This window comes from Pseudorca crassidens, chromosome 8 (genome assembly GCF_039906515.1).
Source record: "Pseudorca crassidens isolate mPseCra1 chromosome 8, mPseCra1.hap1, whole genome shotgun sequence".
Classification (NCBI taxonomy): domain Eukaryota; kingdom Metazoa; phylum Chordata; class Mammalia; order Artiodactyla; family Delphinidae; genus Pseudorca; species Pseudorca crassidens.
The window spans coordinates 93,762,832-93,869,041 of record NC_090303.1 but is presented as its reverse complement, the minus strand read 5'-3'; the positions used below and the strand labels follow the sequence as shown (position 1 = coordinate 93,869,041).

The following is a 106,210-nucleotide window of genomic DNA, read 5'->3' as shown; positions in this document are numbered from 1 at the left end:
ACCATGAGGTCGGTTATAACCGCTTTTTCCACCATACGGATGAAGACACTGAGAGTGAGAGGCCAAGCAACCTGCTCCAGAGCCGGATTTGGCCGTTTGTGCCAGAGCCTGTGCCCCTCAACAGGATGCTGAAGGAAGAGGAAGGTGTGGATGAGAGACGGTCTGCAGTGCCTCGTGGTTGCTCTAGGTGGAAACAGCAGCATTCAAGATCAAGAATCAATCATTTAGACATATATACACTACCAAACCTAGGGTGGATAGCTAGTAGGAAGCAGCCGCATGGCACGGGGAGATCAGCTCGGTGCTTTGTGACCACCTAGAGTGGTGGGATAGGGAGGGTGGGAGGGAGGGAGACGCAAGAGGGAAGAGATATGGGAACATAGGTATATGTATAACTGATTCACTTTGTTGTAAAGCAGAAACTAACACACCATTGTAAAGCAATTATACTCCAATAAAGATGTTTAAAAAAATAAAAAAAATCAACCATTTAAATGCTTATACTTAAAAAAAGAAAAAAACAAAAAAATCTGCTTACACCTTGCAAATTTGTATTCTAAACTTTTACCGTGTTTAGTTGAAATGGGTATGGTGTGAAGGAGTTGAGGGAAGTTTAAGGAGGTCTACAAAAGCTTCAAAGATCTTGCAGAATGAGCAAGACCCTCAGCAAAGAAGATGGAGCTTTTCTGTCTTTGTGACTTTGATACCTGAATAAGCCCCTCAGAGCTCAGGCCCCCAGTCTGCAGGAACTGCCTAGGCAGTATCTAATGTTCCCCAGGTTCTGCAATCCTTTATTTTCTCTTTCCCCTCTCTCCTGCACACCCCTTTTCTGAATTTGTAGGCTAAGCCTCTCTCTCCCCTTTTCACCCCTTGCCTAGGCTGTAGGTCCCTCCTTCCAGGAGCCTCGTGGGCGAAAGACAAGAATGACTTTCCCAGGGGTGTAGACACGGGCCTGAAGCCTTCCCCCAACACTCATCAATCACCACTGCCAGCTCCATCTCCCTTTCAGCAGGGCACTCCTCTGCTCAAAAACCTTCCAGGCTCCCCAGCTGCCCTCAGCATTTTCACGTGTACTTTGGCAGTCCTAAATCATGCCGATCTGTGCTCCTTGATCCTTTGTTCTACGCAAGTGGGGCAGCAGGCACCATAAAGTCACTTCTCCTCTGGGAAGCTTTTCCTGACCCCTGCCCGGTGTGGGAGTCTTGTGCCCCGCGCTCAGGGCCCCTGGGCTTTCACTGATAGTGCCAGGGTGTCGGCATCCCAGCCAGACTTGGAACTGCAAGGGGCAAGGGTGGTGGCTGACTCGTTGCCTAGGGTGTCCCAGCCCCCAGCCCTGCGCCTGAGCCCTAGTAGGTGCCCCATAAACGCGTTAAAAGACTGGAGTGAGTTGAGGGCCGGGAGTGTCGCCGCCACTCCGGTGCATCTATCTCAAGGTCTCAGTCTCCGGCTGAGCGCGTCGCGCGGATAAACCCCGGGCCCGGCGGAGACGGAGCCTGCCACTCGGTGGTCTCCAGCAAAAAAAGGGTTAAGCCGCCATCTCCCCACCCCCCAAAAAGGGCGAAGGGAAGAGTCCGGCAGAAGGTCCTGTTTACTGGAGCCGCTTGAGTCCGCGCGGCCCTGGGAGAGGCGTTGTCGTGGCAACGGGTCGGGCGCCCGCCAGCTGCGGATGAGCTCACTGAGCGGCGGCGGGCGGGGGCCGGCGGGGCGAGCGGCCCGGCTCAGAGCCGCCGCGCCACCGGGAGAGGAAGGGGCCGCCGGCCGAGCCCGCCTTCCACTCGCCCACAGCGGCGGCCGGGCGGCGGGGACGCGAGCGGAGGGGGCCGGGAGAGGCCCGGCCGACACGAGTGCGGGGGGCTGCGGGCCATGGCGCCCCGGGCCCTCGCCGCCCGTCGCCCCCGCCCGCCCGGGCGCCCCCGAGCTGCGCCTCGGAGCCCACGGAGCCTCGGCGCGCCAGGAGGTAGGGCCGGGCCGGGGGACCGAGGAGGGGACGCGCCGGGGGACCGAGGAGGGGACGCGCGGGGGTGTGGGTAAGAGAGGAGACGGCCGGAGCTGCCCCAACCCGGAGCTGGGAAGTGGCTCTTTGCAGACCAAAGACTGGGTTTCCCGTGTGCGGACGTGGGGACCGAGGCGCTTGAGCCCGACCTGTGGGACTGGAGCAAAGTGCTGTCCGGACATCCTTCCGGGAACTCAGGAGGCCGTGGTCCCGCGCCTGGGAAACCTGCAGAAACCGGGCAGAGCCTCCGCCTTGCGCCGTGCTTGTCGCAGGGGCGCGGGAGAGAGAGTGTGTGTGTGTGTGTTTACAGAAAGAAATTTGCAGTGTTGAGAAAACAGGGAGGTAAAGATGACTGCATGATCTTATTTCTCCCACTTTTCCCCTCAGGATGGAGTTGGGACTAGATGGAGCCCAGGGGTAGTCTCTTAACACAGGATATAATGATATTTAGGAGGGTCACAGGAAACTGGCTTCAGTCCACTGAGGAGAGCTGAACCTCAGCGGAGGAATCCTGTCCTTGAGGGTGTCGGGTGGGAAAGCCGGACATTACTTCCAGGGACAGAGATTGGGATAAGGGAAGTGCACTGACTTTGTTTTTAGCCAGCTGGTGCTGGGGAAGGAGCAGACGGAGTTCTAGCTGGTGTTGAGATGCGCTTCAGGGATGCAACTTCTTTAGTGTTCTGAATGACACAGTAATAACAGCCCCAGGGTTATAATAGGCACTCTGCAGTAATTTTGCTATTAAACTCTTACACCTGCAGTTGTTACTACATAAAAGAAAAGAACAAAATCCTTTCTGCTTGCACCATCAAGTATCAAACACACCAAAGGAGTGGAGTAGACCCCCTTTGGGATGGGCCGCCTAGGATGAGCAGAATTCTACAGGAAGTCAAGGGCAAACAGTAACTGTTCTTAGGAAGGGCAGTGAAAAGGCTGGCCTTCAGTCCTACTATTCCGGAAGAGGTGAACCCTGCCTGTGTCATGCATTCATTCACTTAACGGTTCTACAGATCAACTTGCTAGGCGTCAGGGACAGAGTGATGAATAAGATATCTCCCTTCCTTCCAGGCACTCACCATCCTTGCTGGGTAGTCAAACAAAAAATTAACTACAGTCTGCATCTGACCTGGCCATCCATGCGTGCTGTGTGCTAGGGGAAACCAGAGCAGGGCTGTCCAGCTCAGGGAAAACCCACAGAATAGGTAAGGTTAGGCTGAGCCCTGAAAACCTTTTCACCAAGAAAGTAAAGCAGAGAAGGTTGTTTCAGGCTTGAACAGTTGTGCAAAATCACCAAGTGGGAGGGAGGAGGACGGGCACGTGTGGGGAGAATTCATGGTTGCAGTTCCCAGAGAGAAGAAGGATCTCACTGAAGCAGGGGCCATGGGATTGGTCTGTATCTTAGAAAGCTCACTCTGCTTGCTGGGTGGAGGCTCAGAGGAGGATGAGACCAAGGCCTTGCAGCACCCAGGCTGTAGTTACTGACGCGCAGGATGACGGCAGTGGTGACGTGGGATGGAAAGAGCCAAGATATAGTGAGGTGGGACCTGGTAACAGACTTGGGCACAGGGTCAGATAACTTAGAACTAAATGCAGAAAAGCTCAGGAGAAAACAAAGCAAAGCAAAAGGAATGAATATTTTGAATGGCCTGAATTTAGCAGATTACAACACTTGGACAATGAATTTGGCTATAAGTTTTCTGGCAGCTTAGAGACAAACAAAAATACACTAGATTGCACAGTTTTGGATTTTGGACAAGAAAAAGCACAGAAATTCAGCACAAATGTTTTCCTGGAATTGAACTCAACTGGGAATTTGTCACGTGGAAGTTTGTGTAAAGACTAAAGAGTGACATAGAAAAAGAAACTTCATTGTCAGTGTTACAAAAGATGCGAAGATAAAATTCCACATGACTATCTTCCTATATCATCTTCCTGTTATGACTTGGGGACATACTGCATTTTTGTGGGGGGGCTGAGTGCCAGCTCAGGCCTGTGGGCAGTCGTGATGCAGGGCAGTGAGGGCTTGGGGAATCCTATATGGAGGAGCCCATGGGCTCTCAAGTGTAGGAAGAGGTGATACCTACTTTGATGAATGTAGAGAGCACAGCACCCCGGGTGCCCACCAGGAAGGGGGAAGCAGGCATATCCTAGTATAGCCCACAGACAGGTGGGCTGAGACTGGTCTGGAGAAGGGGTCTGGTAAGGCAGAGTGTTGGGAGGGTTGCCATCGGAAATCCTGACCAAAGAGAAACAGAGAGTGGGAAGAGCATTTCAGGATTCCATTCAGCTGGGTGGGTCCACTTCCCCTAGTGGTCCAGGTCTTTCTGCCCTCAGACGTGATGTTAAGGCTGCTTCTAGGGGTGGGGAAAGGGTGGGACTCAAGACACCAGAGATCCATTCTACTGAGGTCAGGGAGGGTGGGAAACTTCTTCACTGCAACATAAGGAATGTTGCAGAAGAACCGGGAGTGAGGGCTGGGAGGTAAGGTTCTACACTCAGTCGCACATCTCCTGACTAGGCCCTTCCCATTGGTTTCTGCAGAAGGGTGAATCTGCAGAATCTATGTCAATGCATTTTTTTTTAAAAAAAGGGTTTTTTTTTAAATAAATTTATTTATTTATGTATTTATTAATTTTTGGCTGCATTGGATCTTCGTTGCTGCTCGAGGGCTTTCTCTAGTTGTGTCGAGCGGGGGCCGCTCCTCGCTGCACTGCGCAGGCTTCTCACTGCGGCGTCCTCTCCCGTTGTGGAGCACGGGCTCCAGGTGCGCGGGCCTCAGCAGTCGTGGCGCGCGGGCTCAGCAGTTGTGGCTCGCGGGCTTGGTTGCTCCGCGGCATGTGGGATCTTCCCGGACCAGGGCTCGAACCCGTGTCCCCTGCATTGGCAGGCGGGTTCCTAACCACTGCACCACCAGGGAAGCCCTATGTCAATGCATTTCTGATGTGCCTTCCGAAGTTTAAACCACTTCTTGCCGGCTGTAGAAGTCTTAACACTGAATAGGTGTGATCATCTACTCCATCATGCCTCCACATCACAGTTCTTAGCATTTTAAACCCAGGGAGCACATTACACATTTAAATGCTGGGGTCAGGGGGCATTTTTTAAACAAGTGATGCCTGGGCTCTGCCCCAGACCAAGTAAATCAAAGTCTCTGAGAATGGGCCCTGGGCATCAGTATTTTTATAAGGTGCCAGGTGATTTTAAGGTACAGCCAAGATTGAGAGCAGCTGCTTTAACAATCACCTAGAGGGCTCGTTACAGCAGGGGGCAGAAACCTCAGACTCCAAAAGCAAGGACCCCATAGAATTTAAAATTTGGAAGCCTGGTACAATGAAATCGATTGGCTAGTCAGCCTTCAACATCAAGATCTAAAGCCATCTTGAGCAGATATAGATAAAGAGGCTAGTAACAAACACAGATAAGGAGGCTAGTAACAAGCACAGATAAGGAGGCTAGTAACAAACACATTTATGTGAAGTTTTGCGTGTATGTGTGTGAGGCACTTTTTTTGAACAGAAATTCTAAAAGCATAATTACAAGCCTTCTACAGTTAGATCTGTCTGGTCTAATACTATCATATGCAGTGCTGCACCATAGCCAAAACTGAAAAGCCTCAGAACCTTTCTCTTTCTGCCTAGGACCCACATAGGTCTATCTTTTTTGAGTGTTGAGCCTCTGAGTTCTTTCTACTTCCCTCCTGATATTCAAGTGTATGTGTTCTCTGACCTCTGTCTTCCAGATTGGAAAGAAGCTGGGAGAATTCATTTGCAATTTAACTTGCCTAAAGTCTCAGTCAAAAGGAGTGAATCTCTAAGAGTTGAATTTCAGTAACTCTGACAGGATAACAGGGGAACTATTTTGAGGCTCCATGGCTTTCCCAACAACCCTCAAATATACCTCACAGGCAGTTACTTCTTCAGCTGTGGGCAAAGTTGACTCATCCTCCCCCACTATCTCTGGAATCCAGCCCCCTTATTTTGCTTCCGGAGGGTCTGACAGTTACTCATGAGTGACAAAGACCCCTGCTTGTGCCTCGTGTCACTCACAGTCTCCTGTGTCCAGGCATGGTCCCTTCTTCCTTCACCAGAACCAGACAGCTGCCACAGGTACCCTGGGCTCTCTTTGAAACCCCCGCACTGGGCACCCAACAGAGGGACCCACAGGCACCACTGCCCGTTTAATGATGGGAGGCAAGTCAGTGGCTGGAACTGAATGAGTGATTCTCTACATTTGACAAAGGTAGAGAACCGAGTTCTCTACATTCGACATCCAAAAGACAGCAATATGTCGGGAAGCCAGAATCAGGCCATCTTTTCCCCTCGTGATAAAATCATTGTCTGATTTGGTCAAAATTTATCCAAACTCAGTTTGCCTAGAAGTTAAGCCCCTGCCAGCTGGAGCCCAGAATTGCTTTCTCTTTGGCTTCTCTTTAACACGTTCATCCTTGGCCTGTGGTCGGTTGAAAGAGGGATGAGCCCGAGACCCCCTTTTCCAACTGGCTACACTACTAAAAGCCAAGTTATGGTTTCTCCCGCCCCCAGCCTTAGGGAAAGAAGGGGTGAGTCACCCTCGCAGCAAGCTTAGGGAAGAGGTTAGCTTCCCTCTGTATTGGGGAACCAGGAGGTTCCATGCTTCCCTTCAGAAGGAAATGAGAGCAGGATTGAGCTGGAGAATGGGGACAGGACAGGAAGCTGTGACCGTGACCGTGACCGTGACTGTTCTTCCATGGTACCCAGGCCTTCCCAGGGCTGTGTGTCTTATCAGGAGGGCTGTCAGACCAGTTCAAGCAGAGTATCAAATGCATTTCCTTTTGTTTTCTTTAAAAGTGTGCTTTAAAATTTTAGGAATACTTTTATATACATACTTTTATATACACATATATATTTATATGTAAATATGAAAGTTATCCTTGTTATAAAACATTTGAACAATACATAGAAAGAACACAATGAAAAATGAAAGTTTTCCCCATACTGACTCCCTCCTCAGAGGCCATCACTGTTCAGTGTATGTACCAAATCCCCCTAGACTTCTTTTCTTTACACGTAATATGTTTGTTTGTTTGCTTGTTACAAAAATGGAAGCATGCTATCATGACTGAGCAGGATTTTGTGAGAATAATTCTACGTGGGACATACATAGTCCTCTTGTTTCTAACAGCTGCCTAGTCTTCCTTTGTATGGATCGATTTCATTTGTTTAACACAGTATTTATTGACGAGCAATTAGTTGTTTCTGACTTTAGCCACTGCTAAGACTCCCCAGCACTCGTTCCAACATTTCTGTAAGATGAATTCCCAGAAGTGGAATTGCTAGGTTAAAAGATTTCAAAACCAAATGCATATTGAATATATCTGTGCCCAGTGACGGAGGTTTTAAAAATGAGATTCTGATAGTCTTAAAAAAATTGTAAAATATTATTACTTCTCGCTCCCCTAACCCAAGTGTCCCCACCCTAGTTCCCCACTGAATTTACTATGAATTTCTATTTAAGATCATATGAAAATTAAAATTCATAGTGTGGTAATTTATAGAGACAGTCTATTATTTTGAGTTTTGTTAAATTTAAAAAGGCAACGTATTAAAACTAGAGCGTCTAAGAAATTTTTTATGGTTTATAGATTGTCGTCCAACAAACTGTCCCAATATTGTCTCTCGCTGTTGGTTTCGTGTACCCGAAATCTTGATCCCATGTAACCACAATTTCACATAATTGTGTAGGCTGAAACCTGGGATCGGTGGGCTGGGTTATACACAAGAGCCAACCCAGGGAAATAATCCAAGGTGTCTCCCTCTTTCTTCCTCACTTTTCAGAAGGGAAGATGTCATAGGGTTGGATTTGATTTAGCCGTAAGTTCTCTGCAAATCCACTGCGGATAATGGATGGGGTAACCATATATACAAAGGGCGACACTTGTAAAGTAAAAAGGGGGCCCTAAAGGTGACTGATACACAGCAGGCCTCTCCTGGGACTGTTCCTGCAAACTGCCACCCGGTGAAGGATTGGACATGCCCATCCATTCTCCCTGCTGGTCCAGGTGCATTGACCTAGGGACATGGCTCTGTGCCATCCCTCTGACCCCAGCCTTTCTTAGCCCCCCAGAGTAGAGGTCTGAGTGCAGGGAAGGAGGAGGAGGGCAGGTGGCTAACCCAGTGCTGTGTGTCAACTCATTCCCACTAAACGAGTCAGAGGAGACAGGCCCCACTTCCCTGCTCCCCGCAGCTCTCCTTGGAAAAAGTAACAACTGCCTTTCCCCAGCAAACTGGAACCATTAACGCAGGACGTTTCTATCATTTTATTTGTGCTTCTCACGCCTCTGGGAAATACAGGCGCCACCACCCTGGATGACCCAGCAGAGGTATTTGTATGGAATCACACCACAAATCAGGATTAAAACTGACCTTGCGTGGTCAGGAGAGAGGTTAGCTGGCTGGGGGAGAAGCCATAGAGCACCAATTTGGTCACTGGGCAGGAGCAATGGGACAGCATGAGACACAGAACTTGCATCCCCTACAGCTGGCGTGGGACCAGTTTCTCAGCCACAGACTTGGTCAGGGGGTGGCTGGGAAGATACAGTGGAGCTTCCCACCAAAGCAGCTTGCCGGTGCACTGGGCTTCTGCCAGGGCAACGTCTCTAGGTCACTGGGGGCTCAGAGGGATTTCTCCATTTGATACTCTGAGCTGGAGGTGAGAGTTGTTCAGATGTGAAATGAAGTGTGTGGTCATCCAACCCCAAGTATAACTCCCTGGCAGCCTGACATCCTTTACATCTGGTCCATTTCATTATCTGTGTTTGTGACAATCAACAAACATACACAAGCTCCCAGGACATCAAAAAGGGACCAGTGCTCTGTTTACCCACCAGCCAGACTGATGCATATAATGGGACAGAAAAACATCAGAGAGGAGAGGCTCCTTGATGCCTCCCAAAACGATAAGACTTGGAGATTCGGGCACTGCAGAGTCAAGAGAGGCTCCTGTTCAGGCTCTCCTTTCACCTGAAGGCAGGTCAGTCAAGACCCCTGGCCTAGGACAGGGGGGAGAGAGACAGGGAAAAGAGTCAGCAGCTGCTTCCAGGCACACACACAGCCCAGGTTCAGGCTGCCTGTTGACCGGAGGGCAAGAGAAGGAGAATGCTGTTTTCAGGACGGGGAGACAGAGCACCTTCAAGAGCTCCTGGGGCAGGTCCACAAGCTCCCCTTCACATCCCTGAGGTCTGGCCTCCATCCCTAACCATCTGTGGAGACTTTATCCCGTTACTCACGATGCAGTCATTGAATAGCTAGTTTGCTGTTCTCATTGTTTTTGAGCTTCCCAATCTATGCAAGTCTCCTGACCCGGGTCACAGTCGATATAAAACTGGTATGGTGACACATCTATGCCACTTGTTAAAATGCGGAAATGCTTCTCTACTGGTTGGTTAATAGTCACTCCCAGTGTCCCACGATCCTGGGAGCCCCTAGACCAGATCCAGCCATGAAAGGGTCAACAGTAAGGCCACTGCCATTGGCTGGTGTCCGAGCCCCACCTTTGTGAAGTGATTTGAAGAATCGCTCCTCCCCTGAGACACCACACCACCTGGGGTGTCCTAATTGTCTTTGGAAAAGGAGATCTTCACTGATTTCCTTTTCTTCTTCTCATTCAACAAGCATTCATACCATACCCACGGTAGACCAAGATCTGATCTAGACATTGCAGAGGAATAAAAAGAAGCCCAATGCAGGTGTTCTGTCATCAGACCTCCCTGTTCGGTTGGAAGGCCCAGATGAAGAAACATTAAAAAGAACTGAGTCAAGAGCTGGGTAACAGGGGCAAAGTGAGAGTCACCCCTACACCTCAATTCTTCACTCTCTTCTTTTGCTTCACTTTCTCCCTCAGAGAGCTCGTTCACGCTCACTGGTTCTTCGGCTGCGTCCCCAGTTTATACCTCCAGGGTTGTGCTTTCGCCAGACTCTTAGATCTCTACCTCTGACTGCCTGCTTTGCACATTTCCTCTTTTTTTTTAAAGGTCTATTTTAAAGATTATTTTTATTTATTAGTTTTTTAAAAATATTTATTTATTTATTTATTTAGGTTGCACTGGGTCTTAGTTGTGGCTCAAGGGCTCCTTAGTTGCGGCATGCAGGATCCTTAGTTGTGGCACGTATGTGGGATCTAGTTCCCCAACCAGGGATCGAACCCGGGCCCGCTGCATTAGGCGCGTGGAGGCTTACCCACTGGACCACCAGGGAAGTCCCTACACATTTCCTCTTGAATGTTTAAAAAGAACACGTATGTTCATCATGTCTCCTCTTTATGTTCCACAGAGAGCAAACCTTACCTCCTCTTTCTGATTCCAGACCGTCTCCAAGTCTCATCCGCCAGCCCCTTCCATCCTCCTCTCCTTGTTTCCCCATCACACGTCCCAGAGTGGCTGTCCCGCCATCAGTCTTGTCTGGGGCAGGGTGCACCGTCCCCTTTTCCTCATGCCCTTGCCTCGCCTAAACACTCTCCCAACTGTCGGAACCCAATCTAAAAAGGGCCACCAGATTCTACCTCTTCTCTGAAGCAGTCCATGACTCCTGACTTTCATTGCCCGCCTATAAATTCCTCCAGTTATATTTACTTCATAACATTTACCACTGTAGTTTGAATTTAGTCCCTAAGCCACTTTCACATTGTGGTTTTTGTTAAACGTGTTGTCAGGCATTCCCTGGACTGCTCTTGTCTTTTTGTCTTGAACAGTTGTAATCTTTTCTTGCCGGTGGTTGATCAGGTTTGCATCTTTTATCCCTAGCTCTAGGGCAGGGACCATTGCATGTATTTGTGAATTTCCCAGCAGCACCTCACACGGAGTACTGTGCTCAGCTCCTTGATGAATCTTACTAATTAATTTCAAATCCATCCATGCTGGCTCAGATTAGCTAAATAAAATCATAGGGGAAAGACCATTGCCCGTATCTCAAAGCTTAGCTAAATAAAACGGAGCACATTCCCAGGCATTGTGCAACTGCTAAGTATAAAACACCAAGCACAGATAGTAAACAAACAGAAACAGGGCCTCAGCTTATAAGAAGCCAAAAAACAGGGTGGGAGGGAAGGGGAGTCAGGGCGAGCAGGCCCTGCTGATTGGTGTGGGCCCCTCCTTCCTTTCACGTCTGGCATCAAGGCTGAGCACTGACTCTGCTGAAAAGGGAAGAGGGTCAGCTCCTCATCCGATTTCAAAACCAACTTTTACAGATTACATTGTAACAGTAATGATATGTTTGAGAGGGCTTACAGCTGTACCACACTTGCAAACCATTGAAGCTGGGTAAGCAGCCTTGCGGATGAGTTGAGCAGGTGGATGATGATGATGATAATAACAAAGTCCTGTATTTTTACTTGGATTATTTGGCAGAGTTAAGTTCGGGTCATAATAACAGAAGCCGTGTTGAGCACTTCTTACAGGACACGCACTGTGCCGGAAGTTTTACAGCTGCGATCTCCTATAAGCCTTTCAAAGCGAGCCTTTCTCTCTTCTGTCACCGTTTTACAGAGGCGAGAACTAAGGCTTAGCAAAGTAACTTGCCCAAGGTCCCACGGCTCGCAGGCTTCAGAGCTGGAATTTGCATCCGGGTCTGTCTGCTTCCAAACCCTTTGCTTTTAACGCCCACGGTGTGCCATCTCTCAAGCTCGTTCCCAGAGCTGGGAGCAGGGCAGGAACGGCCGCAGCCCCCTGCTCCCTCTCCAGGCTCGGGGAGCCACGGTGCTGGCCCCGGGAAAGGGGATGGGAGATGACGTCTCCCTCCAAGACTGCTGCCTTTTGTCCAAATGTGCTGGCCGGGAGCCAGGCTGGAAACTCTCTGCTCATGGAAAGAAAGAGAACAGAAGCCAGCAAAAGAGGGTGGGAAAGGGTCCGAGGGGGAGGAAGGGAAGAGGAGGGCCGGAAGGCGAGGGGAGCGGAGGTGGCGAGTGAGGACTTTGGGTCGGCACAGCTGGAGCCAGGGAGGGCTGCCGGGAAGCAAATACAGCACGGCGTTCAGGTGCATCCCCTGCAAGTGGCTACTTCTGGTGTGCTCTGAGCTTCCAGGTGTCCGGAGGCCAGGACACAGGACAGATGCCACAGGGGACCCTTCTTCCCCTCCTCAGTACTACCTATCAGTGAGGCCAGGTTAAAAGAACATGAGGAAACCCTGCAGAGGGAAAAATAAACCCCAAAATGGCAGCCCAAGGGCTGCCTCTGGAAGTGGAGGGCTGGCCAGGTGGTGCCCTGGTGCCACGGTGTGCCTGGAGAGGACGGAGGGGGTGAATAAAACCCAATTGTAAGAACTCCCCGAGTAACTAGTCTGTACCCGGGAGGGGAAGGCCCCTTGCCTTGCCCCCAAGGCACTCAACTTGGCATTAGGCACCTGGACTTGAATCTGACCACCTGGATTCATTCAGCATCCATGTGGCCTTGGGGCAAGTTCATCTCTCCAGGCCTTGCTTTCCACATCTGTAAAGGGGAGGCAATTGTAGGCTTGGTGTGAGGACTCAGTGACACGATCTGTGTAGAATCTGGCCTAGAAAATATTACGTGTTCGATAAATGTTAATCATTCATTCATTGTTGTCAAACATAACTATGTGAAATCTTGGGACTTCCCTGGTGGCGCAGTGGTTAAGAATCCGCCTGCCAATGCAGGGGACATGGGTTCAATCCCTGGTCTGGGAAGATCCCACATGCCGCGGAGCAACTAAGCCCGTGCGCCACAACTACTGAGCCCATGTGCCACAACTACTGAAGCCCACGCACCTAGAGCCCGTGCTTCACAACAAGAGAAGCCACTGCAATGAGAAGCCCATGCACCGCAATGAAGAGTAGCCCCCGCTCACCACAACTAGAGAAAAGCCTGCGCGCAGCAACGAAGACCCAACACAGCCAAAAATAAACAAATTTTAAAAATTAAAAAAAATATGTGAAATCTTAAATAAATAACATATAAATAACAATCGAAGCCAACCATGAAAGAGATACCACATGGTTATGCACATTTAGTAGGACTACCAAATGTAGATAACTTAAAAATATCCAGAGAAATTCAGAGGAGAGAGGAAGAACTTCAGTTTGGGGTGGCCAGGGCTAACCCCAGAATTCTCTCCGGGTTTCTGAAAAGGTGGGCTCCTAGCTGACAGAAAAGAAGAAAAGGGAAGAAAAGAAGAATATGTAATTAGTGGACCCAGGTTCTCCTGGGATAGCTTCTCTATAGAAACGTCAGTCTATACATTTCTGGGGAGGGGAAATGAGTGTAGAGGAGGTGAATGAGCCTTGGGTCGACAGATGGGGTGACAGGAACCTTGGGTCCTGCTCCTGCCTCTGCCACCCCCCCAGACAGGTGACCAAAGCTAGGTGAGCCACAAATTCCTGGACCACAATGTGGTCATTTCTAGCCCTCACTTCCTCCCTGCTACCTTTGTCTGTTTATATTTGGGAGCTTCTCCATGCCAGGGGCTTTTCTAGCTTCATTATGTACCTTTTTTTCCCCCTTTCCTCTTTGAATTTCCACAATAGACTGGGGACTCTAAGAAGCACTGTCGTTTACAGGCTGGGTTCCCAGTGACTGACGGGGGTCACGAGGGGAGAGCTGCCGAGGCCAGGAGGAGGATGTGGAAGGCTGGGTCAGCCAGCGCAGGCGTCATTCCCAACAGGGTCCTGGGAGAAGGGGCTCAGCATTTCCTGAAGGGAAATGACTCCCATAAATAGACAGAGGGATGGGAAAAGGATTCGTCCATCCCTTTCCTACTGTCAACTCAGCTCTTCTTCTGGTGTTCAGACAATGCAACCTCTTGTAAATGTTTTTTTATTCAAATGTGTCCCTGCTAGGGTATGTGGGAGAGATGTGAGATCTGCTTTCTCGTATATTGTAGGTCCAAATAAGAGCTGAAGAAGGCATACATTCCTTTCTTTGTTCATTTACCCACAGTAACCTCTCATTGTAAGAGGCCCAATGTAAGGCCAGAGTTTTTTCACTGAGGTTTTATTGGGAAGGAAGGAAAGAAACTGTACACCTTCTGATACCATGGCCTATTCAACTTCATCCAAGAGTTCAGCAGATCTTCCTGTACTAACGCTTATAATATGCTGTTCAGGTCCTTAGAAAGATTAGGTCTCATGACACGGCTTTACTAAGACTTCAGATGTTCCCAGCACCTCCAGTGTCATGATGAATCTCCCCAGAAAGGGAAAGGGACTTCTCAATAGGGTAATAGGAATGATTCGATCACAGGCAACCTTCTGTGCCACGCTGGAGGCGAACCTAATGGGGGTTTGGTTTCCTTAGTAGCTGCAGTTGGCTCAGCTTCAGCCATACGGGTGCAGATTCATGTTTAAAACTCACACGCACACTAGCTTTCTTTTTTCGTTTTGGGAAAGTAGTTGAACATAGATCGAACGTGACACTGTGTTAGTGGGGATTCTTTTGGTTGCTTAAGCAAACAAGGGTCTAAAGATATCTCGTGGAACCCGCGGGCAGGAATGCAGCCTGGCCTTAAGAGTGGATGGGATTGAGGGAGTGCAGAACCCTCCTTCCGCCGGCATCACTCTTCTCCCCCACAGCCCAGCTCCCTCTGCTCCTTCGTCCACAGGCTGGAAATGGCGGCCTCACAGCGCCATGTTTCCGTGTTCCAGCCACACTACCTGGAAGCAGAACCTGATTGGCCCGACTTGAGTTAGGCCTCCTCTAGAGCCAATCAGCTGTGGCTGGGGGTGGGATCATCATTCCAACATGGCTGCCCGGGTCTCTGAGGCCTCTGTGGAGGAGGGAAAGGGCAGTTTTCAGAAAAGGGACCGTTTTGTGAGGTAGGCAAGCCCTGGATAGTGTCTGTCAGATCTACTACCTGTTATGTTTCTGTAACCGTTATGTGTTCATATGTCTTAACCACTGCATTCATAAGAATTCCGGTTCCTCAGATTCACTCGCTACTTTGCTAGAGAGAGTGCTTGTGAAGGAGGTAATGGCGTACTAGAGCGAGGGCTTTGGGGCTACACACATCTCTTAAAATCCCAGGGATAGGACTTCCCTGGTGGCGCAGTGGTTGCGAGTCTGCCTGCCAGTGCAGGGGACACAGGTCCGTGCCCCGGTCCGGGAAGATCCCACATGCCGCGGAGCGGCTGGGCCCGTGAGCCATGGCCGCTGAGCCTGCGCGTCCGGAGCCTGTGCTCCGCAACGGGAGAGGCCACAGCAGTGAGAGGCCCGCGTACCGCAAAAAAAACCCAAAAAACGCAGGGATACTATTATAACTTACAAATATGTATCTGGTACATGCTGCTTCCTTCCCTCCTTCCTTCCTCCCTCCCTCCCTTCCTTCCTTCCCTCCTCCCTCTCTCCCTCCCTCCCTCCCTTCCTTCCTTCCCTCCCTCCTCCCTCTGCCTCCCTCCCTCCCTTCCTTCCTTCCCTCCTTCCTCCCTCCCTCCCTTCCTTCCTTCCCTCCTCCCTCCCTCCCTTCCTTCCCTCCTTCCTCCCTCTCTTCCTCCCTTCCTTCCTTCCTTCTTTCCTTCCCTCCCTCCCTCCCTTCTTCCCTCCTCCCTCCCTCCCTCCCTTCCTTTCCTCCTTCCTCCCTCCCTTCCTTCCCTCCTCCCTCCCTCCCTTCCCTCCTTCCTCCCTCCCTCCCTCCCTTCCCTTCCTTCCTTCCCTCCTCCCTCCCTCCCTCCCTTCCTTCCTTCCCTCCTTCCTCCCTCCCTCCCTCTTTTCCTTCTCTCCCTCCCTTCCTTCCTTCCCTCCTTCCTCCCTCCTTCCTCCCTCCTTCCCTCTCTTCCTTCCCTCCTCCCTCCCTCCCTCCCTCCCTTCCTTCCTTCCTCCCTCCCTCCCTCCCTTCCTTTCCTCCTTCCTCCCTCGCTTCCTCCCTTCCTTCCTCCCTTCCTTCCTCCCTTCCTTCCTTCCTTCCTTCCTTCCTTCCTTCCTTCCTTCTCTCCCTCCCTCCCTCCCTTCCTTCCCTCCCTTCCCTCCTTCCTCCCTCCCTCCCTCCCTTCTTTTCCTCCTTCCTCCCTCCCTTCCTTCCTTCCCTCCTCCCTCCCTCCCTCCCTCTCTTCCTTCCTTCCTTCCTCCCTCCCTCCCTCTCTCCCTTCTCTCCCTCCCATCCTTCCTTCCCTCCTTCCTCCCTCCCTCCCTCCCTTCCTTCCCTCCTCCCTCCCTCCCTCCCTTTTTTTGTAACAGTTTTATTGAGGTATAATTCACATACCAAAAAAATTCATCCATTTAAAGCATACAGTTTAATGGTTTTTAGTATATCCACAGAGTGTGCAACCGTCACCAATTTTAGAACATTTTCATCACATGGCAAAAGAAACCCACACCCCTTAGCCATCACCCCCAGTGCCCACTCCATCTCCTCCAGCACTAAGCAATCATCAATCTACTTTCTGTCCTGTAAATATCCCTGTTCCAGACATTTCATATAAATGGACTTATACAATTTGTGGCCTTTTGTGACTGGCTTCTATTCATTTAGCGTAATGTCTTCAAGGCTTAGTATGTTGTAGCATGTGTCATCATTCCTTTGATGGCTGAATATTATTTCATCATATGGGTATACCACATTTTGTTTATTCATCAGTCGATGGCATTTGGACTGTTTCCACTGTATGACCATCAAGAATAATGTGCTCTGAATGTTAGTATACAAGAACATATGTGGATATATGTCTTCATTTCTCTTGGGAGATGCGTTATTTCTAAGATTATGTTGGTAAAGTGCTTAGTACAGTGCCTAACAGGTCATAGGATGTAACAGTGTTCATTTCCTTACCCTGGCCTTTCCAAAGGTTATGAATGAAAGCTATTTCCTGCTTGCTGCCCTTGGAAGAAAGGGGGTCAGGCCTTCAGGTTACTGTCCCCAGGGGTACTGGCATCACTGAGTAGCAGATTCTTGCATCAGGCTTGTGAGAGGTGTCGATCGGGTGGTTCTGGTTGAAGGTACTAAGAGAACAGATAACAAGGTTTGGGGGCGAAATATAGAATTCGGAGTAGAAAGATACAAATCATAAGATTCTCTATTCTGCTACTTAAACACTGTGATCCTGGGCAAGTCTCTGAACCTTAATCTTCTCTTCAAAAATAAGCATAACAAGAATTACATCTGGAAACTGGCAGGAGGCAGGGGGCTTACGTACGTTATAATGTGTGTATGATGCGGAAATCAGGTGCTGTACAAATGTGTGATAAGATCTAGGGCTGCCATAGGGGAGAAAATCAGAATTTTGAAATTCCGTTCAAATTACAGCAGGTTCAGAAGGCATTTGGAGCTCTTTAGGGGATATGACAGATACTGGTCAGGGGCTACTGTCAATCCCTCAGGGCTGCAGCCCCTCTGTGGAGCTGGTTCTTGCCTGCAGCTGGCTTTCTGGCTCTGAGAAAGACCCAAGTCATTCTCAGTTCACCAGGGCTGCAGGCACATCAGATTCACAATGTGATCTTACTTGAACATCTTGGGGCTATTCAGTTATTCCAGCACCATTTGTTAAAAAGTCCATCTTTTCCCTAGTGATTTAAGACGCCACCTTGATCATATATAAAGTTCTATGAATACTTAGGCCTATGTCTAGACTTTCTGTTCTATCAGTCTATTTATCTATTGTGGCAGTACCACACTGTTTTAATTATAGAGGCTTTATAGTATGTTTGAATGTCTGGTAGGGGCAGTCACCTCTGCCCCTCAGCTTTTTTTATTTTTCTGTGTTTTCTTAGCTCTTCTTACACGTTTGGTAATCTGGTTTTAAAGTGTTCTGTGTCCTCCTGGGAGGTCCTGGTGGAGGGTCAGGAGTGGGTTGGGGCTGAGTTGTCTTTTGGACCTGGGTGTGCTTACTTACTTCACTAAACTGGTTTTGTAAGATTCTATTTTCTTTTAGATTCATGAGCACTGAAGGCTTCTAGTGGCTGGGTAGCACTCATTTTCCCTGAAGCTCCAAAAGAGCATTTTAGAATACTCTTTAATTGAGAGAGAATATTAAAACGTGGTGAATGTAGTTAGAGTATATGAGTTTTCTGTACTGTTCTTGCAACTGTTCTGTAAACTTGAAATTATTTTGAAATAAAATTTAAGGTCGCCATGCTTCTGGTAAGATCTTGGTAAAAGCTTTCAGCAGTCTACACAAGTTGTGTTCAGATTCTGTCTTAGTTCACATCTTGATTGACTCCTGCAAGGAAATCCAGCAAATCAGTTGGGTGTAATTCCTTACAGAATCAGTGCTGCTTTTCATTCAGGAGTTTGTCCTTTCTTAAGCATTTAGCCATTTTGAGATTATGCAAACATCTTTGCCTTTCACCCATACACCCCAAAGGAAATTCAGCCCACCCTTTGAGCCCAGATCCACAAAGGAATCTGCTGTCACCTGTTTTGCTTATCATATTGTGTTTTGTATTAAAGACATGTCTTTTGTATTAAAGACGTTTGTTTGCATCCCTCAGCTTTATTGAGATATAATTGACATATAACATTGTGTGAGTTTAAGGTGTACACGTGATGATTTGATATACATTTATATTGTGACATGATTACCATATACTGTTAGTGAACACATCCATCACCTCACACAGTTAACTTTTTTTTGTTTGTGTGGTGAAAACATTTAAGATCTACTCTCTTAGCAACTTCCAAGTATATAATACAGTACTGTCGTGCACATCTTATTTTCTGTATGAGAATGAAAACTCTCAGAGGGCAAGTAAATGATTTAGTTTACATTTCTCCCAGCTTCACTCAGTTCCCTGTGTGCAGTAGACACAATTATTAGTTGGAAGAATGAATTACATGACTATTTCCCTGTTAGCCATAGGTCCCCATATAATCTCTCTTTGAACCCATGGGAACATCTGTACTGGGAAGTGGTTACTGGAGACCAGGATCCAAGCCTTGTTAGTCACTAAGGGAAAGGAGGAAATGAGAATGTATCACTTACCCTTTCGTTCAGGAGATACTGTGGCAAAGCCCAACAAGTAGTGGAGTGACAGGCTCAGCCGACCCGATACCCTGCAGCTGTCGTTGTAGCTGCAGAGCGACCATGTGGCCTGTTGGGGGCGCCACAGGGCAGACCCTGACTCCCGCAGGTAACAGCTGAGTTTACATTTTCCCCTGTTATTTGTGATAGTAATAATAATGCATGCTTATTACAAAAAAATTGGAAATCTATTTTTTGTTGTTGTTGAAAATATAGATAAGTAGAACAGAAAAAAATCATTCCAAGATTCTTACTCGATGACAGCTACTGTTAATCCTTTGTTACATTTCCTTCCAGTCATTTTCTTATGTGTGAGATTTTGAGTAGGAATAGATTCCTTCCCCCTGCCCCCTTTAGAAACATGTTTTACTCATATAGTATGCAAGCTTTTGGATCCTGTTCCTTTTGGCTAACATCACAACGTGAGCATTTTTTCCATTTAGTAATAGTTGTTTTTTTTTTTTTTTTTCTGCTGTGCTGCACGCATGCAAACCAGGGATCGAACCTGTGCCCCCTGCAGTGGAAGCTCAGTCTTAACCCCTGGACCGCCAGGGAAGTCCCAATAGTCTCTTTTTTTTAGCTTGACTTTTTAATTTACTTTTTTAAAATAACAGCTTTATTGAAGTATAATTCACATATAATACAATTCACCCATTTAAAGTGTACAGTTTAATGGTTTTTAGTGTATTCACAGAGTTGTTCGACCATCACCACAATCAATTTTAGAAATTTTCATCACTCCAGAAAGAAACCGCATACTCATTAGCAGTCACTCCCCATTTTCCCCACCTACCCGCTTCCAACCTAGACAACCACTAATCTACTTTCTATCTCAATAGAATTGTAGTAGTCTTAAACGTAATTTAATTTGCTATATAATATTTCACTGAAAGCTGTATTATAGTTTATATTACCATTATATTGCTTGACATTTGAGTTTTTTGTAATTTTCAGTATTATAAATAATATAGCTATGAACATTTATGCATACATTTTTCCATATTTAGGATTATTCTTTAGGATAGACTCCCAAAGTAGAGAAATGTTTAATCACAGAACCATAAAAAGAGAGACCCACAAAAAAACCTTCAGTCTCCCTCCCAGCTCACTCAATTAGCAAGTGTTTATGAAATTCAGCATGGTGTAAAAGAATAAAACAATTGCTGATCTTGAAGAGCTGAACAACACTAAAAATAATCAGCTAGAGTCTAGTTCTCGTCTAGATTAGAAAATGTAATATGAAGCCACAGTGATACTGTATAAGGAGCACCAGGCTTGGGCTCAAAACATAGACTCATTCCTGGCTCTACCACTTGAGTTGTTATATGTACTTAGACAAGTGACTTAACTTCCCTTGGTTTGATTTCCTCATCAGAAGAATGGTAGGAGCATTGACATTGACTTCTGCAGAGGTTAGAAATAAGAAGTGGCTTCTGGCCTAGCCAAGAACAGAGAGAAGGAAGAGGTAGTTTAAATGTTTGAGAGTTGAAAGAAGTTAGAACCTGACTTCTCCAAGTTTGGTGACCTGTAATACCTAAAAGAAACAAAAGGAGGTGTACTTTTTTACTTAAAAGAAATATTTACCTGAATTCAGATTTTTAAACCATATTTTCGCAGTATTAGCATATTTCATAACTCCCATAACTCCTACTTTTATGATTTATGGCAAACTCATAGTAACTTTTTCCAGAGAGGTGACTCTAGTAGTTATTAAGCATTAACTTGGGAGGGCTGACACCACTAAAACTTTATACACACAGTAGTTTAGTGTTCATATGCAAGATGGCCACCTAATTGTACTTTCTTGCTTTTTATCCTCCACAAAATGGTGAACCGAAAGGCAACATATGGAAGTATTTCCACACTGCAAGTGAGTGAGGGGAAACACATGATTTGCAAATATTGTCAAGTGAAAAATGTGTTTCCATCCTACGAAGGTGGCCAAATACATCTCTCTATGTAGGATTGTTCTGCAGGTGTGAAAAATCCTTCCTGGGTTTACGAAAAGTGAGAATAATAAAAATCTTTCGCTATCTCTGGCCTCAGGAGCATCAAAAAGTGTGGTCCAGTCTACAGCCTCAGGCTGCTCAAGCCACAGATTCCCAGTGGCTTCACTTGTCAGACAACTGATAGGTGTAGGTCAAGAAAATACTGATCAGGTTGTTCAAAGAAACTGTTATTGTCAGTAACTGGGTATTCATACTCACAGAAAGTCTTAAAATGACTCAGATTATGCTCTCGGTCTGGAGGCCATTCCTTAGGGTGAAAATGAGTCTTGCTGTTGAAGCCTGCCTGTGTAGGGACGATCTATGAAACAGCATCTTGGAGCATTTACACCTGGGCTTGAGGGACAGGAGCAACTCACTGTGTGCTGATAACACCTCCATCGGATTTCAGAGATGCTCTGAAAAATAGGAGCAGAGAGACACACTGGAGTAAAAGACTGCCTTGCAAAGGAAGATGGCAAAGGAGAGTAGATCTGTTGCTGACTGACAATACCAGTGACAGGAAGATAAACTCTAGGGTTCAACTCTAAGCCTATGAATTCCCGGGGGAACTTATAAATGCAGACTCCTAGGCCCTCTTCTAGCAGTCTGATTCACTCAGTCTGGGGTGGGGCCAGCACTCCTCAATTTTAGCAGCTGTCCTTGCTGATTAAAAAAAAAAAAAATAACAGGGGACTTCCCTGGTGGCAAAGTGGTTAAGACTCCATGTTCCCAAGGCAGGGGACCTGGGTTTGATCCCTGGTCAGGGAACTAGATCCCACATGCATGCCGCAACTAAAAGTTCACATGCTACAACTAAGGAGCCCGCCTGCGCAACTAAGACCCGGCGCAAGCAGCTAAATAAATAAATATTAAAAAAATAACAGAATTATTGAGATATAATTCACATACCATAAAATTCACCCCTTTAAAATACACAGTTTTTAGTGTTTTTAGCATATTAACTATAAGTGTTTTTAGCATATTAACTATTTTGTGCAACTATCACCACTAATTTTAGAACATTTTCATCACTCTCCTCCCCTGGAAAATCTGTACCTATTAGCAGTCACTCCCCACTCCCCGTCACACAGCCCCTGGCAACAGTAATCTATCAATACTTTCCATCTCTATGGATTTATCTATTCTGCACGTTTCATGTAGATGGAATCATGCTATATTTCTTTTGTGTCTGGGCTTTTTCCCACTTAGTATTTTTTTACAGTTCATCATGTTGTAGCATGTAATAGTCCTTTTTTTTTAAATGGCTGAATAATATTCCATTTGTATGGCTAGACCACATTTTGTTTATCCAGTCATCTGTTGAGTATAAGAAAATGGTATATGTGTTCGCTCATTCAACAAACATCTTTTCTTTTTAAAAAATATTTATTTTTTAATTTAATTTTGGCGTGGGCTTTTCTCTAGTTGGTGGCGAGCAGGGGCTACTCTTCGTTGCGGTGCGTGGGCTTCTCATTGCAGTGGCTTCTCTTCTGGAGCACCGGCTCTAGGTGCTCGGGCTTCAGTAGTTGTGGCACGCAGGCTCAGTAGTTGTGGCTCGCAGGCTCTAGAGCGAAGACTCAGTAGTTGTGGCGCACGGGCTTAGTTGCTCTGCGGCATGTGGGATCTTCCCGGACCAGGGCTTGAACCCGTGTCCCCTGCATTGGAAGGCGGATTCTTTTTTTTTTTTTTTTTTTTTTTGTGGTGCACGGGCCTCTCACTGTTGTGGCCTCTCCCGTTGTGGAGCACAGGCTCCGGACGCACAGGCTCCGGACGCACAGGCTCCGGACGCACAGGCTCAGCGGCCATGGCTCACGGGCCCAGCCGCTCCGCGGCATGTGGGATCTTCCCGGACCGGGGCACGAACCTGTGTCCCCTGCATCGGCAGGCGGACTCTCAACCACTGCGCCACCAGGGAAGCCCCAGCAAACATTTCTTGAACACGCTTATTTGAAGGGGGAATCTTCTGGGCTTAAAGCAGAACTCTAGAAATAGAAAGACTTTGGTCGTTACCAGAAAAGCCATTAACTTGGCTCTGCCACAGGCTTTACCTGGCGTGTGTACTGAGGACCTGGAGTCTGGTCGTGGTGTGCAGGCACTGCTTAAACATTTGGTCCGAAAGTGCAGGCTGTGATTTTGCCAAATATGGCCCCCGGGTGTGGTTCTGAGGCAGCACGTAGCCTTTGGCTTCCGTTGTTACTCACTTGCTTCAGGATCCCCCATCTTCTTTCAAATGTGAAAATATTGCTGTTTTTGTGAAAATAGTCCACCCCAAAAGCTGTTATGTAAAGAACTAGAGTGGCCTGTTTTAATTTTAAAAATTATTTTTGTTTGTTTGAAGATAATGAAAATGAAGCATCAAGAGGCTCAGGAAAGAGCTTCACTAAGCAGTCAGACGCAGCAAGAGTTGTGTTATGTGATTGTGCACTGTTTTGTTTTGTTTTTGTCCTTCTCAACATATTTTCTGAAAACAAACACCTTCTGGGTATGCTTGCTAATAAGAAGAATGCTCAGGGAATTCCCTGGTGGCCTAGTGGTTAGGATTCTGGGCTTTCACTGCTGTGGCCCAGGTTCAATCCCTTGCAAACTGAGGTCCTGCAAGCTGTGCAGCCAAAAAAAAAAGCTCAGTTGAGAAAATAACTATTTTTGTTCTACTGTAATTGTTATAGTTTCTTCTCAATTTTGTTGCCTGCTCTTTAAAAGCTGATAAAACTAAGTTATTAGAATCACTAAAGCTGAAAAACTTGTAGGTTTTTTGTTTTTTTTTTAATTTATTTATTTTTAAAAATAAATAATTTATTTTATTATTTTTGACTGCGTTGAGTCTTCGTTGCTGCACGCAGGCTTTCTCTAGTTGCGGTGAGCAGGGGCTACTCTTCGTTGCAGTGCACGGGCTTCTCATTGCAGTGGCTTCTCGTTGTGGAGCACGGCCTCTAAGTGTGCAGGCTTCAGTAGTTGTGGCACATGGGCTCAGTAGTTGTGGCACATGGTCTCAGTAGTTGTGGCTTGCGGGCTCTAGAGTGCAGGCTCAGTAGTTGTGGCTCACGGGCTCTAGAGCGCAGGCTCAGTAGTTGTGGTGCATAGGCTAGTTGCTCTGTAGCACGTGGGATCTTCCCTGACCAGGGCTCAAACCTGTGTCCCCTGCATTGGCAGGTGGATTCTTAACCACTGCGCCACCAGAGAAGCCCTTGTAGTTTTATTTGCAACACAAATAAAAACCACTCAAAGTTTAATTTTATTAGTATGTAATCATTTATGAACTAAACTGTATTTTTCATTCAGTATTTCAAGTCTGACCATTTTATGAATCAAGTTATGTATCGTATACATTTACTTATATTTCAGAACTAACATACTAGCCTTAGAACACTAAAGGGCACTGGAAAATTATAGTTATGTATTCCTCACTCCACTTCCTCCCCTGCCCAAATTTCATTGAATATACTTATACTGTATTTTCAGTTGAGATATAATTCACATAAAATTCACCATTTAAAAATGCACAGTTGGGCTTCCCGGGTGGCACAGTGGTTAAGAATCCACCTGCCAAAGCAGGAGACACGGGTTCAAGCCCTGGTCCAGGAAGATCCCACATGACGCAGAACAACTAACCCCGTGTGCCACAACTACTGAAGCCCGAGCCCCTAGAGCCGGTGCTCCAGAACAAGAGAAGCCACTGCAATGAGAAGCCCGCACACCGCAACGAAGAGTAGCCCCCGCTCGCCGCAACTAGAGAAAAGCCCGCACGCAGCAACGAAGACCCAACGCAGCCCCCCCCCCAAAAAAAGTGCACAATTTAAGGACTTGTAATGTATTCACTGTGTTGTGCAGCTATCATCACTATCTAATTCCAGAACATTTCTGTCATCCCCAAAAGAAACCTTTACCTGTTAGTAATCATCCCAATTCCACTTCCCTCTATGGGTTTACCTATTCCGGACATTTCATATAAATACAATCATACAATATTCCTTTTGTATCTGGCTTTTTTCACGTAGTGTGTTTTCAAGGTTCAGCCATGCTGTAGCATGTAATGGTCCTTTGTTCCTTTTTAAGATTGAGCTGAATAACATTATACTATATGGCTAGACCACATTTTGTTTGTTTATCCATTCATCCATTGATCGACATTTCCAGATTTCATTTTTTATTTAAATCACTGTTTTTGTTTTATGATTTGGGGAAAATCAGTTCTTCCTGCTCCCACCCCCACCATGTCCTGTGGCTTAAACATGTCCAGGGTTTTTTTATAGCAGTCCCTAAACCAGTACTATCCAAACTTCTTCTTGTAAGTGACCTTGATTGCAAAATTTCTGTAGACCATGTATCACCTCCCTGTTCCCAACATAAAAACCCCACCAGAGCTAATAGGAAGAAGGTTATTACTGTTGGTGATATCAACAATCCATGGCATCCTATATCCTTTTTTTTAAATATCATAAATGGATAATTAATGCCCAGAACAAAATATGAACAATGCTTTATTATAAGTAGAAGCACTCTAAGAGGCCAAGCCTCAGACCATGAGTAGCTGTCTTACTGGGCTCCTGGTATTTAAGACTATGCTAGCTTCACCAGGTGGTGTTTCCTGCCTGCCTTTGCTGGTTCCTCAAATGGCAATGGAGGGAGGAGAGCAGGCAGGCATGGGCCAGATTCTAAAGGAGTTACCATCTCCCCGCTGGCACACAGGGCTGTTCCCCTCCCTCCTTCAGGCACCCTCAGGCTCTCCTGTAAGAACTGCTCCCGGGAAAAGATCTGATATGTCAACTGCCTCCTTCCTACTTGTGGAGAAACACTTTATATCTGTTTTAAAATCTTGACCCTTTTGGGGGGAAATACTTGTTTTTAAATTAATGATCTCACATTTAGTACCCCAGGCCCCTTTAAAAAAATAGTGTTTTCAGAAATCAGGCTGGAATTTCAAGCCTTAGTGGGTAAACTTGAAGGAGTCACAAAATAATATAGCATTTTGATCTAGTAGTGTCAGTCTGGAGCAATTAAATTTTCTGTGGGCTTTTAAGACTGGCCAGAAGTATCTCACTATAATCTGTCTCTTTCTCTCTCTTGAAAAAGTAAAAAGGTAATTCAGAGAAGTAATTAGGAGTAACATGTTGAGATGTTAGAAGGGAGTTCCTGACATTAAAAGCTGAAAAGACTCTCCCACCACTTCTTTTTTTTTTTTTTTTTTTTTAAATTAGATATCTTCCCGGACCGGGGCATGAACCCGTGTCCCCTGCATCGGCAGGCAGACTCCCAACCACTGCGCCACCAGGGAAGCCCCTCCCACCACTTCTTAACTTCACCTGATCCCTCCAATCAACTTGACATTGATTTCCAAAGAGAACCTTTGAGTCAAGAACAGATTTTACAGTATTCACTTTAGCAAGAAGAAAAACAAAACTTGATTATGGGCTAGACTGATAAACATAATCAGCTATAGATATCGGCATTTAAAAAATATCTTCTTCAATTTGTAAGACAGTTTAAAAAACTTACGGGAATGTTTGAATATTCAAAAAACATAAGAACTTTCATGGACCACACTTTGGGAAACAGCTCCATCTTGTATTCCCAGACCTATAAAGTGATAGAGAAGTTTATCTTGGTAATTTACGTCACAGAGTTCTCCCACCTAGCAAATTAGGCTAGGCTTGTCACCTAATTAATGACCTTTAAACATCAGAGACAAAAGGGAAGTGACAAAGTTTTGTGGGAGCCGCATTTTCCATTCTTCTGTGAATTTAGAAATGTTGGTGAGCTGATTGCTGAGTGTGCCTTGGGTTCTATGCCCCCTCAGTTCCAGCCCCTTAAGCCCACTTGAACTTGCTTCTCAGACTGTGGTATCAGCTGTTTCTCTAGAGACTGTGGTTTTCGGACTGGAAGTTATTACTGCCTGATGGGAATCAAGTTCACTTAAGTACCATGTTGTTTAAGTGCTTCTCGGGATCTTTAACCTCAGAGTTCATCCATGGTTCTCTGTGCATTAGACACAGTGCGCTTTGTGCTTTTTGAAAAAGCTATGGCTTCCTAGGAAGTATAAGGAAACCGTTCCCTTGAGGAGAGAGGGGGTTATGGGGCTGATCGTGACCCAAGCACAGTCCCGGTGCTCTCCCCAGGGGCAGACATCATGTCTTACTCATCCTTGAGTGCCCAGAGCATTCTGCACAGGGCCTGGCACCTATTCAGAGAGCCAGTGAAAGAGGATGCCAGCTCGAAAGAAGAGAGTGAGTGGGGAGAGTTGCTGCTTACGCGGAACAAGGCTGCATCTCTGTGGGCTTGGTCTGTGTGGAGGCAGAGTGCAGACGTGCAGAGAGCAGCGGGGAGTGGCTGCTACCCTTGAGTCCCATGGGGCCTCTGCCAGATGCAGGACAGAGGAGCAGTGTCTGTCAGCCCAGCCGCATAGAAGGCTCCAGAAGCTTTGCTGAGCTTAGGAGAGGGGCAGTGAGTTCCTTCCTGTCCCTGAAAGGCCTCTCAGGGCTCTTTTCCCTAACGGAGGGGAGAGACCTGGGGCCTGGCTTCTTTGAAGAACTGGGCTTGCTTTCAACACTGACATACCCCAAAATGCAGGGTGCCGCTCACTGGAAAGGGGGACAACCGGGTTCTGTGGGCAGGCCCAAGCTCCGTCCTTCTCCCACAGTTTCTCTAGAGGTTTTTTCAGCTCGCCGTTTCCTAACCTCCCTCTTCTTTAATTTGTTGCCCATGTTCACTCTTCTCTTTTTCTTTCTCCCTCTAGCCTCCCTCTCCTTGTCCCCAAGAGGTACATGCATGTCTTAAAGCCTAGCCCTTTGATTTCTTGGGGGGAGGGGTTGCCTAGGCCAAGAAACGATCATTAAAATACCTGCACATCCTAGTAGTTAGAAAACTACTAATCAGGTAAACCTTCCTGAGCGAGGGGATAGGAATCCTGGAAGCTTGAGGAGGAGGTGGGAGAGGGATTCCTGGGAGGTTCAGTGGAAAAGACGTGAATCTATGTACAGGGCTCCAAAGACAGTGTGGGTTTACACCCAGCATGGGGGCAGCAGAAGAGTAGAGTAGCTCTGGGTAGGTATTTCCACTTTAGCAGGTGGTTTATTTCTTGTTTCAAATAAAGTAATAGTTCTTCTCTTCTTTAGGGGCTGTTAGCTCATCACATGTTCTTACAGAGCCTTGAAAAAGTGTCAACTTGTGCTGGTATTTATGGTTTAGTTTCTAAGTTTATACGTTTTCTTAAAAATTTTGGTTACATTATCTAAAAGACACACACACACACACACACACACACACACACACACACACACACACACACACACGAGAAGTGCTGGCATGGGGTCTGAATCTGGGTGGACCTCAGGATTCTGTGCCTTTGACCCAACCCCTTCCTGGGTCAAGGATTCTGTATGGTGCATCTCTGTCACCCTCTACTCCTGGGTGGAATCCACCAGAGATAAATAGTTTGGGGTGTGGGCCCTAGAGTTGCTGCCATGGCTCACTGAGTGTGCATCCCTGTTCCCCCAGGCGACTTGGAGCTCCTCTCGGTGCTGACATGATGACAGTGTGCAGGCCAGCCAAGGGCAGCCACAGCCAGACTGAAAACCTGGGCCACAAATTGGCTGACAAGTAAGAACTTTTCTCCCCCAGGAACGCAGAAGTTGGCCCGGATTCGCAGTCTCCTTCCTTTTTCTACTGCCTTTCCCTCCTCACTAACCCTGCCTCCCTGAACTAAGGAGGCATTCTTTTCCAAGTCTTGGTGGTGAGCCTCCTGTAAATCATCTCCATGCACTGCGTTCAGTCAGCAACCCAAGACCAGAGTGGTCAAGGAAAGGTCTTCCTGGTGCCCAGTGTTCCACTTCAGGCCCTATCCCCATGTATGCCTTCCAGTCCAGGGTTTATTTTTCTAACTACTAGGATGTGCAGGTATTTTAATTATCGTTGAGCCCTAAAGCTTTGCAGCTGCATCTGTCCACATAGCCTGCTTTATATTAGCAGGGTTGTTTTCTCCCCAGATGGAGCCCTTTCCTCTGATACCCTGTCTCACATTCTGCAATGGAATTAGCAATTGCTGAGCTGTTCACAGATCACTGAGCTGTTCACAGCTATGCATCCCAGTCCAGAGCCCCTTCTGAGGCCACAGAATCCTGGAAACAGGAACTCGAGAACTTCTTGGGTACAGCAACCATGTGGAGAAGGCACTCTGCCCCTGGTTTCATCATCCTTGCCGCTCTTGCTTGAGCTTTGTAATTCCAGTGTGGTTTTCTAGCAAGCTAGCCTTTCTCCTCTTCAGCTTTTAGATGGGGCCTCAGTGATTGTGAAGCTGCTCCAGATGTCTGGGATCTTAGACAATAACTACAATCATTATAATAACACTAGTTACCATTTATTGCCATCAAGACTTATAATGTGTGCTGTGCTCTGGGCACATTACATATATTAACACAACCATTCATTCATTGACTACCTACTATGTACTGGTCACAGCAAACAAGATAAATTTGGCCTCTGCACCAATAAAATCCAGTGTTCTCATTTTAAAGTGAAAAAAAATGAAGCCAGGGTCCACACCCAGGTCCCTCTAACTCTAAAGCCATATATTTATCTACTGTCAATATTTTTTAACAGTACATAGGATATTTATGATTATATATTATATCATCAATTCTCACTAAGTGTGAACTAACCTGAATTGTGTTTTTATGTGTCCTGTTTCTTCATCTTGCCTCTAGCACAATGAGAGCAAGGACTTAAATTTCTGTCTTTTGAACTCTCAGTAAAATAACAAACTGGTTCTGACTAAAATTTGAATTCATGCTAATATCCTCAGTGGTGACAGGACCATTACAAAAGGGTTTCTTTTTTGTAAGCGCTCTGTTATGAATGCTAATTGATTATTTAAACAAGGAATTCTGCTTTGATAGCCACATTTAACATATGAAAATTTGTTTGCAATTTCACAAGCTTCTGGTTTATGCTGAGCAACCAAGAACGACGACATAATTTACATGTTAATGTCCCAGTCCTGGGAGAAGTCTTTACATAAACAACCGTTAGTCTCTGGAATAGAAAGCTAGCTAGTAACAGGATGCATGAAATTGCTAATTATTCATCCTTCATGTGAACCTTAACTGGAGTTTCCATATAGTCAGATCTACATATTCAGAAAACATGCACCATGAAGTCGGTCCATGCATGTTTGCTAATCTTGGCACATTTAAGGTCCCTGTGCTCCGTCATGACCTTTGCTGGTGGACGAATGCTTTGCATTTCAAAACACAGATACTCCCATTCTCATTAGAATAGCTTCAAATGTTCTGTTTTTCTTTCAAAATAATTTTTAACATCTTTGTGGCACTAACTCATCTCCTAAAGTCACGTATGGAGGCCTATATCCCCACACGTACGTGCTAGGCCAGAACTTTCTGCAATGATGGAAATGTTCTTCTGCATCCAATACAGTGACCGTTAGCCACACATGGCTACTGAGTACTTGACATATGGCTGCTGCAACTGAGGAAGAGGAGCTTTAATTTAATTTGATTTTAGTTCAAATAGCCACATGTAGCTAGTGGCTACTATATTGGACAGTGCAGTTCCAGGCTATGTGAGAAATCTGAATCTGCTTGTTTACTCACTTATTCACTCAACAAATATTTATTGACCACCTACTCTGCCGGATGTTGTTCTGGGTGCTAGGGATGTAGCAGTAGCCAAAACAGGCCACAGTTCAAAACAAAACAAAACAATCCCTGTCCTCACGGAGAGACCAGTCTAGTAGGGCTCACATTCTAGAGGAGGTTCCATTCAAATGCAGCCAATCATTGTGGCTTTACCCACTCAGATCAGGACAATTTATCAAACCCAGTATTAGGAAAAACTTCTCCTATTTTCATCAGGGGAAAAAGCAAATATGGGACTTCTCTAGTGGTCCAGTGGTTAAGGCTCCACGCTCCCAATGCAGGGTCCCAGGTTCGATCCCTGGTCCGGGAACTAGATCCCACATGCCGCAACTAAGAGCCCACATGCTGCAGTGAAGATCCCGCACGTGGCAACTAAGACCCGGTGCAGCCAAATAAATAAATACATACATAACTAAATAAATAAAATACTAAAAAAAGCTAATGACAACTACCATTTACTGTACACTCACACCATACTAGATGCTTTATGTGAGCTAGCTTATTAAATGTTTACAGCCACCCTGTTAGATATGTTTATTATTCCCATTTCACATATGAGGAAACTGAGGTTTAGAGAAGTTAAGCAACTTACCCAAGGTCAGATAGCTGGTCGGTGGTTGAATTAGGATTTAAACCCAAGTCTATTGGACTCCACAATCCAATAGCTCCTTTCATTTCACCGTGCTGTCTCCCCAAGAAAAACATAAAGTGATTTTTTTAATGGTGGTTTCAATGTGTGTGGCTTGCAACTAGTATGTAACATCTATATCTAAGTTCTAGCAAATCTGAATGACTAGTTAAGAACAATAACCAAGAATTCCTGCACTCAGTGTTTGTCTTTCTTGTTCAGGGTCAAGGTGGAAGGTCCAAAGGCTGGGGAAGACCCTCAAAGGCAGCCGTTTAGGTCCTCCATTCCTTTCCTAGAGACGGATCAGGACTCACCCTTCCGAAGAAGCCCGCTGGAGAGCCTCTATAACCTGATGCTAGAGCCAAGAGTGGACTGTTTTCAGCAGAACATGTTCAGCTCAAATATGATCATCAGCGACCCAGCTTCAGATCTCGGCACTAAAGGAGCCAGCAGGGCCGGCAAGAGGCAGCTAAGCAGTGTTCAGAACCCCTGCCCTCCCCCCCGAGGCAGGGCCTGGCACAAGTCCCTCAGCATAAAGGACAAGATATCAGAATGGGAAGGGAAAAAGGAGTTGCCCACTCCTGCCCCTGGCAGGAAAGCAGATGGGCAAGAGGATTACCTGACGTCATGTGTGATGGAGAGGAGAAGCAGCGATGGTTCGAGGACTCGGGTCACAGAGGCTCAGAACGGAACAAGGCTGGACGCAGAGAGTAGAGAGGATGAGAGGAATAAAGGGGTAGTGAAAGCTGGGGCACAGGATGCAGAGCAGAGGCAAGACCTGAGCCAGCCAGCCCGGGAGCTGGCTCCTAGCTTGGGAAGAGGCCGGGAGCCCAGGCTTGGCAAACAGCGCTTTCAGAATGATAGCCTGTCTGTGCTGAAGCAGGTGGAGAAACTTGAGCAGGCTCTGAAGGATGGGTCTGCAGGGTTGGATCCCCAGCTACCTGGCACCTGTTATTCCCCACACTGCCTGCCGGACAAGGCCGAGGAGGGGCCCACCCTTCCTGAGAACCGTGTGGGCGGGAGTGTCTCAGAATTCAGGGCCCACCGCTTGGACCTGGAAGGCAGGGAGCCTGCCCCTGAGGCCACAGAGGAAAGGAAGGGCTTGTGCGGGAGGCCCTGTGACCAGAGGCTGGAGAGTGTGTACAGGGGCTCGGAGGACTCCCCCACAAGACCCTTCATCAGCCCCCCGCCCAAACCCCGGAGAACTTTCAAACATGATGGCGAAGGGGACAAGGATGGGAACCCAGGCATCAGCTTCCGGAAAGATAAAAGGAACCTGCCTCCTCTGCCCTCTCTACCGGCCCCGCCTCTGCCCTCCTCTCCCCCGCCTTCCTCTGTGAACAGGAGACTGTGGAGCGGGAGACCGAAGGCCAGTGCTGACCACAGGTAGGTGACTGGTGGCTGTCAGCTGGAGCCCTTTAGGCCGCACTGCAACTGTCTGTTCTCAGCCTAATTATTTATTTTATTAAACTGTTGGATCTTGTAGTTAGTTGAGACTGTTCATAGCTTAAGATGGTTCACTGATTAAACCTGAAAACATGGTAACTGTTACAGGTGTTTTGTGTTAGTTCCTTGTCTTCAAAAAAGAGTATTGGCCTTGAAAAATCACCCTTTGAATGTGATGAGTGCTTGTAATTCAGACAGTAACCAAGAGTTAAATGAAAACTTGTATTGACACTGGCCATCTACTAATTGGTGCTAATTGATGTTCATTCTCCTACTACCATCCCCACCTGGTGCGTGGTGCCGGAAGTCTTTCCCGGCTCTTCCTTTCATGTTTTTTCTTGGTATGGGCTCTAGAAACACACTGCCTGACCTACCCTGGCCCTATCATGGTCTATCTAAGTGACTTTGAACAAGTTACATAACCTCTCGAGGCATCAGTTTTCTCATTTATGCGTATAGATGCACACACGGTAAATATTTTATAATATTAAAATAACACCTTAGGTAATAAAAACATGTGAATGCTTGAAGGTAAAATCTGTGCTTTGGAAACAATTTCTTTTCTGTTTTGAAACCTAATTTCTTGTCTATTTCTGTAATGTGCTAATTGGTTTGATACCTGCTAATCTGGAAACCAGCTACTGAGAAAAACTCCTCAGAGCAGTTGCCTGTACCTGCTGTCACCACTTCTTCCCCTCCTGTGTTTATCTTGACTCACTGCAGTTGGGCTTTTGCCACTTATGCTGGAACTGCTCTAGACCGAGTCACCTACCACCTCCATCTTGCTAAATACAGTTGCCAGTTCTCTGTTCTTTTTTTGATTGACCTCTCTTAGCATTTGAGAACCAACTTGACTCGCACCACCTTGAAATACTATGTTCACTAGGCTTCTAGGCCACCTGCTTTCCTGATAGCCCTACTTCACTGGCTGCTCCTCCTCAGCTCCATTTTCCTCTCCCTCTACATGTCGGAATAACACCCCCAAACCCATCTACACACCATCCCGGGATCATGTCACCTCTTCTCCCTTAAATGATCTCACCCAGTCCCATGGTTTTAAGTGTCAGTTACATGCTTATGATTCCCAGATATATATCTCCAGCCCTGACTCTCCCCCAGCCTCAGGTTTGTATAGTCCTCTCATGCTTGGGTCTCCATTTGGTTATCTAATAGCTTGGACTTAACACGTCTAAACCTAAATTCTCAATCCAGGCCACTACTAACGGTCTCTTCCCAAAATAGATGCTATCTTATTAGTGGTATCACCCTTTATTTTGCTTACGCCAAAAACCTAAGAGTCATTTGTGATTTCTCTCTTTTTCACATACCCCCAGTCTAATTCATCAGCAAGTCCTTCGGTTCTAGTTTTAAACATTTTCTTAAAGCTGACTACATCTCCTCCACTGCCACCACCTTAGTCATTTTGTATCCACCCCCAGTGTTCTTCTCCTCAGCAGCCAGAGGAGTCTTCTAGAAATACAGAGTTGATCATGTCAGTCCCCTACTCAACATGGTCTGTCAGGTAGGATTCTTTGGGTGCCAGAAATGCAATGTCTTATGTTCTCTTACAGGGGAAAAAAAGTTTGGGTGTTCTAGAATTTCTAGAAACACACACACGTATATATTATATCCTTTAAAAAATGAAATCATGCTCTATATCGACTGTTTTTTACTTAGGATCTCATTGAGATATTTCAGTGGTTCCACTTTCCTTTTTTTTTTCACCTTCCTTTTTTAACTGCCATCTTTACAGCACCTGGCTAAACCATATTTTATTTAGCCATTCCCCTAGTGATTTACACCTAGGTTGTTTCCAGTTTACAAATAACGCTGTGATGAACACAGCGTTGTTGTGTGACATTGGACAAGCTCCTAAATTTGTCTGAGCCTCATTTTACTGATTTGTAAAATGGAGATGTATAATTATCTCCATGTGACCACTTCATAGCTTTGTTGTGAAGATTGGATGAGTAAATATTTGTAAACATAAGTTAAAACAGAGCCTGGCATATAGTAAATGATCAATAAATGTTAGCTGTTATTTTTTTCTTGCTCTATTCTGTTTAATTAATCAGGGTACCTATTTCTTTTCTTTTTTTTTTTTTTTAGGATGTTGGGGGTAGGAGTTTAGTAATTTATTTATTTATTTTTGCTGTGTTGGGTCTTCGTTTCTGTGTGAGGGCTTTCTCTAGCTGTGGCAAGTGGGGACCACTCTTCATTGTGGTGTGTGGGCCTCTGACTATCGCGGCCTCTCTTGTTGCGGAGCACAGGCTCCAGACGCGCAGGCTCAGTAGTTGTGGCTCACGGGCCTGGTTGCTCCGCGGCATATGGGATCCTCCCAGACCAGGGCTCGAACCCGTGTCCCCTGCATTAACAGGCAGATTCTCAACCACTGCGCCACCAGGGAAGCCCAGGGTACCTATTTCTTTTCTAGGACCAAACTGTTTTAATTATTTTAACCTCATAATCTGTTTTATTTATTTATTTTAATTAATTAATTATTTTAATTAATTTTTGGCTGCATTGGGTCTTCATTGCTGCACGCAGGCTTTCTCTAGTTGCAGCGAGCAGGGGCTACTCTTTGTTGCAGTGCGCGGGCTTCTCATTGCAGTGGCTTCTCGTTGCAGAGCACGGGCTTTAGGCACACGGGCTTCAGTAGCTGTGGTGTGTGGGCTCTAGAGCGCAGGCTCAGTAGTTGTGGCACATGGGCTTAGTTGCTCTGCGGCATGGGAGATCTTCCCAGACCAGGGATCGAACCCGTGTCCCCTGCATTGGCAGGTGGCTTCTTAACCACTGTGCCACCAGGGAAGTCCCTGTTTGGGTATAGAATTCTTAATTGACAATATTTTTCTTTCAGCCTTTTGAATATGTGATCCCAATACCTTCTGGCCTCCATAGTTTCTATTAGAAATCAAATAATCTTATTGAAGATCCCTTGTATGTGAGGTGTTAGGGCCTTCAGTAGTTGTGGCACGTGGACTCAGTAGTTGTGGCTTGTGGGCTCTAAAGCGCAGGCTCAGTAGTTGTGGCACACGGGCTTAGTTGCTCCGTGGCATGTGGGGTCTTCCCAGACCAGAGCTCGAACCCGTGTCCCTGCATTGGCAGGCAGATTCTTAACCACTGTGCCACCAGGGAAGTCCCCTCATAATCTGTTTTAACATCTAGTAGAGCTTACAGAAATTTCTTATTGTTGCTAATAATTAGTGGATTCTTTTGGACATGCTACATACACTACCATGTAATACACACACAAATGATCATTTGGTCTCCTTTTTAATAATTATAAACCTCTTATTTATTTCCTAATTATTCTCCTTATTCAAAAAATGTCTTGAATATTCTGATGTCTTTTCCTAAATGGTCTATATTATCACTATCAAATTTCACACACACACGAAATATGTCAGCTTTTAATTGGGATTCTATACGTTTGCTAAGTTTATTCCTAAGTATTTTATTCTTTTGTTGCCATTGTTGCTTTTTTTTTTTTTTTTTTTTGCCGTACGCAGGCCTCTCACTGTTGTGGCCTCTCCCGTTGCGGAGCACAGGCTCCGGACGCGCAGGCCCAGGGGCCATGGCTCACGGGCCCAGCCGCTCCGCGGCATGTGGGATCTTCCCAGACCAGGGCATGAACCCATGTCCCCTGCATCGGCAGGCGGACTCTCAACCACTGCGCCACCAGGGAAGCCCTGTTGCCATTGTTAATGTAATCTTTTTTCTCATTATATGGTCTTTGTATTTAAGAAAATATTTATTTTTGTATATTATTCATTTAAAAGACTCCTTAAATTTCTTATTGTTTCTAATCGTTTGTCAATTGTTCCTCTTGGACTTTCTGCGTATATAATCATATTGTCTGCAAAGAATTATCATTTTATGTTTTTCATTTTGATTTACATCTCCAGATTCTTTCTCTTACTAAAGTGCACTGACTAATATTTTCATAACAGTGTGAAATAATAGTGCTGATATCACTGGGCAGCTTTATCTCACCCCTAACTTTAGTGGTAATGCTTCTGGTGTTACTCTCAAGAACTCTTGTTGGAGTTATGTTTTCATGCTATCAAGGTGGTGTTCATTGGTAATCCTTTTCTTACTAAGAGTTTAAAAAATTAGGATTGGGTTTTGTCAAATTACTTTTCAGAAACATTATATGATTGTGTGTTTCTTCTCCTTTGACCTATTAATAGTGAATTTATATCGTACTATTTGGGGGATGAACTCCCACTCTGTTCTGGTTCATTATTCTTTTAATGCACAACTGAATTCTATTTGCTATTATTCTATTTAAGATTTTTTTAAGATTTATTATATTTTATTTATTTAATTAATTTATTTTTGGCTATATCGGGTCTTAGTTGCGGCACATGAGGTCTTTTGTTGTGGCGCGCAGGCTTCTTTCTAGTTGTGGTGTGCAGATTTTCTCTCACTAGTTGTGGCGTGTGGGCTCCAGGGTGCGTGGGCTCTAGTTTGCGGCATGTGGGCTGTAGTTGAGGTGCACAAGCTCAGTAGTTGTGGCGTGCAGGCCTGGTTGCCCTGCGGCATGTGGGATCCCAGTTCCCTCACCAGGGATCAAACCTGCATCCCCTGCATTGGAAGGTGATTCTTTACCACTGGACCACCAGGGAAGCCCCCTATTTAAGATTTTTGTCCCAGCATTCTATAAATGGGACTGGTCTATACTTGGATTTTATTATACTAACTTTACTAGGCTTTGGTATCAGCATTATGTGATATCTATAGAAGAATTTACAGGCTTCCTTCTTTATGTGCTGAGAAGGTTTGAATCGACCTCCAATTCTAAATCCTTTCCCAAACTAGTGCCAACCTCAGGGCCCTAAGTGCCCTCGTGACTTTTCTGCTCCTGTCCCCAGTGCTTACCCAGAGTAGCCCTTCCGTGCCCTTTCCGGGCTATTCCTCCAAAGAGACCCACTCTCCCAGGGGCAGCTTCGTTCTGGGAAATTGGTATCTTTCAGCTGTGTCATCACTGGGCAGACAGATCAACCTGGTGAACAGTTATTCCCATTATCTCTTCTCTCTTAGCTACCATCTGCTCTTTTCAGTCTTCCAGCATTTTCTTTAAAACCAGCTAAAGTTAGTTTCAGTCCAAAGATGTAATTTTTCTTGGCCAGTTTGAATATGGTTGCATCAACTGTGTTTTAAGAATTTTGGCTTTGGATTTTTCGTTTTGTTTAAAATTGTACAATGGAGGTGATTAGGGCAAGATGTTCGCTTTCTACTCTTAAAAAACAAAGTATGCTCTTTATTGTGGTCCTATCGCTTAAGGAAAAAAAAAAGAAAAGACCCAACTCTGAATTTGGCAGGCTTCCTGTCCTCTCTGAGGCAGGAAAGCCAAGCCAAGGTTGAAGAAAGAAATGATTAAGGATTTTGAGGTTATGAGGGTTTAGAATTACACGGCCAGGCTGCGCGCTCCCGAGAACCTATTCAGCTTATTTTCATAGGCCGTTAGTCCACCTCAGCAAGAGCCAAACCAATGGATTCAGATTCTCGGTTTGAGAAAATGTCTTTTTCTTTTTCTTCTTTTTCTCTCTTTCTGTTTTTCCCTGCTCTTTTTTCTTTTTTCCTCTTTTTTCTTCTCTTCCTCCTTCCTTCTGTCTCTTCTCTCTTCTTTCTTCATTTCTCTAAAGCCCCAGGAAATTAACTGCAAGGACTTATGCCTTCAATCCTAAAATGGAAAATGAGAAACCCTCAAATGTCAGGAAATTCCAAAGATAAGCTTCCTACAGCAGCATTAACTTGGTTATGTATATTTTATGGCATACGTTTAAAAACTTTGGCAGGAATGCCTTAAGGCTGACATTTAACAAGAAAAGTGATTATTTTTTAAGTGTAAGCAGCGTCCTGAATTCACATGGGTCTGTGTGTCCAAAACGTTTTCATTCGAATTCAGATTGTTTTATTTTAGTTTAATATGATCACATGACAGAGCTTTTAGATCTTTATGAAACCAAATAACTATGTTGACCAAAATTTCAACTTTTCAACTGATTATTTTGGCATCACAGAGATTCAGCCTTTCCTTGGGGCTTTAGTGTAAGACTTTCAGAACTTTCTGAGGACAAGAAACCTCAGTCATTATATGGCTGCCAAATTATACGGTACTGTTATTGATTCCATAATTTCCATCTACTCTAGGACTGATAGGAATCCCCACAGAAGTCTGGCTGGGCAGCAGCCCTCAGCTATCATGGGTTTAGTCGTTAAAGTTAACGTACCAGCCACACTGTGGTCTGTCTCTGTCACTATCTGTCTCAGTCACCATGTCATCTATGAGGCAACTCTAACTACCATGTCTAAAAACTGAATGTTTAAAATTTTCAAAGGGGCAAATTGTTTGATTAATTTGAGATTTAGAGCAAAAGTAACTTTGAAAGCAGCTGAGAAGCTTGACTTTGTGAATTCATTTATTTCGATAGTAGTTTGCATTGGAAGACAAAGAGATGAGAGTAGAGAGGGTGGTTGTCATTCTACATTACAATAGTGATTGTCATGTCATTTCTCATGAGAAGGTGGAAATGGTTGGATTTTAGGTACAATGGTGGCTAAGGATAGTTTTTCTTCTGACATTTCTATTTTTGCATCCAGGATAGAGATAAGTGGAAACCCAACAGGCGTAGTCATAGCCCTCGACAGAGGAGATACCCAGTAGCAGAGTGAGAGCTAAGAGCTGACATAAACATTCATTTAGCCCCCTACTCTGATCACCTGGTGGTGAGACAGGCTGGGACCGGGGACTCTTTGCTGCAGTGCTCAATGCTTGCACCTGGACAAACATCTCCTTGAGCAGCAAAATACAAAGAAACTATAAGGGACTAAAAATAACTGTGTGCATGTGCAGTTGGGACAAATTCTGGACAAAAGATACAAAGAGGCCAAAAAAACCCAACTGCCACTTTTGAAGAGCGGGAGGGAGAAAAAGTAGGGTACTGCGCATGTCCGCTGCATACAACACCACCAAAGGGGTGGGAAACCCACCTAAACCATCCCTCTGGCCCGACCCCTGGACACACCCTTACCCTCACCCCATTTAAGGAACCAGCTCGCAACCCCTTGAGCAAATGAGCAAGCAAGGGAACCTGTTGTTTGTTCTCACTCCCCACTGCTGCAGCAGGGGCCCCAATAAAGTCTTGCCTGAATCTCTTTTCTGGCCTCTGATCAATTTCTATTGATTAAGGAGGCCAAGAACCCTGATCAGTAACAGTGGTATGAATGCCCTTCCCAAGGAGAAGAGCTGCCCCTGATCACCGGGGATGGAGGAAAGAAGAGAGTCTGTGGCAGCTGGAGGTGGATGAGGGACTCAGAGCAAGGCATCCCTGGTTTCTAGATCATCTGAATGGTGTTTTAGGTGGGTGCTGGGTCTCAGGCTGTCCAAGCAAATTTAAATACAGCTGAAAATAATTCTGGGGGAAATATGTTCAAACAGTTGACTAAACATTAGCTCTCAGAATACAGATAAAATATATCTTTACCCCAAAATAGGGATAAATTATAAGCAGTAAAGATGGCCATTAAAACCAGCTTTTAAAATATTCACTCACTTACTCAACCAACATTTTACTATACCTATGTAGTATTATGCTATTGCAATGAATAAGACAGACTCAGACCCTGCCCTCATGAAACTTACGTACTAGTAATAGTCAGAACTATACAACTGGTTATGTAACTAAGCACTCTCGGGGCAGTGAGGAAGCCTGTGGTGCTGTGGGAATGTTCAGCAGGGGTAGCTAGCCTGTCATGGAAACCTGGCCAGCTCAGAGAGGAAGTGACACTCATACAAGGCCTGAGGTTCCCAGGCAAGGGGGTGGGCTGGGAAATGGGTGTGTGTGTGTGTGTGTGTGTGTGTGTGTGTGTGTGTGTGTGTGTGTGTGTGTGTGTGTGTGCAGTTTGAGTGGACAAACAAGCAGAGGCCCTGGGGCAAGAAAGAATTTAGCACACTGGAGGACTGAAAGGCAGGGGGTGGGCCAGAGGGGCAGGAAGAGTGTAAGCTGAGGTCCAGAAACCCTCTGGAGTCAGCTCTGGAAGAGCCTTGGAGCCCAGGCGAGGGTGTTGGCCTGTTACCGAAGAGGAATGGGAAGCATCTGGAAGTGTCCAAGAAGGGGAGAGACACAATCCGATTTGCGTTCCTAAGAGGTTGCCCCACCCCACAGCTGCGGGGAGACTGGAAGGGGCACCAGTGGACAGGGTGGGTAGTTGGGGCGGGTGGGAGGGAGATCAAGGAGGTTTTGGGGTTACCCTGTGGTATAACTGCAGTGGGGGTTGAGAGAAGTGGGTGGATCCCAGGGATACTTTGCAGGTAGAACTCGTTAGTTGGTTAGATGTGGGCAGTGATGGAGAGGGAAGGTTGCACAGGACTTCCAGGGTTAAGGCGTAAACACGTGGATGGATGGTGATGGCCTTTGCCGAGATGGCAGCACTGGAGAGGGAGCTGGTCCTCGTGAGGGAGTGGGGAATGGTGGTATGAGTTCAACTTCGGATTTGTTCATTTTGAGCTTCTCTTGCATCATCTAAACGGAGATGTGGGATGAGCTCTTACGTTAGTACTTCGTTTACAAAATATGGAAAAGTCACAAATAACATTCAAAATGTGGGCATCCCTGGTGGCGCAGTGGTTGAGAGTCCGCCTGCCGATGCAGGGGACACGGGTTCGTGCCCCGGTCCGGGAAGATCCCACATGCCGCAGAGCGGCTGGGCCCGTGAGCCATGGCCGTTGAGCCTGCGCGTCCGGAGCCTGTGCTCTGCAACGGGAGAGGCCACAACAGTGAGAGGCCCGTGTGCTGCGAACAAAAACAAAAACAAAAACATTCAAAATGCTACTTGAAATTACACTGTTTTGCTGGGGGACACCACACAGCTTGCCGGATCTTAGTTCCCCAACCAGGGATCCAACCTGTGCCCCCTACGGTGGAAGCGCAGAGTCCCAGTCACTGGACCTCGAGGAAATACATTCCCAGGGACTTCCTACCGTGCATCACCAGCTGTGAGCTCAATTCCACCCTTTAAGAGGTGCTTATTAAACATGCAGCTGGATGTGGAACAAACGTGGAAATGTTTAAACGAGAGAGAAGCCAATTTGGATGTGGTTATCATTAGCCTTTCAAAATTTCCTTTCAAAGCTAATGTGTAAATAACGGTATTAAAACCTTTTTTTCAAGTAAATAATATTTTCATGGAAAAGACTTAGCTAAATGATTGGATGATTAGTTTAATCATATGTCTCCTCTTTGGGACCCTAATCACCGACTTGAACCTCAGAACCAAAGGACTGCAGTCCTTGGAGGCATTTATGCAGATTATAGAAATAGTGCTGAGGAGGAACCAACCACTTAATAAAGCTAATGCTTGCAAACATGTCACCAACACAGGACAATGAGAAATCAAACTTCGTGATTGGAATTTTGTTTTCCCACTGCCTCTAGAAGCTGGGCATGTAAGGATTTCTGGTTTCTTCTTGATCTTGGATGGACAGTAGCTTCATGTTGATTTAAAGTTTGTCTTTCAGGCTTCCTGTATAAGAATTAACCAGCTAAAACCCAACATTTTAATACAGAAATGGAACTACTATTTAAGAAATCCTGTGATGAATTCTTTTGCAAATTAAATAAGAGTTTTGCACTGTGAATAACCATCCTCTAATCAGCTTTTTTTTTTTTTATTAATGGAAGTTTGTAACATTTTAAAAGTGGGTTTTTCTAATACTGTTTAGATTGGTGGTACCTTTTATGTGTTGGTAATCAAATGCAAAATATGGCTGATATCTTGTTTCAGCATCTTGTTCTCAGAAATATGGAAGGATCGTAAAAAAAATTCAAACTATAGCTTGAAATCCCAGGGTATCTGACAGCAGCCATTTGGATTACAGGCTAATCCCATCCTAACAAACCCCAACAGATGATCCAGATTCTTGATTGTGCCACATATGCTCTAAATAAGTGAGCCATCCGCTGGGACTTGGAGAGCCTTTAGCATACAAACATCTTTATTGTTAGGGCATTTATTTTTTTTTTTTTAACATCTTTATTGGGGTATAATTGCTTTACAGTGGTGTGTTAGTTTCTGCTTTATAACAAAGTGAATCAGTTACACATATACATATTCACTTTGATTCACAAAGTGAATCAGTATACACATACACATATGTTCCCATATCTCTTCCCTCTTGCGTCTCCCAGGTCATTTATTATTAAAACATTTGAACTAATATTCAGATATTATTTTTTAATAATTTTATTATTTTAAAATTTGACCTATAAAAATATTGCTTCACTGGTACCTCAAATGATATTTTTAAAAATAAATAATGGAGCTTCCCCAGTGGCGCAGTGATTGAGAATCCGCCTGCCAATGCAGGGGACACGGGTTCGATCCCTGGCCCGGGAAGATCCCACATGCCACGGAGGAACTAAGCTCGTGTGCCACAACTACTGAGCCTGTGCTCTAGAGCCCGTGAGCCACAACTACTGAGCCTGCGTGCCACAACTACTGAAGCCCGCGTGCCTAGAGCCCGTGCTCCACAATGAGGGAAACCACTGCAATGAGAAGCCCGTGCACCACAACGAAGAGTAGCCGCTGCTCGCCGCAACTAGAGAAAGCCCGCATACAGCAACGAAGACCCAACACAGCCAAAAATAAATAAATAAAAATTTAAAAAATTAAAATAAATAATGATAGGGCTTCCCTGCTGGCGCAGTGGTTAAGAATCGCCTGCCAATGCAGGGGACACAGGTTCGAGCCCCGGCCCAGGAAGATCCCACATGCTGCGGAGCAACTAAGCCCATGCACCACAACTACTGAGCCTGTGCTCTAGAGCCCACGAGCCACAATTACTGAGCCCGCGAGCCACAACTACTGAAGCCTGCGCACCTAGAGCCCGTGCTCCGCAACAACAGAAGCCACTGCAATGAGAAGCCTGCGCACCGCAATGAAGAGTAGCCCCTGCTTGCCGCAACTAGAGAAAGCCCGCGCGCGGCAACAAAGTCCAACGCAGCCATAAATAAATAAATAAAATTTAAAAAATAAATAGTGATAGGGCTTTCCTCTTGGCACAGTGGTTAAGAATCCGCCTGCCAATGCAGCGGACACGCTTTCGATCCCTGGTCTGGGAAGATCCCACATGCGGTGGAGCAACTGAGCCTGTGCACCACAACTACTGAGACTGCTCTCTATAGCCCGCGAGGCACAACTACTGAAGCCCGCGTGCCTAGAGCCCGTGCTCCACAACAAGAGAAGCCACTACAATGAGAAGCCCATGTATTGCAGCGAAGAGTAGCCCCCACTCACCACAACTAGAGAAAGCATGCGCTCAGCAATGAAGACCCAACGCAGCCAAAAATAAATAAATAAATTTATGATAAATAAATAACGATAGAGCTCTCTCCGTGGCAAAGCAAGGCACAGCTGCAGCCCCTTTCTGCAATCAAAGAAAAGGCCCACCTTAGCCAACGTCATGCTGGAATCCCAGGCAGTCAAGGCTTTAACTGTAGGCAGTGGCCACCACCCTCTCCCTCTGCTGCTGGGAGTGGACTTCCTGCTATTGTGGCAGAAACTGCTCAGCTCCCAGTGAAGTGACTCCCCACCTGTCCTCTCTTTTCCCTGTGAGGGTTCATAGCATCTCTTCATCGTATAGTTTAGTTACATTATGGGAAATAGAGGGCTTGCCTGGGCAATGCTCAGTAATGTGTAATATGGTTTTATAGAGGAAATTAGTTTGGGAATTCCCTGGCGGTCCAGTGGTTAGGACTCCGTGCTCTCACTGCCGAGGGCCCCTGGTTCAGTCCCTGATTGGGGAACTAAGATCCCACAAGCCACACAGCCAAATAAAAAACAAAAAAATAGTTCAAGTTCCTAACAGTAAACTTTGGAAACTCGACCTGATTTAATCTGGGGACTGTGACTGCAGCTTTCCTCCTGCCTTGCCTTACTTGTGTGCTCTGCATAATGCCTGTCTTTTTTTTTTTTTTTTTAATTTATGTATTTTTGGCTGTGTTGGGTCTTCCTTGCTGAGCATGGGCTTTCTCTAGTTGCAGTGCGCGGGCTTCTCATTGCGGTGGCTTCTCTTGTTGCAGAGCACGGGCTCTAGGCACACGGGCTTCAGTAGTTGTGGCTCGCAAGCTCAGTAGTTGTGGCTCGTGGGTTCTAGAGCGCAGGCTCAGTAGTTGTGGAGCACGGGCTTAGTTGCTCCGCAGCGTGTGGGATCTTCCCCGCCCAAGGCTTGAACCTGTGTCCCCTGCATTGGCAGGCGGATTCTTAACCACTGTGCCACCAGGGAAGTCCAGTGCCTGTCTTTTTAAGAGCACCAATCTCTAACCAGATTTCCTGGGTTCTCCCAAAGTGACTTTGAGCAATTTACCTTATGTCTCTATACCTGTTTTCTCATGCATAATATGTGTATAATAATAGTAATCTTTCACAAGGTTGTTGTAAAGTTTGAATGTGCTGACCCAAGACAAGCACTTGGTCAGTACACAGTAAGTACTGAATGAATGATTCTGTGGTCTCTGAACAGTTTGCACTTTCCCTACCACGGAGCGTACATGCTGAGGACTAGCTAACGTAACTTGGTTTGCTCAGCAGGGGAAACCCAGGAGTTCTGGGCCACACCTCCAGCCCCAATCAGCTGCCTGGCTGTTGCCAGCCTGGGTTAATGGAAACTGGACTAGAAAATGTTCAGAGTGGGGTCACAGCACAACCCATTCCCATCTTAGAGAAAACGGCTCAGACCTGCTTTCCCCCAGGTCCCATCTGCGAGAGCTCTGAAACTCAGTCCTTCCTCTCCCCGCTGGACACCTCAAGGGGAGAAAGAAGGGGCTCATGGATTAGTATCCCTTTTTTTGGGCACAAACTTCTTTTCATAAGTCAGAACCCTGGGGCACTGGTGACGGTTTCAGCCTTGTGACCTGACTTAAGGCCATAGAGCTCCAGCCTAGAAGCCCATCTTTGTGCTCCTGTCCTAAGTGCCGCGTTCAAGTTCATAAAGGAATGAGGGTGGGGTGGAGATAAGGGGTGATGAATTCAGTTGTGCAGATATTAAAGTATAGAACCCAATGAATTCCCCGGTTGTCCAGTGGTTAGGACTCGGCACTTTCACTGCTGTGGGCCCAGGTTCAATCCCGGGTCGGGGAACTAAGATCCCGCAAGCTGTGCAGTGCAGCCAAAAAGAAAAAAGTATGAAGCCTGAAGAGGAGAAGCTTTGGGAAATACCTATAGCCCAGAAAGAGGAAGAGGTAGAGAGCTGCCAGTGCAAGCCCAGGAAGAGCGGTCTGACAAGGCAAGTAGAGTTAGGGCAGCTCTGCACCCGCCTCCTCAAACCATCAGGGGGGCCGGTTTGCAGGTGTTTCCAACCCTTTGCCAAAAGATACTTCTGTAAAATATAATAAAAAAAAGAATTACCAGAGGAATGTAATGAAAAAAGACGTCAGTATACAAACCTCAGTTTTTTTGTGTTTTTTTTTTAAGTTCATTCTGTCAAATTGTTTGAAAAGTTCCTAAACGCTTTCTCTCAATTTCTGTACTTATCTTGTCAAGGACCGGAAACAGTTGGCACCCCAGCTCTGGCCCACAGATTGCACTTTGAGCACTGCTACCTTATGCTGTAGAAACCAAGTGGTGTCACGTAGTGAAAGGACCGAGAAAGTTGTTAGGTTCTACCAGAAACTCACTAGTGACCTTTAGGAGGAATTTCAGGAAAGGGGTGCACACAGACAGGTTGAGAGGGTAAGGGAAAGAAAAACGAGTGAACTGTGGTAAACTAAGAGAGGAATTTCAGGAAAGGGATGCACACGGACAGGTTGAGAGGGTAAGGGAAAGGAAAACGAGTGAACTGTGGTAAACTAAGAGAATAATCTCTGCTCAGCCTCCCCTCCCTTTAGTTAAAAATGTTGGCAAGGGCTTCCTTGGTGGCGTAGTGGTTGGGAGTCCGCCTGCCGTTGCAGGGGGCACGGGTTCGTGCCCTGGTCCGGGAAGATCCCACATGCCGCGGAGCGGCTAGGCCCGTGAGCCATGGCCGCTGAGCCTGCGCGTCCGGAGCCTGTGCTCTGCAACGGGAGAGGCCACAACAGTGAGAGGCCCACGTACCGCAAAAAAAAAAAAAAAAATTTTTTTTTGGCAAGGAAGGTGAGAAATAGCAGAACCACAAAGGTCATTGCTCCAAATGAAAGCTTTTTAAGATAGAGGAAACCTGTGCATGTTAAAGAAGGAGAGAAAGAAGCTAGTGGAGAGGGAAAGATTTCAAATGCAAGAAATCCCCAAAGCTTGGAAAGCAGGCAGATGGCCTCTGCTTGGTTCTGCTGTCTCATTGCCTGGCACTCTCCACCCTGTTCCCTGCAGCCCAGCCATGGTGTCCGTCTGTCTGCCGTTTCCTGAAATGCACCAAGCTCTCTCTGTAGACTCAGGGCTTTCCCACATGCTTTTCCCTCTTTTTGGAATGCTCTTCCCCCGACTAAGTTCTTTTTATCCTTCAAGGCTCAGCTTCAATGAGTGACTTTCTCATAGAGGCCTCCCTTGATGCATCCCACAACCTACATTGAGCCTTCCTCGACATCCTCGCAACCTGTGCTTTTCCATCACTGAACTTAACCCAGCTTATAATTCTGTTTATCTGTGTGTGAGCTGGTTGAACATTGTCTTCCTCCCTAGAATGTAAGCTCTTTGAGGCACAGACTCTGGCTGTTTTAGTCCTCATTTTCCAAACCCTGAGCACAGTGCCTCCCACACAGTAAATGTTCATATAAAGCCCTGGCTGCATAAATAACTAATAGCACCACGACAGATAATAATAGCTAACATTTGTTGAGGGCTTATTAGGTGCCAAGGACTTTACAAACGTCCTCTGTTCTATGGACAGTCCTATGAGATAATTACTATTTTTACAAATCAGGACACTGAGTTTGAGCTCAGGTAGTTTATCCAAGTTGAAAAGACTTGTGAATGAGGGATTCGGGATCTGTGTCCAGATTTGTTTAATCCTAGAGCCACCAGAGGGGCACTTTCTCCCAGGGCTGGAAGTGTGGGTGAGGAAACGAGGACACTCTGCATTTCACAGCAGTTAGCTGCAATGTGCCATCTGGCATGCGCAGAACACTGTACTAGACACATGTGAACACAGTGAGAGAGAAGAGCGGTGATTGCTGAGCCAGAGGAGGGTTGTGAGCATCTGGGCCCTGTACCAGAAGGAGTGAGGGGCCAGGACCAAGTCAGCTCAGGGATGTGCCCTGTTTAACGTGGGTGGACTGCATGTTCACCTAAATTCCATTCACAGAAGGCCCAGGTGTGTTCAGCAGAAATTCCTGATAAATCTGCTTGGGGCCAGAAGAAGGCGAGCCTCTGGAGCCTGAGTGGGCAGGACTGTTCTGCTCCAACAGGGAGAAGTTGTGGGTTACTTTGGAGAAGGATAGAGAGAGAAGAAAAAGGGGGGAGGTGGAGTGAACCTGTGAGATGGGTGATGTTTTGTATGTTTCATAATATGACCCACCTCATGATCTCCCAAGTGTTCCATAGAGTTACAAAAGATCATAGAAACTCAAGGTGACTGGCCGTGTGTGTGTGTGTGTGTGTGTGTGTGTGTGTGTGTGTGTGTGAGCTGGAGAAGGGGCTAGATTTCACAGTAGAGTCAATACCAGCAGAACAGGGACAGCCTGTGTGGATGTAAGATGGGGGGGAGGGTGGCGGTGAGCCAGGCCCCAGACAGAGCCCCGGGCACATTTGCACAGATCTCAGGGTGGCGTGGGGTGCCTCAACTGGCCCTTGGGTTTCTGATAACCACTTGGGTGAGAGAAGGGGGAGGTGCTCAGGATTCTTGTCTGCTTTGAATTGGCCATTACTACTCCTTTGTGTTTATTAATGTGTGCTCTGTAAACACTAGAACATTTGAAAAATCCAGAAAAGTAAAAGTGAAGAGAAGACACCAGTCGTCCCTCAGTCCTGAGATAGCAGCTCTGTGTTTCACTTCTCTTCTTTTTATCTTCTATGTACATGTTTGCTTACAAAGTTGGGATTGTATTTTATATGTATACTTTACTATCTTTAGCTGGCATAATAGCATAAACATTCTCACAAGTAAAAACCACATCTCGTATTTGAGGATTTTCACACTTTCTTATAAAGAACAGAGTTGATTTCAGTATTGGAAATTTTTGCAAGAAAAAAAAACATTTTGGCATGTATTCTCTGAACCAGCCTAATTTGATTTGAGTTCTCGGTTTTTTTTCTTCCCACCTTGTACAACCCAGAAAGTCCTATGAGTTTGAAGACTTACTGCAGTCTTCCTCTGAGAACAGCAGGGTGGACTGGTACGCACAGACTAAGCTGGGGCTCACACGCACTTTATCGGAGGAGAACGTCTATGAGGACATTCTAGGTAAGAGGCCAAAATGTTTGAGTGAGTCTGTCTATGAGAAGGAAGAGGGAGGAAATGGGGCTGGCTGCTTGAAATACACACACACACACACACACACACACACACACAGTCACACTCAAAGACAAACATGTACTCAAATGAATGAGAGATCAGGTAGGTGGGTGGAAGAGTGACCCATGGTGAAATACATGAGAGAAAAATGGGCTGGAGTGGGGAGGAAGGGCTGGCGATGAACGGCCAAGGAGGCAGCGTGATACAGCGGGAAGCACATGAGACCTGGAGCCTCAATATCCATGACTGAATCTTGGCTCTGCTACTTGTAAGCTGTGTGACATTAAGCTGGTGACTTAACATCTCTGAACTTCAATTCTCTCATCTCTGTACTAGGGAGGGTGACAGCTACTTTACAGGGTTGTTTGAGGGCTGAAGAAAATGGTATGTAAAATACCTGGTTTATAAGAGACTCTCAGTGAATTGTAGGGATTACTGAATGAAAGAAAACCAAAGACCACCGTACTCTTTCCAAAACTGTAGGAATGTGGCAGTAACGGCATCACAATTCAGACTGAAATGAATGTCTTCTATTTAAAAAGTAACTTTGGCCTTGCTCTAAAGAATTCTGTGATTCCAAAATGGGGCTCAGATTCACAGAGCTTTTGTGCATTTAGGTTTGGTGAGTTAAATAATCTCCAGGGAGGATCACAGTTTCAGTAAGGTGTAGACCCAGACCGTGTCTGCATATGTTGAGGGCGGCAGTGGGCGAGAAATGAGCTGAGGAAGAAACCCTTCTGTGTCCCTATGCAAGGGGCAGAGCAGGCATATATACATGTACTTACATGCATGCAGTCATCAACACTAGAAGAAACTCCATGGTAGGAGGAAACATGAGACTTAAGGAAGGGCGTACACTAAGCCGAGCTATTTGAGTTGCTGTGTCCAAGCTGCCAGAGATGGGTTCCTGCCAAAGCAGTAGGCTTCCCAAATCCAAAGTGGGTATGAGATCTAGACGTCTCTTAGCAGTGTGTACCTGACAGAGAAGCTTTCAGTTACAAGGAACAGAAAACCCAGCTGAAACAACAAAGGGAGTTTGTTGGCTCATGTGACCAGAACTGGCTTTTTCTTCCTCATTTCTTATCTCTCATGTTAGCTCCATTCTCAGCAGGTTTCCCACGATCCCCATGATGGCTGCCGTTGGCTCCCCAGAATCTGTGCCTTGCAGCGAGAAAGGAAAGCCTGTGTCCTGCAAGTCCCAGCAAACATCCTGAGGTTCACTCTGATGAGACTGATTTAGGTCCCTTGTTCACCTTCAGAGCCCAGGAATGCCATGCAGCAATTGGCTTAGGCTTGGAATATGAGCCCTTCCCAGAGCTGGTCACTGAGGCAGGGATTCGGGATACTCAGATTGGCTTAAACCCTGAAACTGGGAGTGGAGTTAATCTCACATTTCTAAGAATGGGGAGTCAGGGAGTTATCCCAGTGAAAACCAAGGTCTGTTACCAAGAGGAAGGTTAAATGGATAGCAAGACAACAGACATCCCCACAAGGAGAGACCTGATAAGGTGTTGGGTCGTGATCTGATAAGGAGAACTTCCTTAGTGTTCCCAGTTTCTAATCTGTTGCCTTTGACTGCAGATCCACCAATGAAGGAAAATCCTTATGAGGACGTTGAGTTACATGGTCGATGCCTCGGGAAGAAGTGTGTCTTGAATTTTCCAGGTTCTCCCACCTCTTCCATCCCTGACACACCCACCAAGGTATGAGCCCCCAGAGGAGCAGTGGGGGAGAGGGGTCCCCAGCACCACGGCCTTGAGCAGGCTGGAGTTCTGGGTCACACTGGAATGCCAGGCCACCCTCACTGCCAGGCTCCTGGATTTACACATCGGCAGCCTGCCTCCTCTTCCTGCCTCTAGTTCTCTTGGAACCCCTCTGCTCAACAAGGCTTTCTAAAGTGTCATTTTAGCTTCTAGGTCAGAATTCTCCCCAGCTGAGTAAATAAGATAGTACATCCATGTTATACAGCTATAAAGAAGAATGTCCTGACATAAAACAAACTCATATATGTTTGTGAATGTACTAGAATATCTCTGTAAGGGTCCCTAAGAATGAGTAAGTGGGTACCTCTGTGGAGTTGTCTGAGTGTCTGAGTATCTGGAGGTCAGGAAAGAAGACTGACATTTTCACAGAATATCTTTTTGAACCTTTTGCAGTTTTGTACTATGTGCATACAGATAATATTACTATATTCACATACATGATAACATCAACACATTGCCTACAGAACTGAGTTCATATTCTTTTTTTTTTTTTTTTGCGTATGTAGTTTTATTTATAATGGTCCCAACTGGAAACAACCCCAATATCCTTCAGTGGGTGAACAGTTACGTATAGTATAGTACATTCATATGATGGAATACTGTTCATCAATAAAAAGGAATAAGCTATTGATGTATACAGCAACCTGGATAAATCTCCAGAGAATGATGGCAAGTGAAAAAAGCCACTCCCATAGAGTTACATGCTACATGATTCCGTTTATATAATATTTTTGAAAGGACAAAATTGTAGGAACAGAGAACAGATTAGTATGAATTCATATTCTTTAGCATAGCATTAAACTTCCTTCATAATTGATCCCTGGTTACCATTTCCCGCAGTTTCTATGTACAAAATCTTCTCTCCAGCCAAAGCCTACTAACTGCCCCTCTGATATTGTAGCCCCAGGATCAGCAAACTTTTTCTCTAAAGAACCAGAGATCTGGTTATATATGATGATATATGATCTCTGTTGTAACTACTCAGTGCTGCCATCGCGGTGCAGAGCAGCCGCAGACTATATGCAAACCAGTAAGTGAAGCTGTGTTTTATTTATGGACACTGAAGTTAGATTTTATATAATTTTCATGTGTCATGAAATATATATATATATTTTTTAGCCATTTAAAAGTGAAAATATTCTTGGTTCATGGCCTGTACAAAAACAGGTGGCGGGCCAGATGTGGCCCATAGGCCGTAACTTGCCCACCCCTGTGCTAGGTCATTTCTACCTCTGCCCTTGGCTCTTGCCTGGACCTCTCCCTTCCCATCCTTTAAGGCCCAGTTCAATCATGCCTCCTTCAGGAAGGTTCCAGGTCATCCCAGTCCCTGGGACTTGTTCCCCCTGTACTTGCCTGCAACACTCAGTGGGCTAAGCATTCATTTCACATCAAACTGTATATACTGTCTTATGATATCTCTTACTTTGATGGTTTGAATTCTGATTTAGGTCACGTAAAATATCTTTTAAACATCTCCCCAACTAGATTGTAAATTCTTCAAGGTCAGGAAGTATATATTTGTTTTCTTTGTGTCTTCCATAAGTAGTTGTTATACAATGGTTTAGTTGTTGAAGAAATTAAATCAAGGAAGACCAAATCCAGGCTGCAAGTGTCCGTTTAAATCCCATTGAAAGGATCTGTTTCCAGCCTAAGAAAAGAAGCCATCTTCCTCTCTGGGCTCCACTCGAGGTCAGGATTTGCTGGCGGGCGGGGTGTATACACATGAGACATGATAGTCACAAAGGGAATCTTCTTCAAGAGGGTGGAAGGTAGAACCTTTCATGAAGGGTGGATCTTACCCACCCAAGTCAATTGCTGCAATACTTGCCAAAACCAATTAACTGCTGCTTTCTCCTCCTATGGAAAAGAGTGTCATCATGAATAATCCATGACAACCAATAATTAGCAAATAGTTTCTACTTGCCTTTGAAATGTGTTGTTTATATTTTCATTGGAATGTGGATGTCTTCAACATTTAGGGAATCCTTCATTTCCCACAGTGGATAAGTCTGGCTTAGAAGAAGGCGGCTGTCTGTAGACTTTTCGATGATGTCCGTTCTGACCGGCATGAGGTGATACCTCATTGTAGTTTTGATTTGCATTTTTCTAATAATTAGTGATGTTGAGCATCTTTTCATGTGCCGCTTGGCCATCTGTAGGTCTTCTTTGGTGAAATGTCTACAAACAACAAATGCTGAAGAGGGTATGGAGAAAAGGGAACCCTCCTGTACACTGTTGGTGGGAATGTAAATTGTTAACAACCATTGTGGAAAACAGTACGGTGGTTCCTTAAAAAACTAAAAATAGAGCTATCATATGATCCAGCAACCCCACTCCTGGGAATATACCTGGAGAAAACCATTATTTGAAAAGATGCATGCACCCCACTATGCATGGCAGCACTGTTTACAATAGCCAGAACATGGAAGCAACCTAAATGTCCATCGACAGAAGAATGGATAAAGAAGATGTGGCACATATATACAATGGAATATTACTCAGCCATAAAAAAGAACAAAATAATGCCATTTGCAGCAACATGGATGCACCTAGAGATTGTCGTACTGAGGGAAATAAGTCAGAGAAAGACAAGTATCATATGATACCACTTTTATGTGGAATCTAAAAAAAATGGAACAAATGAACTTATTTACAAAACAAATAGAGTCACAGATGTAGAAAATAATTTTATGGTTACCAGGGGGAAAGGTGGGGGGGTAGGGATAAATTGGGAGGTTAGGATTGACATATACACACTAGTATATATAAAATAGATAACTAATAAGGACCTACTGTATATAGCACAGGGAATTATACTCAGTACTTTGTAATGACCTATACGGGAAAAGAATCTAAAAAAGAGTGGATATGTGTATATGTATAACTGATTCACTTTGCTGTACGGCAGAAACTTAACACAACAGTGTAAATCAACTATACTCCAATAAAAATTTAAAAAAAGAAAAAGAAGGCTATCATACCCAGTCTGCCCCCTTCGTGTCTTACTCAGTTCTACCCCACTTCATGCAGGGAGTGAACTGCATGGCCTCTTAGGAACAATGGAAAACATCTGTCCAAAGCAGCTCTGCCTGCAGAACTGGGTGCTCCTCCCTCTTACCAGAAAATAAAGGCTTAGCAGCCCTTTTCTTCCCCTTCCTGCCAGGCTAGAGAAAACCTAGGTCCCCTGTCCCCAAAACAGTAAAGCACAGTAGGTAATCATGTCAATGAGAACTTGAAGTCCAGAGGCAGCTATCCTGCAGAAAGAGAATCCAGTTGCCCAATGCACATGTCTGATTGCCACAGATACTTGCAGGCATTTTGGGCCTTTGCAAGTCATTAGCAAGACTCTGTGTCATGCTCAGTTCTCTGCCTTCCTACATCTGGGTGTCTGGTTTGTGTCCCCGTTCTGGGGGACAGCTGCAGACTTCTCCACCTCCTCTATTTAGCTCATCAATATTCATGGAGCATCTGCCACATCTGGGCTGCATCTGGGACTGAGAACTTACTGAAGCAGTCTTTCCGTGACAACCTCCTCTACCAGCCACAGAAGAGTCCTAAAACATATTTGAGGATTTTTATTTAATTAGATTGTGCCTAGTCCCAGTAGAGAAGTAAGGGTCAACTGGACAGATTTTCCTCAACAAGGAGAGACGTGCAGCTGGGGGCAGATGCTGACACTTACAAACACACAATGCAAGCTCCTGAGAAGGGGCCGTTTTCTTTTCTTGCTATGTGTCACCCACCATTCCCAAACGTAGAATAGCACAGTGAATATGGTAGGAACTGTTTTTTGTAATAAAGGAAATCTAGGCTAATATGAGATACTCTTTCTTATGTATTGACATCTAAGTGGGAAAAGTCACTAACTGGCATTCTCTGGTTGCCTGGGTAGCTTACCCACACCATCTGCCACCAACAAATCATCTGTTACTTAGCTGCGGCTACGTAGAGACCGTATCTGGTCAGGTGTGCAGGTTCTGGAGCCTGACTGCCTCCATTCAAAACTTACCTAGACCACTTGCTAGTTCTGTGACTTTGGGCAAATAATCTTATCTCTATACATCTGTATGTCATTGGTAAAAATACGGAATGATAATTGTACACTCCTCTTAGGGGGTCTTATGAAGATTAATCAAATTAATTATTGTAAACCACTTAGATTAGTGCCTGCAACATAACTACTATTTATGTGTGTTTGCTAAATAGATAGAATTATGCTTTTCAGGGACTTCCCTGGTGGTCCAGTGGCTAAGAGTCTGCACTCCGAATGCAGGGGGTACGGGTTCGATCCCTGGTCAGGGAACTAGATCCCACATACTGCAACTAAGAGCCCATATACTACAACTGAGACCTGGAGCGGCCAAATGAATAAGTAAATAAGTTTAAAAAATTTTTTTAATTTAAAGAAAAAGAATTATGCTTTTCAATATGTGTGTTTTTTTTTTAATTTGGTTGCGCCAGGTCTTAGTTGCAACACGTGGGCTCCTTAGTTGTGGCTCCTGGGCTCCTTAGTTGCAGCTTGCCAGCTCCTTAGTTGCGGCATGTGAACTCTTAGTTGCAGCATGCATGTGGGATCTAGTTTCCTGACCAGGGATCAAACCCAGGCCCCCTGCATTGGGAGTGTGGACTCTTATCCACTGCACCACTAGGGAAGTCCCTCAATATGTGTTCTTTATAAAATAACCTCATTTTCTAAAAGCAGAACATTCTCATTATAAAATTCTTTTTAAATACCAAAATGTGTAATCTTAAAAAAACTCATCTGTAATTGGGAATTTTTATTTTTTCTTTGTACTCACCTATATTTTTTTCTATAATAGATTGTTATTATGTGTGTGTGTGTGTGTTTTTAAAGTATTTTTATAAATTGCATGTAATCCCAACACCCAGAGAAAACCACTGTTAACACTTTGGTTTACTTCCTTCCAGACCATGTCACACTGTGTGTATGTGTGTGTGTGTGTGTGTGTGTGTACATGAAAAAAAGATTTGGGATGATGTTGTATATACATTTTTGCTGCTCTTTTACATTTATCATGAGTGTTTCCCCATGTCATTAACTTTATTTTTAAAAACAACTTGTATTGCCTGCATGGTATGCCATCATTTAATGTAATGCCATTACTTTACATTAGCGTAATGTCCCAATTGTTGGAACGTGTGTGTATGCTTTCCTGTGTATCTCTATGTATGTATAGTTAAGGGAGCTTCTATGTATTCATGTGAATATGTGTACCTGTGGGCATATGTGAACAAATGTGTACGTGTGTGTGAATGGCATCTGACTACTTCCTGGGGGAGGCCTCTGTAGAAGAGAGTAGGAGTCAGGTTGAGATAGGTAAAAGAGGAGATGGGATATTTTATATCAAGGACCCTTTCAGTCTCCTGCGGTCAGTCTCCTGAGGCAGTAGGACAGGGACATTCGAGGAGTGGAAGGAGTTAAGCCATTAGCCACCATTCACAGACAAGAAGGGTGAATGAACTCTGGCTGAGTCCAGGTCAGCTCCCTCTTCGAGGCACAAGGCACGTAGCTTCCTTGTCGCCCCCTCCTCCCAGTGTATGCTCCCTGGCTAGGGCCCATCATACTGTCTCCTGAAATAAGAGGTTTCAACAGAGGGTTCTTGTCTGCTTTTCCCTTTTGGACACTACAGATCTTTGGTTGAGTCCATTGCAAATCAAATATTTCTAAGGTTAGGGAGACTCTGCTGCAGCAGAGCTAGGCTCCTCCATAGAGATTACTCCATAGAGACACCATAGGATGGGTGTGTTATCATCAGGGCTTGTCGGTCTGAGGTGCTCTGATCAAAAGCTGGGATCTTCTCTGGACCATAGTCTGACACAATCATTCCTAGGGTCCTGTAGTGACTTTCCTTTTATACTATAGTTCAAGTTTGGCAAACTGCTGATGGTTGCCTGATTTTGTAAAGAAAGTTTTATTGGAACACAACCAAGCTCATTTGTTTACATATTGTCTATGGCTGTTTTTGCACTACAGTGGCAGCGTTGAGTAGTTGTGACAGAGACAGTATAGGCCACAAAGCCTAATATATTTACTGTCTGGCCTTTTAGAAAAAACTTGCTGATTCCTGCTGGCTTCATATCCTCACTTTCAAAGGCCTTCTACAGGCAATTCTGTCTTCATTGTTGACCATCTTTCCATCTGTTTCACTGCACTGGCTGTAAACCCCGAAGATACTCTTGGTTTTATTTGCTCTTGACTCTATTCCTGTTCTCAGATTGTGCTTGTTATACATGATAATGCTCTCCCCGACAGCCCACTAAGCCTTTTTATCAGTTAAGAAGCTAATGAGAAAAAAAAAAAAAAAAAAAAGAAGCTAATGAGGGCTTCCCTGGTGGCGCAGTGGTCGAGAATCCGCCTGCCAATGCAGGGGACACGGGTTTGGGCCCTGGTCCAGGAAGATCCCACATGCCACGGAGCAACTAAGCCCATGCACCACAACTACTGAGCCTGTGCTCTAGAGGCCATATGCCACAACTACTGAACCCACGTGCCACAACTACCGAAGCCTGTGCGCCTAGAGCCCGTGCTCCGCAACAAGAGAAGCCACCGCAATGAGAAGCCCGCGCACCACAACGAAGAGTAGCCCCCCCTCGCCGCAACTAGAGAAAGCTCGTGTGTAGCAGCGAAGATCCAATGCAGCCAAAAATAAATAAAATAAATAAATATTAAAAAAAAAAAAAGAAGAAGCTAATGAAATTCCACCCCCTCATGAAAACTCCCTGGACATTTGGTGGCTTCCTTTGGGTGCTCTGGGACACACCAGGCCCCCTCTCCAGCAGCATGACCCCTGGAAGATGCAACCCCTACACAGCCTCCACCAGGTCTCTTCACACCCTTTAGAAAGTCATGTGCCGTGGTTTCCTTCCTTTCCGTTTTCTTTATTCTCGGCCCTTTTCATAGGTCAAAACTTCTTTGAACAAACTCTATCACAATCTAAATCTCTAATAAAAACAGATACCTGCTTTTTGCCAACAATTTGGTATGAGATTCCAATGCAGTGAAAGAACTGGGGCCATTTCCTTGGATTTCATTGCAGATGGAGTTTGGTCTTGAAGAAGGCTTGTCATTATTCCTTCTTCTGTGCTGCTTTAATTATTAAGAAGCCCATAGAGAGCAAGTCAGGCCAGCCTCTTCTACTCAGGGCTTGTGATTGCTCCCTATAGACCCATGATGACACAGGAGGAGGCCACCTGGGAAGGCTGGGAGTCTTTATTCCTGGAAATCTTTAAAAAGGTTCTGGAGGGCTTCCCTGGTGGTGCAGTGGTTGAGAGTCCACCTGCCGATGCAGGGGACACGGGTTCGTGCCCCGGTCCGGGAGGATCCCACATGCCGCGGAGTGGCTGAGCCCGTGAGCCATGGCTGCTGAGGCTGCACGTCCGGAGCCTGTGCTCCGCAACGGGAGAGGCCACAACAGTGAGAGGCCCGCATACCGCAAAAAAAAAAAAAAAAAAAAGGTTCTGGAGTTATTGATACATACTGTTTGGAACTAAGTAAGAATGGAGAAACCAAAGGAACAAAATAAAACTATTCTATGAGAGTTTAAGATATGATAAATGTGGTCTTATAAATTGATAGAGAAAGAAAGGCTTATTTATTAAATGGAATAGGGATAAGTTAGCTTGAAGGAAAAAATCAGTTTAGACTAACATACAATAAAATAAATTACAAATGGACTAATGAATAAAATATATTCAAAATAAACTAAGAACATCCAAAAGAAAATGGAATTAAATATATATTAAACCTTTAAGAAGGTATTGTTTTTCTAGGGAAAGAAAGAAGAGAGTAAATTTATCACAAAGGAAAAGATGATCAGATTTTCATACATAGAAATGCTATGTGGGGAATTCTCTGGCAGTCTAGTGGGTAGGACTCCAACCTTTCAGTGCTGTGGGCCTGGGTTTGATCGCTGGTCGCAGAACTAAGATCCTGCAAGCAGTGAGGCCAAAAAAAAAAAAAAAAAAAACTATGTGAAAAATTCCACATAACCAAAATAAAAATACAAACAAATCACACGGGAAAAACACACTTGCAGCAAAACTGACAAATAGTTCATATCTGTTCTATATAGGGAGCTCATCCAAAATAATAATAAAAACACGAGGATCCCAAAGAATAAACAGGAAAAGAACATAAACAATATAATAAAAATGCAGTTAGAACATTAAAGTATGAAAAAATGTCAATGTCTTAAAGAAAAACTTACACTGAATGCCTGTTGTGTATCAGGTACTCTGCTAGATACCTTTATCTCATCTAATTCATTAGGTAATTTTTAAAAAGAGACGTTGCAGCTATAATTATGGTATCATAAAACATGCATCTGGAAGTACCTTTAGAGAACATGTGGTCGAAGTTGTTTAAAATCTTTATTAATTTTCCTTATTTTGCTGAGTAGTTATTACATTCATATCATTCAAAGTTTTAGTATGAAAAGTATCAATGAAAAGTCTTTATCTCACCCCTATCTCTCTCCCCAGAGCAACCACTGTTAGTTTTTTGTGTATCCTTCCAGAACTGTCCTATGCCTATACCAGCAGAATAGCTCCCCAACACACACACACCAGCATACTATACCAGCTATTCTACGCCTTACCTTTTATGCTTAACAATGTATAAATGAGAGAACCTTCCATACCAGTCCATTAAGTTTTTTTATACCTGCATTGTATTCTACTTTATGGATGTACCATAATTTGACCAGCTTCCATCGACGCCTGTAGGTTGTTTCCAGTATTTTGTGTTTACAAACCATGGCACAGTGTACGGTATACTTTGCATAATATGACTTTCCTTGTACAATATAACTTTGCATAAGTATGAGCATATCAGTAGGACAAATTCCTACAGGTGGAATTACTGGGTCAAAGCATATATGTATTTGTACTTTTGTTGACACTGCTAGATTGCCCTCCGTAGAGGTGTACCAATTTCCATTCCCACCAACAGTGTATGAAAGTGTGAAAGTGATTTTATTCCCTCACTTTCATCAATACAGTGAGTTATCAAATTTTTTAATCTTTGCTAATCTTTGAAAAATGTTTCTTCAGTACATGAAAAGATGCTCAACATCACTAATTCTTAGAGAAATGCAAATCAAAACTAGAATGAGGTATCACCTCACATCAGTCAGAATGTCCATCATCAAAAAACTACAAACAGACACTTCCCTGGTGGCGCAGTGGTTAGGAATCCGCCTGCCAATGCCGGGGACACGGGTTCGATCCCTGGTTCGGGAAGATCCCACATGCCGCGGATCAACTAAGCCCATGCACCACAACTACTGAGCCTGCGCCCTAGAGCTTGTGAGCCACAACTATTGAGCACACGCGCCGCAACTACTGAAGCCCACACGCCTAGAGCCCATGCTCCGCAACAAGAGAAGCCACCACAACGTGAAGCCCGCGCACTGCAACGAAGAGTAGCCCTCACTCTCCGCAACAAGAGAAAGCCCGTGCACAGCAACGATGACCCAATACAGCCATAAATAAATAAATTTTTTAAAATCTACAAACAGTAAATGCTGGAGAGGTATGGAGAAAAGGGAACCCTCCTACACTGTTTGTGGGAATGTAAACTGGTACAGCCACTATGGAGAACAGTATAGATGTTCCTTAAAAGACTAAAAATAGAGCTGTCTTATGATCCAGCTATCCTACTCCCGGGAATATACCCGGAGAAAACCATAATTTAAAAAGATACATGCACCCCCAATGTTCACTGCAGCACTCTTTATAATCGCCAAGACATGGAAGCAACTTAAATGCCCATCGACAGAGGGATGGATAAAGATGTGGGGGACTACCCTGGTGCCTCAGTGGTTAAGAATCCACCTACCAATGCAGGGACACGGGTTCGAGCCCTGGTCCAGGAAGATCCCACATGCCGCGGAGCAACTAAGCCCGTGCGCCACAACTACTGAGCCTGCGTGCCACAACTACTAAAGCCTGCGCGTCTAGAGCCCATGCTCTGCAACAAGAGAAGCCACCACAATGAGAAGACCGCGCACTGCAACGAAGACTCAACGCAGCCAAAAATAAATTAATTAATTAATTAATTTTTTTAAAAAAAGATGTGGTACATATATACAATGGAATTTTACTTAGCCATAAAGAAGAAGGAAATAATGCTATTTGCAGCAACATGGATGGACCTAGAGATTGTCATACTGAGTGAAGTAAATCAGACAGAGAAAGACAAATATAATATTGCTTATATGTGGAATCTAAAAAAAAAGGTACAAATGAACTTATTTACAAAACAGAAATAGAGTCACAGATGTAGAAAACAATCTTATGGTTACCAGGGGGGTTGGGGGTTAGGGATAAATTGGGAGATTGGGATTAACGTATACACACTAGTATATATAAAATAGATAACTAATAAGGACCTACTGTATAGCACAGGGGCCTCTACTCAATACTGTATAATGAGACCTATACGGGAAAATAATCTAAAAAAGAGTGGATATATGTATATGTATAACTGATTCACTTTGCTGCACAGCAGAAGCTAACACAACAGTATAAATCAACTATACTCCAATAAAAATTTTTAATGTGGGGCTTCCCTGGTGGCGCAGTGATTGAGAGTCCGCCTGCCGATGCAGGGGACGCGGGTTCGTGCCCCGGTCCGGGAAGATCCCACATGCCGCGGAGCGGCTGGGCCCGTGACCCATGGCCGCTGAGCCTGGGCGTCCGGAGCCTGTGCTCCGCAACGGGAGAGGCCGCAACAGTGAGAGGCCCGCGTACCACAAAAAAAAAAAAAAAAAAAAAATTTTTAATGTTTCTTCAGTGGAGTTTTAATGGTTTTTTTTCTGATTGAGTGAAGCTAAGAATCTTTTATATATATAAAAGTTGTTATATTTCCTTTCCTGTAAACTTTCAATTCTCATCTTTTGCCTGTTTTTCTTCTGAGTTGTTAGTCTTCTTCTCATTAATATATAGTATGTATTAGAAAAATGAGTTCTATAAGTCGCAAATTTTTTTAATTGGTTTTTTATTTGCCTTTTGACCTTAAAGCAGCTCATTTTTAGAAATAAGACACTGAGGCCCGGAGAAGTGAAATTCCTTGTATAGAAGGCACTCAGCTTACCAGTGGCAGGGACAAAGCTATGCTTAGGTCTTGTAACTCCCGGTACATTGTATCAGAAAGCTTCATTTGTAAAGTAAGGGATTGAGCCAGGTGAGTTCCCACTTGTCTAAAAAGAGACTGGATTAGACTTGCATCCTTTATCATCCTCATTTTCCATAATTGAATGATAAGTGTTTATTGAGCACTTAAGAATAGCATAGGCAGACTCAACATACCCTTGGGAACATAGACCAGCTTCCCTTCTTGATCTTCTTGGTCTCCATCACTGCCACCACCAGTTACCTCTCATTTAGTCCCTTTGTATTTATTTACTCTTCTTTTTTCCTCTCCCCTCACAGCAGTCCTTGTCCAAACCTGCTTTTTTCTGGCAAAATTCAGAAAGGAGGAACTTCAAACTGCTGGACACTAGGAAGCTGAGTCGGGATGGCACTGGGTCCCCTTCTAAAATCAGCCCTCCCTCCACCCCCAGCAGCCCTGATGACACTTTCTTTAACCTCGGAGACCCACAGAACGGCAGGAAGAAGAGAAAGATACCCAAGGTAAGGCTTGCAACAAGCTTCATGTTCAGATGTGCACTCCCCCTTCCCTGCAAAGGAAGGCTGCAGAGGAGTCTGGGCAGAGATCAAATCACTGAGCCCTTCTTCCTGCTTCACCACAGGCCGGGTAGACACAGTGAAGCCAGCAGGCTGAGATATCTGGCCCTTTGTCAGAGTAATTGTGGTGGTCCTGTAGCCTTCCTCTTAGCCATCCCTCTCCCTACCTTTATCACTCTTAGGATACCAACCTGTGCTTCCAGGACCCAGCCTCAAAGGGCCGCATCTCCCTCCTTCATGGCCTCAAAAAGCAGAGCTCCATCCCTTGTGCTCTGGCTCAGACTCCGTCACCTCCCACCGCAGAGGTGGCACCACATGGAGCCTGCGCTCCAAGGGAGCACTTGTCAAAAATACATCTTTTCTGGCTCTTTTCAGCCCCAAAGGCAAAACATGCCCAAGGGCTTGGATGTGCATCTCATGTGGCCGCTGTTGCTGTTACATTTCCTTTGCTCAGTCCAACCCCTGCAGTGCTTGTCATTCTTCATTGGCCACTTTGGTACCAACTTCCCTCAGGAACTTTTAGGGCAGGAATTCTTCATTTCAGAGTCCATGGATGGACTTTAGGGGATCATGAAACCCACAAAATCATGTAAAACTGTATGGATGAGCTTGGGGGGGATAAAAGGAAGAGGGGGTGGGTTGTCTGTAGGTTTCATCAGATTTCTCAAAGTGACCCGTTGACCTGAAAGTCCAGGGACATTTTCACAAGCCAGTCCCTCCTGACCCAGTTTGGTTAATCAGTGTTTTGAGCCATAATATCACCCCTGCCCCCGACATTCTTATTCAAGTGAAATTAAGTCACCTGGACAATCAAGAGGGCATTCTGGGGGCTTCCCTGGAGGTCCAGTAGCTAAGACTCTGCACTTCCACTACAGGGGGCACGGGTTCGATCCCTGCTCGAGGAACTAAGATTCCCCAAGCTGCACAGTGCAGCCAAAAAAAAGAGTGCATTCTGAAGGGTGAGGGCGGTTAGGCTCAGGCGGCAAGAGAAGACCTGTCACCTGCAGCCCAGAAGCGGGGTTGCAGGTGGAACAGGGGAGAAGATGTCTTGCTTTGTGTTGTTGATGGAGGGCAGGAGTCAGGCCTCGTTCCCCTTCCTGTTCTCCTGGTTGCCTCGTGCCACCTGGGGCACAGTGCAGGTTGCATCTTGATCATTAGATGCTGGCTGAATGAGCTCCCACTAGTACATGGATCCCAGTCTCCTTCGCCCCTGGTGGAATCGCTTTCTGTCTCCCTTTGGCTGTCTTTCAGTCACTGTCTTAACTCTCCTCTTCTTGTTCTGGCATGACTCACACATATCTGTAATGTCAAAAACCTGCAATAGTGAAATAATTACAAGTGGCTGTTAACATCTATACAGCCTCACTGTTATTTTAGCAAATTAAACAGGAACAGTCAAATAAATCAGCTGAATTTAAAAGAGTTTTGATACAACTCTAAGTCTGACTCTGTATCTCTTAGTAAGCATTTACCCTCTGTCTTCTACCCCTGCGCTTTTACCCATCACTTCCCCCTTTATAGTATTTTAATATTTAAAAAAGATTTTTTGAGATTGAGGGGAAGAGAATATGTGTGCATATTTTATATAAAAGTAGAGAGGTGGAGATAAAGGTAGAACTATTTCTGCCACTTCACATGAGTTTAACTTGCAAGCAGCAGTTTGTCCCTCTTACTTTATTGCCTGAAATTGAAGTGAGTTTCCCCACTTACGTAGTGCCCAAGCACTTACTCAAGTAGGGTTTGGCAGGTGTAATCAAATCTGGAGAAAAATCAGCAACAACAACAGCAACAAAATCTTATTAAAATTTTAGTCATAAAGGTGAAGTACACAATTCTTCAAAGGAATGTTTAAAAAGAAAACAAATGACTAATTACAGGGACTTCGCTGGTGGCGCAGTGGGTGAGACTCCGTGCTCCCAAGGCAGGGGGCCCAGGGTTGGTTCCCTGGTCAGGGAACTAGATCACACATTCATGCTGCAACTAAGAGTTTGCATGACACAACTAAGGAGCCCGCCTGCCGCAACTAAGACCCGGCACAACCAAATAAACAAATAAATATTTCTTTAAAAATGACTCATTACAGTCTATTAGAAGTCTCATGAATCCTCAGTTCTGTCACTTGCTACTTAATCTTAACCTAGGCTTGTCCTTTCCAAATGCTTTGAATCCTTTACTTGAAGTCAAAGTTTCTTTTTCAGGCACATTCATGACTTCCAGGTTTTGGAACCTTAAAGCGTTTGCTATCCAAAACCCTTGCTTTTGTGTTTTTATCTAGCAAGAAGGACTTAATGGTCTACTCACAACTCATCAGTTAATGGGTTGGTTGGTGTTCCTTCAGCTGCCTCTGCTGTAACGCGTAACACGAGTCCCTTCTGGAAGTATGGATGCTTCCCTTGATCTCTCCCGCCTCAGCCCTAAGAGGAATGAAGGTCCCAGTGGAGGAGGGGAGAGAGAAAGAGACAGTCCTTCCCTATATTCTCCTAGCAACCCTGTACCTTCATTAACGTGGCAGCTGAAACGGAGCAGTTAATTACACAGTGGTGTGATGTCCCCAGGTTTCATGAAACATCGTGCTGTCCTTTATAATGAGAAGTGAACTCCCCCGCGGCACTGTAGCAGGTTTATGTGGAATCCTTTGTTTCTTAGGCAGCCATCATAGGCAGAATTAGGTCCCAGATGACTCTCTGTCTGAAACAGACTGTCTTCCAAATGAGCTTATAGTTAAAAATGTTTGTTTTCAACTTTAAAAAAGTTTCTAAAAAGGCCAATACTTCTAGTACAGAACACTTTTGTGTTTTTTTTCAGAACACTTTTAAAACAACAAAACTTATCTCCTGTTAAAGTTCAATTATGTGAGAGCCTGTTTAAGTTTTTCTCCCTGGGGAAATTTTTTTTTAAATAAAAAGGAACAAAGATTTATTAACTGAAGTATATATTTGGCTTCCACTTACTCTATGACCTGATTTAAAATGAGAAAAACCTTCTCTGTCATATTATTTATACTACTTACATAGCACTCATGAATTGTCTTATAGTTACGAATGCACCTTCGTCCTTCCTGTTAGCTCGTAAACTCCCTGAGAATGTGTGCCATGTCCCATATGTCCTTTTATCCCTCACAGCTCCTAGCAAAATCCCTTGCACATAGGAGATGCTCAGTATTCATTCAACAAATTAATAATTAACAAATATTTATTGAGTACGTACTGTGTGCCAGGCCCTGCTCCATCCCATACAGGTACTGTGACAGCAGTAAATAAAAGTGACAAAAATTCCTGCCTGCATGGAGCTTACAGTCTAGTGTTCATTTTATTTAAACAAATGGAAGGATATTAACTATATTGTAAATGTCTTCTTTCTAGTTAATTTTTGGATTCTTTGGGGGGAGATTTTGAAAAGGTTTAAAAATTTCCTTCTCTCCAAAAACAATTTGACCTAGCAACTCATTTGTTTATTTACCTGTATTTTTTTTTTTGCGGTACGCGGGCTTCTCACTGTTGTGGCCTCTCCCGTTGCGGAGCACAGGCTCCGGACTCGCAGGCTCAGCGGCCATGGCTCACGGGCCCAGCCGCTCCGCGGCATGTGGGATCTTCCCGGACCGGGGCACGAACCTGTGTCCCCTGCATCGGCAGGCGGACTCTCAACCACTGCGCCACCAGGAAAGCCCTACCTGTATTTTTAAAATCGTGATAAAATATACATAACATAAAACTTACCGTTTTAACCATTTTTTAATGTATAGTTCAGCGGCATTAAGTACATTCACATTGTTCTGCAACAGTCACCATCATCTGTCTCCAGAACTTTTTCATCTCCCCAAACTGAAACGCTGCACCTATTAAACACTTACTCCCCATTCCCCCCCTCCCCCTAGCCCCTGGCCACCACCATGCTACTTTCTGTCTCTATAAATTTGACTACTCTGGGTACCTCGTATAAGTGGTGTCATACAATATTTGTCCTTTTGTGACTTATTTCACTTAGCATGAAATCCTCAAGGTTCATTCACGTTGAAGCATGTGTCAGAATCTCCTTCCTTTTTAAGGCTGAATAATACTCCCTTGTATGTACATGCTACATTGTGTTTATCCATTCATCCATCAGTTGACATTTGGGTTGTTTTCACTTCTTGGTCCTTGTGAATAATACTGTTGATACGGTGTCTTCTTGCATGGGAAATGGGGTTAGTGTTACATCCCACTAGTTAGAACATGCGGGAAAAGAAAAGAAGGCCAATTCAGGGGTGTGAGCTGTCAAGGAGGTGGCTGGTTCGTGAGAGCAAATATAAAGAGCTGCCACATGGCAGGGATTTGGGGGTGAAGACAGAGGCCTCAGTTGGGTCAGGTTCACGGTTAGGGAAGAGGAGTTCACACTGAGAGCTGGCAAGGCCAGGGCTGGGCTTCCCGTCAGGAGCCAGAGGGCACAGATGGCCGAGGCTACGGCAGGGCAGTGTCAGTGAGAGTCCACAGAGCTGGGGGGACGGAACCCAGGCTGGCCACAAGGAGGCCTTGAGAATAAGCCACCCTCCTCTCTGGTGGGCCAGTGCTTGTAGAGAGGAGCTGGTGAACTACTTTAGGGAGGGTATCGAGGAGTAGGGGGCAGAGGTGGGTATTGGCAACTGTCCCTGACGGGTACGCATCACCCAGTTTACCATAGCACACCCCCTCCTGTTCTTCCCAATGTATGAAAGAATATTCAACCTTTCAAGGCAGCAGCTTACAGACAGCTCCCCTTTAAAGTCACTGGTTTGTGTCAATTATGCATGGGTAGACTTCCCTTTCTCCCAACCAGATGGAACCCAGGAAGCTTACACTCTTTTTTTTTTTTCATTTATTTTTGGCTGCCTTGGGTCTTCATTGCTGCGCGCAGGCTTTCTCTAGTTGCAGTGAGCGGGGGCTCCCCTTCATTGCGGTGCGCGGGCTTCTCATTGTGGTGGCTTCTCTTGTTGTGGAGTATGGGCTCTAGGCGCACGGGCTTCAGTAGCTGTGGCTCGTGGACTCAGTAGTTGTGGCTCGTGGGCTCTAGAGCACAGGCTCAGCAGTTGTGGTACACGGGCTTAGTTGTTCTACGGCATGTGGGATCTTCACGGACCAGGGCTCGAACCCGTGTCCCCTGCATTGGCAGGCGGATTCTTAACCAATGTGCCACAAGGGAAGTCCAGGAAGCTTCTTCTCTTGAAAGTTGCAGGTGGTGCCGTAAAGCCTGAGGGGAAGTGAGCCAGAGCCTCAATCACCGGACAGTTCTGCTATAGTCAGTCTGGAGGATGTGCTGCTTACTAAGGTGTCTGCTGAGCAGCTCGGCTTCTGAGCGCCAGAGAGGTCATGAAAGGCCTCAGCAAGTCTGCGGCCAGTGTGTCCTCTGCAGGAAGGACGGTGTGCCCGGTACATGGCACTCCTCCCTGCAGTCCTGAGCTCGGACTCAAGAGCCACCGCAGTCCCTGGTCCCTTCCTGCTGCTCAGACACTCTTTGGCATGGTGCCTATGAAAGGGGCCCTGCCTGGGAACATTTTTTTTTCTGTCTCTTTCTTTCCTTGTTTTGTTTTGGGGGCAAAAGCTCCTTCCCAAACCACAGTTACGTTTCACTATCAGGGCCGGGGGGTGGGGGGGCTGGGGGGGGAGCCATCACACCATTTAGCCAATGAAATCGTCTCCCTCTGTGTCTCAGCTGGCTGCGTTAGCATATTCAGACGACACCCGCCCATACATCAGTGAGGCTGGCAGCGGCCTTCAGTGTTCTTGACAGTCATGCTTCTATCTGGCCCAGAGGAATGACCGAAAGACGCCGGCGGGCCAGTGGGAAATGTCTCCCCCCACCCCCTTTCCCTGGCCCACCACCCTCCTAAAAGAGAATGGGCAGCGAAGGAATCCCAGCTGCCACAGGGAGGAGACTGCTCACACTGGCTTTTCTTCTCCCCGTGTCTGGCAGCTGGTGTTGCGAATCAATGCCATTTACGAGGCCCGGAGAGGAAAGAAACGGGTGAAGAGGCTGTCCCAGTCCACGGAGAGCAACTCAGGAAAAGGTAGGGCCCTGCCACCATCCCTTCTCCCCCAAGAATCTGAAAACAGAATCTTCCTACAAGTGGCTTCCTGTTGTTTGGGGTTGACTCAGCAAGGAGGAGAACAAGTTGGGGGCTTTGGAAATGTCCCCCACCATCCTGTCTCCCTGTGTATCCATCAGGTCAGCCTAGGGCTGCATTCTCTGACCTCACCATGGGAGCAACCTTCTTTGCTTAATATACATTAAAGGGGCCAGTATCTTTTGCTGTATTTATATAGGTACCATCTGAACTAAAGCCAAATTAATTTGGAAACACATGTAGTTGGACAAAGACATAGTTTGTTCATTACATTTAAATAGACAAAAAGAAAACAGCCCCTCTGAACTAGAAGTCTTGGATTTGTGCTACCACATATAAAAAGTTTCCTGCATTAGAAAAACCCACACTTGCAACTTTCTTCCTTTTGTTGTTATGTTTTTTTGTCTAGTGACAGATGAGAACAGTGAGTCTGACAGTGACACCGAGGAGAAGCTGAAAGGTGAGAAGAGCAGTTGCGGTGCAGGGCGCGTGCAGGTGACTGGGAAGCTGCGAAGGTAGCCCTTCCTGTTCAGTGTGAGGGACGGGACACAGTGGCCTTGCATGAGCTTGTTGGGCAAGTCGTGAAAGTCTGAGCCTGGCCAGAGTGGGCCTGTTCGGTCCCTGAGCCTACAGCTCAGTTCTAGAGATCCAGGGTGGCTACCACTGCAGTGACACCCCTGTGCCTTTCCGTTATGTCATAGGTGTCATAGGTGTTTCTCACACCTGTGTAAGGTACAGTGTGCTGGCCTGGACTCCAGAGACCTGGGGCTCTTGCCCTACTCCTGGCTCTGTGATCTGGAAGAAATCACTTGAGATCCAGGGCCTCTAGTTCCTCATCTGTCAAATGAAGTCACTGAAATTATTGGTCCCTGTGGATCTAAATTTCGTGATCTCAATCTAGGCTTTAGTGAGTTTTCCACAGCTTTTCAGACCCTAGGGGGGAAGCCAAAGAAAGCCATAGTCCAGGGCTGCTCAGTGAGGTGATGGGGACCCATCTGCTCAGTGGCCCTGCCTCATTTGCCTCCAGCACCCACCTGCTCCCACCTCTGGAATGAAGCCAGTCACTTCCATTGCACAGAATGGTGGCAGGAGAGAAGGCAGATGGGGTTCCTGAGTTAGTCAGGTCTCTGCCAGTTGAGCCACATGGAATGTTTTCAAAGCTCCCAGCTCCAAAAGCGCTAGGGTCTGGATTTTGTCACATCCCCCAAACTGAAAGATGAAGGAAGTGAGTGAAGGGAAGAGTCCCCACCCCATCTGACAGAGGAACCCAAGGGTCACTCAAGCCGCTGCCCTAAGTCCAGACAGCAGATCCCACATTCCAGGCTCCTGCACCCCGATTAGCCTGGTGGCCCAGCGGGTGTTGCTCCAACTAAAACTCTGGCAAGAATCCCAAATAAGGAGCTTTGTACTAATTTGTTAAATGTGGGAACACTCTTTTAGGATTAGAAAAAGTTCTTTGAGCTAGGAATTACACAACGTGTTGCAGCTCTGTGCAATTCCACATTGGGGGTGAGTCATTTTCAGGCGTTCTCTCCCTCCCTCCCTCCCTCCCTCCCTCCCTCCCTCTCTCTCTCTCTCTCTCTCCCTCCCTCCCTCCTGCCCTCCCTCCCTCCCTCTCTCTCTCTCTCTCCCTCTCTCTCTCTCTCTCTCTCTCCCTCCCTCTCTCTCTCCCTCCCTCCCTCCCTCCCTCTCCCTCCCTCTCTCCCTTCCTCCCTCCCTCCCTCCCCCTCCCTCCCTTTCTCTCTCTCTCTCTCTCTCTCTCTCCCCCTCCCTCCCCCCCCTCTCTCCCTCCCCCTCCTCTACTCCCTCTCTAGCCCACAGCCAGCGCCTGGTCAATGTGAAGTCACGCCTGAAGCAGGCTCCAAGATACCCATCACTGGACCGGGAGCCCGTCGAGTACCAGGAGAGGCAGCTCTTCGAGTACTTTGTGGTCGTGTCTTTGCACAAGAAGCAGGCCGGCGCTGCCTATGTGCCCGAACTCACCCAGCAGTTCCCTCTGAAGGTACAGGGTGGGCCAGGCGTCTGCAGCCTGCCAGGGACTGCAGCATTCTTGACAAAATCTTATTGGTACTCACGGTTTCAGGGAGGTACAGGAGCCCAAGGAACATTCAGTGCTTAGAATTTCAAAAATGGGTCCTAATTAAGGTATATCAAGTGAAAAAAACCGCTGCTGGAGAATTTGCGAGTTCCGAGGAGGTGTGAGAGTCAATGCTCAAAGCAGGGACAGAAATACTTAGCCCCTTCCTGTGGTCACTGTGCTGACTGTACTATCCTCTTCATCCTCCCCATCTCCTTATCCAGCCAGGTCTCTTCCCAACCTGTCCTAGAAGCTTCTTTCCATCAGCCGCACAACTCTCCCTAAGGAGTGTCATGTTTGTGTCCATGCTACACACCCCTGCGTGCCCTGTGTGCCTCTGTATGTGTGTATGCACGAGAATCCTGTTCTGTTCTCACATGGGTCATGGCTATGTGGATGTGGCTTTACCATATATTAAATTATGGCTCCTAAAATGAAACGGCGCTCAATAAAGCCGAAAATGACACGGCCTAGAATATGTAAATTATTCTTAGCCTTTGACATCAGTAATAAAGAGCTTCCACCACATTCTAATTGAGTTCAGCCAGAATTTACTGAGACCCTTTTACTTTCAAGCTGTTTTCTGCTTGGCCCCAGGGCATTACAAAGATGAGCAAAATGTGTTTCCTGTCCTCAAGGAGCTTACACTCTGATAGGAGGGCATGAGATAAGCCTATAAAGACTCGCGAGGTACAATGTGACAGTCTCTGTACAGTTCATACAATGCAGGTGCGCAGACACAGGAACGGGAGGGCGCTCATGTCCTAGTCCCATCAGGGCCTCCCTTTGCTGCCACCACCCAAGCATAATCCCAGCATCTACCAAGACCTAGGTTCCAGCTGTCCCTCTCCTTTCTCAGGCCAGCCTGCCTTCTGTCCTGTGCACTGGGTTCCAGCACAGCAATCGAGCCCTCTGCTTGGAGTTTAGGATGGAAATATGTATAACTGAAAGAAACCACAGGCACCAGCCCTCCACACTGGCACTTATTCCACTTCCTCTGTCTGAGCTCCAGGGATGATGCTCTGAAAACCCCAGTGCTACGGGTGTGCCCATATTTAGTTGAGAACCACACTTGCACCAACACATGAAGGACTGTCCTATTATTTTATGTACTTCCTTTGGGGCATAGCACAATGTTATACATATAGCAATACTTAACCAGTGTTCCAGGAATAAAAGCGTTAATTTGTGAATGAATTAATGAATCAACCTAACTATTGAATGCTTGAGTTTCCAACATGGAATCTCCAGACTCTTAGACATCACATTAAAACGTTTTTTAAAGAGTGGAAAGTTGCATAGTCACTGTTGAAAGGGGACTAATCCAGAAATGTATAAAGAAAAAAGCCATCTCTAATCCCACAGAGATCATCACTGTTAGCATTTTATTGTGTTTTCTTCCAGTCTTTTCTCATAGTATAATTTTCTTACAAAACTGAGATCATACGTTGTGTAATTTCCGTGTCGTTTTATAAACCTGTCATTGTTTATAAACATATTTAATACAAATTCTAAAACATCATTTTTGAAATTACATAATGCTGCGTTATGTGGGTATACCCTAATCTTTTTTTTAAAAATAAATTTATTTATTTATTTATTTTTGGTTGCATTGGGTCTTCATTGCTGCGCGCGGGCTTTCTCTAGTTGTGGCAACCGGGGGCTACTCTTCATTGCGGTGCGCGGGCTTCTTGTTGCAGTGGCTTCTCGTTGCGGAGCACAGGCTCTAGGCGCGCGGGTTCAGTAGTTGTGGCTCACAGGCTCTAGAGCGCAGGTTCAGTAGTTGTGGCACACAGGCTTAGTTGCTCCGTGGCATGTGGGATCTTCCTGGACCAGGGTTCGAACCCGTGTTCCCTGCATTGGCAGGCGGATTCTTAACCACTGTGCCACCAGGGAATCCCCTACCCTAATCTATTTAACCACTCTCTTTCTGTTGGAAATGTGTCTTGCTGCCAGTATTTCTTTAGATATGTATTTTTAATGTTACGCTGATCATCCTTTATATGCATTTTTGCATGCCAGGCTACTTTATATCTCCTTCCCTTCACTTGCTCCCTCTGTCAGAAGGCCCCTTTTCTCCTTCTGCCTCCTCACTTTTAACTCTTTTTCATGAGTTTTATCCTCCACCCCTATAGCCACTTTAATCAAGGTTTACACTCCATATTTGCACACTAGAGATCATGCCTGCTGTATTTCCTTAAAATGCTTGATATCTTGCAGTTATCTTTATGACAACTCATGGAGGTCAGGCTGTTTTCCAGCCATCTGTGCTTGGTTGTATTTGTAAGAGAGATCTCTGCGGGCCACTTCCTATAAATGTGCTCCTGTGCATGTCAGAGCATGTGTGTGCACATACGGGTGGATAACTCATACATTGATGACAGTGTGTGTAAGCACATGTGTATAGACACATATTTTTGGGTATCGTGCATGTGGTCTGAGGGTGGGTTCATCCAAATGGTGACTGGGCCACGTTGAAAAGCGCTAGAACTCATTTCTCTACAAGGCCTGTGCTTCAGTTCTCTAATGCTGTTTCCACTGTGGAGAAATGTCATTGTTCCTTCCTTTTGTATTATTTATAGTTTGGGGTCCTTCACTCTGTGATGATTAATGACCCCTTCCAACAACTACACCCAGCTGGTATTTGCTTCTCTGCAAGACTGTCCAAGGGTAATCAAAAATTATTGCTTTGGCAACAGTCTGAGCTAGTGAATTATCAACTCAAAGACTGTTCCAGGACCATTTGGAAGCCTCTGAGTCATGGATAGAAGAGAGAAGAATTATACAGAAAAGAAAGAGTGACTATTTATTCTGAAGAAGAAAAACTAAAGGACAATTAATGACTGGCTTTCAGTCTACATATGGTGACTGTGTTTCACTCATTGATAGTTGTCTCCACCATTAATAGTAGTAGCAGCTTTACTTAAATTTGATCTAGCCTAAGGGGAATCATACTGGAAGTGGGTTTTCAGATTGAAAGCCATCAGCCCGGTGCTCTGTTCTTTTGGATGCTCTCCAGAAACCTCCTTTCTCTGACGTTTCATGGCCTTGGGAAGGCTTGTAGATCCTCTGTGAAGGAGTCAAAGGTACTGTTGGCCTGCAGATGTCAGAAACTCTCTGCCAGCCTGGTTTAAGGTGGAGGCCAATGGCAAACTATGAGAAACAAAATAAGAAATTATGGAAAATATTATAGTAAGAATTTAGGTTAGACATTACAATTTCGTAACTTTAGAAATTCATACTCCACTCACTTCAAATATCTGATATTTCAAATGACTGAAGATAATTTTAGCATAATTTATTTTTCTTTAACTGTTTATAAAGGAAATTTAACAAGTGTAAACCTATCATCAACAACACAGCAAAAGCCAACAATTCTTCCCAACACATTAGAAGTACCAATTTATAAGCTAACTGTGCTAATTATAAACTATTCCTTTTTGTATCCCAAACTTATACCTAGAGTGCCTTTGTTTTTCAATTGAGACAAAAAAAACACACATAACATAAAATTCACCATCCCAACATCTCCATGTGCACAGTACAGTATGGTTAACTGCATGTGCATTGCTGTCCAACAGGATGGGATGCTTTTTTTTAGCACAGGTAACCTGTTCAGACACAGAACAAGCAGACTCATGGCTTTAAATATCATCTCTAAATCAGACTTTATTGATTCATTCCATTTTGAAATGAGATGATGTTCATCCAGTCTGTGATGTGTCAGATAAATCAGAGAGAGAGAGAAAGATAGACAGGCTAGAGATTAAGATCATTTTGATTCTCTACTAGAGTCTAGCTGTGTGATCATGGACAAATCACTTAACTTCCCGGGGCTTATTTTCTTATCTCTAAAATAAGGTCGGGCTGGATGATGTCTAGTTTTCCTTTAGTTCTGACATTCAAAGACTTCCTGAAATGAGTTAAATTTCACCGTATAATGTAATTTAGCTGGATGTAGTCACTAAAAAGTGTTGTAAAACGTCTTTGCCTAGATCAAGGAGGGACGCATTTGCCTGGGCCCAGAGGTCAGAAGACTAGATTTGAGGTTCTGCCTTGCAGATTCATGAGTCTCCGGTTTGGAAGGGATTGCTGTGACAGCGTTTCCTTATTGATTAAAATACTTACATTCCAGAATGTTCTGCATAGAGAACATTTCTCTAAAGCACACTTATTTTCTTCTCATTTCCCCCATAAGATTATAGTTGGAACTGCCCTGGGGACAAAAACCCCAAGCAGACTGAGCTGCAAACCCTCCTCAAAGTGGAGATTAAGGTGGCAGTCATGACTTCAGGAAGGTGGGAGATGTGCTTTTGCCAAGCATCTGCCTCACTCTCCGGTGCTGGGGTTTATTCTCCAATCTTCTCTCGCCCTTCTCCCTGCAGTTGGAAAGGTCTTTCAAGTTCATGAGAGAAGCTGAGGACCAGCTGAAGGCTATCCCCCAATTCTGTTTCCCTGACGCCAAGGACTGGACTCCTGTCCAGCAGTTTACCAGGTATGTGCTGGCATCCCCCTCCCCTCCTGCAAAGACTAAAGCAAGAACTAGAGGGGGTCATAGATGGTAGACCCCATAAGTCGGTCCTACTGCTAAGTGATCCTGGTGGGCCCGAGTGTAGCAATTTCCTCCACAGGTGTTTTTAAAACTTGCCTGAAGACAAGAATCACCTTGCTAAGTGTGCAGATTCCCAGATCTCCCGCTCCACCTGGGAGTGTGTTTCATAAGCTGACGTGATGGGCAATAAGGTAATTCATAGCCTAGGAAAGCATTGCCCATCACTAATACTTGTCCAGTGCTCTGGAAATATTTCTTCAGTAGCCCATCCAGCTGTTACTCGGATTGTGATAAGTTTACATTTCTGCTTTAACCCATGTTGCTGGATACCAATATTTTTTTATCAGATGTTTCAGTAACTGACCAAACTCAGGAGGCTCCAAATCCTGAGTGTTTGAGGGATACTGAGTTCCTTGAAGTTGGCCCAGCAGTCTTTAGGGACGGTCCAGGCCTCGGAGAGCCGCGCAAGGGGCGGTTCCGAGAGGGGCACAGAAGTGTCCTACTCTTCCACTGCTCCCTCGCTGAGGCACATCCCTAGATCAGCAGATGCCACCTCACTCCCGGGCTCAGATAATGACTGCTGTGTGCATGCAATGGGATGGCCCAGGTGATAGGATTATATGAGGGCTCAGGGTGAAAAGAAAATTCCTCACTTCGTCTCAGGACGCAGCGACACTTTAGATCTCCCTGTCCCTGACACAGACTCCAAAGCAGTAGGTGACCGGAGCCCCAGCCCAGAGGTGGACAAGCCAGACAGCGAGCAGCCCTTTTGACAGCCTCCCCCAGAATGTCCCCTGGTTGCTCAACGCGATGTGACTTTGGTTTTGTTTTGCTTTGTAACGCGCTTTCGTTTTCCCAACCACAGTGAAACATTCTCGTTTGTCTTAACTGGAGAAGATGGGAGCAGGAGGTTCGGTTACTGCCGAAGACTGCTGGTCAGTACGTCCTGCTCTCGGTCAGCAAGAGCTCTGTGCAGAGCCGGCGCTGGCTTCCTGAGGTCTCACTCACCACGTGCCACACGAGAAGGGACAGGAGGTGTAGCAAGTTCACCGGGGCAGTTAAAAACAGGAAGGAATATTTGGGGGTCCACGTGAGTCTTACTGGTAGACGGGAACATTGTCTGTCTCCTTTGGAAAGAAAATACTCTCTCCGTTGTTTTCCCTGCCAAATAAATGACTTTCTCTCCTCAAACCAAATGTCCTTTCTAATAAAGTGTGCTAAACAGACTTTGAGAGCCTACAGAGAACATTCATAATAGTTGTTAGGGCAGAAGAAGGATGGCTTTGTTGTTTATGACGCAAATAATTTAAGTGCCTCCTTCAGAACATTAACCTATAAAAGTCAGAAACTTATTTCAATGAAATGATTTTGCCAAAACATTTAAGAACTGGTCTTTTTGAGGCCCATTTTGGGGACGATCTTCTGTAGTGGCAAATCATTTTCCACTGAGAGTATATTTTAGTCTTTTTATAAATAGGCTAATATAGTCAAGAATAACGCATGGCACATAGTGGCTGTTTAGTAATTAGTGAATAAAAAGTGTGGATAATAATCAAAAAAGTTAAGTGGGATAATAGATTTTGTTGATATAATTACTTTAGAGTTTAAGTGTTGAGATTGTTTTGAAAATTAAAAGTCAGTTTCCAAAAAGGATTTTCAGAAATGATTTCTCATTCGGACTTATTATAATAATGATAAAGAATAAATAATTTCCTTGAGAGGAATTACAGTGATACGGGTAAACAAGATTCCTTATTTTATGGTGCTATAGGCCATATTGAGCACCTGCTGTGTGCACAACACTCTTGATTTGGTCCCTTTGGGAGAATTAAAAAATATGTCTACGTAACTAGAAGTGCTTTCACCTATAAGACGGGGTATTGGTAACTGCTTACCTCACTGATTTTCAAAAGCTATGGTGTATGGAAACGATAGGCAGCATGTTAAAAACATTTGGGGTCTTTCCTCCCCTGAGATTGGTAACACTCATGATTTCCTTGTGTTTCACTCCAAAAAGCCTGGTGGCAAAGGAAAGCGTCTCCCTGAAGTTTACTGCATCGTGAGCCGCCTGGGATGCTTCAGCCTCTTTTCGAAGGTGAGGACTTGGGCCTCAGAGAAGGGAGGGAGAGAATGCAGGGCAGGGCCCAGGAGGACACAGGAGACACCCTAACTCGTGTGACTTTTATCCTCTTATTCCCCCACCTGTTTTCCTTCCCACTTCTTCCTTCTCCCTTCCTTGAGCCTCATCTATTCTCTAAACTTTAGGACAGGAAATGAGCTGATGAAGGTTGTGGCCCAGAAAGTGGGGGAGGGGAGAAGGTCAAAGTCATTGCAGTTGAGGATGGGAGGGGCAGAGGATCTCCCCAGAATATTCCATACGTTTTAATTTCCTTCTCTTAAGAATTATCTTTTGTCACGTTGTGCGTTGTGTATATGTGTCGTGTGTGTATATCTGTTGTGTGTGTGCAAGATTTGCTATCGCAAGACTGCTCTATCAAAATCTTAGTATAATTTGGTCCTTTTTGGAAAATGAGCCAGTATACCAAGACATAGGGATTGCCGTGGTGAATTGGCTTACCCACCCCAGTATTCCGGAATGGTGTGTAGGAGATAATTACTATGCTATATGATGCCAATCTCAAAAGTTAGGTATAATTCAACGTTTTTTCCTGTGTTAACCAGACCTGAATATATAATCCATAAATTTTTTTTTTTGGCCACACCACACAGCATGCAGATCTTAGTTCCCCAACCAGGGATCGATCCCATGCCCCTTGCAGTGGAAGCCTGGAGTCTTAACCACTGGACCGCCAGGGAAGTCCCTCCATAAATTTTTTTAAAATCCTTCTTGAGCACGTATTTCAGTCTGAGCTTTCTTTTAGAGAATTGAAGTCCTACATCTGTTCTCCACGGATGTAAGCAACACTCCCTAAAAGCATTCCGAAACAAAAGTCTCCCTCCCTCCTGCCCACCCTCCTCCTGAACTCAGAGGAAGCCTGAATTATACTGATGTAGCGTGACCTCTTGCCACGGTAGAACTTGTATGCAAGTCTGAGGTAGTTAACGTTATCAGTGTAATCTGAGTCATGGTCTTACCTCCACTCCACGTGAAGTGGTAATCATTGTACATTAAAGTCAGTCATTTACAAGCTGCAGCACAGATATGCATTGCTGCTCATGCCAGTCTTCAACATGGGCTTGTTTAAACATGGAAATAAGGCTGTAGGTCATAGCCCTTGTTGTTGCAAGAATGCTTATGAATCTAGGAGCAAACAGCTGATGTGAGGTAGCCCAGCACCCAGGGGCAGCTTTGGCGTTCACATAAGCTGCATTGCTATATCATGGGCAGGGGGTGCAGAGCAAGTAAACATCCTCACATACTCGTGTGATGCACAGTCCTGCCTTTTCATGTCAGTTTTGTGACAGCATATGTTTTAAGACTGTAGTATGAAGACTTGCCAAAGATCACACAGCAAATATTCAGCATAGAACCATAGACAGAGCTTTGGCTAAATGATTCCAAAATCTCAAGCTATTTCTAGGTGAGGGACAAGGATAACTAAAATGGCAAATTGTCCTTTAGTACAGAAAGAGGAATCATGGATAAGAACAGCTCTCAGAATCTCTGAAGAAAGGCAGAAGTATTGCTACAATAATGCTATGTAACAAACCACCGTGGTGTAAAGCAGCCATCATTTACTCTCACAGAGGGGCAGGCAGCTGGGGTTCGGCTCTGCCGGTCTCCATGGGCTCACTCATGTGCTGCTAGTAGGCTGGGGGTTGGCTGATCTAGGCTGGCTGGGCTGTGCTTAAGGCTGCAAGTCTGGGTGCGGGTCTGGCTCACACATCTGTCACCTCCCTTAGACAGTAAGCTGTCCCTTGCGTGCTCTTCTCGCAGCTGTGGCAGGGGCATGAGAGGGCGAGCAGAAACACATAAGGCAGGCCTCCTAAGGCCTGGGCTTAGAACTGGCCCACTGTCACTTCTGCCTCATTCTGCTGGCACAGTCCTCCGCAACCTTTTTCTCATTATTGATCCCCTAAGCAGCCTTTTTAGATATTTTTTTCTCAATTGCCTCCCCTCCCCATGGAATTACTTTTAATTTTTTGTCTTTTTATTGTGCTAAAATATACATAACATAAAATTTACCATTTTAGCCATTGTTAAGTGCCCAATTGGTTGGCATTATGTTTATTCACATTGTTGTGCAGCCGTCACCACCATCCATCTCCAGAACTTTTTCATCTCCTCAAACTAAAACTCAGTACCCATTAAACACTAACTCTCTGTTCCCTCCTCCCCCAGCCCCTGGCAACCACCACTCTACTCTACTTTCTGTCTCTTTTATGAGTTCGACTCTAGGCTCTCATGTAAGTGGAATTATACACTATTTGTCCCTTTGTGTCTGGCTTATTTCACTTAGCACAGTGTTTTCGAGGTTCATCCATGTTGTAGCACGTATCAGTATTTTATTCCTTCTTATGGCTGAATGATATTCCACTATATGAATATCACATTTTGTTTATCATTCATCAGTTGATGGACATTTAGGTTATTTCCATTTTCTGACTGCTATGAATAATGCTCTATGAACATTCATGTACAAGTGTTCATGTGAACATGTTCTCATTTCTCTTTGTTAAATTCCTAGGAGTGGAATTGCTGGGTCATATAGTAACTCTATGTTTAACTTTCTGAGGAGCTGCCAGACTGTTTTCAAAAGAAAAACTTCACTAGTTTACATTCCCACCAGTAGTGTATGAGGGTCCCAATTTCTGCACTTCCTCACCAATACCTGTTACCTGTGTTTTATTTCAGCCATCTTAATGGGTATGAAGTGGTATCTCATTGGTTTTGGTTTGTGTTGCCCAAATGGCTACCCCCCAGGGAAACTTTTTTTTTAATTTATTTTATTTATTTATTTGGCTGCATTGGGTCTTTGTTGCTGTGCGCGGGCTTTCTCTAGTTGTGGCGAACGGGGGCTACTCTTCTTTGCAGTGCGTGGGCTTCTCATTGAGGTGGCTTCTCTTGTTACGGAGTACGGGCTCTAGGCGCACGGGCTTCAGTAGTTGTGGCACATGGGCTCAGTAGTCGTGGCTTGTGAGCTCTAGAGCACAGGCTCAGTAGCTGTGGCGCACGGGCTTAGTTGCTCCACGACATGTGGGATCTTCCTGGAGCAGGGCTCAAACCCGTGTCCCCTGCATTGGCAGGTGGATTCTTAACCACTGTGCCACCAGGGTAGTGCCCCCCCAGAGAAGTTTTAATTCCATAGATATATCGCATATCTGTTTTTGTACTGTGGCACCTTAGAAGGCTATAAACCCTCACAATATCTAAGTTTTTCACCACCAACCCCCAAACAAATTTTTACCTCTTTGGGGGTGCTATTCTTCCCATTGAGAATGCATATATCAATCCAGTAAGTCACATGGCCATACCCGTGTGACAAACAGGACAGTTTTCAAAGTCAAGGGGGCAAGAAACTATACTTCACCCCTTTAGTGGGAGAAATTACAGAGTCACGTGGAAAAAGAGGGGCTGCATAGAGGAGAGAATTGGGGCCCTAACACACAAGGTGAAGAGACTTTGTTTGGCCTGATGAGGACAACGGGCTTCCCCACAATTCCTCAGCCTCTGTGGCAGGCCCACTTCATCTGGAACAGAGCTACACCTTGATGACCTGACTTCAGGATAGCTGAGCTGCTTTTCTGCCCCTTGCAGATCTTGGATGAGGTGGAAAAACGACGAGGCATCTCTCCCGCCCTGGTCCAGCCTCTCATGAGGAGCGTCATGGAAGCCCCTTTCCCAGCCCTGGGCAAAACCATTGTTGTCAAGAACTTCTTGCCAGGATCAGGAACTGAGGTAAGCCATCAGAGTCCTTTCCTGTCCTGGGGGGAGTAGCCCAGACTGTGGCCAAGTTCCAGTGATCCCAGGGGCTGGCTTCCAGTGGGCTGTCATATTCAGTGATGTCCTCTTGCTCCTCAGGCTGGCCCAGATCACCCATTTCTAAGAGTATCATAAATTCCACCCTAAGTCCAGTCCATCCAGCCCAGGATTCTGGCTCAGAACTGTGCCAGGGCAGTGAACATCTTTAGCTTCTCTTATTAGCCTACTACCTTCATAAATCGTATTTAAACCTATTCAGGTTTTTGGTCTGCATCACCTCTACCACTTTATAGTGTAAAGCAGATTCTTTTCAGGGAAGATAAGCTCAGGTACTACTTTTTATTCATCCTAGACTTTGAAGCATGTCCCTTTCCTTGGCTGGGCTGGGATTTGATGCCAGAGCTTGTTTTCATCCTTCCCATTCCCTGTGTGTGACTCTGTGGATATCAGAGGGCAGGTCCCATTCAGCCTTGAGTCTCCAGTTCTAAAGGCCCTCGGAAGAGCAGGTCACCTCTGGGGACAGAGGAAGGATGAGGATGTGTCTGGGATATTCTGGAACAACCCAACTTCCCAGCACAGAGAGGAGCAGTCTCCCTGTTGCTGGAGAATCCTAAACTACCCCTACAGACACAGGTGGCTTGGCCATGGGGGTGTCAACCTTAGTGAGCCCCACTGTGTGGGCAGCACCAGGCAGGTGCCGTGCTGAGAGTAGAAGCCAGTCTCTGCTCACCAAGAAGGAGTCAGCTATTTAAAAAGAAAAACCTGCACATGAGTAATGACTTGAACTCAGGAACATTTCAGCAAGTACGGAGTGAGAAGATACGCACACTAAGCATACAAGCTGAAAGAGCCATCACTGGGAAGGGGCTGGAATGGGGTGAGTTCATTACGAATCACCTTCTAGAGGAGGTGAGTCTTGAAAGAGGTGCTTGGATCTGCTGGTCCTTCTGCGTGAGCCTGTGATTCCCATGTGAGACGGAGACGCTTTGCTGTGGGACTGCGAGGGACAGGACCTCAACAGTCATAGAACTCCCTGTGTGGGCTCCAGATATGTTATCGACAAGGAGGGTCTCCAACCATCCTGGGCCGAGGGCCTCTTGTTCTGCAGTCCTCTCTTCCCACCTCCGTCCAAACTGTCCTCACACGCAGCTGTGAGACTGAGTCCCTACCAAACACACCTCCTTCCCCAATCTCCTGTGATCTTTCCTTTCCCAGTCCCTTTTGTTTTCCTTTTTTTTCTCTTTCCCTTTTCCACTGGCAGTGGGCCACCCCTGCTGCAGATCGCAGAGCCCCAGGTCTGCACTGCGTGTGAGAGGCCTGGCCCCCCTCATGCTGCTCCTGTTTCCCGGCAGGTGATTGAACTGTGCCGCCCTCTGGACTCCCGGCTCGAACACGTGGACTTTGAGTCTCTCTTTTCCTGTCTCAGCGTCCGACACCTGCTCTGTGTTTTTGCCTCCCTGCTTCTGGAAAGGAGGGTCATCTTCATCGCAGACAAACTCAGGTACCACCCGTGGCTACTCCTGCTAAGGTGTTTGAGCGGCGGGCGTCTCACACCGTCTGGAATCTGTGGGGTAGGGACTGCCTGGGATTGCAGAGGCAGCTCCTCGGAAGAAGGGGTGTGAGTCAGTGGACAGCTAAGGCTGGAGGTTTGTGAGGCACACCAGTTGTGTAAAGTGAGGTGAGCCCGCACTTCTGTGCACTACTTTTCTGGTACTTGGTCTACTTTTCACTCATTCTGCTTTGTGCTGGGCACCCTTCCATGTGCTAAGGAAAGAGGCATTAAAGACACAGAGCTGTCCTCAAAGAGGCCTCAGTCCAAGGCGGGGAATGGAGAGGTGAACAGACCACCCAGCAGCATGTAAAGGCTGACTAGAGGCAGAGCATTCTGGAGACCAAGGAGGGTGCTCATTCCCAGTGGAGGCGAGTTCCCTGTGTCTTAAGATGAAGAGCAAGTAGAAAGCACATAGCAGGCAAAAGGAGCTGTCTGTACAAAGGCAGGGAGACGAGAGGCCAAGAGCATCGCCTTCAGGAACTTGCAAAGCAGCTCAGTGTGGCTGAGCAGAGAGGAAAGCCCAGAAGAAAGCCAGGAACTGGCAGAGATGGGCAAGGCCCGGTTCTTGGAGGGCTGCAGGACTGTGGTGGAAAGCAGAGACACAGCCTAAGGCATCCCTTCCTCTCAGTACTAACGTAAATCACACACACAAACTCATTGCCCAGTAGGATGCACCCACATCCTCGTGGTCACATTCAGTGATTTGCAAAGCCCAGGCCACAAATCAAAGAAGATCCTGAAGGAGATACAGGTAGGGATTTGGGTTAATTCTGAACTTTAAAAAAGAAAAAAAAAAAATTCCTGGCATTTTCATCATTTCAAAATACCGAATCAGAGCCTTCCTCGCTTTGGACCTGAGGACATAGTTGCACAAGTGGTGGCTGCAATTCCAGGAAGGGCTGAGATATGGGGCCCAGCTAGAGGTGGGCCAACCGCAGGAGAGGCAGGGAGGCCAGCTGAGAGTCCATCTGGAAAGAAGAAATGCCAAAACACAAAACTTGGAGAACTGTGGTTTGGAGAGGAAATATGACTCTCAACTCTAGAAACAAAAGGGAGGAAGACGAAAAGGGAAAGAAGCATGGAAAGGACAAGGTGTATGAATGTGGGGTCCCTCAGGAGGCGTGGTGGGAAATGGAATCCAGCCCTCTCTTCGCCGCAGCCCATCTGGTCACCTTGATGATGCTACCCTTTGGACGGCAGCCACTTGGCTACTCCCAGGCTGCTCCCACCCTGCCTTTGAGCTAGCTATTCACTTTTAATGTCATAGTTATTGTACTCCCTGTGTACTTTTGTCAGCTCAGGAAGCAGGCCCTGCCTATAGCCTGCAGCTGGTGCTGGGCGCCAGGCAGCTCTCCAAGCTCCCTGGGCACTGGGGAATTCGGACCAGAGAGTTCTCTGGGTTAGGGCCCTGGAAGCTAAGGCTGAGAAATAACCCTTCCGTGACCAGGATGGGATTTCACCAGCACTCGAGTAACTGTCTGTATTCTCTGGAAGCCCTACCATCCCCCACTCCCCCACGTCTTTAGTTGTAGAATTCTCAGGCTTTCCTTTGGGGGAGGGGAAAATGATGGATCTCAGAAAGACCTAGGCAAGGAGTAGAAGGCTTACCAGGAGTGGAGATGGGACAAACAGTCCCTTGAGACGCTTGCTTCTGGTTTAAAGATGTTAGGCTCGGGAAGGGTCCAGCCTGAGAAAATGTCTGAGAAGGTGGGTGTGCCTCTAGAGGAGTAGCCACCAGGGCCTGTGGCCCCCGCCCTAATCCAGGCTTTCTTCAGGGGGAAGGAGAACAGAAAGTATCACCTGTCTTTCTCATGAAGGTACAATGAAAGAGAAGCTGGGAACAGAAAGGGAGGGGAGCCTCATCAAAGACCAGTGCATCCCTGCAGGGCAACAGAGGGCATGTGTCAGAGGCTCAGGGCACCAAGACACCGGGAAGTACTTAGGACAGAGATGTCTGGGAAGGGACTTGGCCACGTCTACCTTGTCCCTGGACAGATTTCTGGGTTGACAGGTTGAACTCTGGGCATCCCCTCACACGGAGCTGCTGTAATGAGAGACAATGGACGGTGAAGGGACCCCATCCCTGAGAATGGAGCCTGCCCTACCCTGGGTCTTGGTCGGTCCTCCCAGCCCCCTCCCCTCCTGCTCTGGCAGGAGACAAGTCACCGCGGTGTTCTGATTAGAGGGACTTGGTTGTTTCTCTCGTCACCCCACCTGCCATGGTGCCTGGCACTCTGCCCTGAGAGATTTAGTTTCTTCAAGCAGCAGACACCCACGAGAGCGTGAGATGCCAGCTGTAGCTGCTGCGCGCCGTTCTCGCCATAGGGCCCTTACTGCCCACTGGCTGTTTTCTTTTGCAGCAGCTGCCAGACGTGGGGCACTGAGGAGACAGGGTTTTTGTAGGGGAGGAGGCGGGGGCAGGGACATGGATAATTCTGGCGCCGCCTTTGGGTCCGGAGCCGGGCCATGGTGCACTAATTAGTGTGTGCCTGTGCATGCATGTGCGTATAAAATACCTGAGTTACATGTTTAGACCCTTTACAACATTCAGGCTTGCACGTCCATCTCTCATCACACAAGAGGGGTCTTCCCGGATCGGGAGGAGGCCTGAACATCCTCAGCTGTTGGCCCCGGGTCTCTTCATTTAGGAAACAAGGGCTTGCCTGGGACCGGCCCCTCGGAGCGCTGACTTGCTGGGGCTTCAGTGTCATCTCATGGTCCGCAGAAGCAGCCCATGATTGTCCTGTTACAAATGGCTCAAAGTGTTCTCTCTCTTGCCCAATAAATTATCTTTCCACCCAACACTAGTTCCATGTGGACCTGAAGAGGTGGGGAAATAAAGAAAGAAAGGCCCTGAGAGCTCTGAGGCAGGAAGAGAAGGAAACACAGCGTGAGCGAACCTGATGAGAATAACAACAGCGCAACCATGAGAGAATAACAACAGCGCAACCGTGAGAACAGGGAGCGCTGGAAGCTGCCCTGGACCCGGCTCCTTCCTCTAAGCATTGGGCCTGTATTCTCTCAGGCTCTTGACAACTCAGTCAGTTAGGTTCTATTAGGAGGAAGCTAAAAAGCACACAGAGGTTAAGTCACTTTGCTCAAGGGAGGGAGGGGTCAGTGGGAGGGCCGGGATTCAGACAAGGTCAGCTGGCTCCAGGGCAAAGGAGGAAGCGGAGCAGGCCTCCGTGGTGGTGGGGGGGTGGGGGGAGGTAGTGTCTGTGAGACTGTCCGTCTACAGTCTTTTTAAAAACATGCCATTAGGACCCCCTTGGTGCTTGGCAATCAGGCTAGAATTGTCTCCTGAAGATGCTAAGACATCTGTGCTTTTCTCCCCAGGGCCCACCCTCCCTTACAGCCTTCAGCCTTCCAGCCGGGACCCCAGTGAGGCAGGTGGACTGGGTGACCTCCATAGTCTCTCCCAGCTATGATATTCTCTGACTTTGTGGACCAGGGTGCCCCAGGCCTCCTGGCACTGTGCTCCTTGGTGTCTGCCCTCCCAGCAATCTTACTCCAGGACTTACTAAGGTCCCCCCACCCCAATTCCTGACCCAGGACTCATCCACCTCAGGCATCCTGTGATTTCCAAAGTGCCCCAGGGGGGACTTCCCTGGTGGTCCAGTGGTTAAGACTCCGCGCTCCCAAGGCAGGGGGCCCGTGTTTGATCCGTAGTCAGGGCACTAGATCCCACATGCATGCTGCAACTTAGAGCTCACATTGCTGCAACTAAAGATCCCACGTGCCGCAACTAAGAGCCCACATGCTGCAACTAAAGATCCGACCTGCCGCAACTAAGGCCCTGCGCAGCCAAATAAATAAATAAATATTTTTAAAAACAAGGGGCTTCTCTGGTGGCGCAGTGGTTAAGAATCCGCCTGCCAGTGCAGAGGGCACAGGTTCGATCCCTGGTCCGGGAAGATCCCACATGCCACAGAGCAGCTAAGCCCGTGCACCACAGCTACTGAAGCTGCGCTCTAGAGCCCGTGAGCCACAACTACTGAGCCTGAGCTCCACAACTACTGAAGCCTGTGCGCCGAGAGCCTGTGCTCCGCCACAAGAGAAGCCACCGCAATGAGAAGCCCGTGCACCACAATGAAGAGTAGCCCCTGTTCTCCGCAACTAGAGAAAGCCTGCGTGCAGCAATGAAGACCCAATGCAGCCAAAAATTAATAAATAAAATAAATTTTTTTTAAAAGTGCCCCAGGGGACAACCACCTCATCTGCCCAGCTGTGAAGTGGGGGAGTAGACTGTGTAATTCCTGTGGGACCCCTCTAGCTCAAATGCTCTGGGATTCTATGAAGGCGCTACTGAGGGAAAGTCAGCCCTATAACCAGACATCTGCCCCTCCCCACCCTCACGGAGGCCCACTTCTCTCCCCGGGGATCTGGTTCAGTATTAACCATCCAGATAGCGTTTCCCTTAGAGGGATTCTGATTGTGGGCACTTCAGGGCGGTGAGACGCTGAGGTAACTCACTGTGAGTGCTCCGCTAATGGCCCTCCTCACCTTATGTGGGTTAAAGATAAATACACACCATGTTGTGGATCTGCTTTCATGGGATTCCCAGGCCTCTGCTCTAGCCTGTGTTCAGCAGCTGGGGGCACCCTCTGCACCTCCTCTTGCAGCTTTAACTGCCCTCTTCTGAGGGGGCCTCAGCACGGCCTTCTCTTTTTGGGCCTCTCTGACCCGCAGATGTGCCCCCTCCCCTAACAGGGAGCGCGCACAGAAGTCTGCCTCACCTGGGAGGCAGAGACCTAGCTAATGATTGAAGCACAGAAACGCCACCAAAAAGCATGGTGGGTGTGACGTCACTGAGGGAGAAAGCCAGAACCCTCCTTCTCTCCTCCGCTCCGCCTAAGGGTACTCCTCTGGGAGGCCTCAGCCTCAGTCTAGTTCTGATTTACGGGAAAATAGCTAGAGGGGATTGAAGTGTTTTTCAGCCAGGCCATGACAAACAAGTAGCTGGCCGCAAGCTGTCGGACCTGGGAAAGTCTATGAAGAAAGCCTTCAGCCTAAGTTCCGCCGGTACTTTCATCCTCATCAGCTGGCACCGCTCTCTACAGGCTGCACATGCACTGAGTTCCAGCCCTGCTTAGCGAGAAGCGGGCCTCTCCCGATTGCCATCCGTAGCCCCAGTCTTCTTAAGACCACAGAGCAGGGCATGAGAACAGGGCATGCTGCAAACTCAGGGAGTGGCCCCGTGACTTCGCGGGGCGGACGTTAGCCTGCTTGAGGCCTGTAGTCACTGCCACCAGCACCCTCCGCATCGCACGACTCATCTGCTCAGCACCGCAGCTGCGGCTGCCCACTGCAAGAGGGAAGAGCTGGGAGCCGTGGCAAACACCGTGTGAGTTACAGAAGGGTTTTAAGTTGAGCCAAAAATCTATCGAATTTAGAATAACATTTCTGCTCCGTTTCATCTCTAGGGTGGACGCTTAGTGTTTCTTAAGGCTCTGTCAAGCCAAAGTTTAGCAGATGAAAAAGAAAGAATGTTGTTGTGATGGCTTGTTCTGTTGTCATAACAACCCAAATAAATATTTCCCTATACCCCTTTCTTCATTTCTCTGATGATAAACATTTTGTTTTTTAGTTTATTAATTTCAGTTCCCAAAGTTTTGGCCAAATCTACAACTAGGCTGAATAATAAAGTCAGAGCTGCACATAAACAATTTGTACAAAAGTTGTAGACAGGTTGAAGTTTTTATTTATTTATTTATTTATTTTCTGGCTGCATTGGGTCTTCATTGTGGTGCGCGGGCTTCTCATTGCGGTGCCTTCTCTTTGTTGCGGAGCACAGGTTCTAGACATGCGGGCTTCAATAGTTGCAACACACAGGCTCAGTAGTTGTGGTTCATGGGCTCTAGAGCACAGGCTCAGTAGTTGTGGCGCACGGGCTTAGTTGCTCCGCAGCATGTGGGAACTTCCCGGACCAGGGCTCGAACCCATGTCCCCTGCATTGGCAGGCGGATTCTCAACCACTGCGCCACCAGAGAAGTCCCAGGATGAAGTTTTTAATATTCAAGAAATTTACTTCTTATCTTTTTGTAGTGCATTAAGACCAGAAGCCAAATGACAGACTTCTAGCTAATGATAGATAGGATTCGGTGGTCGAATCTTGACAAATTTAGAGTTTGAACCTTGGCCTTGACATGGGATAACTAAGCAAATAAGTCCATGTGTAGCTGTGCACCTTCATCTTGTTGTGTGTTCCTTTTGGTTCATTTTTAATCAGTTTCTGTAAGCTTAAATGGGGTCCCCTATCTTGTCTGGAATCAGTTGCACCAGCAATGTTTGCCATCTCAGAAAAAGGTTGGGTTTGTGGCCTGTCCCCTCCAGGCAGGTGAGCTTGCCAAGGCCTACCCAAAAGTGTGAGTAGCTGCCATCTTGGTGGTCTGGCACCCAGAATACTACTTCAGAGGTCCTCAGAGTGGCTGGCAGGGAGATACCTACATTTAATTCAGCAGAGTGCTATGAAAAATGCAATTTTAATAGCACAATGCCGTCAGACTGACTATATATTAACTACCTATTTTTGCCTACAAACACCAAGAAGATAGCATTTGAAGCAACATTTAGACAGTAGCATAGCCACAAATTGTCTTCTACTCCAAATCCATCACTGACAGAATCTCGGGCTGGAAGCGTACTCCAGTTCTTCCCTCGGATTCAGATCCCTCCCAGGCTATGCTGGCTTTGTGTGTAGTCTTTTGGGGCCTTACTGCAGCAGTTTAAAAACTCTCCAGCACTTGTATCCATTAGTTGCTCAGAGTGAGGTGTCGCCATTGCTCTTCTGTCCTGTCTCTGCTAATGAGCTATACAATTACCCTCCGATGACAGGCCTTGGTTCTTTTCAATATCGCTGTTTCCAGCTCCTGGCTCCTATTTCCACTTCCTGGCTTTCTCTCTCTCTTTCTTTTCTTCCTTCCTTCCTTCCTTCCTTCCTTCCTTCCTTCCTTCCTTCCTTCCTTTCTTTCCTTTCTCTTTCTTTCTTTCCTTCCTTCCTTCCTTTCTTTTTCTTTCTTTCTTTCTTTTTTTCTTTCCTTTCTCTTTCTTTTCTTCCTTCCTTCCTTCCTTCCTTCCTTTCATTTTTTGCCTGTGTTAGGTCTTCATTGCTGCACGCGGGCTTTCTCTAGTTGCGGTGAGCGGGGGCTGCTCTTCATTGCGGTGCACGAGTTTCTCATTGCGGTGGCTTCTCTTGTTGTGGAGCACAGGCTCTAGGCATGCGGGCTTCAGTAGTGGTGGCACATGGGCTCAGTAGTTGTGGCTTGCGGGGTCTAGAGCAAAGGCTCAGTAGTTGTGGTGCACGGGCTTAGTTGCTCTGCGGCATATGGGATCCTCCCAGACCAGGGCTCGAACCTGTGTCCCCTGCATTGGTAGGTGGATTCCTAACCACTGCACCACCAGGGAAGCCCTCTCTCTCTCTTATAGTTCATAGTTTGTAGATGTTAAAGCTGGAACGTCCACTTTCCTCACGTCAAAGATGAGGAATCTAAAGCCTGGAGAAGGGCTTTACCTGAGATCACACAGAGAGCAGCAGACCCAGTTTTCTTGAGGCCCAGGCTGTGTTCTTTTTAACTCGGTGACACATTACTCCAGGGTTTGAAAGTATAGTAATGGAAATACGGCAGCCACCTCCTACTAGGTCTCACCAGGCCCCAGACTAGATCCGAGTTACCTTTCACTCACGTTCCTGGGATTGATGCACAGTAGGAGAGACGCTTTGCTTGGAATATGCTAAAGGATGCTGATGGGCTCATCCTTCAAATTCCTGGGGTCTGTCCAACTCTGGAAACTCATCATTTACTTTTCTGGTAGCATCTTAGAGAAAGCTCTGTGCTTGATTCTTACTGGTTGCTAGGTGAATTGGGAGGCTGCCCAGCACAGTAACCCCAAGTAGGGCACAAGGGCTTTGTAGCAACCAGAACCATAGTGTCTTCTCCAGGAGAAGTTAAGCAGTCACAAGTGTATCCTGATGTCTCTGGACTGATGCTTCAATCCTCAGGAAACACCACAGAATGGCAAAGCATTCTGAGACCTGACCCTTCTCCCCTGTGCCCATCTTTTAACCTTGTGGCCCAGGCAACCTCCCACTGGGGCATCTCCTCCCCCACCTCGCTTTTGTAGGAATTGATCACAGCTGCGGGCCCTGGTGTTCCTCCACCCCCACTGTAATGCAAGCCAGCTTCCAGGGCTCTCTTCCTAGGACTTCCTTCAAAAACACTGCCTGTCCTTCAACCAGCAGATGCTCAGTAAGGCTACACATTAAGGGGCAAGCGAACTTGAAGAGTCATCCTTAGCATCCCCAGAACCACAGACTGTTCTCTGCATGTTCCTAAGAAACCACCAATCCCAGCAGGACCCACCCCCATGGAAGGCTCCTCTAGCCTTCACGAGTCGGGGAATAAAATTTCGACAGGCTACACTCAGAATAACCCCTTCTTTTCTCTTCCACCATTTATTTTGGGGGAAGAGCTGCCACTAGCTGTATTATATACAGAATCTGACCTTTCCTTATAGTGTTTCAAGAGGCAGAACTTTTGTTTAGAATATTGGTGGAGCTGGAAAGCAAGAGGGATGTGACGCTGCCAGCACTGCCCACCTGCCATGTGGCTCCTGACACGCTGGGTTCCACAGGTGCCAGCTAACGAGGTGGCAGTGGGAACCAGGTGTGGAACATTGGGACCCAGCTGCAACAGCGAATCAGACTATTCAAAAAACAAACAAACAAAAACCACTTGTTAGGAGAAATCACAAACAGTGGCAGCACCTAGCTACATGGCCAACAGGTGATGCAGTGAGTTGTCATCAAACTGAGTACAGTTGTCCTTTAGCTCCCTGCGTTCCAGTGAAATGAATGAATTTCTTCTTTCTTTTGTGACATTTATTCACCGGCCCGATGTATCTAGCTCTGGCGTTGCTCATCATTATCTTCTCAACTTGTTCCAACACCTTCCCAGTCCAGCTGGTTCACACTCACTGCACCTAAGCCAGGCACACCCTGTCCCCCAACCCCGGCCCTGCAGGGCTTCAGCCAGGAGACACAAAGCGCTGCAGCAGCACAGAGAAAGGAGAACCCATTAGACTTTCTCCTTCTAGGGATGAGGCCAAAAGAAAGCAGAAGGGCGGGAGGCCTTTTCTTTGAGTTGGGAAAAAACAGTTGTATTTTTCTATTGCAGCGACTGAGAAAAACCCAAAGGCTTCTGGCCGGGCCTCTTCGTACCTCCATTCCTCAGTGTGTATCTCTTTACCATCCCAAGTCTGCAGAACTCCTCTGTCCCCACTCTCCCCCCATCCTGAATGCAGAGGTTACTTTAACCTCTTTTATTTTATTTATTTATTTATTTATTATTATTTTAATTTTATTTATTTGTTTATTGGCTGCGTTGGGTCTTCGTTGCTGTGCATGGGCTTTCTCTAGTTGTGGCAAGCGGGGGCTACTCCTCGTTGTGATGCATGGGCTTCTCATTGCAGTGGCTTCTCCTATTGTGGAGCACGGGCTCTAGAGCGCAGGCTCAGTAGTTGTGGTGCATGGGCTTAGTTGCTCCGTGGCATGTGGGATCTTCCCAGACCAGGGCTGGAACTCGTGTCCCCTGCGTTGGCAGGCAGATTCTTAACCACTGTGCTGCCAGGGAAGTCCCTACTTTAACCTCTTTTAGCCTCGGGCTTGTTAGTATAAAATTCAAAAGACGATGCACTCCATCTCTAAAATCACTTCCAGGACTAAAATTCTGTGATTCTATAACTTCCCTGGAGTCAAAAATGCTTAAATCACATCTCTGAAATGTAAACTGACTCTTTTTTGTAATATTTATTTATATATTTACGTATTTATTTTTGGCTGCATCGAGTCTTAGTTGCGGCATGCAAGATCTTTCGTTGCAGCTCATGGGCTTCTCTCTAGTTAGGTGCAGGCTCTCTAGTTGTGGTGTGGGCTCCGTAGTTGCGGCACATGGGCTTAGTTGCCCCACAGCATGTGGGATCTTAGTTCCCCGACAGGGATCGAACCCACGTCCCCTGCATTGGAAGGCAGATTCTCAACCACTGGACCACCAGGGAAGTCCCCTGTAAACGGACTGTTAAACATGAGTGCTAAATTTTTATTCTCCTTTAGTGAATTGACTAAAGTGAGAGTTTCTGAGACTTGCTGAAGAGACCGTGGATGACAGCGTCTGTGGCCTGGACCATCGCATGATCCACTCTTTCTCCAAGTAATATTTAGGAACTTAACAACAAATGTGCTATAAAAAGAGGTGGATTTCATGCACAAGGCTTCCTTCAGGGAATTCCTTCTTAGGGTCTCTTTTAAGGGACTCCCTCTAGTCACTTGGAAATGAAAACCAACATCCTAGTAAAACACGTAAATGTCAAAATTCCAACTCAACCATCACTGTCTACCTGTCTCCACCCCCCGCCCCCACCAGTTCTCTCGTCCAAATCATTGGCTTCCAAGCCTTTTTACTGCAGTCCCCAATAAGAAATACATTTTAGGGACTTCCCTGGTGGTCCAGTGGTAGAGAATCTGCCTTCCAATGCAGGGGACGCGGGTTCGATCCCTGGGCGGGGAACTAGGATCCCACATGCCACGGGGCAACTAAGCCCGTGTGCCACAACTACTAAGGCTGCGCATCTCAGCTAGAGAGCCCACGTGCCGCAAACTACAGAGCCCATGCACTCTGGAGCTCACACGCCACAACTAGAGAGAAGCACACGTGCCGCAACAAAGATCCCACGTGCCACAACTAAGACCCAATGCAGCCAAAAAAATAAATAATTTTTTAAAAAGAAATACATTTTACGTTCAGACCCAATATACCACCCACATAATACACACAGATAGTCATTTACAACTGGAAAAAATGCAACATATTCTCTTATTTTCTATTCTATTCTTTCTGTGGTAGTTTTGGGTTTTTTGTTTGTTTGTTTTGTTTGTTTGTTTTGCGGTACGCGGGCCTCTCACTGCTGCGGCCTCTCCTGTCGCGGAGCACAGGCTCCAGACGCGCAGGCCCAGCAGCCATGGCCCACGGGCCCAGCCGCTCCGCGGCATGTGGGATCCTCCCGGACCGGGGCACGAACCCGCGTCCCCTGCATCGGCAGGCGGACTCCCAACCACTGCACCACCAGGAAAGCCCGGTAGTTGTTTTTAATGCTAATAACAACCCACTGAAATTATTTCAAGACCCCCAATGGGCTGTAAATATAGTCTGCAAAAACCTGTTCTAGACACAACTATCCTTGTTTATAGTTTAATGTCCTTCTAGTTTTCTAAGTCATGACCTCACACCCATGGTACTTGAGCAGATCAAATTTGTAGACTGGCCACACACAAATACAGATTAGTCCTAAAAATCAAAAAGATTTAGAATAAAGTGAATTCAACACATTCAGTGATCTATATAGATCAAGGAAATTAAACATAAATGGTAAGCAATTCACTAAAAGTATCAATGTTCTTGATATCTAGGAGAAAGTGATGCCTTAAGAAAAAATGCTTCTGTGCTTTTCAAGAAGATCCTTTGAAAGGCAGGAGTCACTTCACCCCAAGCTGCTGGCTGAATTATTGATGTTGCTCTCCTTGGTATAAGTCTGAACTTTAGTCTGTCTCACCCTTACTCAGCTAATAAAGAAGGTATTATAGTGATAAAAACAAAAGTGTTGGGGTAGCATCTTTCTCATTTTGGGAGTGATCATTTGAAAGAAAACACAAGACCAAATGTCAGTGAAATATGTGGATGCTATGCTACTAAGAGGCATTTCATGACTCCAGTGAGTATTAGGAGATTGACTATTTGCTAAGATTGAGAACAGGAGGGTTAGGAGACATGCTGATAAATGGACAAGATTCAACATTACCCTTATTAGGTTAGGGGCCCCAAAGTCGGAGCAGGATAGAAAAGAGGGCTAGTGTATATTTTAAGGATGTCTCAGGGGGTACTAGATTCAGAGGAACTCACTAGATTCAGAGGAATTTAAATGATTTGGGGGGGATTGCTTTCTTTTATATATATATAAATTTATTCATTTATTTTTGGCTGTGTTGGGTCTTTGTTGCTGCACACGGGCTTCCTCTAGTTGTGGTGAGCGGGGGCTACTCTTCGTTGCAGTGGGCGGGCTCCTCATTGCGGTGACTTCTCTTGTTGTGTAGCACAGGCTCTAGGCGCGAGGGCTTCAGTAGTTGTGGCATGCGGGCTCAGTAGTTGTGGCGAGCGGGCTCTAGAGCACAGGCTCGGTAGCTGTGGTGCACGGGCTTAGTTGCTCCGCAGCATGTGGGATCTTCCCAGACCAGGGCTCAAACCCATGTCCCCTGCAGTGGCAGGCAGATTCTTAACCAATGTGCCACCAGGGAAGCCCTGCTTTTTTTATTGCAGTAAAATATACATAACCATAAAATTTACCATTTAAATCATTTTTAAGTGTACGATTCAGTGGCATTAAGTACATTCACGGTGTTTGCAACCATCACTACTATCCCTTTCCAGAGCTTTTTCATCATCTCAGCTATGACTCTGTACCCTTTAAGCAACAATGCAACACTCTCCCTTCCGCCAGCCCCTGCTAACCTCTATTCTACTCTGTCTCTATGGATTTGCCTATCCTAAGTCCCTCATATAAGTGGAATCAAACAATATTTGTCTCTTTCTGCCTGGCTTAATTCATTTTTTTTTTAATATTTATTTTATTTATTTTTTAGGCTGTGTTGGTCTTAAATGCGGCTAAGACGCAGGACCTTCTTTGAGGCATTGCAGGCTCTTCATTGTGGGGCGTGGGCTTCGCTCTAGTTGTGGCGCTTCGGCTCTCTAGTTTGTGGCACACAGGCTCTCTAGTTGAGGCGTGGGAGCTCCGTAGTTGTGGCGTGTGGTCTTAGTTGCCCCGCGGCATGTGGATGTTAGTTCCCCCACCAGGGACCAAACCCACATCCCCTGCATTGTAAGGCGGATTCTTTACCACTGGACCACCAGGGAAGTCCCTAGCCAATATCTTTTAATCCACCTCTTTTTTCCTTAAGTAAACCAGAGCTAAGTGATTTTTTTAAACGGCCTCAGGAAAGTTTTATGACAATGAGATTATAGGAGGTGCCTGACATCATGGGAACCTAGTAAAGGAGCATTCATCTATCCAGAACTCAGCTTCCCTGCAACTTTACGTAAACAGAGCACAGCTGAGAACCAGGGCAAATGTTCAAAAGATGTCCTAACAAATGAAATGCTGGTTACAGGGCCCTGAAGATGACTTGGTATACTCACAGACGAATCCACTGGGCCCTCACTTTTGTTTTATTCTTACCTTAGACATTTCTAACAAGCTTCTGAAGTTTCCAATCCCATAGCATTTTAGAAACAGCATATTAGAATGAGAGGAGAGGGGAGCTGCTGTGAGCAGGCTCAGTAGCGATAAGAAACGGCTGCAAGGAAGAAGAGAAAGTCTGCTCTCACTCATCTCGGAAGGCCGCCAGTCATCACTGCGCTGCGGCTCCGCTCCACAGAAATGATATCAAAGTGATAATCCCAAATAATCCACCCTTCATTCAACAAACTAAGTTTGAATCCAGGCACTGAGCAAAGCGCTGTGGATCACGCACGATTCATAAGGCCCAGCGTTTGCCAATAAAAGGCTACATTATGGGACTTCCCTGGTGGTCCAGTGGGTAACACTCCATGCTCCCCATGCAGGGGGCCTGGGATCGATCCCTGGTCAGGGAACTAGATCCCACATGCATGCTGCAACTAAAGATCCCATGTGCCACAACTAAGACCCAGCACAGCCTAAATAAATAAATAAATATATTTTTTTTAAAAGGCTGCATTATGATCATTCTGCTTTAAGAGAGACTATTTCTCTGAATGTTGTTATTTTTCTGTGTTTTGGATTCTGGGCAAGAAGCAACTGTATGTGAGTTTCGCTTTTACACAAACCGAGCCATTTGGAGCGGACGGCTGCACATGAATGCTGAAGGACTTACCCTGTTTTCCCTTGGTCACACCTAGGCTTTCATGCTTGGCGGAGAGACTGTGTGTTTGCATACAAAGCATCTTCAATAAGAGAAGGAGTACCCATGAGAAAAGAGGCTTTTGTTGTTTGGGGGTGTTTTGGGAGGGAGAAGGAATGAATGGGAGCTGGAGTGTGAACAGCTCTCTCTGGCTTCCCCGTGGAGGCTGCCCACCTCCCCTAAACCGGCCCTTTCTCCCCTCTCTCCCCACTGCAGCACCCTGTCCACGTGCTGCCACGCGATGGTGGCGGTCATCTACCCCTTCACCTGGCAGCACACCTACATCCCTGTGCTGCCACCTGCCATGATCGACATCGTGTGCTCGCCAACCCCCTTCCTCATTGGGCTGCTCACCAGCTCGCTGCCGCTGCTCAGGGAGCTGCCGCTGGAAGAGGTGAGCTCAGGGAGGTCCCCTGTGCCCTGCCTGTGGGGTGGGGCAGAGGGGAGGTGCTGGCTGTGGCTCTGCCAGCAGGCAGGGTCGGGGAGCAGGGGCCCCCACAGCTTTGTCTGGGAGTTCGCCGCCCCAAGTCGGCTTCAGTAGACCCTCAGTGACTGCAGACTCGGTTTCCCCTCTAAATGAACCTACTGCCATGTATACCCATTGAGAAGGGCAGCAATCAACAAGTTACCCAGATTTTAATACACCTAATCCGTAAATAGCCATCCACCCTATCCTTCCCTTCTCCACCCCGCAGCACCGGGGGAAGACAGCACACAAAGAGCGAACAATAACTGGAAACTATCTTTGGGCTAATAACGAAGTCTTGACAAAGACTGTGCTCCTACAAGGAGGTCCTTTTCCATATCAGTTAAAAAGACCACAACCAAAATGTTTTTAATGATCGCGTTCTGGATTTTCAAGTTAGCATCCAAGTGAGGAAAGCCCTTGGCATTTCTGTGGATGTTTAGTCCCAGCCCCTTCCTTTAAATAGTCTGTCCCCGTGTACTGAGAACTCCAGCAGTCAGAGCAGAACCGTGGGGACTGAATGACGCTGCGCAGTCCTGAACCCCCAGGGAACCCCTGGGCCTGAAATCCTCCCCGTGTCCCCAGATGCAGCTCCTCTAATTGCCCAGAGAGTCCTAAAGTCCCGTTAAATATTAACCATCAGACTCAGGTCTTTGAGTGTGGGTTTGTGAACTGCAAAGAGTTTGCCTGGGTACCCTCAATCCCGCAAATGGCTCAGTTCTACCCCAGGAGAAGGTGTGAGAAGGAAGGAGAGCACTCCCTTAACTCCTGGGCCATGTGTCAGAGCCCATGATTCCCGCTGCTGGTGCAATCATGGTGGCCATCCAGGCCCCCTGCTCATCCTCCATCAGAGCCAGTGGCCCACGCTGAGGCCTGGGGCTCGGCCACTTGCATGATCCTATGAGTGAGCGCCTCCTTAAGTTTCGTGCCCTAGGCCCTTCACTTGCTTCACCCTAGTTGTGGCTCTGGGTCTCAGCCTCACTCTGAGGAGGGAGGAGGGAGGCGCTTTAGCCTGAAAGCCTTGACTCATGGAAGCCCAGCACCTGTAGCTTGACTTACTCTCCCGTTGGGTCCAGTCCTCTGGGTCTCTCCCCTCCTACCCTATTAAAACAAATGACAGGGCTAAGTGTGTCACTGGGAGGTAGGAGGAGGGAGGCCTGGTGGGTGGGGGTGTGACAGAACCGAGTGGAATGGGAACGATGGGGGGCTGTGGCCTCTAGCGCCTCCTCAGTGACCCACACGCTAAAAAACAGTCTGAGTGGCTTTGCCTCAGCCAGTCCGAGAACAGGGCAGGGAGTCCAGCTTGTGGCCCAGACACGTCCCAGCCTGCAGTTACAGTGTTGAAAGTGTGTGTTTCTGGAAAGCCCTTTGCCCCACCTCCCCTCTTCATCGTTTGTGGCTACAGTGGCAATGTCAGGAAACCACAAATGGCCCCCTCCACCCCCAGCCCTGCTGCCACTCTGGGTGCCAAGAAGGAAGAAGGCTAAGCGTCCATCTCTGTATCCCGGAAGCCCTGGTAACAATAATAGTCCCTTTTCCTTATCTCATAGGTCCTTGTGGTCGATCTTGTCAACAATCGGTTCCTCAGACAGGTGAGTAAGAAGTGCAGCTTCAACCCACTGCTTGCTCTGTTTTCAGCTCTTTGTTGTTTGGAGCTCAGCTTTCCAGCTACGGAAAGGCTCCCTTGTGTGCCTGAAATTGCACAACAGGTCAAGGGGCTTGGGCAGTCCCTGGCCAGGGCTTGACTGAGGATAGGACAGAAGACGGGGCCAAAGAGGAGGGCTTTGGACAAAGGATCGATTCCCACGTGTTCTGTCACAAAACGGTTTACTGACAATTAGAATCTTTGTATAGGTTATAACTATGGACACTTGTCTTTTTTCAACATGCTTTTCAATAATATTTGATAACAAATTTCATGATATAATATGAAGTGGAAAAATCAGGATGCAAAATTGTATACACTATTTTGCTGACCTTGTTTTTTTTAAAAAAAGAATAGAAACAAGAAAGAAAAAAAAAATATATATATATATATAAAACTCTAAAAAAGATTGAAAGGAAAACTCACCAAAACATTAATTCTGGTCGTCTTGGGATGGGAGACTGAAAAGGAGACAGATTATGAGTGATTTTTAATTGTTTTGATACTTTCATATATTTTCTATAATGATTATAAACTACTTTCATTATCAGAGAAAGTAATACACAGTTAGTTTCTTGTTATCACTTGCCAGAAAGGCCTGACTCCTATCAGGTCTTGCAAAGAATCATTACATAAAGGCTTTCTGGGCATTCTGAAGGACTGCTTTTACACTTGGAATGGCCACTGAAAAGTTATATATGTTAATGCCTGTTTTTTATCATTAGTTCCATCTACTTTCACTTCCCAAAGCCCCTCTGGGTAGGCCCATCCCAAGGCCTTCCTGCTTTGAGACCCAGATCATAAAGCCAGCTTTAAAAAATACTGGTTAAAAAAAAAAAAAAAAAATACTGGTCATCTGCCCTGACCCGAGTCCCCGGATTAGAACTAGCCACCCCATGGGGTGGAAGGTAGGGGACAGTGGGAAACATTGATTGAGGAGCCACTAGGTGCCAGGCACTTTCACAAATTAATTGTGTTGCATTTAATCTCCCCCCAGCTTTATTGAGATATTATTGACACATATCATATGTAAGTTTAAAATGTACAGCATGATGATTTGATGTACATACACGCTAAGAAATTATAACCACAGTATGGTTAGTTAACCCCCCATTGCCTCACATAATTACCTTTTTTGTGTAGTGATAACATTTAAGATCTACTCTCTTAACAACTTTCAAGTATATGTTAACTATGGTCACCAAACTGTACATTAGATTCCCCAGAATTTATTCATTTTATAGCGGGAAGTTTGTACCCTTTGACCAACATTTCCCCATTTCCCTCACCCCTCAGCCCCTAGTAGCCACCATTCTACTCTCTATTTTTATGAGTTCAGTTCGTGTATATATATATATAACTTTTTTTTTTTTTGGCTGCACTACGGGGCTTGCAGGATCTTAGTTCCCTGACCAGGGATTGAACCCGGGACCCTGGCAGTGAGAGCACTGATTCCTGACCACTGGATGACCAGTGAATTCCCAGAGTTCAGTTTTTTTAGATTCCACATATAAGTGAGAACATACAGTATTACCTTTTGCTGTCTTATCTACTTCACTTAGTATTAGTCTATCCATGTTATCACAAAAGTCAGTATTTCTTTCTTTTTTTTTTTTTTTGCGGTACGCGGGCCTCCCACTGTTGTGGCCTCTCCCGCTGCGGAGCACAGGCTCCGGACGCGCAGGCTCAGCGGCCATGGCTCACGGGCCCAGCCGCTCCACGGCCTGTGGGATCTTCCCGGACCGGGACATGAACCCGTGTCCCCTGCATCGGCAGGCAGACTCTCAACCACTGCGCCACCAGGGAAGCCCAGTATTTCTTTCTTTTTTATGGCTGAATAATATTCCATTGTGTGTATGTGTATCTGTGTGTATATATGCACATACACACGTATATACACGTACATACACATCTATAAAAACGTCTATTCATGTCCTTTGCCCATCTTTTTTTCCTATTGAGTTGTATGAGTGCCTTATATACTTTGGATAGTAACCCCTTATCAGATATATGCTTTACAAATATATTCTCCCATTCTGTAAGCTGCCTTTTCATTTTGCTGATTGTTTGTTTTATTGTGCAGAAGCTTTTTAGTGTGATGTACTCTCACTTGTTTACTTTTGCTTTTGTTACTTGTGCTTTTGGTATCAGATCCCAAAAAATTGTTGCTAAGATCAATATCAAGGAGCTTTTCACCTATATTTTCTTCTAGTAGTTTTACAGTTTCTGTTCTTACACTTAAGTCTTTAATCCAATTTTTTTTAATCCACATAATTTTTGTGAGTCATATAAGATGGGGTCCAATTTCATTCGTATAAGATAGGGGTCCAATTTCATTCCTTCGTATGTGGATGTCCAGTTTTCCCAACACCATTTATTTAAGAAATCAGCCTTTCCAACTTCCCTGGTGGCACAGTGGTTAAGAATCCGCCTGCCAGGGCAGGGGACATGGGTTCAATCCCTGGTCCGGGAAGATCCCACATGCCACAGAGCAACTAAGCCCATGCACCACAACTACTGAGCCTGTGCTCTAGAACCCATGAGCCACAGCTACTGAGCCCCCATGTCACAATTACTGAAGCCCATGCACCTAGAGCCCATGCTCTGCAACAAGAGAAGCCACCGCAATGAGAAGCCTGCACACCGCAAGGAAGAGTAGCCCCCATTCGCCGCAACTAGAGAAAGCCCACACACAGCAATGAAGACCCAGTGCAGCCAAAGATAAATAAATAAATAAATTTATTTTTAAAAAAAAAGAAAGAAACCATCCTTTCCCCGTTAAATATTCAGCTCCCTTGTCAAATATTAGCTGACCATATATGTACGGGTTTATTTCTGGGCTCTCAATTTTGTTCTGTTCCTCTATATGTCTGTTTTTTTGCCAGTACCATACTATCTTGATTACGGTAGCTTTGTGATAAAGTTTGAAATCAGGAATTATGATGCCTCCAGCTTTGTTCTTCTTCCCCAAGATTGTTTTGGCTATTCAAGGTCTTTTGTGGTTCCATACAAATTTTACGATTGTTTTTTCTATTTCTGTGAAAAATGTCATTGGAATTTTCATAAGGATTGCATTGAATCTATAGATGGCTTTAAGTAGTATGGACATTTTAACAGTATTTATTCGTTCAATCCATGGGCACAGAATATCTTTCCATTAATTTATATCTTCTTCAGTTTCTTTCATCACCGTCTTATATGGTGCATTTAATCTTCACGGTGAGGTAGATACTGATTGATAGCCCATTTTACAGGTGGGGAAACTGAGGCTCACATAGCTTGTAAAAAGTGGAATCAAGATTCAAACCTCAGACCTCTAGTTCTAAGTTGTGTTCTTTCCACTAAACCAGGAACCCTGCCAGGCCTGCCCTGCAGTGTCCAATGTGTCCTGCTGGCCAGGATGCAGCCACCATCCCCAGAAGCACCGGGGCGATGGCCCACCTGTTTTTTCTGCTTTACAGATGGATGACGAGGATTCCATTCTGCCCCGGAAGCTTCAGGTAGCCCTGGAACACATTCTGGAACAGAGGAATGACCTGGCTAGTGACCAGGATGACAGGTCCCCAGACTGCAAGCGTGGTAAATGCTCATCCACCTCCCAGACTGCACCCACTCTTCCATCATTGGAGTCAGGGAGCAAATGGACTATGGGCATCTGTCCCACTTGGCACTGGGTTAAGCAGGAAAATAGGCAAGAGAGGTATACAGGGAGAGAGGCTGGGCGCTCATCCCCTCTATCAGGACCTCATTCTAACAATGAGCTGTGGGGAAGACTTGTCCCACCCCATTTTGGCCCTAAAATATCTGTTTAAAGGTGGGAAGAAATGAGTGCTCACTGTGGGTAATCTTTTTGTGGATCATTGCAGTTTGCCATCCAGGGAGCTAGCATCCTTGTCTTAGTGCCTGGCTTGTCCCAAAGGCTCTGCCTCAGCCCTTCGCCCTCACCGGTCCTGGTCCTTCCCCATTTTGCTCAGGCCCCAAGTCCAGCCCCTTGAACGAAGTGGTATCCGAAGCCTTTGTCCGCTTCTTCGTGGAGATCGTGGGCCACTACTCGTTGTTCCTGACGGCGGGCGAGCGAGAGGAGAGGACCCTGCAGCGAGAGGCCTTCCGCAAAGCCGTCTCCTCCAAGAGCCTCCGCCGGTTCCTGGAGGTCTTCATGGAGACCCAGACGTTCCGGGGCTTCATCCAGGAGCGGGAGCGGCGCCGGCAGGATGCCAAAGGTCAGGAGGCATGTTCCCTGTGGGGGGCTGAGGCAGCCAGAGATGCCCAGACCCCGGGTGGGTGTTGCGCAGGGCGGAAGGTCGGGGGCCAGGGCACGGATGGGAACAGCATGCAGCCTTCTCTGGAGGACGTTCATTCTCGCCACCTCTGAGCTGGGGAAACTGCCCCTATGTCCTGCCGTCTCCTCAGGCGTCGCTTCCCCTCTGCTTCCCATTCCCAGAACCACACTGCAGGTTCTGGTGGCAAGTTCCCTCCTGTTCTATTCTCCCCAGCTCAACGAAAGTCTCAAGGACACCCTTCCCTTCCCCTCCCTTTTCCTCAGGCCTCCTCTGGTTCCCTCTGCCCTGCTTCCTCAGCCTCTCCTCCGGGACCTGGGGATGGGATAGAGGAGGAGAGGACGGCCCCACGCCCTCCACTGTACGTGGTGCCACTGAGCCCAGCGGGCTGGCCATGGGGGAGGCAGGATGGCAGAGACTGCCCCAACCTGTGGAGTTTGTGGGTCATCGCTCCGCGAGACCGCCCAGCCCCGCCCCAGCCCTCGCTCCGTGAGGTTCCCCTGTCTCTCCTAGTCTCCCTGTCCCTGTTGCTGGACTCCATCACGCTTCTAGTGATGGAGGAGCAGGGAGTGTGCACCAGGAGGATGAAACCGTTCCCATCTCTTTCTTACATCATTTTAAGTCCTTGTGGGAATCTAAAAACTAGAAATGTCAGTAAAGGCTATCCCAGATGGGAGCTAGACCCGAGAAGGGGAAAGATGCTCAACACTGAGGAGATGCCTCACAGTGACCAGGGTGGGGGCCAGGGAAGCAGCTGGCCCAGGCCTTGGTGTCCTCTGGGGCTGCGATTGCAGAGACTGATCTGAGGAACCAAAGCTCTGCATTCCCAGAGCTCTTTGCAAGGCAGAAAGGGAGTCTGTCACACTTGAGGCGTTCTGATGAGTGCTATCTGAAGAGACAAAAGAAAATGGATTAGCAAGTATGAGTCCCACAACTCCTGGTGAAAGGATTCCTTTTAATAGAAGACCTGCTGGGTACACAGATCACTATTTGATAGAGAGAGCGAGACATAAGGCTTAAAAGTAGCACAGAAGGAGCCCCGTCTGTGGAAGATCAGTAAGAGATGAAGACAGCGTGCCTGAGGCTCCAGTCCCGGGTGAGAACTGAAGGGCCCTCAGAGGTGGCCTGCCCGCCCTCCTGAGTCTGCAGATGGCAGCCGGGTTCCCAGGAGGCCAAAGCACTTGGCCAGGGGCCCTCTTGTGGGAGAATGCGAGGAAAAGGGAGCCCTCAGGAGCTCCCGAGTCAAGGCCGTCTGGTTCATCTTTGAAACCGCGGGCCTGGCACGGTGTACATGCTTGCAAGGCGTTTGTCCAGTAAAGATAGGATTACACATACGAGCTAGCTTTACAGCTTTCCAAAGACACTTATTGCACAGGTTGGACAATTATAAGGGCAGTACAAGCCCTTATAAATCTCATGATTCAGAGCATGTTTATAGGAGCAACTTCATCTCAGAAGCAAGGTTTCTCTTTCCTATGGCAGTAAGGAAATGGATATGTCTAGAAGCACGAAGAGAAGGAACTAAAATGGCTGGGATTTCTCTTGTCAACAGGTCTTTTTGAGGTCCGAGCCCAAGAGTACCTGGAAACACTCCCCAGTGGAGAACACAGTGGTGTCAACAAGTTCCTGAAGGGACTAGGTGAGGCCTAGGGGTCTCGGTTCCCATCAGCAGCCTCCGGACCATGGGGTCTTGGCCAGTTCCCTCCCCTAGAGCCGGGGCCTAATAATGCAGAGCTCTGAGGCCTGCACCGAGTGGGCCAAGTCAGCATTTTACCCACCTGTTCTAATCTGTCCCCAGATCGTAAGCAAAGGACACAAATGGCCCCCTCCCTGCTTTCCTGGGCCCCTGGCTGCCTTGCTGTTCTTTCACTATTATCTCCCACACTCTTAAACCTTCTGGGGTATTGGGCTTAGAAGCATGAGGAATGGAACCAGAGAAAGATATCTGGCAGTAAAGACCTGGACCAGCCTCCAGATGATGCCCCCAAAAGGTGGAAATGTAAGAATTTTCATAAGGACTGCAGTTAATCAGGAAAAAGGCCCTTGCTAGGAAAGGGAGCAGAAGAAAGTGAAAAAGGTGAAGGAGGAAGCAGGCCCCAGTAAGGAGGAACTGCGGTGAGGAGGACCCCACGGAGGACTTGCAGGGGGCGTGCCGGTGCCTCAGCCAGGATGGCCAGCTGCCTGGGAAGGGACCGCCTGCCTCCCGTGCTGCTGGGAGTTTTCTCCTCACTTGGCTCTCAGGGATGTGTTACAGTCAGTGCTTCCTGTATCACCGTTTCAGAAGCAACATCTACAGCTCTGACATGCTTCCTTTCAAAACTCCCCAAGTCTGAGGAAGACCCCTTTTCACTGGGAGGCACGAGGAGGGCAGCCAGGCAGGGCGAAGTCCCCCAACTTCTCCTGAGCTCTGGGGTGAAGCTCTGGGGGGGTGCGGGGAGGCCACACTTGTCTGCACTGCCTCTGGGGTGAAAAGAGCAGGATTTAACTCAGCCCCTTTGTCTGCCTGGTGAAATGTTCTCACTTTCTTTTTTTAGGCAATAAAATGAAGTTTCTCCACAAGAAATAGCCCTCAATCCAGCCTCCAGGGAGAACTTTTCCTAGGGCAACCGCGTGTCTTAAAAACAGTCCTGGTGGTCTTTCTGAAATGTTGGGTCCTTGGTTGTCCCAGGGGCTGGGATAAAGGCCGGGATGGTTTCCGGCCACCACTGGGCTCTCCCCAGGACCCGGGACCCCCCGAGCCACCGGAAGGTGCCGCTTCTTTAGAACAGCACTGGAAATGGGACCTGAGACCAGGCACATTCAAACGGATTGTTTTGGTTGTTGGTTTTGGGTTTTTTAAATTTTTTTTATCTTAGATATTAAAAAGAAAAAAAGAAAAGTGTTTGGGTTTTCCTTTTATTATGCCAAGGCTAAGACAACTGTCCTGCCCTGTGTCACCTCTCCCTGGTTCATCCTGCTTGGCAGTTGTGCTCTGGAGCCAAGAGGAGGAGATGGGAAGGGGCGGCCCCCAGGTGCTCCTCTGGGCAGAACTGGGGACAAGTGCGGGGTGAAGGCGGGAGCACTGTGGCGACGCCTACAGACACTACAGACACCACACCACAGGTGTCGGGACGGGAGTCCTCTTGGGGAAAGGACTGGCAGGTAGTGGAGTGGAGTCAAATCTGT

At 46.4% G+C, this 106,210-nt stretch overlaps 1 protein-coding gene across 3 annotated transcripts; it reads left to right on the top strand.

The window, feature by feature from the left end:
- Positions 1-1,689: 1,689 nt before the first annotated feature.
- On the top strand, positions 1,690-105,926 carry DENND2A (DENN domain containing 2A). 3 transcript variants are annotated; one of them, XM_067747198.1, is made up of 20 exons: positions 1,702-1,957; positions 28,405-28,506; positions 31,411-32,574; positions 48,882-49,009; positions 50,642-50,763; positions 62,278-62,478; positions 68,458-68,551; positions 69,018-69,068; positions 70,423-70,610; positions 75,071-75,180; positions 76,103-76,172; positions 77,255-77,332; positions 80,957-81,097; positions 82,474-82,622; positions 96,874-97,051; positions 98,674-98,715; positions 102,230-102,347; positions 102,743-102,988; positions 104,598-104,684; positions 105,580-105,926. In XM_067747198.1, the coding sequence occupies exons 2-20, from the start codon at positions 28,433-28,435 to the stop codon at positions 105,609-105,611; spliced, it is 3,273 nt and encodes a 1,090-aa protein (XP_067603299.1). In that variant the 5' UTR covers positions 1,702-1,957; positions 28,405-28,432; the 3' UTR covers positions 105,612-105,926. The 3 variants fall into 3 exon arrangements, with proteins under 3 accessions (XP_067603301.1, XP_067603299.1, XP_067603300.1); XM_067747199.1 differs by lacking the exon at positions 1,702-1,957 and adding an exon at positions 28,062-28,080; XM_067747200.1 differs by lacking the exon at positions 28,405-28,506 and having other exon boundaries at positions 1,690-1,957.
- Positions 105,927-106,210: the final 284 nt, after the last annotated feature.

Bases quoted from the DNA above. Each gene is read 5' to 3' on its own strand.
- DENND2A (XM_067747198.1), top strand. From the start codon at position 28,433: ATGATGACAGTGTGCAGGCCAGCCAAGGGCAGCCACAGCCAGACTGAA. The intron at 82,623-96,873 runs GTACCACCCGTG...TCCCCACTGCAG, and splicing joins TTCATCGCAGACAAACTCAG to CACCCTGTCCACGTGCTGCC. The intron at 97,052-98,673 runs GTGAGCTCAGGG...CTTATCTCATAG, and splicing joins GGGAGCTGCCGCTGGAAGAG to GTCCTTGTGGTCGATCTTGT.